The sequence below is a fragment of the Rhinolophus sinicus genome, linkage group LG10 (assembly GCF_036562045.2).
Source record: "Rhinolophus sinicus isolate RSC01 linkage group LG10, ASM3656204v1, whole genome shotgun sequence".
Taxonomy (NCBI): domain Eukaryota; kingdom Metazoa; phylum Chordata; class Mammalia; order Chiroptera; family Rhinolophidae; genus Rhinolophus; species Rhinolophus sinicus.
This window is the reverse complement of record NC_133759.1, coordinates 96,247,199-96,383,199: the sequence shown is the minus strand read 5'-3', so window position 1 is coordinate 96,383,199 and position 136,001 is coordinate 96,247,199. Positions and strand designations below refer to the sequence as shown.

At 42.7% G+C, this 136,001-nt stretch overlaps 2 protein-coding genes and 1 long non-coding RNA gene across 13 annotated transcripts; 2 read left to right on the top strand and 1 right to left on the bottom strand.

The window, feature by feature from the left end:
* The first annotated feature begins 60,174 nt into the window (after positions 1–60,174).
* On the top strand, positions 60,175–98,784 carry PWWP2A (PWWP domain containing 2A). 11 transcript variants are annotated; one of them, XR_012489858.1, is made up of 6 exons: positions 60,175–60,878; positions 77,733–78,697; positions 84,258–84,365; positions 85,097–85,244; positions 86,553–86,802; positions 88,413–88,532. XR_012489858.1 is itself a non-coding variant. In XM_019740623.2 (4 exons), the coding sequence occupies exons 1-4, from the start codon at positions 60,295–60,297 to the stop codon at positions 90,941–90,943; spliced, it is 1,683 nt and encodes a 560-aa protein (XP_019596182.2). In that variant the 5' UTR covers positions 60,175–60,294; the 3' UTR covers positions 90,944–93,158. The 11 variants fall into 11 exon arrangements, 5 of the variants coding, with proteins under 5 accessions (XP_019596182.2, XP_019596200.2, XP_074169961.1 ...); XR_012489860.1 differs by lacking the exon at positions 85,097–85,244; XR_012489859.1 differs by lacking the exon at positions 86,553–86,802.
* Positions 98,785–101,381: 2,597 nt separating this feature from the next.
* Positions 101,382–135,183, bottom strand: TTC1 (tetratricopeptide repeat domain 1). The gene is made up of 8 exons (XM_019740594.2): positions 135,027–135,183; positions 133,618–133,977; positions 118,666–118,726; positions 117,407–117,519; positions 114,248–114,284; positions 111,042–111,190; positions 108,068–108,122; positions 101,382–101,993 (listed from the first exon to the last, which is right to left on the bottom strand). The coding sequence occupies exons 2-8, from the start codon at positions 133,945–133,947 to the stop codon at positions 101,860–101,862; spliced, it is 879 nt and encodes a 292-aa protein (XP_019596153.2). The 5' UTR covers positions 133,948–133,977; positions 135,027–135,183; the 3' UTR covers positions 101,382–101,859.
* Positions 101,993–105,593, top strand: LOC141567300 (uncharacterized). Its single transcript, XR_012489861.1, has 2 exons — positions 101,993–102,529; positions 102,768–105,593. It is a non-coding gene; the product is annotated as an uncharacterized LOC141567300 (long non-coding RNA).
* Positions 135,184–136,001: the final 818 nt, after the last annotated feature.

Here is a 136,001-nt window from a genome sequence, read left to right as displayed (position 1 = left end):
AATAAGGCATTTGTCATTTTCCTGTAAACCTTGGAGGCAAATAATTTAACAGCAGCAATTAGAATATAAGTTAGATATAAGGTGACAATCGGTGGGTAAGCTAGTGGAGGCTTAGGGAGTAGGGTGCAGTCTCCTAAAATCTCCTGAGGTCTCTAGTCTTGGAAGAAGTGTGCATTTTGTTGAATCCCACCATCATGCCTTGGCCTGCCTGGAATGACTGTTCACCTTTCATCTCTCTTTCCAAATTATATTTCCAGCTCCATCTCCTCCAGGGAGCCTTCTCTGATTACTCCAACCTATCCCCTACTGTGTACCGTGTTTCCCCATAAATAAGACCTAGACGAACAATCAGCTCTAATGCATCTTTTGGAGCAAAAATTAATATAGGACCCAGTCTTATTTTACTATAATATAATTAATATAATATAATATAATATAATATAATATAATATAATATAAAATAATACCAGATCTTTTATTAATTTTTGCTCTAAAAGACGCATTAGAGCTGATTGTCTGGCTAGGTCTTATTTTTGGGGAAACACAGTACCATCTGCTTATAATGGCTCAAGGGAAACCTGGGCTCTAGAGTCACATGTATTAGTCTTCACCTATTAGCTCTGACACTTCACAGACACACAACCTACATTCAACAAACATTACCTGAGCACCTGCTGTGCACTAGACTCTGGAACTACCAAGTATCTCCTTAAATCTTGTGGGAGACCCAACCTAGTAAACAGGCGATGACAACATGGTGTGATAAATGAGGCCATTGAGATATTGTGGGACGAGACATCACACTGGCTACCTCCTAAGGATCAGGAAAGGATGATGTGAGAGGAATTGACAAGCCAAAGCATTAATTTAAGCATTATTACGTGAGGATAAAAATTCCAGAGCTTTAATGAGATTATATAAATAACCTCAGTAAATGAGAGTATATAAATAAGGTGTGTAGCACAGGATCTACTATTTCATAGGTGCTCAGTGAGTGATACTGTTATTCCCACTTATTGGCAATTTGTCCAGCCTATCTGCCTATTGTTTTGAATTACTACTTCTTGTAGCATTCATTTAACTCTTCACAAAGTGTGTCTTTTATCTCCCAATTGGATTCTAATCCCTTCAAGGAGAGAGGCTGCATTTCATACTTTCTTAAGGCTGTGTGTCCGGCAAGTACTGGGATACTGTCGACTTCTCTTTATTTGTTCAGATCAGTCTGCAATAGGCAGTGAGGCTGTGTTCTTCAGAATGTGGTCTTCATCATGCACTGCTGAGGGTACAGGAGGGGAGGGCTTGTGAACGATGGAGATCCCTGGGCCCTGACCCCCAGAAGTACTGACTTGGTAGGTCTGGATGGGGCCCTGGGATCTGCATTTGACAAGTTCCCCAGTGGTTGTGATACACAGTTGCCCTGAGGAGCTCCACGCCAGGGGATGTGAGCAAGAGCTGGCCGGATGGAGCAGATGGCCTCTCCAGGCCCCCATTTAGCTCCCTTTACCACTGACTTTCTTTTGCATGACCAGACTATTTTCTCCTTGGTAGCTACTCATCCAAGGTCAGCGTCAATGGCAGATGGGAGTGGTGGGGGTGTGGAAAGGACACCAGAACACCTGAGTCAGCTGTGCTCCTCTCCCCTCCACTGGAGTCTATGTGTACATCTGACCACTCGCCCCTCTCCCACCTATGCCCTGCCTCTCTCCCCTTCAACTGGGGTTTTCCTATTTGTTCCAGCACTCATTGAGAGCCTTTCAAGATGAGTAAGTGAATTCAAACTGCCTGGTATCACAGTGAGGTTTTATAGTGCAATTGAACCAATAGAGCAACCATACCCCAATGGAGATAAGGGAGGAACCCAAGGCTAATCTCCTCTGGGCCACCCCATCCTCCTACCTGGACTCTGGCTCCTGCCTCAAATCAGTCGCCATCCTAAGAGTAACTAGTAAAGGAAGTGGGAAATGAAGGTACTTGAGGCCATGCTTGGAGGAGAAGCGCTGGGCCTCCACCTGACTTCCTATCCTGGGCAGCTTCCAGGGCCTTGCATGAAATAAGTGATTGAGGAGCACTGTAGTTCCCTGCTCAAGGCCCCTTCTGCTTTCCTCAACCAAGAATCTGAAATGCTAATTGGGGCTGATCCTAGAATGTCAAGGTTAAATGAGACCTCTGAGGGCAAGTTATAGAGTGATGATTCTCCTCGCTCTGTCAGAGGCTAAGACATTTAGCATGTTCTTGGAAAGTTCAGTGAGCACTTTGTTTATCCACGATTAGAAATTAGAATTAGAAATTAGAAGAGATAGGGACTCTGAGGCCAGGCCGCCTGGCTGTGAATCCCAGCTCTGACACTTGCTGGCTGAAAGACCTTAGGCAAGTTATTTATCTTCCTGTGTCTCAGCTTTCTCATTTGCAAAACAGGGATAATAGTTGGGCCTGACTTAAAGGGTTGTTATGAGTATTAAATGAGTTGATTTTTGTAAAGCGTTTTTTTCAGGGCCTGGCACAGAGTATATAAGAGTGTGCTAAGTAAATGTGACTGAGACAGAGTAACTGGGCAATGCATCTTTGCTGTGTCTGGTCACCAGCTTTGCGGTGACAATTATCTCCATCATCACTAAGTGTCAGAGGCCCCAGAGTTCAGCCTTCATTCTCATGTTTTCTCTGAGCACACACTCCCCTGGTGATCTCATCCAGTCTATGGCTTTAAATATCAGCTATATGCTGCTGACTCCCCAATATTTTTCCCATCTCAGGCCTCCCCTCTGGATTTATATCCAACTACCTACCTAAGAGCTCCACTTCAGGTCTTATGCCATCTCAAAATTAACATGTCCCAAACTCCTGTGCTTCCACCCTCCACAAAGCCTGTTCCTCCAAAGGATGGCTCCATCACAGCTGATAGGGAATACTGTTTATTCCCTCGATTGTGCGCTGTGCTAAATGCTTTGTGTGAGTTAACACCCAGTTCTCCCAACCAGTCCATTAGGCAGCCTGATGTTATCCCCACTGTGTAAATGAGGAAACAGGCTCAGAAACATCACAGTTCGTTGGTAAGTGGAGGAGGCCGTCTAGCTTCAGATCCTGCACGCATGTCCTCTAACTAACTACAGCCGTTTGATTTGGATGCAGCCGCAGAACCAACAGGCTCTTGGAGACCATTATTGCTCCTATGCTACTTAGCATGCGATCCCAAAATGCAGGGCACTGTGCCAAGTGCTCAACATACAGCATCTAATTCAATCCATGCAACCGGTTTCTCAGAGAGCTGTTATTAGCCCTAGTTACAAAAGAAGAAAGTCTAGGCTCAGAAAGGTTAGGTGACTTGTCCAAGATCACACAGCTTGTTGATGAAGCTCAGATTTCAACTCAGTGCTCCCTGGCCTGGAGTGGTACTGGTCACCCCTGGGACTACTCCTGGCTCTCTGAGGAAAAACAGAATGCCAGTCTCTGGCTCTAATGCCAGCGTTATGCCCTATGCATTCATTCATTCATTCACTCACTGTGCATTTACTGAGCCCCAGGCTGTGTGTTAGGGAATGGAGATACTCAGTAGAAGAGAAAACAGTCGCCATCCCACTGAATGCAACTCCTAGCCTCACAGGTCATCCCCTTCCCCCAGTTCATCTTAGTCTCACTTCCTTTCCTATCAGGCTCATGAATGCATCATTCCTCTGCCAGGACCTTCCATGTTCTTTGACACCTTGACTTCCCAGTTCCCGTGTTTGGGGGGGGAAAAAAAAAAAAAAATTTTGGTCTTTCCACCTCCCATCACTAGGACCATGGACTACAACCAGAAGAAAAGGCACAATGGAGGGTGACACCCCTACAAATTAATGGTCCTTCCTCAGCCATGTGTTATACAGCCCTGTGGTCCTTCCCCTCATCACTGGGTGGTTCCCAGCCCCATTCCCCATAACAACTAGTTTTATCAAATCTCCTATATCACTCCCACCACCCGAATGTCCACCCGAGCCCCAGCCATCACTCTAATGGCCATATAGTAATTCATTGCATAGATACATCACAACTATTTAACCAGTTCTGTATTGTTGGATAGCTAGGTTAGGTAGGAAAAAGTGCACACATGAATAGGAAACACTACAGCGTGGAGAAAATAAAAACAAAAGCATTATTCAAGACTGTTTATTAACATGAATAGTATTATTTGAGATGAGTGGTATGGGGCTGAAGTTCCTCTGGGTGTTCCTGGGTCATAAACGGTGCAGATGGTGACCTCAGAGACGGTGCCCAGAGATGAGATGGCAAATCCTGTAGCCACTGCTCTGCAGGGCACATCATTGCCAACAGGGAAATACCCTTGTTTTCTGCTTCTGCTCTGTCTCTGCCTGTTCCACTCCCCACTTTTGAGCTGATGGAATGTCTGACCATTGTATACAAAGCCCTTTGGGTTGCAAGTAAGGAAAACCACTTGAGCTAGCTAAGGCCAAAAATAGGAACTCTAGGTTACACTGTTTGTAATTGCTATTTGACCTTTTTGATCTATAAAAATGATTTTATGTGATTCAACCTAATATTTGTCAGACAGGCTCAAAAGGAGTCTGGAGGATTTAGCTAGAAATTAATGGTAAAGATTTATTCAAGGGTCTTAGAGTTTGCAAACTTGAAATGCAGTTAGGCAAAAACTCAGAAGTGTTCTGCAGAAGAAATGTTAAGAGTGCTTATAGTGAAAACTGCATTGTTGAGAATAATCAGTCCTGCATTCTTAGCCCTAGGATTGGTCCAGGACGGTTATCAGTCAGATGCCAGGAGGCCTGGTCATATCCGGTAGTCTGGATAATGGATGTCAAGTGGATGTCCGGTGGCCCAGATGCCAGGTGAGTCCTTCCGGGAATGACCAGAGGATTACCTGGAGGTCCCGATGTATAACCAGGCTTCACACACTGGAAAGTTCAAAAAGGTCAAGTTCCCAGGCTAGTTAGAATAAGAATAAAGTATTTCCTCATAATGGTAATAATTTTAGCAGCCTGGTTAAAGTGACTCCATTTCATATATTCCCTGTCTTCACTCTTTACTCATATTTTAAGGATGCAGGGGTAACTCAGGGAACTGAAGGGGGTAGAAACAGAGGGCTTCACAAGGAACCGGAGATCTCTCTCTCTCTCTCTCTCTCTCTCTCTCTCTCTCTCTCTCTCTCTCTTTCTCTCTCTCTCCATGCAGCTTCTCTTTGTCTACTTGATTCTCCAAAGACCTCCTTTCTCTGCTCTCCTTGTGCATGCAGACAACAGGACTTTCAGAAGCTAAGTCAGGAGAGAGATAATCTGATTAGTCTATCATGATTCAGGTGTCCACTTCTGGTCCAATCAGCTGTGGGCAGGGAGATGGAGCTCTTCATTGTAAGCGATGGAAATTGATTTGAGCCGAAAAGGAATTTATTGTAAGGCTGTCAATTAGATCACAGAATTTTCCGGCTTGGAAAATAAGCAGGGACGGGAGTGGACAAGCAGGCAGAACCACAGCCACAGACACATCACAGAAATGGTTTTGTGAGGAGTCCATTGCCAGTACCACCAAAAGCTGCACTGGGCAGTTTGTACCTCTTATCAACAGTGTCACTGCAAACTGGCACTGCAGCCACCATTCCCTTGGTGGCTCCCACAACCACCAGAATTGAGTTCCTTGTCCCTGCAGCTTTGCCTCACAAGCTACAGCAGCAATATCCCAGTGGGAATGTGTGATTGGTTGAGCCCAAGTTATGGCAGGTACCTCACTGCCACAGGGTGATGGGAACATGATTATCTGGTCTTTTCAGCTTTGTATTGGGAGGTGGACCATGCAGGGGGGAGTTCACTAAACTCAGACGGTTGCAAACGCTCTGTCCTGCCAGTGGGGTCATGAGGTACTGCCTCGGCCATCAGGGCTGGCTGCTCTGGGTGGAGGGGGACAGTTTTTGAAAAGGGACCATGGGATGAGCAGATGCCCAAAAGGTGTCCACGACAGTGACTTCTCGCCCAAAATCATGTGCTATGCCCTCCATGAAGCCTTTTCTCCTCCTGATCTAGCCCACCCAGGTCTAACTCTTCCACTTAGAACTTACGTAGGAGGGCACATGATTAAATTGTCACCATTGCTTTTCTCAGATGTAACTAGCTGGAAGGTAGGGAGTCTGCCTTATGCTTCTGTGTGACCTGTACAGCAACTGACCCAGGGCGGGCCTGTAGTACATACTTCACAAATACTGGTTGGTTGGCTCAGGAATTAGTCAAGGCTCTTCTAGATGTAACTAAGAGACACTGATTCTTGATAAGCAAAAAGAGAGAGAGAGAGAGAGAGAGAGAGAGAGAGAAATTTCTTGGGAGGGTAGGGGGTAACTCATAGAAGGGATAGAAAAGCTAAACCACCAGACCTCAAATAGCACGTAGCACTATTTGGAAACAAAAGGATGTCTTACTTCTTCTCCTTAGGGCACTGCCATTCAATGAACCACCTTCAACCATCCTCCGTCCTTATAGCACTCTACTCAAGACTCAAATTCCCAGCCAATGACTGGCTGTGTCACTTGGACAGGTCACCACTTCTGTGCTTGGGATTCCTTGTTGGCAGAACAGGACTAACAATTAAACCTGCCATGTAGGGACATGGGAAGATTGGATAACTCAGTGCATGAAGGTGCTTAGAAAGGGGCCTGGTACCTAACACATACTTAATAAATATTCGCTAATTCAAAAGTACCAGAAGAGAAAGTCCAATTGGCCTAGCTAGGGATGTGTATCCACTCCTGGGGGGGGAGGGGGGCAGAGGGTCTTGATTGGCAGGCCCAGGAAGATCCATGTGCAGTAGGGAAAGGAGTAGCTCTTCAAGGAAGTGCCCTCATAGAGGAAGGAGAAATGCATGCCAGGCAAGCAGGAACTATAAATCCTCTGTATGATTCCGTAGCTCCCCAGGGCTGGAAAAGAAGATGGCCCACATCCATGTCTACCGGTCGAATCCTGGCTGGGGCTATGACAAGGACGGGAGGTTGCTCCCAACATCCAAGCAATCTCATCTCCAAACTTACAACCAAAGCAGCCCATGACCCTGGGAAATTATTGCTTCCAGCCAAAGTCAGATGCCAAAAGGTCTTCATCCAGTTCCCTGTGCAATTATTCATGCCCCCCTCTCCTTCTGCTGGCTGTAACTGGGATGAATTCCTGTGGCAGCCGCAGGAATCACTCCTAATGAATTTCTAATGAACTCATTTGGTGTTAATGTGGTGTGTAATTCCGCAGGACACTCATTATAATTCAGCCTTATTAAGTCTAGTTATTGGGAACTACTATTGCTCTAAGCTCATAAGCAGAAGCAAAGTAATTATCTAGAGCAGGCAGTTAAATTATGGAAAGGAAAGGGTTGGACATTCGGAGAAGGCCAGGGGGTGGCTGCTCCTATTTTTTTCTCCTTGGGGTGTGCAGAGGGGGACTGGCTGTGCAGGTCTTTGAGCTGAGGTATGATGGCCCCTGCCTTTATATTCTATAATGTCAGAGCTGTGCAGTCTGCAGCCCACAGGGTGGGATTTTAAAAGTCCCTCCAAAGGTGGCCCTGCCCCCAAATAGTCTGTTCCGCTTGCCTACTACTTGGTTCTGAATTTCTACCATAGGGAGGGATTCTTCTGCGTTGAAGGCACTGTTGCAGGTTGAAAGGTGACCTATACCACACCTCAGAGGTCACAAAGCAGGCACAGATAAGTTATCTCATCTGATTATCACAGCATTCCAATTGTTGTCATTACATCTCTTTGACAGATAAGGAGATTGAGGTTCACAGAGGTAAAGTGACTTGCCCAACGTCACTGGCTGCCAGAGCTGGTAACAGAACCCATATTTCCTGACCTCTAGGTGAGTTCTCGCCCCAGCTCAGCTCTCATTTATTGCCGGATGTGCTTTTTTCATGCATACGTGACCCATACTTCCACCCAGATCAGACCTTCCTTGAGATTGGAGCTGTTTCTATGAGCTCTTTATCTGTTGACTGGCCTTGGTTGAGAGGATGGGCCACAGAACTCCCGTGGTAAATGTAGATCAGGGTCCCAGAAGATACCTGGAAAAGTCTATTCTATACAAGTTGATTTCATGTCTCCTTTTGAGACTTCTTCCTGAAAGTTTCTCCTTATTCCCACTGTCTCACAACCAACTTTATACTTTTGGTTAAAATGTAGATTAACCTTTTTTTTTTTTAGTTTTTAATCACCTTCTCCTGGTGAGAAAAATAACCCATGCTTTTTTGCATAAAATTCAGAAAAGGGTAGAAAAGTCGAAAGGATATAAAGGTCATTTATAATCTTATCACTTGGATATAATTATTGCTTAACAGTTGGTGTAAGTATCCTTCCAGACCTTCTCATATGCACGTATAAACAAATACACATACATTTTATTTAAAATGGGATCGTACCCTATGTGCTATTTTGAAAATTGCTTTTTATTAAATTTAGAAACATGAAATTGCTGAAAGATGAATTTACATTGTCAAATAATAAATAAAGCTATATTAACAAGAATATCCTTGGTAACTCCTTTGTGTCATGGGAAGATACAAAGTGTCATTTAGCAAATAAAGTCCAAATAACCTCATGCACAAGCCAGGAAGGAAATTTGCTTATTGCTCGCTACTACATCTCCCAAAATGTCTTGTTTATCAATTTGATTTAGGAATTTGGCATGAGAAGACCAGTGGATGGAAGAGGAAGGCCTAAGTGCAAAGTCACATGGCAGCAAGGGTCAGGATGAGTGGACAGGGCCATGGAAGTTAAAGGTAAGCCCAGGGGCTTTTGCCAAACTCCTCAGCCTCATTTTCTATCTGGCCCACACGCTGCTGCAAACTCATCATCAGTGGATCTCCCCACACTCACTATGCTGTTTTGTGCCTCCTTGCCTGTACACATGCGTTTCTCTCTACCTAGAATGCCCAGTGGCATAAATGGTGAATATTCACTTTCATGTGATGTCTAATCCACTTGTTTGTCTATACGGAAAACAAAAAACAGCTCCTTGGAGGGCAAGGTGGGTTTTGTGTCAGTATGGAATGAGGTGCTGGGTGTTGGGGGGGAGGATTTCTTCCCCGCTTTGAGGGTGAAAACAAGTTTATTGCAGCTTTTCTTGGTGCTGTGTTTAGTTCAGCCTCTGTGACAACGGCACTGCCATGCGCGTCCAAGACACCCTGGAATTGACCTCCTGCCTCCTGGGCCTTGGTCTGGTCTGCGAGTTCCTCTTTCCTAACTCTTTCCAGAACTTTCTGTCAGTCTTCATGAGGGGCTGTTGGCCTCTGCCAGTGGCTTCTCGCCCTGCTTGCAGCCAAGCAGCCCCTCTGAGCTGTGGCTATGTGCGTGGTGGCTGTTCAGACATGGACAGGAATGGGTGATTTCATTGTTGGCATTGATATGACCAGGATGTGTGTCTCTGTGCCTCTTGTACAAAAATACACATTGCCCAGGTGCATTGATGTCTGTGGTACTGTCTATAGGAATTGCACGTGTGTGTTGGAAAGTATGTATATGTGTTCCTATACCTGTGTCTGTGGGAAGATGTAATGCTTTCTTTGCATATAGGTGTGTTTCACTGTGTATACAGGTGAAGTATTATTGTGTACTTGTGTATAAATGCAAAGCAGATTGCTCAGCTGTGACTTTTTGTGTGCAGCTCTGGATCTGTTCGTATACAGGTGTGTGGGAGTGTCTGTTTACTAAAGAGAAGGAGGTATTAGTTGGATGACTTAGACTGCAAAAAAACACACAAATAAACAAACCCTCAAACAACAAATAAAGTGATTATCTCACATAATTGGAATTCCAGAGGTGGGGAGGGAGGACTCTCAAGTTGACTGATTGCTTTGATCAATAACGTCCTTAAGAGCCTACCTTCTTTGCACCTCTCTCCTCTGCCTAATTCTGTATCCTCCTGGTCGCAAAATAGCTGCAGCTTTTCCATATCCCAGACTCAGACACTAGCAATCTAATGGCAGGTAAATGCATCTTCAATTCTGGGGTGATTTTCCTAAAAATGAAGAAGTTTTCCCGCAAGTCCCAAGCCTATTTCCCCCCTTGTCTAGGATGTGGTCACATGGCCAAAGCGAAAGCAGTCTTTTCAGGGGATCAAGATAACCAAGGTTAGTTCAGACTAATAGAAGCAGCCTCTTAAAGCACAGGGCTGCCTGGAGGAATGGCAGTCATCTCAGAGTCCTATCGGGAAGGAACGCAAGTGGGAATGGGTGTTGGGTCGAGAGTATCTACTACAAAGGTATGTGTATATATGCGAGCATGTCTGTGAATAAGTGTACAGGAGTTTGTGTATACATGAGCATAAGTGAGTATATAGTATGTATGGGTGCTTCATTTACCTATTGTTGCATAACAAACCATTCCAAAACAGTGGTGTAAAAACACAAAGCTCTATCATTTCCCGTAATTCTGTGGGTCAGAAATTTGGGCAAGGTGTGGCTGAGTGTTCGTCTGCTCCTCATGGCACCATCTGGGGTCTCACTAGACTACACTCCACTAGCAGCGAGGCTGAGCTGGAAGGTCCAAGAAGACTTCCCTCACGTGTCTGACCTGGTAGTGCACCTCTGCATGGCCCCTCTGCCCCTTACACGACTAGCTTGGGCTTTCTCACAGCATGGTGGTCTCTGGATCGTTGGACTTCTTACACGCCAGCTGACTTCCAACGAGGAGGAAACAAAAGCTGACAATCCTCTTACAGCCTGGATTCAGAAATATTAGAAATCTCAGAATGTTACTTCTACCACAAATACTCAAGAGGAGGGGCATAGAATTTCCCTTTTGACAGACGGAGCACATGCAGAGAAGAAAGTAATCTATGGCGGCCATCTGTAGAAATGACCGACCACAGTAGGAGCGGGTAGTGAACATGAGGGTAGGTGTGTCTGAGCATGTGTACTGTTGTTTGTATGTGTGTATTAAGGAGTGTGGGTATGTGTGTGTGGCGGTATGTAAGTCTGTTTATACACGTTATACAAGCATATGCATGCCTGTGTGCATATATCCACATGCGGTGGGTGAGTCTGTGTGGAGGGACGTACATATACACACAAGGAGATGTGTACATGTGTACAGGTGTGAGTGTCCCTCTGAGCTGGAGGCTTGTGTACGTGTGCATGCGTAATAGGGAAACATGAGGGACTTGACCTGCCCTTTCTGTGGCCTTCCTGGGTAGATACACTGAGACGGAAAACCCCAGCCAAGGTAACAATCCAATCATTACTGGGACCTTGTCCTTGACTGGGAAGCCTTGGGTCCCAAGCCAGGAAGAAGACTCAGCCCTTATCATAACCCCACTAAAACCTTACTGCTATCAGTGGAGGAGGAGACCCTCCCCATGTTTTGTGGGGTTTTTGTCCTTGTTTTTTTAATTCCCTGAGAGCCTGGAGCCCCAACAGCCAATGGCAAAGCTTAGCTATTTCATCCCCTCCCTCCACCATCCCCACCCTCGCCCCACCCAAGGGGCAGTAAACCTCAGGACAGAATTTCAGAGACAGCAGGAATCTCAAGGGTGCTAGCAGGGTGAGGCCTCCCACCTCAAGAGGCCCTGAACCCTTGACTTCTGCTTTACTATGCACAGTTTCCCAGACCAGAAAACAGGAAGCGGCAAGAAAAGACATGGATGTGCTGTCACTGCATCCTCTGCAGAATTTCACTGTGAGCTCCACAGTGAGCCCTACAGCAAGGACCCTGAGGCTCTTTCTATAGATGAGGGAAAGGATTCTCAGAGAGGGAGACACACTTCTCCACAGTAACACCCTTTGTAAAAAGCAGAGGTGGGATTTACACTCCAGTCTGCCTGATTCCAGAGCCCACGTTCTGTCTCTGTCACCAAACAGGAACACGGGTGTTGAAACACTGGACGGCGATAAATAACTGCTCGACCTACAATACATGACTCTGTCAAAGGAAGGCACAGCTCAGGGTCAGTGGGAGGCCCAGGTATGATATTCTGCTGGAATGACTTTTTTCACTGCCCGTCAGATACTCTCTACGTTGATTAAAGCCATTCAGGGCTACTCATCACTCTGAGAATCGAGTTCAAGGCCAGGCTCCTTACTTCGGCTCGTTAAGTTCCAAATGGTGTGGTTGCTGCTCAGCACCCTGGTCTTTGCTTCAGTCACGTGGGCCTTCTCTTTACCCATCAGCACACTTATGTATGTGCTCTCTCTACCTCGGGCCTTTCACCTGCTCTGCCCTCTATGCGGCCTGCTCTCAGCGGCTACGTCACTTCCTCTCTTAAGGAAAGGTTAATTTTGTGTAGGCATGATAATGATGTTGGGACTATATTTTTCTTTTTAAAGAGTCCTTATCTTTTAGATACACAGTGTTTACAAATGAAATAATAAGATGCCTGGGATTTGTTTCAAAATAACTGGGTGGGGATGAAGTAGGGAGTGGAGAGGGCAGACATGTCGACCATTGCGGGAGCTGGTGATGAGCACATGGGGGGCTCATGCTAATATTCTGTCTCCTTTTGTATGTGTTTGAATTCTTGCGTAAGAAATTTTAAGAGGTTGTTCAAGAATTGAATGGAGGGAACACAATTTTGGTTGCTGCCTAAATCTGTGTCTACGGGGCTGCAGCTCCTTTTCACTCAAATAAATGCTTTTTATTCTTAAAATACAAAGAAGAATTAAATGGAAGACATAGTCGCTTCCTCAGAAAAGCCTTTCCCATCCTGGAGGTTAGGTCAGGTTCCCTTTTCTATGCTGCCATGTCACTTCTCCTTAAAGGCACTTATACAAATTACAATGACATTGTTGGGTGGTGGAGTGTCTGCAGTATCTGTCCCCCACTCTATAGGCAGCAGACAGTAGAGTCTCTGTCTGCCTGTCCCTGCTTCTGTCCCAGAGCACATTTGATGAGGGAATAGATGAAAACTGAATCAATGCGTGAGTGAATGAATGAGTTCAGAAAAAGCTCACTGAGGGCTGGTACAGGACAGGCAGCTCCTGGAAGGCAGGGAGGAGGGGGAGGAGAAAGATGGAAACAAGAGGGGGATGGAGAGGGGAGTAGGAATGCCAGCTGGTTCTCTCCAACTCAAATATATTGCATTATATTATATTATATTATATTATATTATAATTTTTCTTTGGCCACCATTTTCTTTTCATTAAAGAAAATTATAAAATCAATGTGTAAAGTTGGTAGTATAGTCACGTTTCAGTATACAAGAGTAATAAAAGAGGCTACAAAGAAAATCTCCCCTCACACCCCAGGCCCCCTGCCACTCTGATCCCCAACCCCAGAGAGCAAAATGATCAGTTTCTTCCATATCCTTCAGAGTTATATGATGCATATGTGCACAAATATGTATACATTTATATGTGCACATTTACATTCTGGGCCCAGGTTTGCCACCTCAGCTTGACAAGTGGCCCTGGGCAGGCCACTTTCATAATGGTGAGTGGCCAACTCCAGGCACAGTGCTAAGAAGCACGTGGCATGCGTCATCTTCCATAACGTTAAGAGGCTGGTACTTCTGTAGCCGGAGCTCACAGCGTGTAGGAAGTCTTCCCAAAGTCATCCAGCTCTTAAATGAGTCAGGATTTGAACCCAGACTTAGTGTTTCACTGCCTTGGCTTACCCCTCTGTGAGGGGTAAGTGAGACTGCTTAAATGTTTTCCATTACAGAAAGTCATGTGGCATGTGAATTGCAATGAGGGACTCGGTCACCGCGTGAGGGGGAACAGAGAGAGGGATGGCGGCCGGGAGGGCGGGTGGGGAGGTACAGCCCCTCCACGGAGAAGACCATGTCAGGCTCCACCTCTTGCAGGATGTCCCGAATCCTCAGCCGTCCTTCTTCCAGGCTGTTTTGGGGTTTCGGGCTAGGCTGTGCGCTCCTTAGTGAGCAGAGAACCCGTCCTGGGGACATATCTTTGTCCCTGCCTGGGTCTGACATTGGGGCTTATTTACCACACGATGGGGCCAAAAGAGAGTTTGCTGATGGAGATGAGAGAGGACCTTAGATGAAGGGACCTTAGAGAAGGCTGGTAGGAGACAGGGACACAGAGAGACAGAAACATACCTCTGCAGGGAGGACAGACAGCCACGCCCAGCCCTGCCCACCTCTGGCTGCTACAGAGCTGGGATGTGTGGCCTGAAGCGCCCTCTGGTGGCCCACTCTGCAGCCTGGCCTGGGAAGGCAAGGGAGGCACTGGGCCCAGAGGATGAGGGGCTGCCCCATTTCCTCCACTATCATCTCCGGGGGTAGGCGGGCCTGCCACTACTCCTAGGAGTATCCTTCCTCCGAGGGAAGCCAGCTTAATAATAGTAACAATGGAGGCACTCACTGAGAAACTGTTGGAAGGAAGAAAAGACCTCTTGAAGCCATGATGTGTTTATTATTAGAGTTATAGGAAAGGTTTAACAAATCTAAAAAGTGTCCTCCCCACGAGGACCTGAGACATCCTTGCATTTGCCCCAGGTGACCTCTTTGCACCTTCACAGGGCTGCCCAGCTCAGCCCCGGCCTCCCCACCACCATGGGATGGGTGAGCCTCTGCCTACAAGCCTAGCCCAGACAGAGGCAACAAAACAGGCAATGAGACACAGAGCACAGTGAGGAAAAGGGCTCTGGAGACCATCTAACCATTCCCTCATTTGTCTATTCAATAAATATCGGGCCCCTACTATGTGCCAGACACATGGGCCCTTGGGATGCAGAAATTAACAGTAGGCAAAGTCCCTAAGTTTTAGGAATTGTGATTCCAGGCAAAGAGAGGCCAACAACAAATAGACAAGGATCCGTATGGTCAGGTGCTGTGAAGACCACACAACAGGAAGATGTACCAGTGTTTGAGGAGGTCGTTTTCAGACTGGTAGGCAGAGAAGGCCCGTCTGATGAAGGAGCATTTGTGTAGACACCTTAATGCTGAGAACCCAGGACTGGGGGTAGAGGGCAGAGGAACTTCAAGTAAAAATTGGGAGCCAGGGACCACGTATGCTTGAAAGCTGTACTAAAGGTTTGGCTTTTATTCCAGGGGCCAAGGAAGTCATTAGAGGGCGTTGAGCAAGAAGACTGGCATGATATGATTTGCATTTTTAAAGGGTCATGCCTCTACTTCATGGAGAGTAAAGAATAGGAAGAGGGAGGGTGGAAGCAGGGAGGCCAGCCTGGAGGCAACTGCAGGTGTCCAGATACAAAGAGATGGTGGCTGAACCAGGGTAGGGTTGGAGTCCGGTTCTGGTGCATCTTAGAGACATGGTGGACAGGACCTGCCAGTGGATTGTCTGGGATGGGACGGGAAGAGCTGAGACCAGACTGAGTGCCTTCCCCTTCCACTCCACACCCCTTCCAGCCTGGGTATGGGGCCCACTGAGTCATCTCCCTCAGGTCACTTACAGGAAGGCCAAACCCTAGACTCCACTGCCAGAGACTCCGGGGCTTTATTTTGGGGCCTGGGAGCCAGAGGTGCTTTCGTCCTCGTGTAGTTCTCTCCCCATCCATCTGCAACCTCTCATGCTCTGCCCTCCTACTTCTCTCTCCCTCTCTCTTTTTTTGCTCTCTCCCTTCCTTCTCTGGCTCCTTCCCCGCCCCTCTACCCCCAACACAGTTTTCTGCAGCCTTATCACAAGGAAGCCTCCAGCAAAGACAGGGGTCTCCAGGGACAGAGCTACTAGAGGCGCAGACGGTGGAGTTTCCCAGGGGGTGAGGCAGCCTTTGCTTCCTTCCACACTCTGTCCTCCTGTTCCTGCAGCCTTGACCCTCTTGGCTCCTGCAGAGAGAGGAGCTGTAAGAACCAAGCCCCTGCCCCCGAGGCCTGCGGTTCTCAGCTGGAGGCGCTTTTGTCCTCTTGAGGCATTTGGTAATATCTGGAGATATTTTTGGTTATCACAACTGGGGAGGGAGCATGACGGGCATCTAGTGGGCAGAAGCCAGGGATACTGCTGAACACCCTGGGAGGCACAGCACAGCCCCCACATCAAAGAATGATCTGGCCCCAAATGTCCACAGTCCTGTGGCGGAGAGGCCCCTACCCAGATTTCACATCACAGCTGGAAGAGACTGTCTTCTTCCTTGCAGTCCCATTGTCATCACTCTGCCATTTATCGTGCAGTAGTTATGTGGCCGCACTGTGCCTACGTTATCTCTGTTAGTCTTCTAAGCCACGCTGGGAGGGAGGGAGTATTATTTGCCCAAGGTCACACAGGCAGTGAGAGGCAGAGCTGAGATTCAGACGCTAAAACCTGCAGCTTCACCACTTCCTCTCTACTGAAGGGATTTCACGGGGTGTGTCCTCATTAGCAATGGGACAATTTGTTTCAGATAAAGTCTTACTGGGCAGTCAGTCCACTGTGTAAGAGATAAAGTAGGACTGCCGAAGGCTGAAGCAGGGTGAGAGGATACGCGTCCCTCCCAGCCTCGCTCCCATCCTCCCCTTGGGGCCTCCAGGTCCATCTCTCCACCCTGGCAGGACCACACACTGCCAAACTATAGGGGATACCAATTCCTGTGGGCTACCTCGTGAGGTTAGTAAGGCTAACGCAGAGCTACCTGTAGGGCATGGGTGACAAATAGGTTTCATCTTGAGCAGGAACATGCATGGTTTAGTAGACACGGTACCACGATTAATAAATGAAGTCTGGAGCAGAAAGGGGGTGTGGGAATGGCTGAGAATACCTCCCCTGTCCTAAGATGGGAAATACAGAATTGAATTTGACTGGGAGATATCTTGCTTCTCCCCATTCTTCGTACCTCCTTCATAACTCAAAAATGGAGCTGTCTACCCAGCATTAAAAACAAAAACAAGGCGCCAGTCCCCTAGGAGAGCCTCCTGGAATTAGGGAACCCTGAGCCCTGTCATGGTTCCCTTTTGGGTCTTCCCAACCGTCGCCCTAACTTAATGTTACCTGGGTTCAACTATTTGGGCAGAGAGGGGCTGTAGAGTTTTTTACCATCTTCACACCTTTCTTGGGGAAGGTTTGAAGCTAGAATTGGTAAGACGAGCCAAACTGGGGATGTCCCTTCTCTAAGTCCAAAACTCCCTGACCAAAACAAATATTTCTTTTCTTTTTTCTTTTTTATTGGGGAATATTGGGGAACAGTGTGTTTCTCCAGGGCCCATCAGCTCCAAGTCATTGTCCTTCAGTCTAGTTGTGGAGGGTGCAGCTCAGCTTTAAGTCCTGTCGCCATTTTCAATCTTAGTTGCAGGCGGCACAGCCCACCATCCCATGAGGGAATTGAACCGGCAGCCTTGTTGTTGAGAGCCCACGCTCTAACCAACTGAGCCATCCAACCATCCCAACAAATATTTCTTGAGCTCCTACTTTGTGCTTAGCACTGCACTGGGTGCTGGTCAAGGTCTCTGCTTCCCTGGAACAGATGGCCCTATTGGGTGGGAGACAGGGATGCAAAAGTACAGATGGAAACCGGCTGACAATGTAGAGTAATAAGTGCTAGGACTGGAATCAACTAAAGAGATACCATCAACGTGGGCCATGAGGGCTCAGGGAACGTTCATGGAGGCAGTGATGTGGAAACTGGTGTCTGAAGAATGATTCAAAGCCAGGGAGGGTTGGCCATGCAGGGGAGGAGGGTGTCCCAGACAGAGGGAGTCCTGGATGAGAGGTCCAGCTCTGGGCCAGAGAGACTACAGAGATTTCTTATAAGACTCAGGAGCCGTGTGGCGTTATCTCCAGCTTCCTTTGAACCTTGTTGGCTTTCAGCAGAACCTGGGCACATCTATCTTGTCTGGCCTTCCTGTGTGAGCACGTGTCTCTGCCATGGGGGGTGGGGGGGCGGGGAGGGACCTTAATCCCTCAGCCCAGAACCAGTCATGTCTCTGTGGCTACCCAGCTGGTTGGCATAGGGCCCACACATGATAGGGTTCAATCTGACCTCCAAACGGACGGTTCTGTTGCAAATTCATGATCTCCCACAGAGAGGATAGAGATCCCGGCACAGTGAGTCATTAGCTCATCAGATATTTGTTCAGCACTTACTGTGTGTCAGACATGGGCTGAGCGCTGGGGATCTGGGAGAAAACAAGCAAGCAAGGTTCCTGCTGGAATGGAGTTGACATTCCACTGGGGGAAGACACAGTGTGTGCAGAATATCAGATAGCCTGACTGCTGGAAAGAGGATGAGGCAGGGCTTGTTATTGAGGGCGAGCAGAGGTGGGGGTGGCCAGGGAAGCCTCCTGGGGAGGTGTCACTAGGGCCATGTCCCCCATGAAGATCTGCAGGACGAGCAAGAGGTCAGACGAGGGCAGTGAACATGGCACCCTGGTGAGTCAGAGGAACTGAAAGGAAGCCACAGAGAGCAGAGCAAAGGAAATGAGGGCATGAGCGAGGGGACAGGGGAGAGAGACGGGCAGGAGCTAACTGGCACAGCACCCTGTGGGCAAGGGAGGATTTGGGATTTTATTCCAAGTCAACTAGGAAACCTTCCAAGGTTCTAAGCAGGGGTGTGGCAGGATCTGATTTGCACTTTTGAAAAATCATAGTAGCCCCAAACAAAGAATGCGATGGCTCTCCTCCCTCCGCTAAACGGATGAATTTGGGATATATTTTCAAGGATGAATCAAAACCACTTGCCAGCATATTGAACATGGGTGAAAGGAAGGGGGGGCGTCCTAGAGGGCTCCTAGGTTTGGGGCCTATGCTGCCAGTTACTATTTCCTCATCTGCAAAACACTGACAACAGTGGGCACGGTTGTGGGATGAGTCAGACAGCAGATGAAGCTACTGTATGAATGACGCTATGCTTCCTGTTGGAGCTGGTGTGTGTCCCCAGCAGAAGATGGGGACTTAGAGGTTAGGATGGTCTCATTGGGCCCTGCACTCCCCCCATTTCCTGAGTACTTACTATGGGGCAGGTACTGTGCAAGGTGCTCACATTTAGTCATTTCCGATCTAGGAGAGAGATGACATATTCACACTGGACAGATAAGAAGACAGGCTCAGCTGAGATTTGAACTGTGTGTTAGGTCAGCTTCCAGAAGCCCTACACAGCTTCCTTGTTTTCCTGTTTGCAGAAACTTGGAGTTGTTTAGTCTGCCTACATGATCTTAGAACACTTTGTTTTTCTGGACTCTTTGGTCAAGGGACAAGAATTAACACCTTGTATGTGCAGTTGTCAATTTGTCCGATTGTTTCAGAACTGAAAACTAAGGCTTGAAGAGGTTAAGTAAGGATAGAAATCTGGGCCTGTCTGACCTCCAAACTGAACTGATTCTACTGAAAACTGCTCCTTTGTTTACATATTATCCATGGCTGCTTTTCCTCAAGGGTAGAGTTGAGTGTTTGTGAGAGAGGGTCTGGCCCTTAACAGAAAGAGTGCAGACCCCTATAGAAAGCACAGCTGTATGGTGACACTTCTCTTTCCCCAAGGAGGCAGAACGGATAAAAGTCATCAGAGATAACCTGGGGTCCACCCAAAGGCTATGGGGAGGGAAGAGAAGGCAGGCCATTGCAGGGAGTGCTCCAACCTGGAGGGACCTTGGAGAAACCGAGTCCAGCCCCTCTTTTTAAATGAGAAAAACTGAGGCCCAGAGACTGGAGGCAACCTGCCCAAGGCCACCCAGCACACGCCTGTCAGCCCGGTGGGAAACCTGTGCGAGGGGAGACATGGGGGCCAGCACTGACACCTCAGGCCTAGGAGCCTCTTTAGTTCAGTTTGGCCTGGAGGTTGGTGGGGGGACCACCAATGCTGCAGGCTGCACCGCCTTTCCCCAGAGGGAAAGGGGAGGTGCCTGTGTCCCATCCTCCGCCACTTTCCCACTCATGGCTGGGTACAGCACCCAGTCCAGCGCTCAGCCAGCAGCTACCTAGGTGGGGATTTACCCAGACCTTTTTTCCATTTTGCAAAGCAAGGAAGACACACCCAGCTCCCTGGGGCTCAGAAGGCAGCACTTGATCCCCTTGGAGTTGGGACGCTCTGGGAAAGAGGAACTGGGAGGAGCTGCCAGAGGGCAGCCCTGGGGTGCTTGCTCCTTGGCTCCAGCTGCCCTGCTGGAATCCCAGCCCCACCCTGGAGGAATCCAGAAGGCTCCTTTCTCTGTGGCCTGGAGAAATAAAACAAGTAATAGCAAACATGTATTAAAGGTGTGCCTTAGGTAACTGTTGGTGGAACTGTTAGATCCTTCACCACCAGAAGCCCTAGCTTCCCACTGCCTCCGTCCTCCACCTCCTGGACCCTCGTATTCAGGCACAACTCTTCCTCTGACCCGCGTTTCCCCCTCCCATGACCACCCGTCCCTGGAGCCCTCAGGAGCCCATGATCTTCATCCGAAAACTTCTGGATCCGCAGCATTTTCTCTGCACCTTCCCTTCCCCTCCTGCCCTGAAACCTGCCTTCCCACCCAACCCCTCCAGAGCACCCAATTCGCTTACCATCCCCTCGAGGGAAGCTCTTGGTAATTTTCCCACGTACCCCTGGAGATCTGGATTGGGGGTAAGGTCCCATCTCTCCTCCCCGTTTCCAAACACATCAGTTCCTGTGGATTTATCACTGCCAGTCTAGACAGCTCGCAGCCCGGCACTGTCTCCCACCAGCTTCTAGAGGTGGCCCTCACTTCTAAGACATCTCCTCAATTCCCGTCCCCATCACTTCACCGGTCACCTGCAGGAGCCCACTGACATTTTGGCCACTCCAGTTTCTTAACCCCCCTTGTGACGCCCTCCATTCACTTCGGCCACTTCCTCTCACAGTCTGTGGGAAGGAATTTTCCTCTTCCCTTCAAGGTTCTTTCCACTGGTCTATTAATGAAATCTACATGAGACAGATCAACAAGAAAAAAATAACCGAATTTAATTACAATCGGTTAGAAAACAAAATTGAACCGAATAAATTTGGAGATCTAATTGGTTTTATTAACCGATTCATGAATGGGGCGGTCCCTCAACTAGGAACTAGAATGGCGCTCTGAGGGTTTGTACAAAATGGAAGGTTTTTATAGGAAGAAGGGTGGGGCAAGGGAGCTACTCATAAAAGAAAAAAAGGATCATTTTTAGACCAGGATGTCTTTTTTTCATGGGGGAAGGGGGAATGGCAAGGCTTTTTTGTCACGTAGATGGCCTCTTCTATCTTTGAGGGGAGGGGATGGAGAGGACCCATGTGACAGATTGCCTTACTGGTGCTGGACCAGAAAATCCCAGACTGTTTGATTAAGATTACATTTCTGGGAGAGCTTGAAACTGCAATTAGATCAGGTATTAAATTAGGGTCTCAGCTCAAAATCATCCACATGCCAGTGCAGCACATCTTGGGGAGACCTGCTCTAAACGTATTCAGTCACATCCTTGCCCCCTCTCACCAGCATCACACCTCCTCCGAAATCTGAATTTCCGGGGTCCTTGCTCTTTGACTAGCACCTCCTGTCCTTCCTATTCACTGACTCTTCCTTCCAGCATCTCCTCAAAAGCATCCGGACCTAAAACCCATTGTCCCTATTAGTCACTCTCCTCCTTCCTTCCAGCCCTGTCCCCAGACACCCAGTTCCCTTTCCCGAGCTTACCCATTACTAAGCTTTGTGTATTAATTACTTCCTCTTGCTTGGAATGCTTTCTTGAAGTTTTCGTGGCTCCCCCCAAATTGTCCTGGTTTTCTTCCTCCCTCACTGGCTACTCCTTCTGGTCTCCTAAACAGGTTGCTCTTCTACTTGGCATCAAAACGTAATGCACCTCCCCCAGGTACAGTCTTTGGACCCCCTTTTTCATGTCAGTGCTCTGCTCCTCCGTGATGTCTTCCTATGCTGCAACTTTAGACGGCACACATCAGCCAGTCACACCCACATTTCTTTCTTCAGTTCTGACTTCTCCCCTGTCCAGCCACTAATGACATCCCCCTATGGATGTCTAGTAATTATTGATGGGGAAACTGACCTTAAAATGGTTCCCTGCCACGTGGAACTGACTTAAAATGGTGGCCTGAGCGGAGAGAGAAGTCCGCAGCCTAAGCCCCAGCCCACTTCTGCATAGCCCTCCCCCACAAGCCACACCCCAAGCCAATCACCAGATGACACCTACCCTTTCCCCAACTCAAGGAAGTCCCCAACCCATAAAAGCCTGCTCAAAACCTTCCTAGGGGCTCAGTCTTTTGGGAAGGATCCCGCTGAGCCCACCGGCGTAATAAAGCTGACTCTCCTAACTCTGAGTGCCGCTGGGTTCTTTCCTGTCTTGGATTCTGCAACATTATCAAAAAGCTAAGATGCATTCATTGTAGTGACTGTCTGCTATTTTCGCATTGACGGGATTTGCTCTCCGTCTTCCTGATCCCGTTTCCCTGATGCTTCCCATTGCAATAAGTGGCCTTCCAACTACACGTGCTGAAGCCCAGACAAGGTGCCGTCTTTGATTCCTCTCCTCCCTGCTATGATCACAACCAACTTCTCAGTCACGTAGGAATATTTCTGTGAGTGCCAGGGTCGTGTCTTGTGAGACTGAAGAATGCATTGACGCATGGACCGAGGAGAGGTGAGGCGTTGTAGAAGAGGATAGATTAAAAATGAAGGGTTACAGCTCCTGAGCTGGAGGGGGTTCCCGAATGGGATGCCCCCAGACTGAGGCAAAAGCTCTTACTTTTATACCTTCCCTTGTCTGTTTGGAGAAGGAAGCTGGGGCCTTTTAATGGAATTTGTTTATCAGGTTTGTCCTGTTTGCCCACCCTAAAGGGATTAAGAACCCATTCCTATCTATCAGATGTGTTCCTTTTGTCCAGCCAAAAGGGATTTATGAGATAACTTATTAACCTCAAGGCACATTCTTATATCTTTGTCCTGGAGTGAAGGAGCCATTCCAGAACACGGAGCTTCAGGATATGCTTGGCTGCCTTTTGTTTCCTCCACCAGGGACCTCCCTGTCTACCTAACAACACGCTAGGTCCCAGACAGAGTCACTTGTGCTAAGTCCACACCACCAAACCAGAGACTAATCCCTGACCTAATTGCAGTTTCAGCCTCCCCCCCAAATGTAATTGTAACCAGTCAGTCTGGAGTTTTCTGGTCAGCACCAATGAGGTCATCTGCCACATAGGCTCTTCCTGTCCCCCAAAGGAGGATGAGGCAATCGCTCTTTCCTTACCCTCCCCCCACCCCCGCTGTCTATAAAAGCCTTCCCTTTTGTACAGCTCCTCAGAGCTCCCTTCAATTGCTAGATGGGAAACTGCCTAGTTCATGAATAGTTCCATCAAGCCAATTAGATTTTCAAGTTTACTTGGTTGAATTTTTGTTATTTCACACCGGTCTCCCTGCTTCTTCCTCGAGCCCCTGACGTCTGTTCTCCACACAGCAGCCAGAGAGACCTGTCAGGTCTAGTCGTGACTCTACTCAAAACTCTGCTATGGCGCCCATTCCCCTTGAGACAAGGTCCCTACAGTGGCCTGCAAGGCCCAATGATCTGAGCCCCATGACCTCTTATCTTAGTCTGTTAGGGCTTCTGTAACAAAATACCACAGACTAGGTGGCTTATAAACAACAGACATTTATTTCTCACAGTTCTGCAGACTGGGAGTCTGAGATCACGGTGCCAGCCTGGTCGGGGGAAGGCCTTCCTCAGGGTCACAGACTTCCTGTATCCTCACATAGTGGAAGGAAGCTGGCGCTCTCTCAGGAGCCTCCTTTATTAGGGCACTAATCCCATTCAGGAGGGCACACAGTAGGCCTCTACCTAATCACCTCCAAAAGGCTCCACCTCCTAAAATACTTTCACCTTGAGGGTTAGGATTTCAACATATGAATTTGGGGGACACAAACATTGAGTCCATAACACCTGTCTGACTCATCTCCTGCTAGTTGACTCAGCCACACTGGCCTTCCCGTTCCTGCCCCAGCGCCCTTGCACTGGTGGTCCCCTCTGCCTGGGATGCTCACTCCCTCATCTCCCACATTTATTTCAGTGTCACCTCAGTGACCAGAGAAGACACTTTTCCTGATTATCATAAAGTCTCCTTAGAGGTCAGAGGCCACACTGCCGACAAGGGCAGGAATTTGTGTCCAGATTGCCCTCTGCTGTATACTCTGCACCTGGAAAGAACAGTGCCTGGCACACAGGATGCACTTCGGAAGTATTTTCAGAATAGACGAAACCAAATTTCCCACCGTCCTTAGGGCCTTTGCCCTAGCAGTTCATGCCCCAGCTCTTTGCAGCTGAGGGTCACTTGTGCCCCTTCCTCGTGCTGCAGCCCCCAGCTCCTCTCACATTTCCCTGATAATACTCATCGTCACCTGATATTGTTAGTGTGGAATGTGTCCTTTCCCTGTAGTATCTCCTGATGGGAACACAATAGGTTCTCAGTAAATACTAACTAGATCATGGTTTCTCCACCTTCACACTGTAGTTATGGGGACTATCCTGTACATTGTGGAATGTTTGACAGCATCCCTGGCCTCTACCCACTAAACATCAATAGCAACCCTCAAGCTGTGACACCCAAAAATGTCTCCAGGCATTGACGGATGTTCCCTGGTTGAGAACCACTGTATCAATTGAATAAATGGATGATGGATGAGTGAATGAATGAATGAATGAATGAATGAATGAACGAACTCAATTCTGAGCCCTACCTAGAGCTCTTTACTCCCTAGATTCAAAAGTGCATTCCTGCAGAAAGCTTCCCAGCCTCATGGAGAAAGAACACAGAAAAGCATTGGCCGTTCCTCTCTTTCTAAAACAATGTCCCAAAGCCCCATACGCATAGAGCTACATCTCTAGAATATCCTCCAAAGCCTCCAAAAGCCCCCTCAGTCTGTAAGATGTATAATTATTCAATATCTAGCCAAGGTTTTACCTCTGTGTGTGTGTGTGTGTGTGTGTGTGTGTGTGTGTGTGTGTGTGTGTGTGTGTATCTCCAGGGTGGGGGTGAGACTAGAAAATGGCAACATCCCCTTTCCCACTCAATCCTTTCCAGGTTCTATTTGCATTTCTATCCCTTACCCTCCAACCCAGCCCTGAATACTTGTATAGAAGAGGGAGGAAAAGATCCTTGGTTTTTCAAAGCAACTCTGTCTTCCCAAATAATTTCTACCAGCCACAGCTGTCCATTCATATAGTTATTCAACTAAGTTGAGTGTTTCATGTGTTAATTATGTTTTCTATCCATTTAAACTTTACAACAACTTTATGAGGTGATGTTATCCCTCAGTTTCCAGGAGAGGAAACGGAGGCACAGGGAAGGAAGGTTTACAGGCTGTTCTCTGCAGAACCTTAAGACCAGGAAGGCCTGAAATCCAGGCCAGGAAGTTCAGCCACACGCTGGGCGAACCCCCAGGGTGCTCCTCAGCCATCTCACACTCAGCTGGTCTACAGAACTGACTCTCCTCCTCATGCTTGTCTTCCTTGGTCCTCATCCTCCCGACCCCCACCCTCAACTTTCCTGTCATTCCAGCCAGATGCCAGGCCTCAGCCCTCCCCCTGTCCCCACACCACCACCCCTGCACTCCCAGATCTAATCAATCACCAAGGCCCTCCTTATCTTTGGAAACACCACCAAGCCAGCCCCCAGGCATTTAACCCCCATGCACTTCCTCCCTCCTGCAGACCCCAAGCTTTCTAAATGCAAATCTTCTTTGCCTGCAGTCATTCCCCATTGCCTCATCTCAGAGATAAAGTCCCTACTCCAACCACTTCTGGAACCTCCAGTTCCACTTCTGGACCTTCTTGCAGCTGTTGCTGTGGGGGGTGGGGGGAGCTAGTCACCTAAAGATGTGCTTCTGTGGGATGCAGATTGTTTTGGGCTAAGGTCAATTTTAGCTTCAGGCTGTAGAGAAACTTCTGCCCCTCCTTTAACTACCTAGAAGAACTTGAATTAGGGGCCTTTCCATAATAAGAGATTATCAGGAATAACCTTTTTGACCCACCTATAGGGCAGGGCAAACTTCTATTTACTAAACACCTGCTCTTCTTATCCAGCAATGACCCTTTGAAGCCCCCAAGGCACCTTACCTCATCCCTGGCTCAGAATGTCTTCTGTATTCACGTTCCCTTTCTATCTCTGCACCTCTCCTGCAGGTAAGGTCTCTCAGGTATGCAGGGCTCCCACGCATATGTATGTATTAAATCTGGTTATTTTCTTTTGCTAATCTGTCTCATGTCGATTTGATTATTAGACCAACCAAAAGAACCTTAAGGATAGAGGAAAGTTTGTCCCTCCCCCACTCTGGAGTTGGAACTTTCTCAATACCTCTGGGCCTCTGCAAGGAGGGCTGGTCCCAGCTCCTGTCTTTGCCTGGACAATGCTTAATTGGCCTCTAAGGCTCAGTGTGGCCCTCTGTGTCCCCAAAAAGTAGGTCCTGCCATGACACCCAGTGTTCATCCCTACCCTATTGGGAATTGCTTGTCCTGTCCTCCAAGTAGAATGTAGGCTGCAGGGATACTGCGATCCTATCAGTAAGGGTCTCGCAGACACACAGCAGTCACTCAATTTATGTTCGTTGAATGAGTGAATGACTAGGTGGACAAGTCAAAGGATCACTCTGGATGCCAAGCACGGAGGTAGGCTCGTCACACAATTGTCATAGCATGGGGACCGTCACACGCACGCTGGAGTGGCTGAGAGCCTTGGCTTTGGAGTGAGAGCAACAGGGGTTTGCATCCTGTTTCTGACAATATTTGTGTGACATTAGGTCGGTTACTTGACCTCAGTGGGCCTTGGATTTTCCACCTGTAAAATAGGATGATAATATATTGTCTTCAAGTGGTTAAAATAAAAAGCATGACCTGTGTTATCAAATGGTGGTTCTACTTTAGCTGCTCAGCAGGATGGCAGGACGACAAAGAAGGATTTGGCGAGGGGACTGCCTGGTTCTAAATCTTGGCCACTCTGAGTCTCAGTTTTGCCGTGTAAATTGGGGTAATAGTACCTACCTCCCAGGGTTGCCTTGAGAATAAAATCAGATAATGTATTTAAAGCAGTGAGCAGTGCTCTGATCATGGTTGGCTGTAGTTCCTATAACACACTTGAGTCCTGGAAAGTGGTATGGTGGGCAGGGACCCTGGGTTCTGTGAGTGACTCAGAGAGAAGTTTCTTTTCTCTGCTGTTCAGTTTTCACCTCTGTACAAAGGGTCAGTTCAGTGGGCTCCTCTGAGCTCTGAGATGCCGTGATTCTGAGTCCTGTCCAGGCTTTGTCATTCCTGACCTACCTGACACCTTCTCTAAGGAAGTCCACTTTCCAAGGAAAGAGGAGAGACTTCTTTTCCCTCTCCAACTCTGCTTCCTCGGCCTCATCAAAGCTAACTCTGTGACTCATCCCCCTCCTGGGACCCCGTGTTTCCTGCTTCCAGTGGGTGCTAATGGGTTCATTAGAGACATTAATGGAGCCAACAGGAACTTGGTGCTAGCTCACTAATGGGTCATCCCCTCTGTCCCCCTGTAACTCAATGCCTTCATCCTGGTAAGAGGCATGGGGATTTCCTGCTGGCCCCAATCTGCTGGTTTCTGACGTCCTCAAAGGCAGAAGGCTGGAGGGGGAGGGAGATGGATCAACACAAGTGGGGACTGGGTGGGAGAAGCTCTGAACCAGCAGGCAGGACATCTGGGCTCTCATCCCAGCTCTGCCACTGACTCGCTCTGCGAGCTGCACACATCCATTGCCCTCTGGGCCTGAGTGTTCTCATTGTAACATGAAGCAGGTTGGGCGGTACAGACCTTGCTGGAGCTAACATTCTGGAGTTATCAAATCCTGTCACTTTACAGCTACAAGGTAAATGTCCTTTCAACATCCTTCAACGTCCCCAAACTATTGAGTGCCTCGGGTGTGCCAGTCTGTGCCAGGTGTGTCAATGAGCACGGTCCCTCCCGAGGAGCCACAGTGTTTCTGCTCACGACATGGAGGAGAGCAGGAGGCCTCCATGCTTCCTGAGGACGTCCTGTGTGTCTCCTGGGTACCAGGCAGGCTGAGGGCACAGACAGAACACAGAGGGCTGCCGCTCTGCAGTGCTTATGGTTTTCTGACTGCACCATGAGCTCTCGCTTCCTGGTTTCTGCACAAGCCGTTCCCTAAGCCTGGAATAGTCTTACTTCCTCTGCTCTTTGCCTGTGTAGATCAATGTAAATTTTAGGCCTTGACGTCATTCGTTTGTTCATGGCTTCATTTCTTCATTCAACCCACACTTACAGAGCATTTACCATGTCCAGGCGGTGCCAAGAATTTGGGATCCAGACGTGAGTGAGACACACTCTGTCCCTGTCGCTTGGAGCTTCCAGAATTTTATGGAGGAGTTAGTCAAGTAAATAGTCACACACACACACACACACACACACACACACACACACACATTAATAATTTAAGTTTAGATGAACATAGGCGGACCAGAAAGAAGGGCTGAAACAGAAGGTGGGATGGGGCACTTCTGGAAGAGGCAACAGCATGTATACAGCCCAGAGGCAGGAAAGAAAGGGGGTTGTTAGAAGAGTGGACAGAGCAGGCTGGCTGGTGCCGAGTGGGGCGCGGGGTTTGTTCTGTGCTGGAGACAGGGGCTGGAGCAGATCAGCGTAGAGGTCCTTCCTCAGGAAGCCAGGGCCCGTCCCCCCAAGTTTGGGGAGGTGCTCCTCCTTTTCCTTCCCTATGATAACACTTGTCACACTGGGTTGTCACTGCCTGCTCATTTCTCGGACTCCTCAGCCAGACTGTGAGTTCCTAAGGACAGACACCCCCTCCTGTGAGTGTCGTGCCCTCTATTCTTGACTCACTGCATGAAGCAAAATCCTGTCATTCCTAAGAGCCGCCTCCCACCGGCTCTCCAGGCTTCCCCATCTCAGAAAACAGCACCCCCATTCATCCAGCTGCTCGGACGGAAAACGCAGGCATCATTGTGGCCACCTTGATTTCGATTTCCTTCCTCCCGGGTATCCAGAAAAAGACCTGTCCCCTCTACCTCCAAACCACCTGCCGTCTGCCATGGCCACCGGCCTGGCCCGAGCTGTCATGGGAGCTGCTCTGCTGCTCCTACTGCTCCCCCATCAGACCACTCGCCTGCATGAGATCCTGACAACTAATTCTTTTCTTTTTTTTAACTGTGCAGCCTGAGAAGCAAAACAAAAACACAAGCACAGTGTGCTTGAAATAAAATATTTTTCTGGGCCCGCAAGCCCTTGCTGGTCTGGCCTTGTCTAGGTCTCCAAGCTCGTCTCATACACTTGCCCCTTTGCTCTCCCAGCCACATTGGCAGGTCTCTCTCTCTTTTTTTCCCTCCTTTTCCTGACTTTTACATGTTCCAAGGTTTATTGCTGCCTCGGGATCATTCTATGTGCTGTTCCCTCTGCCTAGAATGCTCTTTTTCCCGAGTTTCACCTGGCTGTGTCCTCCTTGTCCAAACTCAATTCTGGTGCCCCTTCTTGGAGGGACCTTCATGCCCATCCACCCTCCCCATGGCGATGCCATTACTTGCCATCCTATGCCCTGTTAGCGCTAGCTGGTATTTCCCTGTTTGCTCATTCAGCTGTTTATTGTCAGCTTTCCCTCCCTCAAAGGGGAGCTGATGGGGAGCAGGAATTTCGCCTGCCTTGTTCATAGCTGTAGCTCCAGAACCTGACACATCACAGGCCATCAGTTATTGGTTGCTCAGTGAAAAATTTACTGATCGCTTTTATATGCCGGGATCTGTTCTAAGGACTTCTGTGTATTATCTGACTGGATGTCACAGTGGCAACCCTGAGAGAGAAGCTGCAGCATAGAAAGGTGACGTGACCTGCCCAAGGTCTCCCAGCTAGGAAGCTATGGAGCCTGGATTCAAACCAGCCTTACGCACCCCCTACCCCCCACCCCCTCGCCCGAAGATGGCACTAACAGTTATAACGACGTGTTGCCCCCCATAGCATGTTGTATGCATGCAGAAATGCATGGATGCATGAATGAATGAATGAATAGATTATAAACACCTGGACTGAGTGGCCTAACTGATTAAGAGTTTCACCGTCTTCGTCTCCTTGGGTCTCTGTTTCCAAGTGGGGAACGAAGGGAGCATTTTCATTGACTGAGAGACCATTGGTTGCCAGGTGCTGTACCAGTGGCCCTTGTGGTTATCTGCTCTGCCCAGAGCAGCCACCACGTTAGCCTGGGCAGTGGGGAGAGGGGGCAGGGAGCATCCTGTAGCTGTGGGCTCTCCCCCAGGGGGCTCCGCTATCTTGTGAGAGCCTGTTCTCTGGCTTGCTGCCCACCCGCCTGCCAGCCAGAGCTTCTTAGCTCATCAATCACACCGTTGCGCTCTGCCAGGCTGTGTCTCAGAGGAAGATGTCAGCTGAAGATGGAATGGGCCCAGACTCAGGAGGGAATTGAAGACACTGGGGTGGGGGTGGGGGGACGGGGAAGACCCAGAAAGACAGCTGTGGACTGAATCGATCCCCTCTCTGCGAAGGAGGGTTGATTAGGAGTCAGGGGCAGGGTTTCCATTGGAAAAGCAGTGGAGTGAGGAGGAGAGTGGAGAGCATGGCTGGTGTGGGCGTGGGTGGTTTCCCATTGCAACGGAAATTCAGTCTCCCCTGGTGCCCTGGCTGCTCCTGCAGCTCCAGGGAGCAGCCTGACAGCTCTGGGAAGGCAAACGGCTTGTGGCAGCTGATTCATTGCAGGCTCAGCTGCCCTCCCACACTGCTGGGCTGCCTGTGGCCTGGCTTCCCGACACCCCCTGCCTCCCAACACTGCGAGGAGGGCAGCAGAGGGGGCTGCTGGAGAGGCTGTGGCATCTCCATCTTTACACTTCCTCTCCTTTCTCAGATCTGAGCCTCTTGGGAGTGGAATTGGAGCTGTCTCCCCAGAGGTTCCGCTGGAAGTCAAGACATCTGAGCCTAAGCCTCCTTAGAGATCTAGTCCAGAGAGGCACATCGGCCACTTTTGTTTTTGTTTTGTTTTTCAGTCTGAAAAACCAAAAAAAGAATTAGTTTCCAGCGTTAAAACAGGACTAGATTGCACATAAACATCTGATTTCTGGCTTTACAAAAATGCAAAGATCTGGCTTCCCCAGAGCTGAGTTGAGGCTGTTCCAGAGGGAGCCCACCACACCTGCCTCAGCCCTTTCTGACACGGCTCAGGCCCTCGTGGGCTTTGCGTTTTCCATCCTCACCTGTTCCAAACTCCTCACTGGGGAAACTGAGGCCCACCGTGGGCAAGAAATGAGAGTGGGTCCCAGGAGTGACAGTTCGCCTGGGATTGAGAGGCCTCCTGGTTTCATATGCTAGGGCTGCCTCCTAAGAGCTGTGTGCTCTTGGGCAAGTAACTAAAGAACCCCTCAAAGGTTCCGTTTTCACACACACAACTTGGTGGCTTAAAACAACAATGTCTTAGTGTCTCTTGCAGTTCTGGGTGTTGACTTGGTTCATATGGGTGGTTCTCACCTGGGGCCACTGGCATTGTTGTGGTCGCATGGTAGCTGAGGGTGCAGTCATTTGAATGCTTGACTGGGGTTGAACTTCCAAAAATGTCTCACTCCTGTGGAGCTCAGATGGGACTGAAAACTGTGTGTCTACCTAGGACCACTCCGTGTGGCGTGGGCTTCTCCCAGCACAGTGGGTGGGGTATGAGAGAGCATGTCCCAGAGCAAGCAATCCAAGAAACCAGATGTAGCTGCGAGATCTTTTATGATCTAGCCTTAAAATTCACATCGTGTCACTTGTACCAATTCTTTATTGGTCTAAGCAGATGCAGACCCGCTCAGATCAAATGGGGGGTGGGGAGAGGGAACGTAGACCACACCTCTCAAAGAATTTGGGGGCCATGTTTTAAAACCACCACAACATCTATGTAAACTAAAAAATAAGTCTCCCTTCCACCTCATTCCTCCAGGGCTGAATTACCCTTCTGGCAGCTGCCACTACTAACCAATTTCCTGTGTATCTTCCTAGCGGGAGCCCACACAGACCATATCCCTACCATCTACTCTGGTTATCCCAACACTATTCCAACTCAGGAACAAAATGGATTCTGAAAACCTCTTGGATGAATGAACTATTTGCTACTGAACTCTTGCTGTTTGCTCTCTGAAATGAAATGCAGGAGTCAAAGATTCCGATAAATGTAGCACCCCTTGCTTTCTGAACCCTCACTCTATGGACTCAGAAACCAAATAGATTTGGATAGCAAGAGATGCTTGTGTAAATATACATGAAACCCCCTACCCCCCCAAAAAAAAATGTGAGCATACGGTACACACTTTTTTTGTCCCTTGCATGTTTCACTTAACAATTTACATTGAAGAGCTTCCTGTTTCAGCACATACAGATGGGTCTTGTTCCTGTAAGAGCACAGAGCATTCCATTGTTCAAATGCACCATAATTTGCTTAGTCAAATCACCTCCTTTGGGCCACTTGTTTTGTCTTTTCCAGTTTTCTGCTAATTGCAATCCATACTGCAGTGAATAACCTTGTCTGGAAGTCTTTATGCACTTGTATAAGATTATCTGTGTGATAAATTCCTAGGGGCAGAATTCTGGGTCAAAGGGAAGGGTACCTGAGATCATCTCTACTACATCCTGGCAGGACAGGCTCAGAATCCACATCTTCTCTTGTGCTGGATCTGGCCCTTGCTCCTGCTGTCACCTGTAGGACCCTGCCTGCTTCCAGGGCAGCAGGTGGCAGCTGCTTCCAAGTTACTCATCAAGGTCGTATAGGGCCTGGGGGAGGGGAGTGGATTGAGGGAGAGTGAGCAGACTCCGCAGGGACAGAGGTGATGGCTTTTGTAAAAGGAGGATGTGGGGAGCTTATTTGCCTCCTGATTTTTAGCAGCAGTTGCATCTGTTTCTCTCAGACCCCAAAGCAGTTGCTGGGGAGATTCAGGCTGTTTTCATTCCCTTTAAGAGAAAAACAGCTTGCTTCTTGTGGCAGATCTGCTCCAAGCTGGGCAGAGCCGTCTGTGGTAGCTTCCAAATGTGCCAAAGCCAAGAGGAGGAGGCATCGTCAGGAGCCCCAGTCGCCTTCTTCGCTTTGCTTTCGGGTATCACAGGATGCCCATAACGGCTGGGTTCTCCTCCTATGCCGGACACAACATTGAATGAGGAGTCAGGGACCTAAATTCTTGCCCCCACAGTGTGTGTCTTTAATTCCCACGTGCCCTGCATTTTGGTGAGGAGGCAGTATGGCCCGGTGGGTTAAGCAGGTCATTTATTGTTTGCCCTGAGACCCATGCCCTGCCTCTCTCCTGCTGAGCTCAGCATCTAGGGAGCTGAACTACATTTCCCAGGTTCCCCTACCCACTGGCTTCCTATTAATGGGAGGTACTGGCAGATTAGAGAACAGGGGGTGGGGAGCAGTCAAGATGTATCTTCCCCATGCCAACACTTCTGCGTCTCTGGCAGTGACTGCAGAGGATGGCCTCTTCCTCCAATGTCCTAGCTCCCACCATGGCTCTTGGGCTGCAGTGACATCCACCCCTCACTTTGTTTCTCCAGCTCTGGGGAAGTAGTGATTTCCTACAGTTTTTAATCTCTAGGTTGCCCCACCTTTCCTTGGTTTTCATCTCTTCTAGCCCTTCTCTAGCTCGTTGAACTCTCTGGCATAGATTTTGAGTTCCTGCCTGGACCATACCAATATGGATGAGAATGCCTGGATGTAAATCCCAGTACTACCACTTACTAGTTGTAAGACCCTGGGCAAGTCACTAACCACTCTGTATCTCAATTCATTCCTCTGTAAAATGGGAATAATGGCATCTACCTCTTTGGCTTATTGGGAACGGTAATTAGACTAATAGTTTGTAAAGTGCTTAGAACAATGCCTGGAGCCTTCTAAGCACAATATTAATATTAGGTTTAATTTTTTTTCCCCCATTTAATCTTCACAGCTTCTCTGAGAAACCGGGACTGTTATTCTGGTTTTAAAGACAAGGACACAGAAACCCAGAAAGATAAAGTGACTGAGGTCACACAGCTGTAGGAATGGGATTGTGACTCAGTCAGGAGGACTCAGTTTATGCCGTCTCTGCCATGCAGCCGACCCAAATCACGTTTGGTGGGCAGGCTGGGCACGTTGGTGGGGCAGCTGCAGACCCCATGCTGACTGATGGACACTGGTAGCTTTGGCCTGCCTGTCACCATATCCCTCCCCCCACCCCATCCTTGCAAAGGGGAAGCCAACACAACCAGCAGCCTGCTCCTGAGCTGGAAGGAAAGGGGTGAGAGTGGTTTCTGGGAGGGAAGATATGGTGGGGACGGAGCAGAAGACTAAGCTTTCCCTGAGGGCAAGGAGCTCACCAGTACTTGTGCTCAAGTGCTCCGTTGTACCCCCTTGACTGAGAACCCTGGCTGTGGCTTCTCCAGCTGGTTTTCTCCTCTGTGGGCATGAGTCAGGCTCTGCCCTGGCCTCAGGTTTGGGACTGAGCTGGGTTGCTTGCTGTCTGTGTTTTTGGACATTCAGGAAGTGATCCTCACCAAAGCCAGCTTGTCAAACAGTGGCCCAGCCCCCTGGTAGGAATCCCTGCACTTCTCCCCACTCCCACAGTTCCTCTGACAGGCCGTAGCCTCTCTCATGCCCTGGAGTTTGTATCTCATGCTGCTCCTTTTGCCTGCCTGGAAAGCGTTTTCTCTACCCACTATTGGCCTGATATCCCCTGACATCCAGCTCAGAGTCACTTCCTTCAGGAAGCTCCTAGGCCATGCCTGCCACTCTCCCCTTCTCTGTGCTTGTTTCTAGCATAGCACTAATCACATTCTGGTGAAATCCTTTTCACTGGTCTCTTTTCCTCACCCAAATCTTAAGATTTCTGAGGACAACACCATTGGTGCCCCATAAATGTGTGTGGAATTAAAAAATGAATGAATAAAGGGCACCACTGGGACCTGAAACATTCTCTTTTGCAGGTCAAGGCACTGACCAGTGCTGTCCAGGGCATGTGTATTATACAGTAAATCATAGACTTGTGTGGAATATTGGAGTCATGGAAGCCAATCTCAGAGGGGGATTTTTTTTTTTTTTTTTTTGCTTATATACCTAATGATGTTGGGGGGGGGAAGTTTCCTCTACCTCTCTTAGGTTCTGTAATTGGGGGCCTGCAAATTAAACTAATAACACAGATTAGCAAGAAAAAAAGACAGATTTAATCACATATACACAGGAGTTTACAGGAAAATGGAACTCAATGAGGTGGTTAGAATTGGGGGTTTATATACCATCTTCACAGGGGAGGGGAAGAGGGAGAAGGGCAGTTACAGGAAAACAAATGACTTTTATGAAAGACAAATGGGCCCTTAGGAGAATAGATGGGAGATATGATATTTCTAGGACAATGTGTGCTTTGGCCTGGGGATTCTAGTCTCTAGTCAATCTTCCCTGGGTACTCCCCCGGGAGGGCATTTATGACAATTGAGTTCTTCTGGGAGTTTATGCTTTTAGGCAGATAAGAGATACCAGGAACTCAAATGCCTTGTGCTCAAATAATTTTTGTGCCACAGTGGCATATTCTGGATCCCTTCAGTGAGAAGTCCACCAGGGATTCAAAACTTCATCAGTGAATGCTGGATCCAGGGGGTCAAACCATTTCGTCAAGTCTCAGGTCTCTATCTCTCTCTTATACACATCAATTAATGGATCAATCTGTTCCCCTCTCCCTCCCTCTGTTTTTACTTCTCCCCCTCCTTTTCCGTGCTGTCTTCTGTGATGGCTTCATTCTCAAACAAGCTCCTCCCATGGCATGGCCAGATGGTCTCCAGCCTCTCCAGATGTGCACCAAGCCAATTGCTGGCAATTTCTCTTTTCCCAAGAGTTGCAGCAAAATTCCTTGGTTTGGGTCTCACTGGACCCAGCAGGGGAAGAAATCGGCTGATCAGCCAGGCCCGGCCTGGCACGCCAGGAAGGTAGAAAAGCCAGGTCAGCCTCACCCGTGTGGACTGAGAGTGGAGGAGGGGCGGTTTCCTGAGGATAACTAGGGTACTGCTAACAGAAGCAGCAGAGTGGATTCCAGGCAAGGGAAAACCGCAGATGTCCTTTGTACAGAGAGACGCCTACAATGTGAGAAAAGCTGAATCAGAGAGTCGTGGAATTATAGTCTCAGAAAGCTGGAGCTGAAAGACTCTGTGAAAGTGGGCTCATGTAGCCCTTTATGTGACCGCTGCTTGCCCGGTGCCTCAGGACGCCCCATCCTGTCTCTGACTGATGCCTGAGTCCTGAGCAGCCTAGGGGATCAGGGAAGGTTCTCCCCCCCCACACACCCCGTATTCCCCCTTTCTCCTCACTGCTCTTCCCCTAGAAGATTCTGGGTCACAGCTGCCCACCAGGGGCCTCATTTATGCCCCTTCCCAGTGAGTTCTGGGCTCTGGCCATCTGCCAGGCTGGCAGTCAGCCATGACAACCATGGGCTATATACACTCCTTCGTTGACACAGAGGCCCAGTTGGAAACACATACGGGCTTGCTCGGGAGCTAGACGCAAGCCTGGGAACAGGGAGCAGTTCAGCCTGAGGCAGGGGCCCAGAGCCCTGCTCTGGCCTAGGCTGCTGAGTGATGTCTCCTCCCCTCCCCTCAGTCCACCAGCCCTGGAGCAAGGGCCCCTCCTCTCTAACCACAAACCAAAGCCTGCTGTTCAGACCCACTCAGACACTCCTGAGGCCTGGGGCCATTGCATTTCTCCCAAGTGTGAGCTGGAAGCAAGAGGAAAGGACAGTTAACCTAAACAAAGCCTTACAGCTCGGCAAGGCCAGGCATCGCTCTCCACCTTCCCTCCCTCCCCCCACACACACTTCTGCTGAACCAGCAGAGGTTCAGAGGCTGAGCAGAGGCTGAACCAGGACTCAGAGACATTTCCCTTTGGTTCCTGCCATTCTTCATTCCTTCCTGTCCTCTTTCCCTCTTCACTTCTCTCTCCACAGAATGTTCTAGCAGAAAGGGAGCTTTATAGACACATACTCCAGAGATTTCAGATTGGCGGCTCACAGTTCAGAATATGTTGTAGTTGGCCTTCCCATTGTTTAAGAAAAATCTGAGCCAACATATTAAAAATTGGGAGATTTCGCATACAAATGCATGTGTCTAACTTCTTTAGAAAGCTCATAAGATCTGTGCATACTGGGCCTGCTTGTCCACCGAAGGACGATGAGGAGTGTCAGCTGCCCAGGTAGACAAAGAATAGGCATCCGATAGCTGCCCCTGTGGACAGGGAGTGGGTCACAGTCTCCTTTTGTCCCCTCCACTGAGACCAAGTGCCAATTACCATTTTCCTTCACCCTTGGCATTTTTGTTTTTATTACTTTAGATTGCCTCTATGATGCCATTAGAAATAGGAAATGAGAGACTGAGAGGGCGACATGTTTTAAGGAAATCAGAAAAGAACCTACCTCTTTGTAGAGGAAGTGAATAGTCCTAGATAATTCTATCATTCGCTTGGCTCCAGTGAGCATTTGGGTTTCCAACCCCAATCTAATCAACCCCCCTAATTTTGCAGAAGGACTGATCTGGCTCCAGAAAGGTACAGTCCTGTCTCCTGACCAAAGATGCATAGGGAGCCAGTGGAAAGGTAACTGCACCTGCCCTTCTTAGATGTGGAAGAGGCCTTAGGCTCCGTCTAGCCACACCTGCCCTCAGCAGGGATGAGGACATCCTTTCTGAAGCAGCACAGCCCTCCTCTCAGCATCTCTTGCTTTAAGAAACAGGCTTTGCAGAGGAGACAGCAGCAAGATGAGAGATTTGCCGTGCTTACCCCACTCCTCCCATCAAAAGCCTCCCAGCAAGGTGGGTTGGCATCGGGTGGACCAAGGAATGTCATCTGAAGCGCTGTCTGAGAGCTGGGAGCTGACAAGTTCTGTGAGGTGCAGGCTCTGTGCCGGACCTCTGGGGGAGACATCATCTCACTAGAGGGAAGAAGTTTCTATTGAATCTTTCTGCTCAAAGAGTGAGCTGCCTGGGAATGGAGGAATCTCCAACTCTTAGAGACGTTCCAGCAAGGCTGAAGGCCACTGACGGGTCGTTATAGGAAGATAAGAGGTAGAGAGTCTGGGGTGAGTGGAGATGACCTTTTGGAAGTTCTCGTAAACATCAGAGGCTTTTGGAACCCCTAAAATCACAAAGAGTTTTGTGTCTGAGAGAGTACTGATGGCTTCTTTTCAGATTCACTAAGGGTCAGCTGAGCCTATTAAAAGGTATTAAGCAACTGGGTGGGTAATCAACCACGAGGCAGGACATTGCAAAGTGAGGGACACAAGATTGCCTGTGGCCCGGGTTCCATGCCCTGTTCCATTTACCAGCCATCAGCCATGCCATTCCAGGGACCACTGACTTAACCTCTCTCTGCTTCTGTTTCTGCATCTGTAAGACAAGAATAATAATGGTACCTACTTCGTAGTCTTGTTTTTAAAGGTAAACTGAACTTACAACAATAGTATCAGCTATAATCATTGCTAATGTTTCTTTCAACTCTGAGAGTCTACTGTGAACAGGTTCACACATTTTGAATGTGTGTGTAACCGGCGAGTCTTAGTACTAGGTTGGTGCAAAAGTAATTGCGGTTTTTGCAATTATTTTTTAACGTTTTAAACCGCAATTACTTTTGCATCAACCTAACAGATACTTTTGCATTTTTACAGGGTGTGATGCTGTGATCCATAGGCAGGACTTTTTAATAGTGGAACTTCAATTTGTGGTGGGGAAAGGAAGGGAAGCTGCATAGCTCTGCTTAGAACTTTCTTAACATGACTTTGAAACTAGTATAACTTCTTATGGCCTTAGTTTCCACATTTATAAAGTGGGAATCAAAACAGCTCCTACTTCCAAGGGTTGATTTGAAGATTGAATAACATAATTCGTTTAAAGCATCCAACCAGGGCACTCAATACACTATATTCACCACCATCATTCTGGGTGAGGGGCTTCTTTCTGAAGATCCTAAAATCTCAAGGTCCAGGCCTACTGTGCTGCACATACTAAGCCTCAGCGGTCACCCTTGTGTGTTCCTGATATTTCTTTTTTACACACTTGGGCTCCCTCTTAGATTCTAATGCCTTTGGGGACCAAAAATGAAAGCCACACAGATGGAAAGAGCATGAAACGGGAACAATGAGTTGTACCCTAGGCTCTGATACCAACCGGCAGTCATGTCCCTAACTCTGGATCTGAACATTTCCTTTGGGTGAAAACGTAGCTAAGAAGTACTCAGCCACTCCCCTGTGCCGAGCACTGTTACAAATCATTAAAGAAGACAATGTAGGTGATATGAACTTTATTTAATACTTCACGAAGCGGGCAGTCTCCGTTCCCAAGGATCCAGAGAACAGTAAAATGGGGCAGAAGACAGGAAGTTGGTATAGAATAAAGAATAAGGAACAAGGAAGAGAAAACTAGAAAATGAATAAGGAACAAGGAAATAAGTACAGAGCCCAGAGGTAGCTTGGTGTTTGGGGATTAGCTGACTTCATATACTGAATTTCTGGTCAGGCAGAGCATTTACAGAGATAAAAAAGTTATCTAAGTTTTGGTTTGCTGGCTTGGCACCCCGTACAGGAGTGGCTCCATCTTGGGCCTAGAAATTTACTTCAACAGTGCACTATGCCGACCTTTACATGACTATTCTCATTTAAGAATGGGATAACTTTATAAAGCACCTTGTATTATCATCATCCCATTTTACAGATGAGGAAACTGAGGCCCAGAGAGAAAACAAACCTAACTCCAGATCACCCAGGTGGTAGGGATGAATCTGGTTTGGGACCCAGAGCCTACATATTTCATCACTAAGCTGCCCTGATTCGACACAATGACTTCTAAGGACTCAATGTCCTATACAGCTGAGAGTCAAAATCCTAGAAAAGCCTATCTAGCTCTGCATGGTTTTATTCCCCCCATGCTGTCTCTCTGTCTTACCTACCTCACATCCATCTTCTTCCTACCTCTACCCTCAGAACTCCAGTACTTTTCCTGTGTTATCTGGGTTCCAGCAAAGGAAGTACTAGTACAAAAAGCCTTCAATTCATTTACTCTTCTTTTCTAGGCCCTGGAGAGATGAACCACCTCTGGTCCACACAGCTAAATATGTCTGTAGGCGGATGGCTTCTCAACAGGTACGGAGATAATTTATCTAAAATGACCCTTTGTTGTGTGGCATTCGAATAGACAAGTCTTGATCTAATCCCAGTGACTCTAGAGTGACACTTATTCCACAAACGTTTATTAAATGCCAGTGATGTGCTAGACATAGCCCTCGCTGCTGGGCCAGAGTGGGTCAGAGTTACTCTCTAGTGGTAGAAGCGGGGAGAATGAAACTAACAGGTACACACATAAATAATTTCAGGTAAGGATAACTGTCAGGAGACAGTGACACCAGGCAATTGATGGAGCAGGGCAAGATGTGGTTGGTGTAGAAAGTGCTCTCAGAGGAGGTGCCACTGGGCATCCCTCAGGCCAGTTGTCAGAGAGTTTCAATTCCACCATGGCCTTTATTCCTCACATCTCCAAGAGGACGGTATTATTATCCTTATTTTACTGAGGAAGAATGTGGCTTCCAGAAGCTAAATAATGCGCCCCAGTTGCAAAGCGTGGGAGTGGCCGGCTGGGATTAGGTCCATGGCCGTTGCATTCCAAGTCTGTTCACTTCCCTGGCATTGTGTTGGCTTCACTGTAAAATGAGTGGGTTAGGCTAAGGAGACTCCTAAAGGTCTTTCCTCTAAAATCATATATACAGCCAACGAACACACAAAGGAGATCTGGTGGCAACTGATGTCCCTGAGAGCAGGTACTCTGGCTCTTTTCTCTCTAGACAATAGCTGGGAGGACCGGCTGACTTATTTTCTGCCTGCCCCCTGGGGTTTCAGAGAAAGCCTGTCAGTGGTTTAGCAGCTGCTGGAACAGGTCAGCAGTCAAGATACCAAACTGAAATGCCTCAGGCCCAGAAATTGTGAGAACAAAGGACAGGACCTCAGGCAGTCACAGGGCGGGGTTCACCCACTGGGACCACACCAAGCTCAAGCTCACCTAAGGGTGTGGAGCTGCTTTCTAGAGATTTACAGCCTGGTGGTTTCAGGCTCACTAGAGCGGCCGTTTTGGCCTCCCCAAACATCCAACGCTGCAGCAAAGTCTCAACCACTGTCACCTCAGCTGTGAAATAAACCGTCCCTGACCCAGGCCACACACAGAGTTAGCCAACTTGCATGCTTCTGCTCCCCTGCTTCTTGATTCCTCCCTTTCTTAGAACACTTCCAGGAAAAAAGTGATAATAATGAATATTTGGCCCTGTGCTAAGAGGCCTTCTACAATAATCTTTAATTTTTTTGGTGGTTGTTGTGGTATAGAATTTACCATTTTAATCATTTTTAAATGTTCAAATTAGTGACATTAGGTACGGTCAGATTGTTGGGCAAATAGCTGCTGGTAACCACCCTTCCTCTTACTGTCTCTATGAATTTGCCTATTCTCAGGATCTTGTATGAGTAGAATCACAGAATATTTGTCATTTTTTGACAATAGTGAAATATTTGTATTTCACTTCGCATGATGTTTTCAAGGTTCATCCATGTTGCAGGATGCAGGAAAATTTCCTTCCCCTTTAAGGTTGAATAACATTCTATTTGTGAATATACCACATGTTGTTTATCCATTCATCCACTGATGGACATTTGGGTTGTTTCCACTTTTTTGCTATTGTGAATAATGCTGCTGTGAACAAGGGTGTACAAATATCTGTTCAGTTCCCTACTTTCAATTACTTTGGGTATTTATTGTTAAAAATAAGACAAGAGGCCTAAAATGGAGTGAGTCACTTATATTAAGCTCCATGTCACCAAACTAAGACTTAACTGCATTTCAGTTTCAGCCCTCCCAGAAGTGGAAACTTAAACCAGTCAATTAGGAATCACCTGAGCAGCACTTGTTGAGTAATCTGCCTTATAGGCCCCTGCCACCCCCTAAAGGAATGTGACCCTGTCACAACCAATCTACTTTTTGCCTCCTTGTTCCCACTCCCTTCTGCCTATAAAAATTTTTCATTTTGTACAACTCCTTGGAGTTCCTTTCTATCTGCTAGATTGGATATAACCTGATTCATGAATCATTGAATAAAGCCAATAAGATCTTTAAATTTGCTCAGATGAAGTTTGTTTTTCAAACGATACCCCAAGTGGAATTGCTGGATCATTCATTTAATCTTATGTTTAGTAAAGGTTCTCAGTATCATCTGCATGTTACAGATGGGGAATCCAAAGCTCAAAAGAATTAATTTACCCAAGGCCAGGAAGTGGATCAAAAGATATGCCGTCCCTAGCTTCTTGGATTTTACAGTCTAGTGGGAGAGAAGAAAGACATTAGGCAGTAATTACACAAAGTTACTCCATCACAGTGGTGACAAGGGCTCGGTCTTCTCCCACCGCAGCTGATCCCCGAGCCCCAGAGCTGCTCTGTACCTCTCAGGGCCACCTTCTTTGCTGCATGTCCATCCTCCTCCTCCCAGTGGTCTCCTAGCTTCTGCACCCTCCCGTCCATTTCTCACCCAGTAACCACTTCCTAAAGTGCAGATTTCATCCTATCACCGAATCCAATAAGATTCTTCAGTGTATTCCCGAGATCCTCTAAATCGGCCTAAAAATTCCTGTGTGTTTCTGCTCATCTTGTCCTGTCCATGACTGTGGGACTGTAGATTGAGGCCTGCAGATTTTCAGTGCAGCCCCTGCCCAGGGTCTCCTCACCTGGACACTATCGACATTTGGGGCGGGGTCACTCTTTGCTGTGGGAGCTGTCCTGTGTCTTATAGGATGTTGAATAGTATCCCTGGTCTCTACGCACTCGATGCCAGTGGCATTCCCTTCCCTTAGTTTTGATAACCAAAAGTGTCTCCAGACATTGTCAAAGGTCCCTTGGGGGCCAAAGTCACCCTACACCTGCTCACTCCTTTGTCCTTTGTCGTTGCAGGAACGTTTAGTCACCTGGTGAAATCATACACATTTTTCAGGTCCCTCCTGGATACGCCCATCAAGCTGTACCGTGTGTTTCCCCCGCTGGACTGTGAACGTCCCGAGGACAAGGCCCATGTCTCATTCATCTTGATATCCCAGCATCCAGCTCAGTGCCTGGCTCTAGACGGAACCCAATAAAGATTTGTTGGATGAATGAATGAGCAAATGAGGTATGAACTGTATCTCTCTCCTCACAAATACTCTCTTCCTTTTGAGGAAAACAATCCATCTCTGGGGCCCTGTTAGCCCAGAAGGGCTTGCAGTTGGTAAATATTTCTGTTAGCATCCACTTTTGCATATCCCTTATCTTAGCTCACCATCACCACCCATTGACAGATGGGTTGCTAAGGGAAACACAGGTGTTTGGGGGATGCCCTAACTTTTGAAGTTGAGGATAAAGGGGGCAGCATGGGGTAATGGGCCCAGGGCAGTGCTGTCCAGTAGAACTTACTCCAGTGATGGAACTGTTCTAAAAATCTGTCTTCAACACTTCAAACGTGGCAAGTACAAATGAGGAACTAAGCCTTTTGTTTTATTTAACTTTTATTAATTTAAATCTAAATCTGGACGGGTCTAGAGCACCAGTTTTTGAGCCAAAAAGCTTGGAGTCTAGTCTTGCCTCTGACTTTAACTGTTCTGTGTGGCCTTGGGCAAGTGACTTTCCTTCTCTGAGCCTCAGTTTCTGGCTCTGTAAAATGAGGCAGTAAGATTAGAATAGGGATGAAAAATATATTTCCTCTGGCATGCCAGCCCTCGTGGATTGCTGATGGCTGCCTGCAGCACAGTCTGGGGAGAATTCTGAAGCCCCGTCTTGGTTGGGAGGAAGATTGCCACGTCTACATGAATAGTGTGGTGGATCCTGCCAGGTACTGCAGGCTTATGGCTCCAGGACTGCGTCGTTCATTCGCCCAAGCTGCTAGGGGCCAACTCAGCTGGGCCCCTTTCTGAGCCTTGCCCTGGGCTGACAAATGCCACCCCACTGGGCAATGGAGGGGCCCACAATAGGAAGCAACTCTGCACAGGTCATTCCAGCTCCTGAGCTCCCAATAGGATGCACCTACATCATAATTTAATTTTTCCCCTGCCCCATCCTACTTCGCCTCCCTTCCCACAGCTTTTGGTTCTGAAAGCATCCCCTGTAAATTTCCTGCATGCAAATCTCATTGTTTATGTCCCAAAGAACGAGGCTTAGACAGCGTGGTGATTGGGGGGGCAGGGTGTAGATCAGTGATACTTGGGCCATGAATCTGCCATCTAGGGCCCAGTGAAATTATAAACCAACATTCCCCCCAGTGGCCCCTGGTATCTATATAAACAACAGCACAGCTATAGCCTTTCTTCTAGGAAACTACATTCCCACCTGCACCCAGCATCTGCTGCTGCTGTCATTAAGCAGAGGCCAAGCGTGAAAGCCAGGGGGAAAGCCTACAGTTCATGAATCTCTGATGGTTCTCTGGCGCTTGTGCCTTGCTCAGAAGATTGCAAGGCTGTTCTGAGATCCCTGGCATGCCGGCAGGCCCCAGGGAGCTTTGGAAGGGCAGAGAACAATCTGACATTGACAGAAGAGACAGTCTGTGCAGAAGGGGACTCGAGGCAGCATGAGTCAGAAACTACTTGTCAGGGCCTCTCTGCTGTGTGGGACGGAGAGAGGTGCACTAGCAGGGTAGAAGACAAGTCTCTTGGTGTACACATTTGCTGGATGTGTCTGTTTATGTCCCATGTGCAAGCAAAAGGTGACTTCTATGCATTATCTAATTTAAGTTGTACAATCCCTTCTGTGTCAGAAACTCTGATCCTGTTTTAAAGACTCAAGGAGAACTAACTCAAGATTGCATAACCAGTAAGTGGCACTTCTGGGATTCAAACCCTGGACTTTCTGATTCTAATGCCTACATTCCTCTCCTACGACTTCCATCTCCCATACCTACTTCCTGTTGTGATTGCAAACCTAGGGGCTCAAATTCATCAGAATATCAGAGCTGACAGGGCCCTTAGAAAGGGCCCAGTTCGGGCACATTGTTCGTAGGTTCTAAGCTGTGTGCCAACTCTGATTCACTGGTGGTAGCTGATTAGGACACTGTATTGAGAAGGATTCTGTCTCTAGATTTGCCTATTCCAGACATTTCATCTAAAAGGATTCTGAGGCTGATTCCCAAGAGTGTCCTGGTCAGTTAGGGACATCTGCCGTGCAGGAGTATGTATGTGTGGCGGGATGGAGGTCTGGTCTTAGTCATCTGAGAACTGGTCTGACTCCTTTGCTTCACAAATGGAGAAACTAAGGTCCCCAAAAGCAACGAAACTTAAATAAGATACAGATTTAGTCGGTGGCAGAACCAGGACGAGAATTGGGGCGACTGATTCTTCCCATTGTCTCCTGAGGTCATTCTGCTTCTTGTGCCTTCTGCCTCAGATCCTGGCGAAGGGGCTGCCTGCTGCTCTCAAGCTCAGAAATACGTGCTTTGGGGGGTGAGCCCTCAGGAGTCAGGTGTCTCTCAGTCACCTAGTGCTGCTACCTGGTCATTGGACTGGGATTAGAGACCTGACAGGGAAAGCCATGAGCTCGCAAACAAACTCAAAGACCGGTTCTATGCCTGAGTCTGGAGCCCAGGGCCCGCTGGGATTGTTCAGCTCAGGCCATGCCCTGACCAACTAGCAGTCTCACCCTCTGGGGCTCCATTTCTCATTTGTCAACTAGGTTTATGTAAGATATGGGGAAATTCCCAGGGGCTTGAACAAAACAAATGTGTTTAGTCCGCGACGCTGACATTGAGAAAATGTTTGTTTTATATTGTGGTTTTCTCTGTAACTGCTGAATGATTTTTATTTCACTGTCTCAAGGGGAAGCAATTTTTGCTAGCTCCTCCCTCCCACAGACGGAGAAAGAGAACGATGCCATAAAGGTATTAAACAAATCAGATAGGTACCGACTTGAGCAAGCAAGCAGGTTAGTCAATCAGAAAAAGCATGGGTTAAAGCTGAATTGGCAATGGAATGAGTTCCTATCACAGTGTCTGTAGGAGGTCAGAGGATGTGTGCTGAATGGATGAATGACTCAAAGGCCACCTCCTCAAAGCTTTGCTTGGCAACCCTATTTAAAGTAGCTCACTTCCCCCTTCAACCCTGTCACTTTCTATCTTAAAACCCCCATTTCATTTCTCTACTGCATGTACCACCATCTGAAATGATGCCTCTAAACTTTATTTGTTTATATTCTGGCTCCCTTGGTTAGTTGTAAGCCTCGTGAGGGCAAGGCCCTTGTCTGGTCTGCAAACTACTGTGTCCTCAGTGACCAGAATGGTGCCTGGCACATGGTAGGTATTTAATAAATATTTGTTAAATGACTGACTGAATGAGGAACTGCATCCCTGAGAAGCCGTGTGGTAACACAAGCTTATTATTGTTTTTTATAACCGCTTTGAGGTAATCATTCAAATAGCAGTCATTCATGTATATGGTTCAATGCTTTTTAGTCTATTCAGAGAGCTGAGGAACCATCACCAAAATCAATTTTAGAATATTTTCATTATCCAAAAAAGAAATGGATATGGTGGCAGTAGGAATGACTATCAAGGATTTGGTAATCATGAGAGCAATTTTGGAGATGGTGGATACTACAATGATTTTGGCAATTACAATCAATCTTCAAATTTTGGACTCATGAGAAGTGGAAACTTTGGAAGCAGAGGCTCTGCCCCCACTCTCAGGACAATTTTTTTCCTATTGGTTCTGTTCTCTTCAGCTTCCCCAGGTATCTACCTGGTCAGGGCCCTGCTTTGGCCACCTCAGGAAATTGAGAGCAGGCCTACCAACTCTGTATCCTAGCTGCCTTGGAGAAAGGGACAGGACCTTGATGAGAGACGAGCTAGAAATAGCAGGGGAAGTGTTCCACGAGGGTGTAGGCAGACATGAGTGGAGGCCACAGCTGCCTTTGTCGCTCAGCTGGAGGATGTTTGTTGGAAAAAGCTAGAGCCTTATTAGAATTGTCTTCAGACTGAGGTGACAGCAAGAGATTGGTGAAAGAAAGGGAATAAATGTGTTGAATACCTGCTGTCACGTATGCTGCATCAGGGCAGGCTGTTTCATGTACATTAGGTCATCCAGTCTTCATAATATTCTTGAGGGTGGGACTTATTAACCGTAGCAGATAGAAGATCTGGGGACCAGAGGGGTAAGTGAAGGAACCAGAAAGTAATCTCAAGGCTGCTTCCAAGGCTCGTTTTTGCTCAGGGTGCCCTACATCTCTCTGAGGGCTGGTGCTCTGGCCATGTTGCCTGGATACACTGATCTATCCTACTGGGTCAGGGCAGGTCAGGCATTAGCTCTAGTCTCCAGCAGGTGAATTGTGGGGGTGGCTGCTCCACAGCCGTTAATTAAACCATCATTGAAGACTTTCGACTTTGGAGTCCCACTGCCTGGATTTGAATTTGGGCTTTGCCATTGACTAGCCCTTTGAGCTTAACGACCACTTAACCTTTACTATGCCTCATTTTGTTCATCTGTGAAATGGGGATTAAGGGGATTGTAAGGATGGCGTGAGTCAGTGTATATTACATGCTCATCACCGTCCCTGGCCCATAGGTGAGGTGTATAAAGGTTAGGTATTACCTACTAAATATACACTACGTGCTAGGACTGGGGCTAGGATTTGGAAATGAGCAAAACAAGGCCTGCTCTCTTGGTCTAGTGCAAGGGGAAACAACAAGTAAATAATCACACAAATAAATGGTTTCAATGAGTAGGTAGGAAACTGTGATCTGAAGGATGGATGGGTAGATGCTAAAGAGGCAAGGAGGAGGGTGCTGGGCTCCAGACTGAGTGAAAGGCATGTTCCCTGGGCTTGGAAGATACTAGCTCATCAGGGCTTTGAGACCTTTTCTGTTAGAATCCTCTGAGCCTATGTGCTGGTTTCCATTACTCCAAGGACAAAGTCAAATTTTAAAAGTTGGTCATTGGACCAAAGTCTTCACAAAGACCATTAGTGGTTCTACCCAACAAGGATTCTTCTGGGGCAGTAACTAATATGATTAGTACTGGGTCCAAGGTGAATGAGTGGTTAAAAAAGTGAGTTTGGGCTTAAGACCAAACTGGGCCTAAGTCTTCAGCTTTTGATGGGTTTCAGGTCACTTGTGGAGACTTTTCAATACATCCCAGAGCGACACTCTAGGAAGTCTTGACTGAGTGACTTTAGGTGCGATCTGGTAATCCCCATTTTCTCATACGTAGCCAGGAATGAAAAACCGTAGAGTTTTCACTTCGAATCCTGGCTCCACCACCTACCATCTGGGTCACCTTGGGCAAGTTTTTTCACCTCTCTGAGACTCAGTGTTGTCAATGAGAATAACATCTACCCAAAGGGGTATCATAAAGATGAAATGATATTAATACACGAGTCCTTGGCACGTAGTAAACATTCCAAATATGGTAGTTATTTTTATAAGCATTTTTGGCTAACAATGAAATATGCTTTTGGTAAGGTTGGAAATGGGAATGATTTATTATGGGAATCCTGACCCGTTGCAGGCTGCCAATGGTTCTTATATCAGCTGCCAGGTAGATCAGAGATATTTTCAAATTAAGTTCCTGTCCTTCTCTTCTCAGTTTCTCTTCTTTGAACTACTGATTTTCAGGGAACATAGCAGCACTTTGGCCTTCAGGGAATGTCAGGGGAAGAATGAATTCATTCCTTTTAGAAATCTTTATCGAGGCCTACTGACTGCCAGAGACTGTTCTAGGCACAGGGGTGAGAGCAGTGGGGGAGGGGTATCAAAGGAAAACAATTAAGTACTTAAGTACAGAAGTAAATAAGATCTATCATTTCATATAGTGATCGGTGATGAAAAGAAAATGAAAGAGGTAAAGGGATAGAAAGTAGAGGGGAAGGTGCCGTGTCTGGATAGGTTATCATGTTCCCTTCAAATTAGTCACTTTGAGCTGCTTTACTCTTATTCCAAAGACAAGAGTTCATTATGATTTTCCTTTTCTTGGAATAGCTTTTCAGAGGCCAGAGCACATATTTTTGAATACTCTTTAGAGTGGCCAATATTCATCCATTAAGGTAAAAAATATCCTTATGGAAAATTGTAATCATGTAGAAAAATAGAAAGAAGAAAAATTACAATGGCTTCTATTTCTAATACTCAAACATGACCATTATTGATATTTTAGACTATTTATTCTAGGATTTTTTTATGCATTTAAACATGGTTGTAATACTTTGTATCCTTTTCGACTTATGTCATAAACATTTTTCACGTTAATGAAAATCTTTAACACGATCTTTAGCAAAAGTTTAGTACAACTTTTAAAGTTGCAGACTATACCTTTGAGTGGCCATACTATAATTTATTTACCAATCTTTGTTGGTGAAATTTAGGTTGTTCCTCCCCCCTTTTAATTATGTAGTGATAAACTTCTTTCTACATAAAATTTTAAAAAATTACTTCCTAGAAATGGAATTCAAATATTAGGGTCCTTGTATATATTACAAATTGCGTTTCAAAAGGGAAATATCAAGTTGCCGAGGCTTGAGTTCCTGAAACAGTGTTCATCTCGTTTCACCTTGACTCATATTTGGTATTATCACTTTTTTAATCTCTCTAGGTTTGCTGGGGAAGGCATGGCCTCTTATTTTTGTTTTAATTGATTGGAGTTTTGGCTCCATTACTAAGTAGCTATGATGTGACCTTGAACAAACTAGCTCACAGGGCTCAGTTTTGGAGTCTGACAGACCAGGTATGGGGTTTTGGCTCATCCATTACCAGCCGGGTGACCTTGGGCAAGTCACTTCACTTCTCTTAGCCTCAGTTTGCTCATGTATGATGAACAAGACTGAACTCCTAGGTTGCTGTGAGGACTAAATGATACCAGGTTTGCAAAGCACCTAGCAAGTAATAGTCATTATAGTCACAAAGCCCAATATGACTAAAATACGTGATTATGATGGCTTCCTCTTATACTTGTGGCTTTAAAATTCCAGCTTCCCTAATGCCTACAAACTTGTAATTTCGGGATTGGAATTTAGAGTTGGAGAAGATGAATGCTGCGCAGGTTTCCCCTCAGCTTTAGAAATCAGGCGTGATCTCCCTGAGGGCTGAGCTCTGAAAGCCCAAAGCCAGGAGGTGGACAAGTCAGAAATCAATTGTAACTCAGGTATGGGGAGCTCCGTTCCAAATCCTGTCATGTGGAAAGGGGGCTGAAGTAGAGCGGTATCCCCCTGGCAGCCCCGGCCCCCAGGGCCTCAGGCACTGCCTGGAAGGATGCAGATGAAGCCTTGGCAGGGGAGGGGAGGCAGGCAGCCCAACTACAGCCTGGCCTTCCCTGGATGGGGGGCACAGGGGCCTTCTCGGTGGGCTCCACTTGGTCGCCAGAGCTTCCTGACATTTTCCATCAGAAGGGAAAAGCAGAAGGGCTGGTTAAATACAAACCCCTCTTCCATGTTTATGCAGGATGAAGGCAAATGTATTGATTTCCTTTTAAGCACTCCTGTCATTTCAACTATGGTTTACCTTTTCCCAAATTCAAGTACAGACTGGGATGGGAAAGGATATGAATCTATAATGAGCTAATAAAAAAAAGAAAAGAAAACAACTCATCAAATTTATAGCCAAATGCAAACTGTAATAACTTTCTGGGACAATAATGGAGAGGCAGATGTGATGGAGAACAGGCTTTTGAACTTAAGAGATATGGGGCAAATCCTACAGCACCCACTTATTAGCCAAGTGGCCCTCAGAGCCTCAGTCTCATCTGTTAAGTGGGGTAATAGTACCAACCTTATGGGTTTTACAGAACTGAATGAGATAAAGCATATATTAGCCCAGTGCCTGCAAAGTAATAAGCTTTTAAGAAATACCAGCTGCTTTTATTGGGAACCAGCTGGGGGTGGGGTTGGGGAGGGGAGACAACATACTATTTTACTTAGTTGAATTTTGTTGGTATTAAAAACAATCTTTTACAAAATGATGATAGTACATAATAATAGTGGTTTCTGGTGAATTTACGTGGCAAAATGAAGGGTTGGCATTTATTAACTTGTCTTCCAGGAGTAAAATGTAGATATCAATAATACTTTCTAGACAATATAGTCCAGACAATATACCTTCCAGGCAATATAGAATTAAAGAAGAGAAACATGAGGAGATGCCCTATACAGGTGAGCTGAGCTGGAATTAGATTTTTCTGTACCAGTTCAGTCTCGAGTATATAATGTGAGCCACATATATAACTGAAAAATTTCTGGTAGACATATTAAAAACATCAAAACAAATGGATAAAATTAATTGAATATGTATTTTATTTAAAATATTCCAACACGTAATCAGCATAAAAATTATCAATGAGATAGTTTATATTTTTCTCCCACTAAGTCTTTAAGATCTAGCATGTGCTTTATACTTACAATATGTCTCAATTTGGACCAGGTACATTTCATTTGTTCAGTAACTACCATGTGGGGCAGCATAGGTCTGGAGGGTATGACAGCAAAGCTATAGAAAGACATCGATTACAACACTTCCCTTCCTTCCTTTGTTTGAATCTTTTAAAAATGCAAAATCAAGCTACGAAAAGCATCTTTCAAATTCATATTCCTTTCTTTGGAATGTCTTTCTTCCCCAAGTACTCAATTTCTAGGCTTACACAAAGGAAGGCCTTGGGCTCTGGGTGTGCCTGGAAGTGGGATGTAAATACTCTCTTTTTGTCTATGATTCTGTAGTTCTAGCAGGAGAATATTTTCTAATTTTTTTAATAATAGAAACCACTTATTAAGTGTCAGGCACAGTGCCAAGTGCTTTACATGCATTACTTTCCTTAATCTTCACAATGACCCTATGAAATAGGTTCTATTATTATGCTGTTTTTACAAATGGAGGCTCAGAGAAGTTAAGTAACTTGCCCAAAGTCACACAGCAGGGAAACCGGCAGGAGTAGATCTCACTGAATCTGAAGTCAGAGGCGATATGAATGAGCGAATGCGCCATTCTTTACCAGTAGTAAATGGCGGAGTTAGGTCTCAAATTCACCTGACTCCCAGTTGATGTAGTCAACCACTCTGTGAAGCTGCAGGTTTCTCAATTTAAAAGAGAATAATAATAGTCACTTTGCAGAGTAATTTTGAGAATTAATTGAGCTAATTTACTTGCAAATCTGTACAGGAAATGGAAGTGTTTTGTCTCACTACAGGAGCTCTAGTTCTGGCCTTTCACTTGGAGCTCACAGTCTGATTACCATAAATTTTGGTAACCTTTAGTGACTATCCCAGGAAGTGTGACCCCCGTGCTTGGCACAAAAGGCCAATAAATTAGAAAATCTGGGAAGAGACCAGTGGCCCCTGCATGGCTGTGTGACGGAGTGCAGTGAGCATCGAGCCAGGAGTCAGAGCACCGGTGTTCCAGTCGGGGCTATCCCTTGGAAGCGCTGGCAAACCTTGGTCAAGTCCCCTTTTCTATGTCAACTGAGGGGACAGAACCAGAGGGGATCTGAATTCCTTCCCATATCTGACTCTTCCCTCTGCACAACAGAGGACAACCCCACCCTCCCGCGCCACACACACACACACACACACACACACACACACACACACTTTAAAGACCCAGTGTATTAGCCATGTGACCGCGAATACCCGCTGTGCTCTGTTCCCCAGTGGGCGGAAAACGCAGAGGTGGCCTTATTATGAATGAATATCGAGCAAAAACCACAGGGGTGAGGCTTCAGTGAGAAGTCACTATGGTGACCAAAGCTGGGAGGACGAGTGCGGGCTCCAAGAGCCCTCCAAGGTCTCTTGCCTTTTTATTCCACAACTCTCTGCCGGGCTCCCCGCACTGCGAGCTCTGCTGAGTTAAGTGGCTCAAGGTCAAGAGAACAAAGAGAGGACGGCAACTAAATTGGCTTGTCTATACCCTTCTTCGTCAGCCTCCACGGACCTGGGTGGAGTGGGCTGAGTCTGGATGGAATTCGGATTTGGATACAGGAGCCAACTCAGAGAAGGGGGTTGCTTCTAGTGGCTCAGGTTGGGCTGGGGCGGGAGCGGCGCCACCCTCAATGCGGCGCCAAGGAGACAGCCAAGACCCCGGCCTCTGCGGCAGGAGAGCTCTCCCCTATGAATCATGTAGAGTCCTTGAAAAACTCTTCTGGGACTTGCTGCTCGCTTTCATCCAGCAAACACACCAGAGCAAAAAATGATGTGTTGTGACTGAAAGGATAATGGAAATTGCAGGCTGGTGGAGCCTCTGGGTTCTAGGATGCGGACCCTCCTGTTCCCCTTTCCCCATCAGATCTCCCAGCAACCCAGTCCCGCCAGGGGCTCAGCACTCCCACCCATGTTTGCAAATCCTCCTATTGCAAGACTATCCAGGCCCTGTTTTATTCACTTGTTTATGTATTTATTTGCTGAAGTAAGAATTTTAACATTTCCCATTAGAAATACATACATGTTCATTGTAGAAAAATGAGAAAATTTGAACAAGTGGAACATGTGGATGGGCTAAAAGAAAAGTCACAGTGATCCAAATCCTTAGAAATAGCTACTCACTTATTAAGTCCTTTATGAATTCTACATTTTTTGAAGGCCTACTGTATGCCAGGCACAGAGAGGTGTAACAATGAAAAAGACAAAACAAGGGACTTTTTTCTACGTATAGCTATACACACATTCTTTCCTTTAAAAAAATTCTCTGCTGTTTTTAAAACAAACTCAAATAAAACAGAGAACAGGAATTTGGTTAAAAAGCAAAGCAGCTTAGAACTGAATATTCAGGTAATATTTTCTATTTGCATACGTAGTAACTATGCAGTCAGGGGACTGACTAACTGGGGGTAAACACTGAAATAGCTGCTTAGAAGTGAATCGTCATGAAGTAAATGCTATGACCAGTGCCTGGCCCCCACCTTCTGGCTCAGAATTGACATGGGGTGAACCAAATGACTTCCACGCTCCTGCCCAGGCCTCCAGAACTTTGGGAGGGATAAGACCATCACTGCCTTGCAGACACGGTCCAATTTAAGGTAACCTTCACAGCAACTATTTGAGGTAGAGATGATTCTTATCGTTTCCATATTACAGATGAGGACACTGAGACAGAGGGAAAATGTGATGACACAGAAAACAGTTCTGTCAAAATGATCTTGGGTTTGTGGCTCTCGTATCGCACATACTTCTTTAGCTGAAGTTTCCACCCATTTTCCAGAAAGCTTCAGTATGGCTGTCAGAGCAAATGATAGTCTTTGTAATCAATGAGCAAATAGGTCTTACTTTCTGGTACCTATACTTGCTGTGTGACCATGGGCAGCTCACTCAACATCTCTGTGCCTCCGTTTCCCAATCTGTAATGGTGATAATTATGGGATGTAACTCACAGGGATATAATAAAGCTTAATTGATTTAATGCCTGATATGAAGTAAGCACTTGATCAATATTAGGTATTATTAGGTTGATGCAAAAGTAATTGCGGTTTTTGCAATTCTTTTTAACATTTTAAACTGCAATTACTTTTGCACCAACCTAATATTACTCAGCCCAGCACTATGCTAAGGAAACTATGAAATAATATCCTTACTTTGGGTCTAATAATCTAATAGCTACCACATTTGAAATGATGGGAGAACCCAACTGAGAGGAATGTCAAGTAAATAAACATTCTTAGAATTTTTTTGTGGGGGTGAGTTCTTTCAGGGGTGTTTAGAATCTAAGATCAGGTTTAACCTGTGGGATTGGAACTAGAAGTCTGGACAAAAATGCACACTGATATGCCATTTACCCAAGGATCCTGTCCCAAGGGATGGCTAAGGAAATATAAGAAACAGCCAAAAAAATCAAAGTTGCCAAGAGTACATTCTTTGGAGACTGACAGGCCCAGTTCCCATCCTAATCCGGATCTCCAGCTTTGGAAGCTTTCTCTGACCTCTCTGAGGCTCCCTTTCCTTGCTGGGTGGTAGCAAGAATCAGTGTTCATTTCTGCAACACACACAGCATGAAGCCTGGCGAACTAACATGGTTTCCCCAGGACTGCCCCACTTTTAACACCAAACATCCTGCATCCCAGGAAACCCCTCGGTCTTGGGCAACCCAAGATGGTCAACCTAAAACCACTCCCTGCAAAGTTGTGCTCATGGGGTCCATTTTCAAGGATCTATATTGACATGGCATGTGTTGAGAATATACAAAGAAGGGAGAGGAGCATGTGACAGAATACCTGAGACTATAAAGGAAGGTGTCTCAGGACAGTGCCCACCTCTGATGTGCTTGATCTCTCCAAGCTCATCTGGCTGCTGTCTCTGCCTGGCACATCGTAGGGGCTCACTAAATGGTTGGATCAATGATAGCTCTCCTTATAGGGATTGTCTTCAATATTGGGATTTACCTTTGAAATATGATGGCCTTTTCTACTTGCTGGTCTGAGGTGAGGATCTGTTACCAGTGGGCAGGTGGGATGGGGTATAAAGGCATCCACACAGAACAAGAGTCTGTGGATGAGGATGTGAAGGTGAGGGGAAGTGTGGGGAAACATCTGAACTATGTTTTTTAATCTTTCGATTGTGTGTTGATCAGCTCCTAATGATCCCCACCTCTTGGTACTCGTGCCATTACATAATCTTCTCTCCTTGTGTTTGGGCTGGATCTAGTGACTCTTCTGAACAGAATATAGCACAAGGGATGCCTCTTCTGAAATTAGGCTATAAAAGACTGTGGCTTCTCTCTTGCTTGAAGCATTTCTCTCTGGCTCTTCTCCTCTTGCTCTGATGAAGCAAGCTATAAGTAATGAACTGCTCTAGGTAGACGTCCATGTAGCAAGGAGCTTAGGGCAGCCTCTGGCCAACAGCCGGTGAGGGACTAAATCCTGCGAAGAATCATGTGAGTGAGTTTAGAAGTAGGTCCTTCTGTAGTCAAGCTTTCAGATGAGAATGCAGCCCCTGTTGACATCTTGGTTATAGCCTTGGGAGAGACCCTAAACAGAGGACTCCTTTAAACCAGTGTCTGCCCACAGACACTGTGATAAAACACTACCAGTAACAGACAACTAACACAAATATATATACAGAAAAGCACATGTAAGTGCACAATTTGATGCATTTTTATAAGCTGAACATACGTGAGCAATCAGTATGTAGATGAAGAAATAGAAAATTATGAGAATCCCAGTAAATCCATTTATATTCCCTTTTAGTCACTAGCTATACTGTCTCCTCTCTGCTGCTAAGAATAACCGCTAGCCTGACTTCTAACAGCATAAGTTTGTTTTGCCTGTTTTTGTACTGTATATAAATGGAGTCACACACTATGTAAAAAATAGCTTTTCAGCAGATTCTCAGAAAGATCCCTTGATACATTGAGAACCGCTGAGACACATGTGATTGACATGTTTATCAGTGGCTATCCATCACAGTCTGGGTCTGGGAATAGACAATCTGATTTTAGAAGAGAAATATTGGTTACCTGGACAGAAATAGGCCTAGACTAGGACAAGCAATTCGTTCAGATACCATGTCTTCGCAGCCATGTGCTGTGAGTCAGTTCTTTCTGTCTTGAGTCTCTGTTCCCTATGCTATCATCTGTCTATAATTTGATTTCCTGAAAGAACATGCCCAGGAAAAAAACTACCACTAAGCCATAATTAGGCATATTTATCCCTCGCTATGAAACAACACCCCAGTGTTGAGGTTTTTACTTAGTCTTTCACAAGTTTGATTATTGAGAGTCAGAGTTCTGCAGTATGATCAACCCCGGATGCAATGATAAGACTGAATTTCTTCATCTAGTTGCTAATAATTATTGAGCTATGCTTACTATGGCTTAGGGTCTATGTTAAGCACTTTAGATATGTTTGATGATTTAAAAACGAATAAATCAACCCTATAGAACATTAGTTATTATTAAGATAATTTATAAGTGAGGAAACAGAGGTTAAGTAATTTGCCTAAGTTGTGCCATACTGTACAGTGAATCAGAGTTCAATTGGGAGTCATATACAGGTTCATTCATTTCTACTCTCTGAGTTTTTAGCCACCAAACTATGGTACCATCCACAGAGCTTTTGATCAAAGTCTGCTTGTGACAGTGAAGATACACTTGAGTAGTCAGCTGGATTCCTTATCCCTGCAATTCATCTATCCACCCATCCACCCACCTACCCATCCACCCATCCATCCCTTCAGTGATCTGTCCAATCAACCAATTATCCATCTATTATGGTCGGAATGTTTGTGCCCCTCCAAAATTTATATGTTGAAATCCTAACTCCCACGGTGATGGTATTAGGACATGGGACCTTTGGGAGGTGATTAGTTCATGAGGGAGGGGTCCTCATGAATGCCCTTATAAAAGAGACCCCAGAAAGTTCCCTTGCCCCTTTCCACCATGTGAGTATACAACGAGAAGTCTGCAACCTGGAAGAGGGGCCTCATCTGACCATACTGGCACCTTGATCTTGTACTTCCAGCACCCAGAACTATAAGAGATGCATTTCTGTTGTTTATTTGCCACCAAGTCTGTGGTATTTAGTTCTAGCAGCCTGAATGGACTAAGGCACCACCCAACCTTCCAACCATCGATGCCACCCTCCATCCATTTAGCCAATCATCCATCCAGACACAAATACCATGTGGCTATCCACTCCACAAGTACCTTCTCTATGCTGATTCTATGCCAGGAGGAGGCTGAATACAGAAGTGACCAGGACACGGCTGAGAGTAATAGCTGGCTTCCCACTGGAGTAAGAACTCCCTGAGGGCAGAATCTTTTGTTTTTGTATCTGTAGTGCATAAAATACGAGTATGATTTGGCTCCCGTCTTCCTTTCCAATTTTACCTCACCCACTTATCTTGCTGTTCCTTTTGAATTACACTGGTCTTTCTGTTTCTGGAACAAGCCGAGAGTTCTTTTACCTTAGGATGTTAGCAATTGCTGTTCCTTTTGAGCCAAATGTCCATCCAACAATGTCAATAGCTGGCTCCTTATCTTTTCATCTTAGCTAAAATGTCTTGTCCTTAGGCCTTTTCTGATCACCTTATCTAACAGAGACACTCTCTGCCCCTCCCCTAGCTACTCCCTATCACCTCACCTTGCTTATTTCTTTTAAGGCATTGCTCATAATCTATAATCATCTTGTGTATTCATTACTTATTTTCTAGCTTCCTAACCAGAAAAATAAACCCCAGGAGACCAGGTACTAAGTCTTTCATGTGTTTTCTGCACGACTTCTGCCTCCCTAGCCCAGTAACTGACACATAGTAGGCCTTCAACATTTATTTGTTGAATAAATGGATGAAAACGTCATGACCAGATCTTTCCAGTATAGGAAGTTTGAAGAGTAGTAGAAAACAACCTTGAGAGATAGAATAGGAACAGAGAGGGCACACAAGAAAGACAAGCAGAAGAGTGTACACTTGATGTAAACATAGGAGCTAGTAGAAGCTCTTGAGTTGCAGGATGAAAAATGATTTAGAAGGGTGACTTGGGATGCCACAATCTGCTATAAATCCTTAGTTTAAGTAATTCACTGCAGTGTCTTGCAATGAATTACTGCAAGAAGTAATCAGGTCCCAGAACCTGAACTGTATTTTTTTCCCTGTGGGAGATTATACAATGTGGGAGCTCAGTGTAGGTCTAGGGGTTTCATAGAACTCTATGTTAGTTTAATTAATTGATTATGGTGAACTATACAGACAAAGTGATCATGGTGAAAACTCTGTAAGGTGGGATCCATGTCTGTTTATTGTAGGCATGCAGGAGATAAATTATTTGTTCTGCAGGAGATAAATTATTTGTTCGATAAATGAGTGAGTGAAATGGGCATGCACTTGGAAAGACCTTGGAAGGATCTGCTGCTAGCCATCTGTGTGACCTTGAAGATTTTGAATATGGCTAAGGTCAGTTTCCTCATCTGTAAAAGAAGGAGACTTAACTCACAGGATTTTAAATGATTGCTTAAGGGAAAATCTCTGGCACAGAGTGGACAGTCAGTAAATTCATTTCCTTCTGTTACTTTGGAGATGCTGAACCTGCCTGACAGGGATTTTCTATTGGCCTTTTCTCAAGAGCCCTGTGGCTTGAGCAAATAGCGATATTTACTTTTTGCCATTTTCAGGTCTTCCAATGTAAAGTTGGAATTCTGACTCTGCAACTTACTAGCTGAGTGACCCTGGGCACCCTTTTTGTGCTTCAGTTTCTTTATCTATAAAATGGGTATAATAATAGTAATAATAGTATCTGCCTCATATGGATATTGTAAGAATTAAATGAAATGGTATCTAAAGTGTTTGTATGAGTGCCTGTACACAGTGGGTATTCAGTAAATCTTCACTGTAATTATTCTTCAGAATTTTAGTTTTTTACTCCCTTTAATGCTGGCAACTTCTCTCCCCTCCCTCCTGTAGGTATTCTCAGAGCCTATAATCTCTTCTGGAGAGAAGGCTGACTCTGAGGTACAATTTGAGAGAAATGGATTTAGTAGAGTCTTCCAGACATACAAACCAAGAGACTTACAGTAGGATAGAGAAGTAGGGGCATTAGGACACCAAAAAGAGGAAGTTTTTGAACCTGTGGCATAGGAGAGGCCAGGAAAAGAAAAGCTTAAGCAAGGACACAGGTGTGCCCATTTTCCAGTGAATGTGGAGGGAACAAGCAGTGTTTACATAGGAGCCCAGCGATGCCTCACGACTGCTCCTTGGAACTTTCATCAGCTGAATCCAGTGTGCATAGTGTCCCTTCTCTTTTCACTAGCATTGTCCTACTTTGAAATAAATAGGTGCGTTGTTCCTAGCAAATGGAGAGAAGTCAAGGAACACACACATTGTGTGGAGGCTAGAGAGGCTGCCATGAGGTTATGGAGAACGTCTCGCATAGCATTTTATCCCCTGTACCTAGCACAGTGCCTAGCATAGTAGGAACTCCAAGAACTTGTAGAATTATTTTCAAACTTTAGTTGACCTTCCGAAAGAAACTTGTGCCCACAAGCGGCCGCACGCCTAGAAATAACATTTATTCTAAGGACCTCCGCGCAGGGATTCTTGGGAAGCAGTTCCCCTCTCACATTCTCCTGTTACTCCTCCCCTCGGTCTCCTTTGAAAGAACTGGCACGCCACGTGATTCCCTCCTTTCTGCCGCCTCTGAAAGACTGCCTGATAATGGGCAGGAACATAGGCCAACCATAAAATTTTGTTTCCTCTTCCAGCCAATAGCAAGAGTCGGTAAGTCTATGGCTCCGCTTTTGACTTCCCCCGCCTACTTTGAGCCCGCCCCCTCCTCAAGATTCGACATTTGACAACTCATCCGGCCAATGAGAAGTTCCTACTCTGCATGGGAGGGTGGAATGACTGGATGATAGACGTCCACATATTGCCAATGCTACATCAGAAGTGCGGGAGGGGTGTAGGACGGAACCAATGGCGCGGTGCCAATAATAAGCTTCAGGGAAAGGGCGGGACAAAACTGTTCGCGGGAGGGAGGGCAAGGCCCAGGGAACCAAGCAGCGCTGCCGCTAGCGCCGCTGCAGCGGGAGTTGGAGGAGGGTGAAGCCAGGAAGAAAATGGCGGCCGTAGCTGCAGAGGCGGCAGCGACTGCAGCGTCCCCCGGGGAGGGGGGCGCCGGCGAGGCCGAGCCGGAGATGGAGCCCATCCCCGGCAGCGAGGCCGGCACTGACCCGCTCCCGGTCACCGCCACCGAAGCATCTGTGCCGGACGGCGAGGCCGACGGGCAGCAGTCCTCTCCTCAGGCCGACGAGCCGCCGCTCCCGCCTCCACCGCCGCCGCCGGGGGAGCTCGCTCGCAGCCCAGAGGCGGCGGGGCTGGAGCTAGAGGCTGAGGAGAAGCTGCCCGCCCGGGTGGTGGAGCCGGCGGCAGCCGCGCTTCGGGAAGGGCCCGACCTCCCACCTTCCCCTGCACCGCCGCCGGAGCAGCCCCCGACTCCCGAGGAGCGCCAGGAGCCGCAGCTGCCCCAGCCCGCAGCCCCGGCGCTCGTGCCGCCGGCGGGCGGGGACTCTGCGGTGTCGCAACTCATCCCCGGCTCGGAGGTGCGGGTCACGCTGGACCACATCATTGAGGACGCGCTCGTCGTGTCGTTCCGCCTTGGGGAGAAGCTCTTCTCCGGGGTGCTCATGGATCTGTCCAAAAGGTACCGCGCCCACCCCCAGTGCGCCCCTGGCCGCCCCGCTCCGCTCGGTCCCCGGGGAGGGAGGGAACCAGGGCCGCCCTTTCACCCCCGGCTCCCGCCTCCCCGGCGCCCGCGCCGCCCTCGGGTCCCGCGTGGCGCTTCTCCGAGTAGGGCAGGCGCGCGAGGCCGAGAGAGGGCGGTCCCTGCTCCAGGTGAGCGTCTGCAAGGGCAGGTGTGCCACCGGGTAGAGGGCGCGGGTGCGCGACGGGCTCGCGGATGTCACCCCCACCCCCCGGCCTCTGAGAGACCCGGCCCTGGCGCGCTCACACTGGGGCGGGAGGGTTAATGCAACATGCGAAGGATTTTCTCTGAGGACAGGGTCTTGGTCTGGGGAGGCTGCTTGTGAGGCAGTTCTATTCTCCAATTAACCTTTAATTTTAATGAGGTTGGAGAAGGGGGTGTGCGCACGGGGGTTCCCAAAAGGTTAACTGTCACTCCTTATAGGGGGAAGAGCATGTATTTAAAACGAGCCTTTGGACGGGTATTCTGACTGTTAGAACCAATTCTCCTTAGACAATTGTTCAACAGGAAACACATTTATCTAATTACTAAGACAGTTTTAAGCAAAGTCTGAAGAAGAGATCGGATTTTCTTTTTAACTTTGAGTATCAAGATGGTGTGGTATTTAAAAGTGTTCAAATACTGACTTCTACTACTGTAGATCTAGTTTAAATTTATGTATTGAGAACAAGAAGGTTGAGTTCACCTACAAACCTGTCTCAGCCAGCACATTTTCATCTTTCGATTTAAAATGTTTTTGGGCATCGCTTTAAACAGGTAAAGAAGAGAATCTAAGCCTACAGTTAAGTTAACCTTTTTACTCTTCTTTTGCAGATATGAAGTGCAGACTCCCATTCACGGCTCTCCATTCTGTTTCCTGCAACAGCACACACTCTGATGGTATTTCACCTGTTTGGAAATGGCTTATTTTAGTATGTTTTACCTCCTTGCCCTCCCAGCAAGGTACAAGAATCCTTTCCCATTTGGGGGAAAAAAAAGCCATTTAAAATTAATGTTTCAAAGTATGATGTTTGTGGGGGGAGGGAGAAGATGGGAGCCTTTACAATCATTTCTGCATGTTATTTAATCTCATTTTTTGAAAGTCTTTTTAAAAAGAATTTTGAGTTAGGACTTTGGCACTTTTGTTTTCATAGTTAGAAAGCAGAATAAGACCAGTGTGCTTTCTACTGATGTATTTGTAGCAAAAGAGAACCAGTAGTGTGTATGCTATTGAATCAAACAGAAGTGAAGGCTGGTGATTGTGTGAGTATCTGGATTTCAAATCTGCAAAAGGAAGGTGCAAAAAGGTAAGTTGTGTCTGGAAATGGAATGGATAGTTCTTTCCTGTTTTGAGGTGCTCATTTTGTTTTTGGTTTTTTTTTTCTTTTTCTTTTTTTAATTGTTAGAGGATTGCAGTTAATTTTTAGAGTTTTGGTCTATTTTTCTAACAGTGCTTATCAACAGCAATTTCTTTTGTTGGGGAAGCTATTATTAACCTTCTACATTTTAATGTTTTGAAGTGAAAGGATCCTGTCATTAAAGTGTTTTTTAAAAAGTCATTAAGGGAACTATCAACTTTCATTCAACTAATATTTATTGAGCATATCTGAGTGTAAGGGCCCCTCCTAGGGATTCCAAAATGAGGCATACCTCGTTTATTGATTGCACTTGGCTTTATTGTGCTTCACAGGTGTTACTTTTTTTTTTTTTTTTTTTTAAATAAACTGGAGGCAAGACCCTCCACCAGTAAAAAGTACAACTCATTTTATTGTGACACTTGCTTTATTATGATGGTCTGGAACCGAACCCGCAGTATCTGAGGCATGCACGTATATGTATGAGACACAGTTCCTGCCTTCTATTATTAACTTACGTGGGAGGCATCCATTGTAGAAGTGGTAAAGAAATAAAACACGTGGTTTTTAAAATTTAGCACTTCAAGGAATTATTGGACCAATGCTTGACCAGTTGGGTATTCCTTTTTCATAATATAATTTCGAAAAATGGATCTGCCAGTATATTACAAAATCTGTGTATATCTTGATTACATACTATTACATCTTGATTACGTACTATTTGGGGTTAACTGATGCTCCAGGAGATAACCTTTATAGACTAATCAGGACCATGAGTGTAGTCCTCAGTTGCTTTAAGAATAGTTTGTATCCTATTTGACTTAAACCTTTCAGTAAAAATAGCTTCCTATTGAGTGCCTGTTATGCACCAGGCATTATACCACATGCTTTAGTCTTTATAACTGGTGGTATTTTCATTTATATAGGAGGAAATTGAGGTTCATTTAATTTGGCCAGTCATTTAGCTTATAAATGGCAAGGTGAGAATTCAGATATAGGTTGATCTGAATCTAAAAAGCCTGTGCTTCTTGGACTTTCATATTAAAAAGTTAATTGGGCTGGCAAGTTTTCTTTTAAGCACTAACTAAAGAATTGGCAGATTTTTGAAATTTAGTGTTTATCTTGATTTCAGTAGCAGTATGGGCTGATACAAATGCTATGGGTGCTAGAGCCAAGCAGATTCCTTAGTCAGCTCATAACCACGGCACCTGCTCTGGAGATTACCCATTTCCTGAGCTGTATATTGGGGAACACGCAGTAGACTCTGAAGTCTTGGTTCTTGCCTGTTTGGTGAGATAGTCAGGAAAGAATTAACATTTGGGAAACTACTGAGTGCTTTTCTTCAAAAGGGCCAGTAATTGCTTTTATTAATTATTTTATTCTGACATTATGCATGGTTCAAAAATGTCTTTTAAAGTGGAAGAGTTTTTCACTGTGTAGAAACAGTGTTTGACCCTAGAGTACAGGATTTCATATATATGTGGATTGACCAAGAGTCTGCTGCTTTTTTTATAAGCACTTGACATTCTCCCCCCCTTCCTATCATTGTATTTTTTTTTTTTTTGCCTTATTTTTAGAGTTATTTGATTGAAGAACTCATTGCTGAGGAGAATCTTTTTGTGGAAAAAAGGAGCAGGACACCTGTAATTAAAAAAAAACCTGAATGTGGTACTAAATAGATTGACCTGGACAGTGTCAGGGTACTTGGATTCTGACTTGTAGTACTGGCCTCTCCAGTTAGCACTGACTCTGTGCCTCTCTGGGCTGCAGTCTCTCTGGGAGGTTCTTATGAGGCTAATTCATTTTGACTTTAGATAGTTCACTTAAGCACAAACAAGTAAACAACTCCAAGCCTCAGTTTATATGTGTAAAGTGAACAGGGTGACCAGGTGGTCTGGTTTTCCTGTGTCATCCTGGTTTGACTGTTACTTCCTCCTTTCTTCAAAGTAGGTTGCTTTAGCCTATCAATGACATAGGCATCCTAAAAATGAAGATATTTGAATATCTGGTTAAAAACATTTTATGTAGCATACTTGCACATAGTATTTGAAACTAAATACCTTTAAAGTGAGTCATACATTGTCTGGTTTATTCTCAGCAACTCCACTATTTTATACCCAACCTTCTTAGGTAGTTTAAATTACCTCCCTATTCCTGAATTCATCATCAATGTCTAATGATAATAGTGTAATACTAGCAGATAAAAATAATCAACTAACCCACAAATTCAGTTTTGTTTTCTTATTCCCTTTTTTCCATTAATGCTTTTGTAATTTTGACATAGGTACATTTGTTTCTTCATATTTCATTATATAATAAGTATTCCTTCAAGTTGCTAAACTGCCTTAATGATTACTTTAGACAGAATAATAAATCAGTGATTGTACCATAATTTATTTTTTATTATGGGAAGTGAACTTCTATGTATTTATTGCCCTTGCTTCAACATTTATCAACCATTAGCCAAACTTGTTTCATGGTTTGCCCATCTCCACTGGATTATTTTGAAGCACATCCTAAACATAATCACCTTACCATAAATATTTCAGTATAGATCTCTGAAAAAGATAAGGACTTTAAAAACCGTAACCGTACTGCTATTACCGCACCTAAAATAATGGCAACTCCTTTATGTTATTATCATATATCCAGTCAGTGTTAAAATTTCACAGATCGGCTCTAAATTAACATTGCAATTAAAATCTATTTTGTTCAAATTAAAATCTAAGTAAAGTTTACATTGTAAATGGTTGGTAAGTTTCATAAGTTTTTCATCTGTCGTTCTGCCATTACTTTTATTCCCTTGCAGTTTATTTGTTAAACCCACAGTCTTTGTTTGGTAGAATTTTCCACATTCTGGATTTTTTTCCCATTGCATCCACTTGGATGCATTTCCTTAACTTTTTAAAAATAGTTCTTTTCCCTCAGGAACAAACCGAAGGGACAGCAACTGCAGTCCTGTGAGGGCCTCTTTTGAAAGCCTTGTTTCGGGTTAGTAGAAATGATAGGGATATCGCCTGCCTGCCTGCAAACTTTTAGACCTATCTCTTAAATACACCTCCAACTTGAATAATTTCAAACAGAAAAATTTAACCAGTCAAGAACATCTGTAAAGGCAAACAGTTTCTCAGCCTTTTCAATCCGTACCTGAAGGGAAAGTACTGGGACCTATGGTTTCTTTTCTACACAGAAAGGGTTTAAACTGTTTAGTACTATTCTCCATATCTTAAAAAAATAGTTATAGAGCTACTTTGAAATGTTGAAAAGTCTTTCTGAATTCTGTTTTTTTGGACTTGATATGAATTAAGGAATCATGAAGTACATGCTTATGCTTAAACCCTTGTGCATTTTAATTTTGTGGTACATGCTTATTAAAGGTTGTAGTTAGTTGTATTTCAGAATTGATCTTTTATAACTGTTGACTTTTTGTGTATGTATGTGGGATACTGTTGCATTAAAAAGAATTGAGGTGATTTCTTTAGAAAACCTCAGATTTCACTAAGTTCTTAAAGAAATTTGTAGAAAATTTACTTGTTTCTTTTAAGGAAATATAAACCAAGACAATGATTTTTTTTCTTTACAGAGACCATGAAACGTATGGTGCAATAGCCCTACTTTTGGTGGGAAAAATATACAGCCATTCTGGTGAAGCAGTGAGTAGTGGTATCAGTAGCTTATACTAAGCATCCAGGTGGAGAATTTAGGTCCTCAAGTTGTATGTTTGAATGATTGCATTGAGTTGTACATATTTAAAACACTTAAATATTTTTTGGTGGTGATTCTTAGAGCCTACGGTGTTGTTAAAGGGTTCCCACAGTAAAATGACAGGGAAGTGCCAATCACTTTCTGATCCAGACAGCTGTAGGACACTCACTACCGGACCAGTATATGTACAGTATGGAGAGTGAGTTCTTCCAGTGCATGTTGGACTTCAATGATTTTTCTTTGGAAGTGATTAGTTGGACATTAAAAACCTAGTTTGAATCTGAGTAAAGAACCTGTAACATCATGGTATTAAAAGTAAATTTTATAACTAAATTTTATAAACTAGATAACTAGATATACACAAGGCATGTTTTATTGGACTTAGATTTCTAATGAGGTTAATTTTCAGCCTTTTGTGTAAATAAGACCATACGTCATCACTATGTACTGTTTTAAAGCAAAGGTCTTGATGCAACTATAGGTTTAATCTTCCTGAGATCATTTTTTTTTTTGGTGGGGGGGCTATTAAAGAGGTTGTATATTATTTGCTTATCTCTGTTATGGCTATTAATTTGACACTGATTAAAAAATGAAAGATGTTCTTAGTGGTTATTTGTGCCTATGAAGTGCATCCTTATTTCTTGATATTTATTGGTGCTGTTCTTCCTAAATTCCCGAATTAATTTAGACACACATTAACAGAAGAATACAGCTTGCTAGTCTAGTGGCAAATCTTGTATGAAAGTAAGTGGAGGTTAAGTGGATTTAATACAGAATGTTTTTGTGAAACACTTTGGACAATGGTCCTCAAAACAAATTTGCTTAAGATTTCTGAGCTCCTTTCCACCACTTTGTGTTTTTAACAAGGTGATTCTGAAGGAAATTATTCTCTGATCATATTTAGAGATAATTGATTTTTAGGGGATGAGGGGTAGTTTTGCCAAAATAGAATGATAAATTTGTTAAGCCTGTTTTAAAAGTTACTGGTTAATTTCAAATGGATGTAATTACAAAGTAAGCAATACATAAGGGGATGGGCGACTTGGATGGCAGATATAAATCCTCATTATAGAACCAGAAATTAAACTTGCAAATAGTTTCTTAAATCTGGTTGCCCACTAGACGTTTAGACCATAATTTTTATCTCCTTTTGGGCCAATTTTATATTAGTCACTTTACTACAGAATAGTGGTTTTTAGCCTTTTAAAACTCACACCTCCAATAACACTTAATTTCATTGAACTTTTCTGCATATTCCCAACATCTAAGAATGTTGCCAAACTTTACTTTCTTGATTAATAATAGCTACTATGTATTTCCCACGCTTATGCAGACTGTGGTAAGCACTTTGTATACAGTGTTTCATTTTACTCTGGAAAGTCCAATGAAGTAAATTCTACTAATCCCTGTTTCACAGATAAAAGACACTGAGGCTCAGAAAGATTAAGTAAATTGCCTAAAATTATAAGTGGCAGTTGTTAATAGGTATATTGAAAATGCCTTTCTGAATGATAGACAATTCTCTAAGATTTGGAAACAACTCTGTTTTAATACACTTAACTATATTTCATCATTACCATTTAGTTTGTGATTTTGGTGGGGAGTTACTCTGGTAGGTAGAGAAGCTCTCAGTTCCTCACTCAACCAGTCAATAGCTGCTGCTTTTAAAATATGAATTGCTCTCCAGTTCAATGTAGTGAACTCTGGGCATTTTGGAAATAGGATTTCTTTTTTTCATGTATGGTCCTGGGTCTTAAATTAGGTATCATTTGTTTTGCCTTGGCTGGCCTGGCTCTCGCAATAGTGGAGTCTACTTGTTCATGAGAGGAGCTCCTTGAGCACGAACTTAGCATTTATTAAGTGCTGGATGATTGGACTGGAAAAGGATTTATTTATTTATTTATTTATTAAAATTTTTCCTCTTTTTAAATTTTTTTTAGAAAAGGGTTTAAAGACTAAAATGCAGTAAATTGGACAAACTGTTTATGGTAAAACAAAAATAGTGAAATAAATTGAATATATTGCTTTTTTAATTAGTTAATTAATTTTTGTCTCCCCATTGCCTTTCTTTTTTTTTTTAAACTTTTATTTGTTTAAGTGTGTTTTTCCAGGACCCATCAGCTCCAAGTCAGGTAGTTGTGGAGGGCGCAGCTCACAGTGGCCCATTTAGGGAGCGAATCGGCAACCTTGGTGTTATGAGCACCGCGCTCTTAACAGGGGGTGCTATCCAGCCGCCCCCACATTGCCTTTTTAAAAAAGTCCATCTGTTAAGACATACTTAGACTTCTGATGAACTCTATTAGACATAATACAAAAGAAATATTAAAAGTACATAGAAATCAATGAAAACATAGTATACTTAAAACTGCTTACTGGTATCTTAGAGCCAGGACTAAGGGAACTCTGTTCAAGTGTTTGAAAACTGTGATGAGTATTTACATTAATAATTAAAAAGATCCTTTTATAGCAGTGTTCATTTTCTTGGGGAGATGTCACGTATGTTGCCCTAAGTAACAAAGTGAAGTCAAGATGTGTCTGTTCTTAAAAGTAGTTTGCCACTTTGTGGCCATTACCATTTTTTTTTGGATAGTTATTTTATAAGAACAATTTACTATTAGGGAGTTAAATAATTTGAATACAGATGTTATTACTAAGGATAAGTGTTTTCTCTATAGTTGTTTTTACCGTATATTCAAACCTAGTTATCCAGGTAAGTTTTTTAGAGGATTGTTTGACGGTACATGTTTGGGAGCTTGAAATCTAAAGTATTAGTGTTTAACCTCTTTTTTTCCTACTTGTAAAAGCTATCTGATTTTCTAAGAGGATTGAATAGACTTTAGAAGATTGAGTAAATTCTTATGATTAGAGAGACATTCTTTTAAGACTTATGTAGCCCCCTTCACCATCCGTTAATTTAAAAGGATATTTCCTAGTTATTTCGTAGTAGTGTTGTTCATAATTGGTGTTCTATTTTTATGGTGCTAAGATCATCCTCCCATGTCACCTATTTGGGTACCTATGGTCCCTGCAGATTGCCCTTGTAATACTTGGAGCTTTTAATTAGAAACATCATTCATTCACTTACAATTAATAAAACCTAATACATTTTAATTTTAATGTAATAGTTACTATGTATTATGCCTACTTAGTATTGTGTACTAGGCCCAATGGTAAGCAATTAAGTATATTCTTATTTAATCTTGACAATTCTATCAAGTTACTTAACTGCAATTTCAAAATCTAGAAACTGAAAACAACTTTGTTACTTTTTTGATGGCAAAACCAATGACCTTAAATTGTGTGAGGCTATTAGATCTATTTATCCTACTTAGTGTGAATGTTTTTTCATTTCACTTCTGAAATATTAATATGCTTGATAATAGGGTGCTTATTATCTTTTGCAAACCAGAAAAATTACGAATTCTGAAGCCTGTCCATGTCCATGGGATTCAGAAACGAGCATGTGGACCTGTTAAGGGCTCCGCTCCTGTAGTGGGAAGTCGGGGAGGAGAGGGGTTCAGGAACGTGGGGTGAGGGAGGCAGTAGGTAAGAGCCTGACTTTGGGCTGACTGCTTGGATCCGAATCCTGGCTCTCCTGCTTCTACGTAGCTGTGGAATCATGGGAAGACCATTTACCCTCTGCTCTTTAGTTTCCTCAGCTACAAAACAGCGATAGTATAGCACTTTAATAGGGTTGTTGTGGTGATTATATCAATTAATGTAAATGCATGCCACACAGTAAGTGCTATGGAAGTAGTAACTTATTTTATGAAGTAGCTTCTAAGTGGCAGAACTAGGATGAATGTGACAACAACTAGTATAGTCACTTAATATGGGTTTACTTGAATAGCCAGTCAACCTAAATCCTGTTGTATTGTGGCCTACAGTATACTCTACATCTTTAAAATACCTTGAAAGAATTTGTAGAAGCTTCAGGTAATGCTGGTGGAGTATAACTTTGCCCTTTTAATTAATAAGGAAGGATGACATTTATATTTTACTAGGGAATGAGATAACTAGGAGTTGTTCACAAATGGAGGGTAGATCTCATCTACCCTGCGGCAGATGGCTTTGTAAGGAAATGATTGGCTTTGTCATGAAGAGAAAGTTATGTCTCATTAGTGAATTTAGTCCTTATGGTCCTTTCTGCTTCCTATATGCTTTTAAAACCTAATAGAAAAGGGCTCACATTTGAGTGGCCCATTTCAAAGTTAGGGAAAGGGCGATTTTTTTGTGTGCTCACCTCTTATTAAATGGTGGGACCGGACTATAGCTGAGCTTAAGTTTTTAACAAAATGATTTAGCCACTTTCAATTTCATCACTGTAATCAAGCCTTCATTGGCTGTCTTGTTAAGAAACTAGTGTTCTCTGTCCACCACACTTGCCTAACCCTCATAACAACAGCGTCCTCTTTCTGCCAGATGGATTACTTTTATTGCTTGTTTAAGCCTCTGAATCCTGACCTGTCTCCTGTGAAGGAGGGACTCATGTTGCTGACTGGTGACTCCTATGCTGCATCTGGTTATCTGTTGACTTCTATCACACCTGCTCAGCGTTTTACTTGTTTAAAAGCAACCTCTTGGTTACCACCTTTCAAAAATGGGTAATCACTCTTACTTCACCACTCCTCATTTCAGTCTTCATTTAATCAGCTCGGGCCCTTCTAAGTGTTGTCCCATTTTATGCGAAGCCCATTGCCTGATCACTAATCCATAGTGATTTCTTTCTCTCCAGTCTGTAGTCTCTTGCCAATGACTCTTGCATTCTAGTCTCACATACTGAAGTTGGGTCCTAGGCCTAGGACCTAATTTTATACTATTTGACTATAATGAGCATACTTGTATTTGAATATAGATTTTTGTGCTTACTGGTACTTGCGGTGAGTTTGCTGGCATTTATGCTTAAATAGGACATTTTCTTTTTTTATATACCTTAAAATTTTTGGTGGAACTGAGGTAAACTAAATTTAAGACCATACTTTTAAAAACTAGTTTAGTTTTTTATTTTGAAATAATTTCAGACATAGCAGAGAACTCATGCACTCTATCTGGATTCACTAATTTTTAACATTTTGCTACATTTGCTTTGTCGTTCTTTTTTTTTTTATTAGTTTCAGGTGCACAAAACAATGTAATAGACATTTATCATTTATATCCCTCACACAGTGACAATCCCTCTCCCCCAGTCTACTACCCCTCTGACATTGCACAGCCATTACATTTCCACTGTCTCTATTCCTAATGCTGTACTCCACTTCTTGTAACTATATAGATATACAGATATATATAGTTATATATATATAACTATATGTATATAGTTATATATAGTTATATGTATAACTATATATATGTGTATATATATATATAAACTTGTAGTTGACATTCATTATTGTTCAGCTTCAGCTTCAGGTGTACAGTGCAGTGATCAGGCATCCACATCATCCCTGAGGTGGTCTCCCTAACGAGATAAGTGTCCATCGGATATCCTACAAAATCTTTACAACATTATTGATTGTCATTCTTTATGTAAACATTTTTTTCCTTGAATTATTTGAGAGTAGGTTCCTTTACTCCTTAATACTTGAGCATTTCCTAAGATCAAAAATATTCTTGTACATAACCACAATATAGTTTTCAAATTCAGGAAACGTTGACAGAGTACTTTTATCTAATTTGCAGCCCATATTTCATTATTTTGTCAATTTTTCCAATAGTGTCCTTTAAAACTTTCTCCCTCCTCCAGTAAATGATCATATATTGCATTTCGTTGCAATATAAAATACAACATATGTAATAGAGACTATTCCTCAATTTGGGGTTGTCTGACATTTGCTCATGAGAGGTTCAGGTTATACGGGCAGCGTGTTCTCGGTGCTCATCTGTAGGCTCATGATCGTCATTTGCCCTCATCATTGGTGATGTTCACTTGGATTCTCCCTCAGGTCAGGGTGTTTTCCTGTTATTCCCCTGTGTAGTTAATGTTATTTCTCTTGCATTAATAATTCCTTTAGCACCATGAAAATATACTACTTCTCATCAAACTTTCCACTCTACATAGGTAGCACGTAAAATGGGCCAACTTATCTTAATTATTTTTAAGTGTATAGTTCAGTACATTCACATTGTGAAATAGATCTCCAGAACTTTTTCATCTTGCATTACTAAAGCTATACCCATTAAACAATTCCCCCTTTTTCCCTCCCTTCAGTCTATGAATTTGACTATGTTAGATATTTTATATAAGTGGAATCATAGTATCTTTTTTTTGTGTGTGACAGACTTATTTCACTTAGCATAATGTTCTCAAGGTTCATCCATGTTGTAACACGTGACAGGATTTCCTTTTTAAGGTTGAATGATATTGCATTGTATGTATATAACACACTTGATTTACCCATTTGTCCCTTGATGGGCACTTGGGTTGTTTCTACCTTTTTGGCTATTGTAAGGAATGCTGCTGTGAAAATGGGGTTGCAAATATCCCTCTGAGATGGTGTTTTCAATTACTTTGGATATATACCCAGAAGTGGCTTGTATTTTTAGTTTTTTGAAGCATAGTGTACGTTTTTGTTTTGTAAATTTTCTATTTCATATAGCTGAGTGTTGAACTAATTTCATTTGTGCTTAAACTTTGACATAACCTATCTCACAGATGAAATGTAAACCAAAATAAGCTTGCTTCACAGTTTTCCCTCCTTTATGATTTAATCTCTTGCTAATTTAAGGAGAGGTATTTTCTGAAAACCTTTCCTTGAAATAAAATTAATCTGAGTATTATTTTTAAGTGGCTAATTGAACATAAATTTTTCCTATTGTAGATTCTTTATGGGAAAAGAATTCTGGGAGGGAATGTGTTCTTTTTGTCTCTGTTGATCCATTTATTGGAGGAGGTTTGGTCCAGCCAGGGGCCTGTCTCAGTTAACCTTCCTGAACTTTTTTTCCTGAGTGTTGAATTCCTCAGGACCTCTGTTGGCATGCCTAAGGTTTGTAATGCCTTAGCTGTTAGTTTCTTTATTTTTAGTGTATAATATTTTAAAAAGAATCTCCTGCAGTTGCAGCTTGGCAACAACCAGAATTGAGAATCAGTTGTGCACTATTAAATGGTTGTAAAAAGGAAGGAAAAGAATATACTCCTAGGTCAGAGATGAGTTGATTGAGGTTGCTGTGAAATTAATGCTGATGAACACTATATCAGCATTTAGGAAACACTATAAGAATAAGAGGTAAGAATTACCAATATATCTGACATTTTAAAAAGTTGAATAGTTGTTGGTAAACATTTTTAGTTTTGTTTGAGGTATTCCTTTGGAAAAGGAATTTGGGTGATGGTTATGAGCTTCATTCCAAGAAGTGGTGCATATTTAGGTATAGGATTGATAATGCTAGAAATCTTGAGCGAATACCTTAGTTTTGTAAAGCTTATTAGTGGGCAAATAAAGGCTTCATTTAATCAGCTAGAATCATCAATAAAATTCAGATAGCTAAAGTGGAACCCAAATAATAGAAAATGTTCTCCTACTTCCTATAATAGTCACATTTTGAATTTGGCTTTAAATACTCTACATTTGTTTTATCTTTATATTAGCTGAGGATTCTTTTTATAATGATTTTCTCTTGCCTTTACACAAAATAACTATTAAGCCCAAGTATTCTCCCTCAAAATTTTTGCACTCAGTACTCCTAAATTGTTAAGAAGATTGCTCTCCTTAAAAACTTTACAGGTTCCCAGGAAGTTGCATAGATTGTACAGAAAGGTCTTGTGTACAATTCGTATGGTTTTCCCCAGAAGCTGTTTTTATTTAAACCATAATTCCTGAATATTTTTCCTTTAGAATTTTGGGGTAGTGGTTAAAGAAGACTGAAATGGGTAAGGGTTAGAATGAGTCACTAATATGTTAGTAAATATCTTCATGCTGTACAAAGAAGGGGTGGGGAAAAGAGGAGACATACTTTGTGTCTTATTACTCAATTCCTGGAGTATTTGTAAAAAGTTCTTTTAGAAAAAGCTCTCAACGGTTCTAATTAGCCTTCTACTTCCCCACCAATCATTAAAATCTTCCTCTGCTGAGGTCATCCTTTAGTGAGCATTCACATGGAACATAAAAATACCTTCATCTTAGAAAAAGCTAAAGCAAAAGTGCTTGCCAAAAATTCAGATCCTGGGTTCTATCATAGGGGAGAAGGGGGGGGAGGGGGTTGTCTTGTCAGTCAGCCTTGGGGCAGGGCTTAGGAATCTCCATTTTCAAACACCAGTATTGTGCTGAAGATTTCCACAGACCACTTGAGAAATCAGATTTGAGGATTTTTAAGACGCTATAGTTTTGTGGCTACTTTATATTCTTTTGTTTTTTGATTTTTATTGGGTAATATTGGGAAACTGTGTTTCTCCAGGGCCCATCAGCTCCAAGTTGTTGTCCTTCAATCTACAGTAGTACCTCGGTTTTCGAATGTCTCCGTTGACGAACATTTCAGTTTACGAATGCTGTAAATTTTACGGATCTATGGTACCATTAGATAGTAAAATTCATGTTAAGTTTGCAGTTTTAGGGGTTGATTTTAAAGGTCTGGAACGGATGAATCCATTTTGCATTACTTTCTATGGGGAAACCGTGCCTCGGTTTTCGAATGTTTCAGAACTCGAACGGTCTTCCAGAATGGATTACATTAGAAAACCGAGGTACCACTGTAGTTGTGGAGTGTGCAGCTCAGCTCCAAGTGAACCGGCAACCTTTTTGAGAGCCCTCACTCTAACCAACTGAGCCATCCGGCCATGACAGCTCATTGTCTTCAGTCTACTTGTGGAGGGCACAGCTCACCGGCCCATCTGGGAATCAAACTGGCAACCCTGTTGTTCAGAGCTTGCGGTCTAACCAACTGAGCCATCTGGCTGCCCTACTTTATATTCTTAAGGTTACAGCTTCATAGGTTAAGTAGCTTTCACAAATTTGAGCATGGTTACAAATATATTTTGCATGTGAATCCATATATATATATATATATATATATATATGAAACATTCATTTTAGTTACCTGTATTTACACTGATTTCTTTTAAAATTTTAATCAGAGTTGCAACCCTCGAAACTGATTTTACAACCAACATCTCCACCCTCAGTGTGAAACACTCCCATGGTATTAAGTGTTGTCCATGAGAGTGACAGCATGATTACTGAGATGGAGTAGGACATTGATTCCCTTTTCTTCTTAAAGTGATGTATCTTTTGGTCCTTTGAGGAAGCTTTATTATTTAAAACTTTTTCTGCTTTTGTCAATCATCCCCCACCCAGAATTACCAGTTTGTACGTTTTTCCCCTATTTCTTTTGATGCCTGCATTTTCCATTGATCATTACACAATTAAGCGCCTCCCTGTTTTACTAAAAACATTTAATACTTGTATTTTATCTGCTTAAGAGGGAAAGGCAAGGAATAAAAAACCAAATGTGAAATTAATGTTAGCGAAATTCCATGAGGATAAACATTAGATTCCGCAGCTTATTTGATATAAACAACTTTAATAATTGGCTGGGTCATCCTCACATTGAGATTATATGTTAAAGATAGAGAAAAGATCCCCAACTCTAGTTAATTATTAGTTGAAAATAAGATCAAATTACTTGAATGAAGTATATTAAATGAAATAAAATGGCTAGCATGTATTGACCTGGATCCTTTAAGATAGTGTTAATCCATTTTATGTGTGTGAAAGGGAATTCAGAGAGTATTAGTAATGCCCAAGGATACAAGGTTGATAAGAAACAGCTGTGAAACTTTATCTCAAATGTTAAGATGATTATGTTTTAGTTATTTCTAAAAAAGGGAAGGAAATTTGTTGTTTGTTCAGATATGGAAATGTGAAAGTGTAATGGGGACAAAATGATGGCTTCTTATGAATCAGGAAATTTTATTGTTAATACAAATAGTCTTACCTCAAATAAGTTGTATTGTTTTATATAGCTCTAGATTAAAACACAGAATACACCTCTTCTTTGTCCTGTCATCTTGAAAAAGTATTTATTGAGCACCTATATATAAGAAAAGGCTAAATGTCAAAGTGCCTTGCAATTGAGTAGTTAATGCTATGCTAGAATAAAAAGCCACGTTTTGTAAAGTCTAATGGGAGGGTGTCTTTCCCAGACCCAAACTTATGCCACCCTAGGTTAAAAAAAAAAAAAAAAGACTTTCCTCTTCCTTTGTGATTTCTAAGTATTTGTTATAAGTTGTTGGTTTGTAGTAGCCAAGCTAACAAGGCTTTAGGGAGAAAACTATTTAGGTGTTAGATCCAGATATCCTGGTGGTGTTGGCTCTTCCTCTATCCTTGCCTGATTTTAGATGCACCTACCGCCATAAATTACCTAATCTCAAGATTTCTTCTCAAGAAAAGTATCCTGAACCTTTTGGGGGCATAAGGACATTTTAGAGAATCTGAGAACCAAGTTCTCCAGGGAAACAGACATGCAAAACATTTGCACCTGATGTCAGGGGTTCTGCCTGACTACCTGATGCTGATCCTGGGTTCTAAGCACCTCTGCCTTAAAGGACTGGCATTATAATTATATTGTGTTTGATGCTGTTTGACTCAGTATTTAAAATTAACATGTATATGATGAAATTATGTGCTAGTGTGATTTTATTTTTATGTGTAGGAATCTGAGTTTAGTGAGTTTGGTGTAAGGATTCTTAATGTTTAACGCAGGCAGATTAAGCCACAGTTACTTCTGAGTCTACGTAAGAAACAAAGCTATTGACCCCTGTTTTAGAGACTGAGAATTGGTCCTTTGAGGAAGTTTTGTGTTCTATAAAGATTTGTGTTCTATATCAGTACTTTGCAAACTGGGTATAGACCTAGTGTTTTTGAAATCCATTTTATGTGTATAGGATTAAAACAAATCGACCAGAATAGAAAAAAATTATCATTATGTACACATACTATAAGGTTTAAGTATTTAGTGAAACTTGGTTAAGTGTGTGTATTTAATATATGTGTAGATGCATGCATGTATATAAGCATTTTTACTGCATTGCAATGTGAAAGTATTTCTTAACGTGTGATGTGATTTTAAAAAGTTAGAAAGCCACAAGTCTATCTGTCTGCTTTTGAGGTAATTTGAATATCTGAATTTCTAGTTATATATATATAAATATATACATATATGTGTGTGGGGGAGGTGGTGTGGATGAATGGGTTAAGAGTTAGGATGCAAGAGTGAAGGAGCAAAAATCTTTGAAACTTTAGCAATTAATTAATATTACCCAATATTAACTACCCAATATTTTTGGGTAGTTAAGGCTGAATTTATTTTGTGAAGCTTTTGAAAAACTTACAACCAGAGGAAGATTACATATGTTACAAATTTATAATTACATTTATTGGACGTGTTGTGTATAGTTCAGCAAACATAATATCAAATGTTGTTTAATATTAAGGTATCTGGTATCCTTTCTGATTCAAGACTGGAAAGGTCTACTTTAAATAAGTTCAGCTATTCTAACATTGCTTAGAGCAGCCATTTGAGTATTACTGTTTTAAACTAAAATGTGGGACCAATAAGATATGGAGGGCTTTGGGATTTTGGGGGGGAGGTGGTCAGCAGGTGTTGCTCTTTAATATGAAATAATTTTTTGTTTTTGCTCTTTAATATGAAGTAGTGTTCAGGAAAAGTCATGCAAATAAATAAACATTAGGTATTGTTTAAGGAAGTGAATTATAGACATTAACTTAATGACTTCTATTTTTTTTTTTCATTTCTTTCTAAGGTTTGGGCCCCATGGGATCCCTGTGACAGTATTTCCCAAAAGGGAATATAAGGATAAACCTGAAGCCATGCAGCTCCAAAGTACTACATTCCAAGAAGGGACAGAAGTCAAGTGTGAAGTGAATGGTGCTGTTCCCAATGACCCTTCTCCAGTCCCGCCTCCTGAGCTGAGCTTGGCTGAAAGCCTGTGGACTTCCAAACCACCACCTCTCTTCCATGAAGGAGCACCTTATCCTCCCCCTTTGTTTATCAGGGACACATATAACCAATCAATACCTCAGCCACCTCCTCGGAAAATTAAGCGACCCAAACGAAAAATGTACAGGGAAGAACCTACTTCAATAATGAATGCTATTAAACTACGACCCAGGCAAGTCCTGTGTGACAAATGTAAAAACAGTGTTGTTGCTGAAAAAAAGGAAATTAGGAAAGGTAGTAGTGCAAGTGACTCTTCTAAATATGAAGATAAAAAACGGAGAAATGAAAGTGTAACTACTGTGAACAAAAAACTGAAAACTGACCATAAAGTAGATGGGAAAAACCAAAATGAAAGCCAGAAAAGAAATGCTGTGGTTAAGGTTTCAAATATTGCTCACAGCAGAGGCAGAGTAGTCAAAGTTTCTGCTCAGGCAAATACATCAAAAGCTCAGTTAAGTACTAAAAAAGTGCTCCAGAGTAAGAACATGGATCATGCAAAAGCTCGGGAAGTGTTGAAAATTGCCAAAGAAAAGGCACAAAAGAAGCAAAGTGAAACCTCTACGTCCAAAAATGCACATTCAAAAGTCCATTTTACACGTCGATATCAAAATCCTAGCTCAGGTTCCCTTCCACCCCGGGTTCGTTTAAAACCACAAAGGTACAGAAATGAAGAAAATGACTCTTCTCTGAAGACAGGACTTGAGAAAATTCGGAGTGGCAAGATGGCTCCCAAGCCCCAGTCTCGTTGCACCTCTACCCGCGCAGCAGGTGAGGCCCCTTCAGAAAATCAGGGTCCCTCAGAAGGCCCTGAAGAGGCCAGCAGTGAGGTTCAGGACACAAATGAAGTGCTTGTGACTGGTGAGCAGGATGAACCACAGACATTGGGCAAAAAGGGCAGCAAAAACAATATCTCTGTTTACATGACCCTAAATCAAAAGAAATCTGACTCATCCAGTGCTTCAGTGTGTAGCCTTGATAGCATGGATGATCTGAAGTCCTCTATCTCCGAGTGTAGTTCTGAAAGCTTTGATTTTCCTCCAGGCAGTATGCACGCACCTTCCACCTCCTCCACACCCTCTTCAAAGGAAGAGAAAAAGCTCACTAATTCCTTGAAAATGAAAGTCTTTTCCAAAAACGTCTCTAAATGCGTCACACCAGATGGCAGGACCATATGTGTAGGGGACATTGTTTGGGCCAAGATATATGGCTTCCCTTGGTGGCCAGCCCGTATTCTTACTATAACTGTGAGCCGGAAAGATAACGGCCTTCTAGTTCGACAGGAGGCCCGTATTTCATGGTTCGGGTCTCCAACAACATCTTTCCTTGCTCTTTCACAACTGTCCCCCTTTTTAGAAAACTTCCAGTCACGCTTTAATAAGAAGAGAAAGGGCCTGTATCGAAAGGCTATCACAGAGGCAGCTAAGGCTGCCAAGCAGCTGACCCCAGAAGTACGGGCTCTGTTGACACAGTTTGAAACGTGAACATGGACAGCAAGGTAGGCAAGAGCCATTGGAAGGCGCCAGATTGTCTAGTCTAGTTAGGAGTAACTTCTACCGAATAGCTTGGCCAAATTAGAGAGAAAAATTGTACTCTGTTGGCTGCTTTTTAATACTTATAACCATTTTTAGACTGAAGCTAAACTGAACAAGCAATCAAGTTTTGTTTTAAAAAGTGAGATTTTAGCAGTATTTTTCAGTTTTGAAGTCTAAAACCATCCCAAGGCATAGGTACCATAGCCTCCACTGAAAATGAATTTTTGCAGGGACTGTTAATTGCCATTTGTACCTAGTACTGTGTGTGTGTATATACACACATGTACATATGTGTGTGTATATACGTACATACTATATATCTAACACAGCCTGTCACTATGTGACAAAGGTTGCATATTGGATTGCAGTAAGGGCTGGTGAGCTGGGGGGAATAGTATGGATATTTAATGATTACTTGTATTTTAATTAATGAACACATAGCCTTTCCATGTGCAGAATGGCGCACGAGCTTGATATGATACTTAAGTGTTTGACAAAGTGAGATGCTTGCTATTCAGTTGCAGACTGGGGAAATAGCCCAGTATTTGGGATTAAGACTGTCAAGGCTGGCTAGGTCATCTGTCTCTCTCCTTCATCCAATGGGGATTTAACAAAAACTTTCAAACTTCTGGTTTGGGAGTTTAGATAGGTTTGTCTTTGGATATGTAAATAGTTGATTACTAAATTTGGTCAGATTTCTCCTGACTGGTGGTTCCTAAATTCTTAGGATACGTCCTGGTAAATTACACTTTGTGAATTAATTGTCATATGTGTAATTGTTGCATTTTGGATGTACCTAATTTGATAATTAAAAAAAAAAATTTCCGTTTAAGGTATCTGTTTGCAGGTCAGAAAATGAGAAAATGTAATTGTGTAATGCTCTGAAATGTAAAAAAACAAGCTGTAAATAAAATCGACTAAATCCAAATTATTTGTGTGTGTTTCTCAAAAAGCTTTGAAAAATTTCAAGGTGGTAGAAAGTTATTCTTTTATCAGTGTATAGAGGAGGTGAAAAACTTATTTGCCCTATCAATATATCTGAATATAGATAAAATTCAAATAGTGATTGATCAGTATATTAATGAGGTTTTGTAGTATAGAGGTCTGATGCTGCTTCTAGATTTGAGACCCTTCTCCCGCCAGTTTCTCATAAATGTGTGGGTTTTAATTTTTTTACTTTTAGCTTTAATATTTCATCACATGCTTCATTTTTTATATTTGGGTAATTACAACCAGTCTCTTTTCTCTTTGGTCTTCTGCCTCAGGTATCACTGCTTTTGGGACTAGTAACTTAGCTCATTTTTCTACATGGTCCATGTGTCCCTAAGAATTGATTTCTTTTCATTTTTAGCTTTGTATTAGTGAAAAATATATCAGATTTCCCATGGAGGCAAGTTTATCCCAAGATTTTTTAAGTTGCTTTCATGCTTTTTGTATCTAACTTAAATTTGATAATAATGTCATTTGACACTTTTGGAAACTTGAAACTTTTAAAGAGCAACTTTTTGTGGATTTCTAAGTAATCCAATTTGAAATATCTTAGTTGCTATGAGATTAATAATGATGAAAAGATTAATGGAGATTGAAAATCAATAGACTTCTGTCAGCTTCCATAAGGTTATGAACTTCTATGATTTATGTACCGATTTCTGCAAAAGAAAATAGAATATCTTCTGGTGAACTCAGTCAATGCTTTTTGATTATAATAAACACACAATTGAAAAAAAAACCAAGATATTTCACTTGAATGGAACATATTCTTTCCTGCAAACAGAAACAACTATACTATTTTTAAAATTCTCTGATTATAACAGGTTGGAAGAAGTTCACATCGTGATTGAGGGGTTTTAAGGAAGTAGCTTAAAAGATTTTCCAAGTATTTGTTTCAGATTAATGAACTTGTTCAGATATTTTTGAAAGTTTGATATATAAGGTTCAGAAAGATTTAAACAAGGCAGAGCAACAGGTCTAAAATACGTAATTTCAAGGCTCCGTGTAATGATCAGGTGAGTTTTAACAGTGGTTTTGCTAATATAGTTAAGTGCTTTGGCAAATGTGCTCTTGTGGCATAAACCAAATCTGTTTCAGAAGCCATTGGAAAGAAAAAGAAAATAGTCATGATTTTATGTAGTCCATTCCTTTGAGGAAAGGGTTTGAAACAATCACAAATGTGCGTGATCTCCACTTAAGCCAAAAATTCCCTCCATTTTAAGCTGGCAGTCTGGCATATTCCATCTGCAGTTTCAATAGGGAAACAAGTTTTAAAGAACTAAACACAAATCCAATAGCTGCGTATTAGTGTTCTATTCAAAAAGAAATTTCTTAAGCAGCTAGATACATTTGTGGATGGAGATAGAGAACTGGGTAATTGTATCCTTTTCTTTACATTTCTCTTTAAAAAGGTGAAATGAGGCATTTTCTTGTTTTATGGAGATAATCAAATGGGTCATGTTTTTCCCCATGCAGAGAGAAAACTAGGCTTGGGCCAAATCTCCAGTGGTCTAAGAAAAGTGGCTAAAGCAAAGGATTAGCAAGGGGAGAAACCAAGTGGAGTTGTAAAAGCCAAAGATGTCCTTATTCCTAGAATTCTCAGGAGTTAGAAGTGGTAGAGTACTTCGCCCTTTTAGTTTCCTAGAATATATAGGACAGAAAGCTGACTGTTCATTTGGAAGGAATATCTGTGCAACTCACAGTTAGGGAACCGGAGACCTAACAGATGAGGTAAAAGAATCGTACTCTGAAGTCCAGTTGCCTGACTTGATGGTGTGTTTGTATGGGTTTGTAAAGTTTTTAAAATACAGCTAACATATACGTGATTTGATGGGAAAATCTATAAATAGTAATTTTAGATTAGTTCTAAGTAGAATAGACAGGAATATAGATATGAAGGACTGCAGGCAAAGAATTTGGAACTATTGCTAAAATCAACCTGCATTAGTGGGTCTGAGTTTCTAATTTTACAACATACTGAGTTGACCCCTTTTTGAGCAAGTTGTACTTAATATTGTTTATATTGAAGAAAGATACACGTCAAATAGAATAACAATTGGGATTTGGAAATACCTTAGGAAATCTATAATTTGAATTTAAAATTAGCTTTCCCCTTTTAAATTGTAAATTTTTCTATGGTTTGTGCGGCTTTGTTCACTTTTGTTAAGTACTTATAGCAGAGAAGAGAGTGGCAAATGTCTAGAAAAGTTGGTAATGTTTTGATTCAGGATATTGTTTTGATTTGGGCCCAGTGATGCCCTCCATAGGGAATTTGCAGGGAGAATGAAGACCTTATTTCTAAGTTGCGGCAAATTTAGGGTTTGCTTTAGGATTGTATTAAGATGGTTGTTGTTGAAACAATCTCATTGAAATGCCTGGTATGAGCAATTCAGAAATAGAACAAGAGGCTAGTGCCATGCCTATTGCCAGGAGAAAATAAAACAAGCTGCATTAATTACTTTTACCTGGTTCTGACCTAGTTAATAGGCTCTTCATATTCTGTATTTACAGTTTGTATACACTTACTGTATTCATTCAACAGAGAGTGAATAGAATTAAAACATGAAAGCTTTAGCAATGTTATGCTATTACCGTGCTTCCCCGAAAATAAGACCTAGCTGGACCATCAGCTCTAATGCGCCTTTTGGAGCAAAAATTAATATAAGACCCGGTATAATATAATATATATAATACCGGGTATTATATTTTTGCTCCAAAAGGCGCATTAGAGCTGATGGTCCAGCTAGGTCTTATTTTCGGGGAAACACGGTATATTTTGAATAAAGGGATAGGAAGTTTAAAGTCATAGTGATATAGTCTATATATTTTTAGTTTTCCAGGATGTTTCGGTGTCTTTACCACAGATAGTTGACACTGATCAGAAGAGAAACAATTCAACTTTTTTTTTTTAAATCTTTACTCGAGACAACATTTATAGATTCAAGGAATTTTTCCCCCCTTGTGATTTTAGGTGGAAATAATTTTCTCCTTGTCATATTAATAGAACGCTGTAATTTGTTGGGTCTTTTTTTTTTTTTTTTTGTATTTTAAAAATAATTGTCATTAAATATGCCTAATATCAAATTTACCATTTTAACCATTTTTTAGAGTGCACAGTTCTACATTCACATTGTGTATTCATTACCACCATCCATCTGTAATTTGGCTTTTGATAGAAATCTTTTAAGTTGGGGATACCATTATTGTTCTACAAGGTGTTTAGAAATTAAGTCACAGGAGTATTTTTCTTGGTCAGGCATTGGCTTCCAGAATTCCTTCCTAATCTACCTACAGTCCTGCACAATGCTAATGGTGCCCTCATTTTTAAGAACTATAACTGCCTGCCTCTTGGTAAAATTTTTAGGTGAATTAGTGTAACTGCATTTACCCATTAAATACTCTTAAGAGTAGGTTTTAGGTTAAAACTCCCCTCTCATTGACAAAAACAATTGTTTTGGACAATTTTATGAATATGGAAACCATTAAAATTATGTTAGTCATAGAATTAGTTTTCAAAACTTAAATTATTTATATACTGTCACACACTTTTGCTATATTTTCAAATTTGTGTACTGTTTTTACACTTTTTATGTCACTACAATTAATGTAAACAAATGTGCCTTCACACACCTAGGTAACTATTAAAATATAATTCTGAGATCGTCTTGTGTACCACCCTTTGGTAGGAAATACTGAGTCTTTATATTATGTCTTTAAATCCATCTTGTGATGAACTGAATAAAATTTTAATGCATCTAATTAATCTCTGAAAAAACTAATTGCCAAACTTGAATTTTTTCTTATAGATTCCTGTTATTCTGGCACAAATTAAAGATTGGTGGCGGGGAGGTGTAAAAGGAAAAGAAGAAACTGTAGACTCAAAAATTATCAAGATTTATCAAAATAGTGAATTTGTGAGTCAAATTCTCATTTTCCAACTGAATAAATTAGATGTTTGTAGTAGACGTTGTCTAGCTTACGGGCTTTCTTCTGTTGGACACTTTAGTTTGTAAAATAATTTTTTAAAACTTTGATGTTGAAAACAGGCCAATTTAAAATACCATGTCTTTAACACTTAGTTTAAAAACGAATTATTTTTTCAGCCTTCCTTGTGTCATAGAATGTGACAGTACACCTTTTATTGCCTTAGAAATCTGAAAGTTAACCAGAAATTATGATTTAAAACTTCTATTTTTTTTCTTAGTGTCAGTATCTAGAAGGAAAATCAGGTACTCTATAACTAAAGAATTAAGCTTTCTCACACTAAAAAACTTGTAATTATAATGCAGATCAAGTTTTATCAAGAACTTTTTAAAAAAGGTAAAAATTAAGGTAATTTTGTAATTCTCAGTGTCTTCAGTTCTGTCCAACACAAAGATTCACTTCGAAGCTGTAGAAAAAGCTTAGAAGGAATATAATCCCCCCATCCCCATAAAATGTAACAATTTGTTTTTGGCTTGGGGAGAGTGTTTTGTAGAGATGTGAGGATCGTCCTGTTCAGTGTAAAAGATATGAATTGGATAGTTGTGGGTCTATAACCTGCCAGTGAGGCCGGTGAGTAGGGGCATTCATTAACCTTTTGGCACCAGTAGCGCTCCATCTCAAGCTTCTATTGAGCAAAGAATCATTCTCTTCCACTTTTCAGGTGCATGGTTGAAAGTACAGGCTCTTGAGCCAGATTTCCTAGATTCAGAGGCTGACTTGGATCTGTCCTGACAAGCTGTGTGATCTTAGGCAGGTTACTCAATGTCATCATCTGTGAAGTGAGGAAAATAATAGCACTTACTCATAAGGTAATTTCTCATTTAAATATTTAAAGCAATAAAGTGCCTGGCACAAGACTTATAAATATCATTATCATAGCCACCACTTTCCATGTATGGCATAGAAATTTCATTCTGGTAGCTTTTGATATCTTTGCAATATACATTCAGTATAAATGAAAAAAATGTTATAGCAATGTTATTCTTGCCTGAAAATTACAATAATCACAAGATGATGGTCCATAAATACCTAGAAGTAGGTATGAGCGAGGCATTTGTGGAGGGCAGCTGGTTTGGAGGTGAAGGTTGAACTGCATTAACATTTCAACTCGTGCCCCATTCATTTAGGTATCACTTAAATTCTAGGAGTCTATTACTCACTGATTTCTGCTCTTATGCCAAGTACAGGGCCTGACATGGCAGAAATGATAGTTTACTTGTGAATGAATGAGGAAGAGTGATTCTGGTCCAGACATGATGTACTAATGACCAGTCAGTCACCAGTTCACAATTCCGACATCCCAGACCCTTTCAGACAGGCATGAGAAGTGTCTGAGCTGGTGGGGCGCAGTGGAGTCGAGGTCCTCTTAGGAGAGTTTTCCAAGTATTAGAACCACACAGCTACACGTGTTAGCTTTTAAGTAGTGGAAAGGAGCTGACTTGCACAGATGCTGTGTTTGCCTGGGACCCTGGCATTTTATTTCAATACTTTGCCAAATGGTGAGAAAGTGGACTTTAATTTGAACATTTTTTTTATTGCTGTTGGTATGATTAAGTAGGAGACTGTTTCTCCTTTCTAGGAAGGAAATACCTCATATTCCAAGGTCTTGATGTGTGTGCGTTGTGGCCGTATTTCCCAGAGGGGCGTCATTTTTACCCATGGCTCACTTTTGAGATGCTGATTATAAAGCTGTGATTTCCCTCCAGTTTGGCTCTTAGCAGGGCGTTGGCTGGGAGTGTCACAGCTTGGTGTGTCGGCCTAAAACCCTAGAAAAATAACTGGTTAGAAAAATAGTACTGAGGCTAGAAACCAGAATGTCTGTTGTAAAACAAGGTACTGTCTATGCTTTTTCCTGCTTGTTCAGGTTGCATCATACTACATTGTATAAAGAAAAAAGTTATATTGAGTATTCAGCAAGATAATAGGTACATGTATATAATCTTCATTTTTTTTAAACTGGTACGAACATTTTTTTTTCGAACATTTTTTTTTAAATTGGGGAATATTGGGGAACAGTGTGCTTCTCTAGGGCCCATCAGATCTAAGTAGTTGTCCTTCAATCTAGTTACGGAGGGCGCAGCTCAGCTCCAAGTCCAGTTACCGTTTTCAATCTTTAGTTGCAGGGGGCACAGCCCACCATCCCACGCGGGAATTGAACCGGCAACCTTGTTGAGAGCTCGTGCTGTAACCAACTGAGCCATCCGGCCACCCCTCTGGAAGCTCAGGCCGCCCCTCTGGAAGCTCAGCGGCAGCTCGTCTTCAATCTAGTTGTGGAGGGCGCAGCTCACTGGCCCATGTGGGAATCGAACTGGCAACCTTGGTGTTATGAGCGCTGCGCTCTAACAAACTGAACCATCTGGCCGCCCAGTATAATCTTAATTCTTTAGTTTTTAATTCTGGGCTTTGCTTTAAGAGTGTGACCTCCTCTGCTTTTTCATGTACTCCGAAAGGGAGATTGAGTGTTAACTTACCTTGTTCTGATTTGCCCTCATGTGTCTGCTGCCTCTCAGGAATAGTTGCCATTGTTGCACATAAGCTTTCTCTTAATGGGCAAAATAAGTAATTTCCAATGAAATCACTGCCTTTCACGAGCATGTCCCTACATTTATGGCATCACCATCGCCTTCCAGCTTTTCTCAATGGATCCTGTATGTGTGGTCAATTTCAAAGAAAGATCTTGAGGCCCTAAAAGCATTGAGGGAGGGGAAGCTCATCTTAAACATTAACACAAAAGACTCATGAGCCAAGCTCTGTGGCCCAGGGACTGGTATGTTAGTTAATATTTTACATGGTATTTCAGGGGCTGGAGGGGAACGCACAGGGAAAGATCATTCTTCAATGCAGCTTCTTGATTCTTGCCTAGAATGGGGAAGGAGATTCTTTAGAATGATTGTTGAAACCTAACAGGTTTTACTTAACAGAGGGAGAGGTTCAAAAGAAATTTTCTCCTGCAAATTCCTTTTCTTCTTGGTGATTGCTGTTGGGGTATAATAGTATATTTAAGTTTTCCCATGAACAAAAGGGTATATAACCTCATTTAAGAAAATTATTCTTTGAGTTAAAATTAAAAGGCGGGGAGCGGGTGGAAAAAACAAACAAAACAAAAAGTATGTTTATAGATCAGGTGTATAAACTTGCTCCTTTTCAATGTCAGGAAAGCCTTTTTTTTGTTGTTTTGATTATATGCTATTGCTTTTAGCATTTTAAAAAGAACTATTGTAAGGACTGAATATCATCTAAATCAGTGACCCCAGAGTTAACTACACTGATGGGATAAATTGTTTATTTGTACTTAAAGCAGGGAATTAAGCACACAAGCAAACACGTTTAAAATTAAGGCTTAAAATAGCAGGCTTTTTTTGAATTATGCTTAGTATTTGTAGTCTGTTCTGAAAGCCTCACTGAGAAAGCTTATCTTGTCAGACTTATTTCAAGCAGGTACTAACTCATGCATTAACTGAATAGGTCCTGAATAGTATGCACAGGTGCTCACTGGCCTTAGAGGAGAAAGGGATTCAGGCATGTTTGGTCATTCTGCAAAACAGGGTATCGTTAATGTAATACAGATAGGGATGATGACTTCAGCCCTTGTTGAATACTGAGATCAGGATTACTTCAACGATAGGCGAGTGTTAGTCTAGCCATCTTTTGTCAGGAACATTACTTGTGAGTGAGTTAAGCATTGGAGGGGCAGCACCTTGGCATGTGCCTGAAGGCATTTTGCTGCTGAATTGACTTGGGCCAGAGAGTGCCCTCTCCTGGCCATGGCTGGTGTGTACACACCTCAAGTCTTTTCCTTCAGTTTAGTACTAAAGCTTCATATTCTGTGAAGCCAGCAAATTATCCAGACTAAATAAATTCATTAGGAAAATTCAATTGAATTTTGGTCTTATTTTTAAATTTTTTTTTTGGTAAAATGGATTAAAAAAACTCAAATGACTGCTCTATTTTTGTTAACTTGGTTTTTTCTACCATAGGTCTCAACAAATGGCAGCTATTACATCAGACAGTGACGAATCCTGCTGCTCCCTTACAGTGTCTGACAGACCACTGTGGATTCAGACTGGGAGCATTGAAGTTAACAGTGAAACGGGCAGGTCTGTCTGTGTTAAGCCCTGCCACAAAGTGAAGAGGGCATCATGTCATCACTTGATCATTCCCAAAATAGATTAGGCTAGATGTACAATAATCCACCAGTTCTTTTTCCTTAGTTTTCATTGACCTTGGTAGCTGCATATATACCTTGTGTGAGTGATAGTTTTAATGAGTGAAACGGACTTTTCATTTGATGTTACCTGCTGTGCTAAAAAGGTAGAGCCAGCGTCCTTTGAGCTTCCATGAGTTGAGAGGAATTTCTCCTATGGTGGTAGAAGTTGGGATTGCAGAATTATGTCAAATAGTACCTGAGCCTCCCTGGACAGTCAAATAGTGGATTTCTTTATCTTTTTACTATCTCAGTCTTTGACACTTTTATATCCATACTTTAACTTCTTAGTTATTAATGTATACATAAGAATATATATTCATAATGAACATATATTCTTAGTGAATTAACCTCAGAACCATTTGTCATTTACATAAGGCAAGTCAAAACCGAGGGTAGCATAAGAGAATGCTGAAATGTAGTTGTAATTATTTAAGTACACTTATTAAAACCTCCTTGGATAATGCCTGAAAGGCTTATATTGGGCTCCTATACAGTAGGAAACGTTTAGGGATTTCTATTGTGCTGCTTTTGAATATGTGATCTCTGCTCCCTTGAATTAAGGCGGTTGAACCCTCTGGTGTTTGCAGCTAGTGAAGAGCTGTAATTGGGTTGTATCATTGTATATGAGCTGTAATCTGCAAGCTGGGTCAGAATGGCATTTTGGATCAGAGGTTGAGGCTGGGATATTTTAGACTCTTAACCTGTATGGGAGTGGTAGCTATCCGTATCATGAATTCTTCCGGGAACGGCGTTTTTAGTTTTCGGCACCTCATAGGAAAAGTAAGATCTGCTTCAATTGTTAACTTTCCTGCCAACTTGAATAGGCCTCACTAAGGCTCAGGCTACATTTGAGAGTCATAAATAAAAGGAATGGAAATGTACATGGGATTGGCTATTTACTTTTTTTCTCCAACAGTTTATAAAATGAAGAGTTCTGAGTCTAAATTTATTCGTATTAATGCTATATCTCGGTTTTAGAAAAGAAAAACTTTTCTTAGCTGAATGTCGAATTTTAAAATGGTGTTAATCATTCTGGTTCTTCTGAAGCAAAGGCTACATTCACCTTCCACTCTGATGTGTGCAGTATTTATGGCTATAAGTAATCTCATTGCTTGAGAAGAAACATGATAGAATGCCCTGTGAAATTTATTTTATAGGCCTTGATCCAGTAAGTGAAGCATGGCGACAGCTGGAAGTTACCATAAGATAGAGTTGTATCAAAGAATGGGAAAGATGCCTTACTTTGAAATGTTTGGAAGCTAAACATTGGGAAGAATGGGGGTTTTCTTTATTGTTTTGTATTCTATATTTGTTTTGTCTGTTATTCCACTGAAAATACCGTATCTTTGGTTGAAAAATACACTAGACCTAAAAAATCATTGTTTTTCTCCACTGATCACCTCTTTTGGAATTCAGACTCCTACTGATACTTAGGTTCCCAGGTTTGAGAGGCAAAACCTAGGATTGTAGAGGGTTTCAATGGGGTTCTTACCACTTCTTGGTATGAAAGGGAGGTCAGTATTGTTAGGCATTTTGGTCATGCTACTTGACAGTAATTTGAAAAGCCTTGTCCCATATAAATATTCTGCTCAGAGTCCTGCTTTTGCTGGCGCAGAGTGCCTGGTTTGCTGACGTAACAAGGGAGACACTGGCCAGTCTAACCAGTGTTCAGAAACTGTCTTCAAGCAGCAAAATGGTGCTCCTGACGCCTTCTCGTGTGCTATGTCTGCCTCTGGGGAGCCACCCGCCACCCTCTTTTTTTTTTCTTTCTCTTTGCGTATATGTAGACAGTAGGATCTGCAGCTGATTTTTCGTAGCCAGGTTTCGTATATAAGTTTGCTTAAGCTTGTAGATAGCCTGTGCTAGAGGAAGGCTGCTGGTACTTCATAGAAGTCCACTGCAGCTAAGCTGACTCGCAACGTTTAGTATTGTTACCTGTGGAATGGCAGGACAAAGGACAAAACTGAAACTCCCTTCATTAGGCAAATATTCATAAATAAGCATTTTTAAAAATATACTCAAGTGCAGATTATGTAAAGATGACAACCATTTTATTTGTGTTCGAATTTGTCCAGATATACTTCAGAAATGACGTGAGTGCTTCTGCTGGTTTACAGTGGCAGTAAGTTGTGTTCTCCAAAAATATTGGTCAAGTTTAATTTTAAAAGAAAAAAATCAGTTGTGATCCCACAGTCTATATAGGGCTTAATTTAAACAACATGGACATCACTTTTCTCATATAATAACTTGTGTTTAACTGCATTTTCTTTTCTTTACTATATTTCAGCACAAAGACATTAGCAGGCTGCTGGTTCCATGGACCTGTAACCACAGTGACAGAGAACAGCAGAGCATCAGGACTGAATGAAATTGGAGACTCAGATTTTTAAAGCTGCGCTAAGAAGTGAATGTTAAGGGCAGTGGTTAAAACCAAGTTTATACAGGGGCACTTGCAAACTGTGCTGTAGTAAACCGAAGAAAAGGTAAAACATAAACTATTGCAATAAATTATGCATGAGATGAGGAGAAAAGTGATGTCAAATACTATTCGCATACAAAGAACTCTTGAATTTTATGTATGAAGAATCACTGTAACTTCTTTCGACCGTGAAGTTCTTAGCAGTACAGTTTGGACAGGCCTAGAAGGCATGGGATGATGATGGCAGAAATGTTGACTTATTTTTCATATGAAAACTTTGTGCTTTCTCCGAGGTTTATGTTACTCAGTTCAGATATGAGCAAAGGTATTTCTAAAATGGCTCTCCTATGAAACTGCAGTCATCACAAATTTTGAGGCCAGCATTTCATCTTCAGGGTGCCAGTGGAAACGGCAGAAAAGATTTAACATTGTACTAAAAGGATGGCAAGGTACCCCACCCCACCCTGAAAATTTGATTTTAAAAAAAAATAAAGCAGGGCTGTATTATCTTGACTATACATTTGCTTGTTAGAACATACTAAGATGTATTTATTTGCCACCAGTATTTAATATTTTGTGCACATTTTCATAACATTCTTATCTTTCAAATTCTAACTCCGTGGATAGGTTAGTGTTGGTCTTGGAGTGAAAATGTATACTCTAAGAGCTAGTTCTTCATTCTACTGAGCTGGAAAGGCTTATTATTCCTATCCTTACTGATTTTATCTAGTTCAGAAAAGGTGACAGTATCTGAATTTTGATGTGGACTTCTCTCCACGGAGAGCCCCTCCCTCCTGTTTAAGTGCAAGAAAGTCTCACAGGTGTCAGGTGTACTTGACCCTAGGGAATGAGCAGCAGGAACAGACCCATAAATATGGTGTCGAACTTTTCATACATGGAGCATGAATTCTTATTAATGGAGACCGTAATGTTTTTTTTGTCTTTGGAATATACATATTAAAAAACAACTTTTTTTTTTTTTTTTAAATGAGTAGAGAAAACATTAATGAGAAAACCAGATTGACTTGTTAGTACATTTTTAAGGCATTTTATATTTGATGGTGCCGTACTTTTAATAATAAAACTGAAGTTTTTTAGTGGCAATACTGATTTTTTTAAACAAGATAATCCACATTGATTATTTAATACAAAAAAAGGAAAAAAAATGCCAGAAAAATTTCATTTGAAGCAACATAACAGATAACTGAGCATTTGGCTCAAGTGTTCAAACTCATAATCTTAATTGTATAGGTATGGAATTACTTAATTGACCCCATACTCAGGATTAACAAAAGGTTCTGGTTGAGAGTTTTAGAACATTTAATATACCTGACTAGAATTTGTTTTACAACTCTAGAAGAAAAGGTCTTGCTTCTGTGAGTTTAATGCAAATCCTAATTATACTGTAATTAAAATTTTGACTGCATTCTAAAATTGTCGTTTTGGAAAAGTATTTACCATGAAGTCATACATGTGATCAAATCTGAAAAAGTCCACTCAGAACAGTTCCAGCAGGGAGTTCTAAAGATTTCAGGTCCTCCTGCGGCACCCTGATTTTTGGAGCTCTAGGGCTTAGGCTTGGGTCCAGCCTGTTCTTTCGATGTATCACACCAGCATTACCTTTCAGGCTCACTTCAAGAACCAGGTAACTCCCAAACCATGGTGGAATGTATAAGCAAGGTTTCTAATGAAGCTTTAGAATTCCTGTTGGTACAGAATGATGGAAATGATCAAGAAGTAATACAGAGGCAAGAGAATTGAGAGAGATCAGGTTTTAAGTGTCTATTTTTTTCTCATGACAAATTCTCAAAAGTGTTTTGTTGTAAACCTGATTTTCTTTAAAAAAAAAAAAAAAAAAGGAACTCGGTAGTAAGTTAAAATCTAGACACATACCATGTTATTTCACTTTCATTGCTTTAGTTGCTTAATATTTAAGCTTTGCTTCATGCTACCTTTGTATTTCAGATTTTCAGAAGCCTATTTCATTTTGTAGACTTGAATGACAAAAATTGTTTCTCATTTAAAGTATGCTGAGACAAATGTTAAAGAATGTTGTGTAACATTATCCAATAAAGTCTCGATATTTTTAAAAATTTAGTTATTTAAAAACTGTTTACTTTTTAGGAGTTAAGTTTTAAAGGTTATTTTTTTTAACTATTAAAATTCAACCACGAGTTGTCAAAGCTGTTTAAAGTAGCATTGCTTCCTTAGGAGAACAACCTGTAGGTTTTAATCACTGGGAGATTTTAAGGGATTTTTTAATGACCAAGGATGGATGAATCATTAGGACTCTGTGCACAAACATTACTGTTTTCTGATGGAAAACAAACCCATCCTTCAGAGTTGGATGTAATTAAATGTCTACAGGTGGGTTTTATATTTGTTTTAGTTTTAAAGAGTCCTGCCCTTAGGATAAATGGCTGCTTCCTTAAAAGCCCAGCCTATCCAATGTGAAGGTGAGGTCAAGTGTTTGACCAGAAACACTCAGTTGTCAGGAAAAAATTAACCTCTTAAAACCTGCCACAGTTGAGATTTTTTAGGACTGACCCAGAAACTTAGGTCACTGTATTTTTTTTTCTTTCCATTTTTTTGTAAACCAGTCCTTTATGAGGCTGCCTCTTATTCCAGAATATATGTGAAGTCTTTAATCACAAACATTCTGCCATATCAGTTTATCTAAATGAGTGTAAAATGCAGGCCACTGGAATCTGGCTCTGTTAATATCTTTTTTCCCTCGTTTCCTACTAATGATAAGGGAACTAGAGAGAACCAGGGAAAGTATACAAGTCCCATGCTCATTCTCGGGAAGGCTTACACGAGATCCCCTCCCCCCAGTACCATTTCAGATCGTGTTGTGTACACCTATCAGTATGTTTATAAACAATTCCTCCTACAAGATACAGGGAATGAGAGATGAAACCCACGGATGTGAGGAAACATAACAAGTTCAGATTCATGCCCTGGAATTATGCACGGACTATGTACTAGTACTGGCTGTGTCACCACATTCACACTGTAGATCAAAGTAAGCTGTCTGCCTGCTTGTATACCGGTAGCTCACTTGTCCTCTTTTCAAGTAATGATGCTGCCATCAGTGCTTTGAATAGAGCATATTGTGTTTCTTAAGCATACTTCTCCCTAGTGATGAGTGTCCTGCCAAATTTTTGCTTACAATGAAATTTCATGGCCTAACAACTCCTTTGCTTTGATATCAGGAGGTAATGAACCTGGGATGAAAGAGAATACAACTGAAGAATACTGTGTCAGAGGAAGAAGAGCTGGCCACACAGCGGCTGTGTCACTGTCCTTAAGAATTACGGATACTTTACTTAGCCCCTTTCATCATTCCCTCATGAGGCCCACTGAGTAAAGGAACATGAGTTGCTGATATTAGAGGAAGATGCTTCTCTGCAAATAACTGCACTAGCCTAAGAGACATGGATTCTGATCTTAGTTGTCAGTGACCTTCCTGATAGAAAACCGTGCAGTGGCTGCACTGGCCAAAATGGTGTGGAAAAGGAGTCTCACCCAACCAGCTCTTAAAGTCCTACTCAGCCAAGGCCCAGAACATGGGAGACATCAGAGAATCTTCCTTAAGTGAAATATTCTGTACTCTTCTGCTTCTGAATTCTGCTAAGCTCAGGGCCTACCTCCTGCGGATCCTGAGTAGAAAGCTCAAGCCTGTGATTACAGAAGGTAAACTATGTCAGCGATGTGAAGCGGTACAGAGCGGGAGCCTGTTGTGTCCTGGCCCCAGAAAAGCACAGCTGGGGTGTCAGAAAGACAAAGCAACCGTACAGAAGACAGTGATGGGGGCGATCCGTCACAGGCTTAAATGCAGCTGCCTGAACTTCTGCAGAAAAAATGAGGCAGACTGGAAAAGCTTTTGCAGCACAAGAGGAAGCTACAACCCCTGGCCTCTGATGCGAACTCCACCAATGGCAGAATCCAACCAAAGTGTGGCACAGCCCTAGGAAATTATCAGACCTTTCCTCCCAGTTAACTAACTTCATGAGACAAAGTTGCAAACAGTATATGCTATTCTGGGGCTGTCAAACCATCCCAACAAAACAGTCTTGTGTACTTGAGACCGAGTACCACCGAGAGCCCACCACAGCCTACATCCTTTCAGATGCACACCGTTCTCCCCGCCCCACTCCATTCCATCCCCCTGCTCCCTGCCCTGGCCTCGCTGAGGACATCTGTCTTCAGTTTGCTCAAAGACTTGCTCAGGCAGCATGTGGCGGCTGCCTGGGGAGCCCAAGTGGGGCGTCTGATGTAGAATCAGGATGGCATAGAACCCCACAGAGAGACAATGAGGTTACAGTATCCCCATATCTAGTGCCTCACATCTGGAGAGCCTTTGGGTTGGTTCCTTCATAGCTGTCATGATGCCTGATGGCTTAGGAGCCCCAGTGCCTGGTAGTTCCCATCTAGGACATATTTTTCAGCAAGCCAGAAACTAACAGCTGGGGCTGAGTCATGGCCATGAGTTGCTAGCTGTGGGCCTCCTTGGTAGTGGGGCAGCAAGCCCTGTTTTAGCTAAGGTGGGAATGTGAGCTTCCAAAGTTTCCCCTTGAGTGAAAGGAAAAAGAAGGCATGGAGTCCTATTTCTGGTTCCAGCTGATGGAACAACTCCTGTATGACGGAGTTAGCTGAGTTACTTATTCCTACCTGGCGACCTCAGAGGGCTGTTGGAAAGTTAGGAGAAAATTGAGTATTTGTAGAACATTTCAAACATTTGTAAAGGCAGACTAGTATTACAAACCCTAAGTACCCATCCCTAGCTTCAATAATTACCAACTTACAGCCAGGAAGACTGACATTTTTGATGCTTTGAAATTTGAGGGCATCCTCACTAGTTTTCGTAAACGAATTTTATCATTACTTTCTTTGATTGCCCTTGAAGGGTTTTAAGCAGTCACCCTCTGGTTATTTTAGCCCTACCTCTTGTGGCTGGTAGCAAAGAATGCATTTGTCATTCCCAAGAGCATGAAAGGACTTGGTTTCGTGTGGGCTCAGTAGCTTTCCACACAAGAGTAGGAGGTGACTGGAAATGATCACCTTTCTCCGTAGAGCTTTTGATCGTGCAGTTCCCTGAAGGAATTGATTCTCCAGCCACCTCTGGTAGAATATGCCCACATTGCCTTTTTAAAGGAACTCTAGGTGATGGGAGGACTAAGCTGGTTACTATTGCAGTGCAGGGGGCAGGCTGAAAAGGACATAAAGACCTCACTGAAATGGCTGCCAGGAGATTTTACTAGGGTGTGTGAGGGTGTTACCGTACACAATACACACCAATAGGAAGATTAGGGAAAGAGTTCAATGTCTTACGAGATAATGGAGGGATGAGCTAGGGCGGTGAAAGGTAGGATCAAAGGGGGAAGTGATCACAGAAAGCAACGCGCACCACAGCCAGGCTGCAGGCTCACAGGCTTCACCAGCGGCCCGAGCTCCAGCAGCTCTACGCCTTCCCTTAATGCCAAGGCCAAGCTTAAGGGAAAGCACAGATAAGAGGAAAAGTCACGTGTTTCCAGTCCTGTGTATCTTAAATTTGCACTCTTGTCTTGGAGGGTTTTTGGACCCTTCCCTGTAAAGATCTTTCTCAAGATTAAAGCAGCCATTAACTTACACAGCCATTCCCACCCTCCTTGGTCTCCTATCATAGGCTTCCCTTGGACTCCAAGTTTTGCTAAAGCAGTTGTAAAAGACAGGCTTGCAAGGCTGCTTAGCTCTGGGGAACAGACAATCCTTGCAAATACACCTTCCAATCAGGAACACATCTAATACCTGCTGCCAGCTCGCCAGCTCATGCGTCTATTCAGACAGTAAAATGCCTCCAGAAAGTCGTCTGCTCTTCCTTAATCAGTCTGGATTCCAGCTTGAAAGCTGTGTGAACTGTAACTCAGCAATGGTCCCAGAGGCCAGCTCAGACCTGGGACAGCAGAAAGCAGTTCCTTCAACTACACAAAATACTGTCGGAAATAGGACTTGTCACTTATAGACTAAACAAACATTTGTGCTTTGACTGTACCTGAGCAACTCTGAAGGTCCAGTGTGTGAGGTCTTGTCATTTTACTGAAGCTCAAGTGTAGGCCCAGTAGGCTCAGCACTCCCCAGCCTCCACATCTTGGCAGAGTGTAATATTCTCTATTCCTATAGGCACAATAACTTGTCAAGTGATAAGAGGTGGCATTTTGGGGGGTGGGACACAGAGCAAGAGGATAGGAGAAAACCCAGCTGCAGTGCTTGTGATGGATGGGGAACATGTGGAAAGTCAGAGTTCTTAGCAAAAGAGGTTGGATTTTAAGAACATTTAACCATAGCTTGGATCCATGATGTGAGCAAAATGAACAAATCCACAGTACACTGCAGAGAAGAACCACCAGCCGGGTATGCATTTGTAGTAAGAGTCCCAATTTCTGGTTAAGCCTGCAGAGGCGCCAGTGAATGGAAAAGCTGCTCATGTGAAAGTTGGAAAGGTGGTTAAGACAGTGTGGAAATAAATACAGAGAACACAAGACTCAATGGAAATGTGATCTGGGAGAAGGTGAAACTAGAAGACAAGTTAGGGATTTTTGAGAGTCTCAAGACAAATCCTTACAAATATCCAAGATGCAAAAATGAAAATTTGAAAACCAGAAGATATGCTTGACATTCAGGCCAGGTTGAATGTCAATATCTGAGGACATTCTACATGGCCACACAAGATGGGCTCGCTTGGCTTTAAGTGACTCTTTACAAAATGTCTTTGTGTTTCACGGGTGCTATTTATAGGATCCATGGTTCAGAAATCCTAGCTGAGCCCTCCCAAGTGGCCAGAGCGCACACCTACTGGAATAGAAACACTACTGCAGAACGTTAACTGCAGGTGTCGAGGCTGCTCGGGCAGTGCCCAGAGAAGTCCCGGATCAGTCTACCTGCCCTGACTAGGTGACACCAAGCTGTGGGAAGGTGAAAGAACATTCTTGGGAAGGTGAAAGAACAGCACATAAACCTTCCAAACTATTTGATATTTGAATCACTTGTTACATCTTACAATTTGAGGAAGGTGACTAGTTTGTACTTATCCTGAGAAAGCAGGATACATTTTAAAACAGGACTAAATAAAGAGCACCGAATCTGAAGACTTGGGTAGTGATGGTTGTTCACATTGAGACCACCCCTGAGGAGTGTCCCTGAATGCCAATTTGCTGTTTCTAGTACTGCAGCAGGGCTGGTGATACTACAGATATGAATGTGGCCCTTACTTTGTCGAAGATCATGGTCTCTCATGGAGGCAGATGGGGAACAGATCATAGCATTAAAAAAAAAATACATGTCTGTGAGTCTTCAAAAATATTCTAGAAGGAGATTCAAAATTATTTTGACCCATTGCAGTATCATTGGACTAGGAATATATACAATGTCACAGTGTGATTACCTTAACAGTAAATTCTGGCATACGTTGTTTTGGGAGGAGGAAGGCATCACAGAACTTTAAATCATACATCTTAGCAACAGTAGGCAAATACAGGCCACCTTCGTCCCTTGCACTTAACACACCTCCTACTTTTCAACCCTTTCAAGATTTGTCTATTGTCAAACGTTTTCAAAAGGTTTGAGTCTTTCTTTTCTCGAAGATTTTGGAAGCAGAGAAAACAGCAGTAGACAAAAACTCCTTGGCTTAAGCAACAAACTCACACCTACTTAGATTCCCTTCCTTTCCTTTCCAGATGCATTACTTGGCCCACTCACTAGACACATTTAATGTGGGCCTTACTTGGCATCCTGTAAGATTTCAGGGTGGTGTTGGTGGAGGAGGGGTGGGGGAAAGGAAAGCAGGAAAGGAAGGGGGAGGCCTAAGAAGCAAAACCTTTACACCTGCAGCAATGGTGGTGTCTTCAGGAAGGCTGTTTCTAGGCAAACAGGTCTGTTTCCTCCTTGGAGCTCAGCTAGTCCTTCAGGAATCGCAGCCCCGGTCCTTTGCTTAGTCTCAGCAACTGAGGTCAAGTCATAATCTGCCAAAGTGGTTTCCAGGTGCTCCTAACACCCCACCATTTCATAGTAATACTATTTTCACAGTAACGCTAAGGGGTTATTTGTTTTTTTCACTGTCATTCTGTCATGAGTATGCAGAATTTTCCAGACTACACGTGATATTGTGACAAACAGTACAGAAGCAGATATGAGAATCTTGCTATCTTCTATCAAGGCACACATTAAATAAAGAGACTTGCAAAAATCTAAAATGATGTCACTCTTATTAAAACGTGCTTGTTTTGGAAGATATTTTTCTAAAAATATTTTTATATTAACATGAAATACATTTATTCTTAAAGGAACTAACTAAATATTTAAGAAATTTCTGTTTTAATTTATAATATGGTAAATAGTAATAGATATAATCCACATAAACTAAAATGCTCTTTTTTTTGAGTGAAGGGGTCCTGAGATCACAAGGTTTGAGGACTCCAGCACAACACTGGCTGCACAGACGCGTGGACCTCACAGCTGCCAGCCAAGGCTTCTGTATAACTTGTAGGATTTCTCATCCACACCTTTCTGGGAAAATTAAGAGGCCAGATTTACCATAAAGATAGTAAAGCAAAACTAACCCCACTCTTTCTCCCTCGCCCTCTAGTAAATTCCACAAACACTTTCACTTCAATCTGGGAGACAAGCTCGGCCGATAAGAGTTAATACTGCGCGTCATTCCACTATCTACCAAACCAACACACTGAGCGGCTCCGAGCAGATCACAGACCCAGAACAATCCTTCACACGAGCAGGACTGCACATCACTCAGTTGTTATGTGTGCGCTTCATTTCTGCGATGAAACTTGCATGTCACTGCCTTTGACACTCACCCGAACTATTGAAAGCTTTCACCAACATCAATTAATGACTAGAGAAAACAAAAAAAACCCAACTACCTTTGAAATCTCGGTTCAAAGTCGAAAGGAACATGGTTTTGTTCTGCGGTTCACATACCACCACGCCTGAATGAAGCTATTTTAACACATTTTTTGCGGGAAACGAGTAAACTCGTCATATCGCTTTTTATACCAAAGCACGGGAGAGGAGTTAACTCGTTTTGTTCCGATAAGCGGTGGGGCGCAGGAAACCTGTAAACAAGGGCGCCAAACGGGTGACGGACTACGCATTATCTATTGTCAGCGGTGCCCTATGCGTCTACCTGCCGATACAATAAATTTGGGACCGAACAAAAACAATAGCCATAAAAATAAATAGCGGTAATATTTACAAAAAAAAGACACAATGATTCCAACAAAGGATTTAGTTTTTGCATTTTTGTTCGTGTCTCCAGTGTCTCCATTATACTGCTTTCGTTCGGACGTCTTCCTTTCGTGTTTCTTTGTCATTCTGCTTTTATAAAACATTTTTTGTTTTAAATTACTGAAATTTCGTACAAAATACCTAACTACTGTTGTGATTGGTGCAAAATCATAGTTTTTTTTGAACTGCCTCTAGTTTCTTTTCTGATAAATATTATTTTTGAAAGTGATAATTTTATTATCCCTGGACATGAATCAAGATACATACGAGAGTGACGATGAATTGTTTGCTGACAATTTATCTAATTATTCCTGCCAAAGTGAAAGGGTACCGCAGTGAAACGCGGTACATGTGCAAGTTTTGTAATGTACCCCTGCACAAAGGAAAGTGTTTCGAACGCTACCACACAGTGAAGCACTATTAGGTTATAGTTTTTTTTTATAAGATCCGTTGAAAATTTCGAAAAAATATTGTAATTTTGTATACATAAAATTATTTTGATTGTGAAAGAGTGTTTTTTTCTAAGTTTACCTAGAATGTAGTAATTTTGTGTACATAAAAAATAGAATAACACATATTTTGCAAAGTAAATAGAGACCTCTTTTTAAACTAAAACACTGAAAGTTTCATAGAAAAATATCAAATAGATCGAAAGATATGAATATTTTACAGAAAGTCTAATTTTGGCGAGAAAATGTCAAAAAAGCCCCGCGTTATGACGCGATTTGGCGGGAAAATGCCCGCTTACAAAGTGTTAAGTTGAAATTATTAAGATAGATGCTTGGTCAGAAACATTGATTTCATAGTGATCTGCGCAAACATGGAGCGGCCCACAGCTTGTGAGCTGGTTCCTGAATTCTAGTAGATGGGAGAGTGGGCATCGCTTGAAGATCATCTTCAAGGTGCAACTAAGACTTTGGACATAGTTGTAGAATCCACTAACACTCAGTAACACTGCTTGAAACCAACACTGCTCCCAGAGCCAGAGAGGCCTGCTTTAGCTGTCGTAATGGGGACAAAATTCACAACCCAGCTCAGACATGTCACAGAAAGCATTTATTACCACAGAGGAAATCGAGACGCTGGAGCCCACGCACAGCAGTGTGATCAGGGAGAGGGGACAACAGGCGGGAACCCCATCAATCGTGTCTGGGCAGTCTCCGACTGGCAGGTTGGCTGGGTCCAGGAGAGACTCTGGGCTTGTGTGTTTGTGAGGCTCAGGGAGGTCCGCCTTAGCAAGCAGGCTTCCTCCTGGACAAAATAAAGGACAGCCAGAGCCAGAGGCAGCAACTGCACAGACACCACCTTAAAATGGAAATTAAATTAGGCTCATTACATCCGGAAGCGCATTTCACCCTGATCGTAAAACACGAGGGAAAAGGGAATGCTGGGCTCTGCTGAACAGCCTGGCTTGGAGATAAGATGCTGTTAAAGTTAAACGTTGGCAGGGCCTTGCCCCTTGCTAACAGCAAGCAGCACACAATTTACTAGCCAGCTTTAAAGGCTACTGTTATCTTTGTTATCTGTTATTATTCGGGTTTTGAACAAAATTGATGGAGTAGGAGCCAGTAGAGGAATCCTGTTTGATCTGGAAATTTTCTGTGGAGAGTCCAAAAGGTCGGAGAACCAAGTTCCCAAGATCTTTTAGTTTACCTGCAATGTAAAAGCAAAAACTCAAATAAATGCGAGGAATGAACAGAAGCAGGAAGACCCCAAACTGAGCTTGCCTTACTATCTGATTACAAAATATCGTGTCTCTTGGCAGTTGAAGAAACTCTGCTTTTACAATGATGAAGCCTCAGTTCCCATGTCTTCCTCAGGAGTGCAGTCACTTCAGTGCCATCCGCCTGAGCCCGAGCTTGTGGAAATGACATGACAGAGCCCGGCTGGCTCCTGAGAGAACAAAGCTTCCTGTCCAAGCTGGCCAGAGCCACCAGAGGACACAGGCTCCGGGAAGAGTGGTGGCCAAATCACCTGCTGCTCCCAGGGGAATGAAGACATCCCGCCACGCCGCTGAATCTAATTCCACTTGTTTCTATTGAACCTGGATTCAAACTCAACAGCCTCCTTTTCTAAGTAAAGCCTCAGCTTCCACACCAAGCCCATCATTTCTTGCTCATCAACACCATCAACCTTAAAAGTTAAATCTTCTATTCCCCACTTTTCAGACTTCCCTCATCAATCACCAGGTGAGATCATGTCCTAAAACCAGAACTGAGACACATGGTATATAACCAAGGCCCTACATACGAGAGGGTTAGGGAATTTGTATGTCAAAAGTTGGAGTTTCTAGGCTATTGGAGAGATTTATACCGATTTATGGGACAATAGGATGGAATACTTGAAACTAGGCATTCTGGAAAATACTGGCAAGGATGGGTGAATACAGTTTCGACTTTTTCTAAACTGTTCTAATTTTCCTTGCAGCTCTGCTTCCAATGGAGGAAAATGGGGGTAAAGGGCAAGAACCCCCCAATCATCAGAGGTACAGGCCCTCCCACCTTACCCTTGTGAGCAGCTTTCTTCCTCTGAGGCCTCCCACCTGGAAGTAAAGCCCACGTAAAGAACTTGAAGACGCACAGCCTTTAAACGCCCAGGCCTGTTCTAATAACTCAAGCAGAACGTTTGGTCTCACTCTGAGATTTAGGCCCCCGAGCTCACCATATTCTGAGAAAAGCTCCTGCAACTCGGGGTGACCATGCTCCAGGCAGGCTTCCCAAAATACACCTGGAACACATGCTCAGTGATGCTGTTTACGGAGAATCACTGACACAGACCTGACAGCACAGACCTGGCAGCACAGGGGCCCAGAGCACGGCCTCAGGGAGAGGGATGCGTGGGGAGGGGACCGCAACAGGCGGAGAAATGAGAGGGCAACCCCAGGAAGGGTGTTACCCACCACTGTGGCAGTATGTCTCGGGGTTGAGGAAGAAGGACAGGGAGGAAACGAACATTAAGAAGCCTGAGCAAATGTCACTGCTGGCATAGTCCTTGGCCCTTCTGACACAGACTGAGTGAGCAGGACTCTCGAGTGGCTCCCGTCACACTCCCAGAAGCCTCTGCTCCAGGGCGAGTACCTGGGTGGAGGGATCTCTCCCAGCCCCTCTCCGTTGCCAGAACAACTGAAAGGGCCACTGTACATCGTATTCAGCATCTATGATGTGAGGAACTGGGATCTAAAGAATAAAAGTTCTCAGCGTCTGAGATGCTCACAGTCTAGTGGGGAGACAGACTGACTGAGGTGTGCAGAGGTGCAGCTCTCAGGACGCGCAGGGGTGTGAAGAAGGTGGCGTTTCAGGAGACAGTGCTCTGAAGGACGGTGAGCAGTCACAGGCTGATGGCATGCCACTGTGTCCTAGAGATGGTGGCAAAGTGAGGGTACGAGTGTTCCATCTGCAGATGGAGAGGGAGAACTGGGGCCTTTGCCTAAGTGCCTGAAGGACCTGCCCGTCACAGGGAGCTCGGAACAAGACAAGGATGTCCACTCTGGCCACTGTTATTTAACATAGAACTGGAGGTCCTCGCCAGAGCAATGGGGTAAGAAAGAGAAAGAAAGAAAAGGCATCCAAATGGTAATGAAAAAGTAAAACTGTCACTATTTGCAGATGACATGATTCTATATATATAGAAAACCCTAGAGACCCCACCAAAAGACTATTAGAAACAATAAATAAATACAGTAAATTTGCAGGATACAAATCAACATACAAAAATCCACTGTGTTCCTATATACTAACATGAAATATTGGGGAAAAAAAGAAGAAAACAAACCCGTTTACAATTGCAGCAAAAAGGATAAAATACTTAGGAGTAAACTTAACAAAGAAAGTGAAGGACCTGTACAATGAAAATTATAAGATATTGTTGAAAGAAACTGAAGAAGACACAGCAATGGAAAGATACTCCATGTTCATGGATGGGAAGAATTAACGTTGTTAAATGGTCTTATCACCTAAAGCAATATACAGATTTAATGCAATCCTCATCAAAATTCCAATGGCATTTTTCACAGAAGTAGAACAACAACAAAAAATCCTCAAAACCACAAAAGACCCCAAACAGCCAAAGCAATTTTGAGAAAAAAAGAACAAAGCTAGAGGCATCACACTCCTTGACTTCAAACTATATTACAAAGCAACAATAATCAAAACAGTATGGTAGTGGCAGAAAAACACATAGACTAAGGAACCAGAATTAAGAAGCCAGAAATAAACCCACACATATATGGTCAACTAATTTTTGATGAAGGAGCCAAAAACATACAACGGAGAAAGGAAAGCTCTTCAATAAATGGTTCTGGGAAAGCAAGAAAGCCATGTGCAAGAGGAGGAAACTAGACGCTGTCTATCACCATATACCAAAATTAACTCAGAATGAATCAAAGACCTAAAAATAATACCTGTAACAATAAATTGCGTAGAAGAAAGCATAGACACTAAACTTAAGAACCTTGGTTTCATTGAAGTTTTTGTGAACTTGATTCCAAAGGCAAGGGAAATAAAAATAAATGAATGGGACTACATCAAACTAAAAACCTTCTGCACAGCAAAAGAAACCATCAAGAAAACAAAAAGGCAACCAACCAAATGGGAAAGATTTTTGCAAATGATACTTCCAATAAGGGAATAACACCCAAAATACATAAAGAACTCATACAACTCAACAACAAAAAACAACCTGATTAAAAACTGGGCAACTTGAATATTTTACGTGACTAGACACCTTTTCAAGGAAGACATTACAAATTTTCTATTTGTAATCAAAGCTTGTTCAGAGACCTATGTTAGCATCATCACCTGGCCGCCAAGTGCATCCCTCGTGCCCTCCCAGCGGAGCTGCCCAGATGGATGGCTCATTTCACCACCTCTATCACGGAGCCTCACCCCAGGAGGGCACTCCTTTCCCCCACACCAGGTTCAACAGCCGCACCTCTTGAGACACTCCTGAATGCAGACCAATACACGAAGGACTTGTGCTCAGCATCTCATAGCTGAGCAGGAGCTTCAGGGATTCTGAAAATATCTCATTGGTTTTTCTTTGAACATTTTTTTAACTATTTACCTATCTATGTGAGCAAAAATATTTAATATTATGCAATCAAAACAAAGAAATAAATGAGATATATAGGTACTCATAAGGCTGTGCCTGCCATCTAAACCCGATTTCAACTTTTTGTTCCTCAAACTTGCCTGATTATTCAAATTATAATTGATATACATTTCAATTTATACAAATAAAACACTTTTTTTCTAATTGTCGTTTCACATAAATTGTGTTTTAAAAAAAGAGGTTCTACTATTTTAAAAAACAGGTTCTACTATTTTAAAAACCATGAAAATTACTAGATTAGGGCAAAGCCAGTAACAGGGCTCAAAAAAGGCTCTGAGTGTTTTGGGGTGCTCTGTGCAGGGCATGTGTTCCCACCTCATCACACCATCGACCATATCCCTTAGGTCCTTTCAAACCTTACATGCCCTGGCTTTCGTGGCCATGAGGCTAATGTTCCTAGAGAAAAGGACAAAAGGAAACAAACACGCTGGTTGCTGACCCCTTTCCTCAAACCTGAAGCCACTCTGAGTGTCCTGTGATCAGCAAGGACTATGGCACTAGGACTGATGTCCCCTGGTCTCCACTCCTGTTCTGATGACATTTATAAATGACAGGCTAGGAAGAGAGAAGCAAGTATGTTTTACCCACTCCTAATTCCAATCAGGATTTTTTCTCCCATGGAGGGGGTACATAGCTCTTCTGTCTTAACAAAAAGGAAGTTAGAGAGAGAAAGGAAAAAGCAAGTCAAAGATTAATGAACAAATCTAAATCAAAGCTAATTTTGTTGAGTAATCACATAATTTCGTAAATGCCAATAACAAAGAGTATTGAGCAGCAGCATTTCAAATCTGTAACTGCCAGTTCTCCAGCAGAAACCATCATCCCCAGGGAAACTAGCACTAAAAATCGTGCAGTCCGCTACAAAAAGCTTGCTCACCGTCTAAAGAGGAGACATTATTTTACACTCAGAGTGACTACCCTGCTTAGATCTCATACAGTACGTGAACCACAGTCACATCATCTGCACCAAGGAGGGAAGAACACCAGAAAGCTCCCGTGGGGCTGAGGTTCCACATAGAGATTGCTCTCCTCTAGGCTCTCCTTTGGTCGGTAACACCCAGAAGCGATATTTTATTCATGATCCTTAGATTCATTAAGAAAACATTTAAACTATCAACGTGTAACAACAAACGGACATGTTATTGACCAGCAACTTAAGTTAAGTCTGATGGGAAGAGATTTCATACAGAAGCAACTGAAGGAATGAGTTCAACTTGAATATTTCACGTGAGGGAACAACGTAAATAAATCCGAACGCCATGGAGACAGGAAACTGCCTCAGGAGAATTTAGAGACAAGGACACATGACAGTTTTGATTCCGTCTGAAACTGACAACACAGTAAGATTCGGTTTGCACCCAGCGCTCTATGGTTTTGTATGGGCTCACAAATATGGACTGGAGACCAGTGCCGAAGCGTCCTTCCATGTCCACTATGGCCCCTCAAAGGCATCTCTTTAAGCAGGAAACCCAGCTCAGCTAAATGCAAATATCATTATTTTTTTTTGGCTAAAAGCAAGCACCATTATTAGAATAGGTGAGAAAATGCTCTTTTCCCTCTTTGAAGAAAGAGTACCTTTAAAATAATTTTTCTGCTCAAACATGGCATCAAGTTTAATTAAATCAGGGAAAGAGCCTTTTTGGGAAAAAGTGGGGGAAGGCTCCGGAAGTCTGAAGCAGCTCTCCTTGGAGTTGGAGCCCACCCTGCAGGGCTTATGGATGTCCAGGGTAATGGCCTCTCCTTAATCAACTCTGCCACCAAGGTGAGACTCTGGGAAATTGGTTCTCATTCTCTGCATACCGATGCCTAAAGGTCATAAATGGCCAGGCTTAATTTACTGTAAATGATTTTTACCTTAGGCCCATGTGATTGCAATATATTAAATGCAATTCACATGACAGAAAATAATCATAAGGAAGAACATATAGCAGATCTAGAGCAGGCAATTAGCAAACAAGTTCTCAGCAGAATACGCTGGACAGGTCTCTGTCCAGGAATCTTTCCGCCCCTTCGTCGAGCAGACTGTTCGCGAGAGGGGTTCTCTGATTCCAATTATAAATGCTTTGGCAAATAAGTAACTAAAACACGGATCAAATTGATCCATTTGCCTTCCCCTCCACCTATAGTCTTTCCCCCCCTTGTTATTTACTCCTAATTCCTGCCCTCTCACGTCTTCTCAAACACTAAAGCCTTTATTAAACAACAATTTCCTTGCTTCTGGCACGGTGTCGGCTTGTAGTGACTGCATCCTAATGAACTGAAAACCTTAAGCTGTTTATTCAATGAAGAAACAACTGTTTTTATGAAATTCATGACCTAAGAGGTTGGTGGTATCCCCGGCTGGGAGGTGAACTGTGTTTGCATTCTCGAAGGCAGGGAAGTGTCCAAGAAAAATAAAATGCAAGTTTGGTTTTTGAAAAGCTGATACCCTCTGTAAATAACACTGCTCCTTCTGGAGTAAAAACAGCTGAGGACTCAAGAGCCCCATGGTATTGCTGCCACAACAAATGAAGGGACCAGAAGCTGTTGCCAACTGTTGTGTTTTCTTCTAGTGAATAAAAATACTGATGCGCCCACGCCAGCCGGGGGTCAATAGAAAGTAAGGGAAGCAAACTTACCTAACATCTCTTCCTTTAGTCTCTCATTACGTTCTTCAATTTGCTTCGGCAATCTCTGAGGGAGAAAGAGGAAAACCAATGGTTTGTAAAAACCCCTCCGCTTTATTTTGAATTTGAGAAACATTAAAAACCTAATGTGAAAGTGGGATCGGTTAAGTACAGATATGTGATATAAAAGGAAAAAAACGTTTGTTTGTGGGTAAGCTACATGGAGGTAAAAATTTTGTCTGGTTCATTGCTTATTCCCAGTTCTTGGCAACAGAGGCCCAAGGAGGACCTCAATAAAGATTTGGCAAATAAATATATACACAAAAAAGTCTGAAACGATATCGATCAGATGTTTACAGTGATATATTTAGGTGGTAGGATTATGGGTGGTATTCATATTTTTTATCTTTTTGCTCACTTGTATTTCTGAGCTTCTTTATGTAACTTAATGTATTGAGAAAGGGTCAGATCAATACTGGATGTTCCTAATCTAGCTCAGTGTTTTGCAGCCTTGGCACTGCTGATATTTTGGACCACGGAATTCTGTTGGGGGCTGCCTTGTACAATGTAAGATGTTTAGAGCATCCCCGGCCTCTACCCGCTAGATGTCAATAGTACCCTCCTGGTCATGATAGTGTCACCAGACACTGCCAAATGTCCTAGGGAACCTAACCATCCCCAGCTGAGAACCACTGATCTAGATTAGAGTCTCCTGTGGCCACTTTTAGCTCTGTAACTGCCCCCAAGTACTCCAGAATTCCAGTAATAACTGCATCATAATAATTCAAAATAAATAAATTATGCATATAGCAACTAGCATAAAAGGCTTCCTTTCATAGAAGCCTTAAAACTAACTTGACAGAGATGGATGCTACCAAAAATTTAGCTAAGATTTTTAAGTATTCCCTTTCCTCCTGTCAAATTTAGTCAATCTCACCACCACTCCGAGATGTGTTAAAAGTCAGCTAAATGGTTAAAACTGGTTTCAAATTGCTTATGTATTTTAATTATCCTAACCAGCCTGCCTCCCATTACTCCATTTCTAGATAAATAAAAGCTCTGTTATTATGGAAGGAATTCACCTCAAGTACGTGTGAAAACAAAGCAAAACAAAATCCAAAACACCTAGGATATTAATGCAGAAAGATTAGCAACATTTCTGGGGTCTGCTCGGTGGAATGACGGTCCCATTAAACAAGTGGGAAATCCTGTAGAGTAGAGGCCAGACAGGAAGTAGCAACAATGAAAGAAACGGGCGGGAGGTGACGGTGCGTGGTGTGGCCAGGAGGGGAACCGCAGAGCTGCAGCCGAACGCCGCCGTGCAGGAGTTCAGAAGAACCTGTTATGTCCACATCTTCCAATTTTCATGAGGAGTCTGACTTAGATTTTTATCTAGTAGAATCTTCACATTTTTAAATGTTGGTAAGTGGCCTCAACTTAAAAACAAAAAGTTGGCTCCTGTCTGCCAGCCTGTAATCTCTCTGCTGCATAAAGGGGTTCAAAAACAGGCCTCTCCCGGATAACGGCTCTCTGAGAAGTCTGGCAGTGAAGACACCTGTGTAGTTAAAGCCAGTGTTTCTTTTCCTTTTGTTTTTTTTTTTTTTTAAAGGGAACAGGACTTTATTGGGGAACAGTGTGCACTTTCAGGACTTTTTCTCCAAGTCAAGTTGTTGTCCTTTCAATCTTAGTTGTGGAGGGTGCCGTTCAGCTTCAAGTTGTTGTCCTGTCAGTCTTAGTTATGGAGGGCGCAGCTCAGCTCCAGGTCCAGTTGCCGTTGCTAGTTGCAGGGGGCACAGCCCACCATCCCTTGCGGGGTCGAACCGGCAACCTTGTGGTTGAGAGGACATTCTCCAACCAACAACTGAGTCATCCGGGAGGCAGCTCAGCTCAAGGTGCCGTGTTCAATCTTAGTTGCAGGGGGCAGAGCCCACCATCCCTTGCGGGACTCGAGGAATTGAACTGGCAACCTTGTGGTTGAGAGCCCACTGGTCCATGTGAGAATCGAACTGGCAGCCTTCGGAGTTAGGAGCGCGGAGCTCTAACCGCCTGAGCCACCGGGCCGGCCCCAAAGCCACTGTGTCTTACACTTATCTGAACATCCATCATTTAGGGGCAGTAACGCATGAACATCCAATTTGGTAGTAGAGCCTTTAGAGCAGGGCTGTCAAAACTGCGGCCTGTGGGCCAACTGCAGCCCACAATCCATTTTTAATTGGCTCGCAGCAAATTTCAAAAATATATTTAGTTTACTTAAATAAATCAGGTGAGGCAATACGTACTTCACCTCGAGTGAGTGGCCCGGCTGTTTGTGTATTTTACCGCATATGGCCCTTGGTGAAAAACGTTGAAAAAAGTTTGGACACCCCTGCTTTAGAGCGTATGTTGTTCTGTGCATGAGGGACAATCAAGAGATGTGCTAAAGGTCAACGTACACAGCTGGAGTGATTTCTAAATGGGGGAAAGAAAACCAATAACATTTGGCCAATTTACAATGGACATAAACACATTATGACGTTTAGAAGCAAAAGGATTTGTAGTCAGGGACAAGAATAAACGTCATTTTCAGAAAGAAAAGATTAGTTTAGGATATAGTCAATGGGAAATGTGTTGGGCATATGACACAAACAGAAATTTGGTGACTGAGTAAGAAAAAGGATGGAGAGAAAGCCAGAAGTTTATTACCTGTAACAGTAAGACTCTGGTCTGAACTGTACAACTACATGGACAAGATTTTCCTGTCCAACAATGAAGTAAAGTTCTTATCGACCCTAGAGATTAAAGGTTTGCACAGACAACACTGAGAATGGAGATAAAATAGTACATGGTCGCAGTGGGTGTGGCCACTATGCAAAGTTCTCCCGCCTGTATACTCGCATTTTGGTAAGCTCCTCAAAAGCATAGAAACGGAATGTCGTTGTGTACCAAAGGATTATTTAAGATGCACTGAGTAGCAACACAAGGAAAAGACGGAAAACAATTAGTTTACCATACAAGCTTCTCTTGCTTGGTGTACTGATGGATCTTTTTCTAATATGGATTTATAGTCTTCCAGGGCTTCATCGAGCTTGTCAGTTTTCTCGTACAACTCTGCTCTCCTCAATATGGCCCTGATATAGGTGGGGTTTAACTGAATGGCTGTAAAAAGAGAAGAAATAATTGTTGCCATGAAGAAAAAGGGCCTATACATCCTCAACTGTATCAAGTTTCTTTATTAACTATCATCCTCCAGGGTCTAAAAGGAAGAGTTATTTGTCAAAAAGCCTATACCTGAGGTTGACAAACGTTTTCGGTAAAGGGCAAGACTGTAAAGATTTTAGCCTTTGCAGGACAGACCATCTGTCACAACTACTCAACTCTGCTATTGTAGCACGAAAGCACCCACAGACAATGCCTAAACAAACCTGAATGTGCTCCAATAAACCTTTATTTATGGATGCTGAAATCGGAATTTCACATAATTTTCATGTGTCACAAAACATTATTTCTCTTTTGATTTTATTTCCAACCATTGAAAAATGAAACTGTTCTTAAGCTCACAGGCTGTCCAAAAGCAGGGGGTAGGCTGGATTCGGTTTGTGGCTATAGTTTCTCAAACCCTGGTCTACACCCCGAGCCCTGGTTTTTACCCACTTGCCCTTTGCCCAGTTCAGAACAGCCCAGAACACAGAGCTCAAATGCACAGTGTAAAAGTGAGAAAACCAGAAGGCACAAAGAGTTGAGGTTAAACAGTTTAGTGGCAGGCTCTGTTATTATTCACTTTTTCTATGCGTGTGCGTGTATGTGCGTGTGCGTACATGGAGGGGCAACAGAGCCTGTTCTGGACACCTGAAATCCACAATGCCTACCAGATGTCTAAGAAGAGATGTCAGCTTTGCAATGGGCTCCAGACCACAGGGGAGAGCTGAGAATATGAAGTGTAGCATATAGATGGTATTTAAAATTTCTGGACTGGATGACATCACAAAGAGAGAAAATAAAGAAGAGGGCAGGCCCTACGCAGGGCTGAGATCTAGGGACTTCCAAAATGCTGAGGTTGACAGAGAAGCCAGCAGAAGAGAATAAGGACCAGCCAATGAAGCAGGGAAGAAAGGAGGGATGAGCCACTGTATTAAACACCTTTGAGGTCAAGTAGGGTGATGACAGAGAAGCAGCTATTGAATTGAGCAAGACGAAGTTGGTGATCTTCACAAGATGGGTTTCAGTGGCACGGATGACACAGAAGCCCAATGGGTGTGGGGTGAGAAGAGAAGAGGAGAAGGCAAAGTAGAGAGCAAGTACAGAGAATGCTTTCAATGAAGAGGGTCAGAGAAATGGCACAGTGGTTGGAGGGGCACTGGTTCAGGAGAAGTTTTCTGAGAAACCCATCTTCTGTAACATTTCAACTTGATATGCTGTCAACCTCCCCTGAGCCCAGGACATCATATGCTTTTAAAATACTCCCAATTACAATTTCATAGTATCATTCACAGGAAAACACTCCAATGACCTCTACTATAGCTTTTAAAAAAAACAGAACCCCCTCATTTACATTTTAACCCAGATACTGCCCCCTTCTCAACTGGTGAATAGTTTCTAATGCAAGTATGTATTGAAGAGAAGGAACTTTCCCCACAATTACTTTAGAAAAATCTCTAAAAATCAACATATTACTCTAACGTGATTTTCTTTCCTAAATCCATATAAAGAAAACTAACTTAACCTTTATTTATGCCCAGGCTGAAAATCCTAAGGTCAGAAGAATCAGATATTATTCCACATGGCTAGCAATAATGAGCTCCAATATGACCCCAGAAATAAGCTGTTAAATCCTTTGTCAAGGTTTATGAACTGAGCGGGAGTGTGTGTGTGGTGTCCTTACCACAAATACACCATTCTAGTGTCAATGTATTCTCCCTATGGGTACAGTGCACGTGGCCCATAACAGCTATGGATAAGCATACAAATATTGGTTTCACAAAAGCTAAACACAATCTGGAAAACACTTTCCTCCCTTCCTCTCATTCTCTGACAAGGCTCCTCTACTTAGGGCTATACCTGGATATGAAAACTCTGTTTCCTAGTGTAAACCCTGCTAAACAAGCTTGCAAGGCACTTTTTCATCATTTAGTTATCGAGAAAGGAGCTCTGAAAATCAGCAGCTTATTCCTAACTTAAACTCTTCAAACCCACACATCCCACACAGATTAAGGTTTAACATCTTCTTCGAAACGAAACAGTACATTCAGAATTAATTCCAGCCTAAGACAGTAATAGATCAGAAATAGTTTTATTTCTAATGTAGTAAGTTTTTCATTCAGATACTGTAAAAAAAATACCAAGTATAAAGAAAAGAATGCCCCAGTAGAGAGGGTGACAAATTAATGTAAAGAAAAAAATAGAAAAGGGAATTCATGCTTAGTATGAGAGTTGAACTAGATAACATATGAGGTTCTTTGTAACCGTATGCTTTTCTCAGAGAAATTACAAAAAAGTTAACAGAAAAACTCATGAGAGTAGTAAGATGCAAATAAAAGTGATTATACATGTTCTCCACACCAAGATGGTTAAAAAGGCAAGACGACTATCAAGGAATTTTTGGAAAAAAACCCAACACACAAAAGAAACAAAACAATAGTGATCTTAAGTTTGGGCAGTATCTCTATAAGTTGGTGGGATGAAAAGACCCTGATGGATCTCAGATAATAGCAAAGGCTCGATTCAGTATGTGGAACCTGAAAAAGTAATTAAAACGATGGCAAGACGGTTTGGAAGAATTATTACATCTGAAGGGGGTACCAATTCCCTAACAGAAACTGCCCCTCACCACCCCCTCACCCAAACAGATAGGTCCAGATACACTAATAGCAGCTAAGATCTTCAATTTGAAATCCAAAGGAACGTGATTTGGACACTACTGGAAGTAAATTCTACTCCACAAGATTCTGCCGCCACGGTAGCTTTGAATTTTTCTTCACAGGAAGATAAATACTAACACAGGACAGATAAGCTGACTGAACCACCCATTCAAAAGCATGCTTACACTAAGATGAGCACGATACAATACCTCTAAGGAGGGGGAAGCAGAAGGCTTCTTCTCTGAAGGCCTCAGGAAGGGCACACATGTACAAGTACACACTTGGCTGAGAGCCTGGCTCTGTCTAGCTGAGGTAATGCTCTTGTATGTTAACATGTAACAAGACCAAAAAGTTGTACCTTTGCTGCAGTCACTGATGGCCATCTCTTTCTTGTCCTAAAAGGAAATATAACATTAATATGTGTCACCCTAGTTCTAGCTTAATGGCCCAAAGGCTCAATGACATAAGCTGATCATGAATAACTGCTTATGGAGATATGTAATGTTCTTCAAAGAAATCACACAGTCATGCAAGTTACTTCCAAGCTAAAATTCAAAATGTAGTTGACAGCTCTGACTTGAAAGTATTCTGCCAACAAATTAGTCAAGTAGCTCTTTCCTAAAGTATCTTTAAAGACTGTTGTCATTGACCTATTATATTTGCAAGGCACATTACGTTAGAATGCTGACACTGAGAAAACTTTGTGATCAATAAACAGGGTAAATGACTGATATTTAAGTAACTGAATTAACAGCCTTCTTCTTTGACTGGGTGTTACACTATCATATCCAATGTGGTACCTTCCAGAAAGTATACAGATGGTCCATCTATAGATACACCATGTTGCTTGTCATACAGTCTCAGTTATAAGCCTTAACTTATCCACTGATGAAACCAAAATACAAAACAATTCATCAAATAAGAGATCTAACTAATTTGCTGAATCTAGAAGCATGGCACAGTGGAAAGAACACTAGGTGACAAAAGAACTAGATTCTAGTTCCAGCTCCAACACTAACCTGCTATTTAACTCTTCAAGGTCTAAAATGTGTATTTTCCCCAAATTACAAGTTTTCTACAACATTACAGAAGTGTTAGTTCAAATAAATATTCCACACTTCCATTAATGGCTACTGTAGCAAATACTAAATATTTTGCAGAATACTTTAGAGCAATGTCTACCAAAATGATGGGGAGTGAATGCTGAATGGAGACAGGGTGTCCTTCTGGGGTCGTGAAAAAGTTCCAGAACCAGGTGGTGAGGGCCGCACATCACTGATGAATGTATTTAGTGGCACTGAACTGTAGGCTTTAAAATGGTTAAAACGGTCAATTTCATGTCATGTGTATTTTGCCCACAATAAACACAAGAAGTCCTGCAGAGAGGAAACCTGTGTGACTTCAGATTAAGTATTTCCCCAACTCATCAGATGTCTATAAGACAATGTCATGTTCTAAAGTTTCTGAAATAGGAGTGAAACTTTACAACTTATGTGTATATGTGCTGTGGTGGTATTCTTTGTGCCCCTAAGAAACTACTATTAAGTTGCAGTGCATCTCAGCAATAACTGGCCCTTACAGATCAAGGAATTACGGCATTTTACTGCAGAATCGTTTGTCCGAGGCTCATCATCCACTAACACCCCAGGGGACTCCGGTGTTGCTTGCAGCTTAGAGTGGTAGTCTCCAAAAGGGTGGGGTGTGTGGGGGGAGTATCAGAACTTATTTACCATCTTTTCATAACTTATTGAAGTCTGACCCTAGTTTGCCTTTTCTCTTTCTACGTATGAAATGTGAAGCTGGGCCAGGGACTCGCAGTCAGGGACGCGGAGCCTGCAAACGTGGCTTTCAGAAATTCTTCTGAAAGCGGTTAACCCATCACCTCCTTGAAAAATTCAGAATACTGTCCTTAAATTGTTTCAGTGCATTAATCCTGGAAGTTTTCGAGTCTATTCTTTTAGAATCTTCTTAAAATATTAAGAGTACAACTTAAAAGAACAAAACAAATGACCCATCCCACTAGCAAACCTATCCTTTGGAAAGGAAACAGTCACAGAGCAACTCTCCTTTGCATTCTCCTCAGGCGTGACAGACAGACAAGACCCTACATCACCCTAACTCAAGAACCAGTCGATGACGCTAGCCCAACCCTAGCAGCATCAATAACTATGGAAACGAAGAATCCCAAATCCCAGGAGCCAGACGAGTATGCTGCATCGTCTCTGACACTGAAGGTGCCCTTGACTCTATTTCACAATGACAGTTTCCAGTATGAGAATGTGGCGAGATGTCTCCGAGAAGCAAAAGTGAAAGATCAGAATTTTCCAAGCTAAGTGCAAAAACTGTTAGGTGTGAATTCTGATTGCTGGTAGAATATGCATATATCAATGAACATTGATTTAGATAAACTTAATTGCTTTCTTTCCCCTAATACAAAATGTGTTTGTGTACGCTAGAATTATTTCTTCTTCCATATCACATGAATTACTAAAAAAAATACTTCACTTTGGACCCTGAATCCAATAAAACATACAAGATCAGGGTTTTTAAAAAACAAAACAAGAAAACCCGAAACCTTTCTGCATGTCCAACCACTGAAGCACCAACCTCACCCCCACTCCCCCAAACCTGGTCATCTAAAGTGACTTTGATAGAGGCACTAGGGAATTTCAGGCCACATCAGAGAGAAAGTGATGTCAATACCTGATCTAAACTTAACAACAAGAACCCGACTCACCCATCCCGGAGCCTGCTGCGCGGCTGCATAAAGGTATGTTAAACAACCAACCCTTTGCGCCTTGGATATAAGTAGCCACAGTTAAACGGTTGTATTGTTTTTTCAAAACTCATCATTTTAATCCAGCAAAATTTACTAAGTTACTATATAGGAATCAGACAAATCAACAAATCTAACTTTTAACACCAACACAGTACAAAACAAATACAACTGACTCTTCTCTACTCTACACTCACCTTGCTGTGCCAGGTTCTCAATCCTTCGGAGACACAACATGTTTCTGAACTTTCCCCAACACCTATTTTGCACTTGAGGGCTCCTCTCATCCCAGCTTTTGGACATTTCTCCCCACGCCCATACTTTCAACAGAAAAATCAGAATCTTAGGGATAAGCTTCTTGAAGTCCAGAGTTTTACTCAGTGTTTCCCTTTGAGCCTTTGGGATTCCAGGCCTAAAATAAGCCACCACAGCTACTCCAGGACACACACTCCTTGGGTCTTTGCTTCATTAACTGGCCCTAGTTTGGTGGAAACTTTGCCAGCCCTCCTTCCATGAAAGTGGTCACTCAGCCACTTTAATGAGGGAGGCTAACGGTGACCTGACTCAAGTTTTCCAAAATATTTTTATCTCTTCCCTGTGCCCTTTATATCAGGGAAATACATGGGCAGGAAAAGGGAGGCGGCAACTTGAAGCCCCTCTGCTAGTTTGTGCCAAGAAGCTGCCCTATGAGAACACTGCAAGTCCGTGCGCTTCTTTAAAAAAAAGCTAACAGATACATACCTGTTTCATCCTTGCAGCAGCTCTATTTGAAAACAGAATAGATCTGTCTTTCTGGAAGCAGGATGGGCACATCTGAAGGGCTTGACTATAAGAACTTTCGGCTTCTATATAATCTGAAGATGAGGTAAAAGGGCAAAGGTTATCACGATTTTATTCCTGACATTAGGGTATTTCTCAGGCTCTCAGAATGCATGGCTTTCCAATTTAGAAAGGAGTTTGAAAGGGGATTTGGAAAGTGGACAGATGAAAGACTGAAGTCCAGGGTTAATGGCCTGGGATGAAGAAAAAAATTCTGTGTACATATTTCCTGGCTAAAACTGCTTCCATGAAATGTTTGGAGAGACATTTTATGGAGCTAAACTCAACAATGTAAAGATCAGTAGCTGACTAAAGACCTTAAAAGAGAAAACAGTGATAAATGTACACATGCATTGCCACACACAAAATTATAGTCAGGGTATAAAGAAAAATTGCCTATTTATACCTTTTTCAGGATTGAAATGTTTACTACTAAAATACAAAGAGATATGTTGTCAAAATTAGAACCACTGGTTTTCTTAGGGAAAAAGGAAGTGATGATTGCTTAACTAGGATATAAGAAAAAAAATTTTAAACCTAAAAGTAACTAGGGGAAAATGTTACTACTCCTAGATTTCTAAAGCATATACACTGATATGTGACGAAGGCTATTATAGGATCAAATAGTTCCCCCAAATTATCAGAATGAACCTGACTTATTCCTAAGCATATGTAGGAAATCCAGAAAGACACGAAGAACATCTCTCTATTTAAGGCATCCAAAGAAGAAGGCCCACGAAAACCCCCAAAGTATAAGCAAAATTCTTCTGCAGGCTCTGCTGGGACCATCGGGTCAATTTTTATAGCCTTACTGCAAAGAGAGGAATGGGGCCCTGTTTTTACAGCAATGCAGCAAAGAGCCTTTTAACATTCCAGGCTAGAGTTTTCCAAAGCAACAGCTGAGGAGTTTTTCCTTCTAATTTCTGGATTTACCGATAGTGGGTTACAGAAAAGAAAAATTATGCCTGTGCCAAGAGACACATGGTAACTGGTCACTGTCAGCTGAGAATGATTTGGACATGGTTAAGAAACAAAATCCCAAGGTGCCAGGTGACAAGGCTGCACTGTTAGCAGTTCAGGCTTGCTAGTTGTTTCCAAATGTTCTCTGGGGTTTCTCCACAGGCTCTACAAAGGAATGAGGAGTCACGACGACCAGACATCAGCACTGAAATAGTTCTTACCTCCCTTCTTAAACTGTTCATTTCCCTCCTCCTTCAGTCTAGTGCTCTCCTCTCTTCTTTTCTAAAAGAGACCAGATAATTACATATGTTGTCATAGTATTACTATCAGTGAACAAGATGGTCGGCTTTCTTGACACATTAGGCTATTCAATAGGCAGAGACTTGACTTTTGAGAAATGGATCACTTTTACCCAAATCTCCAACAGATTTAGAGAAAAATACATAACAATCTGGCTAATCATCAATCACATTCTTGATGTTTAAAACACAAAACCTAAGTTTTCTATGTTTCTATGTTTTACATGGAATGATTAATTCAGGCATTATTTAATTTCTGTTCACTCAAACCGAAACATTCCCACTGGTATGCATAACACTGTAAAATCAAATTCTGGGTCTGCTACTTATTAATTGTATGATCTGGGACAAGTTCTAGATCTTTCTGAACCTTAATTTCTTCAGCTAAAAAATGAGGCTCTAATAGTCTTATGGATTACTGTGATAATGTATGTAAAGCTCCCAACACAGTGACTAGCATATAAAGACTCAATACATATGAGCTAGGGTTTTTCTGTAAAATAAGTAATACTTATTTGGCTACGACGTGGTTTGTGTCATGAAGGAGACACTGGTATGTGGGCAGAGCGCTTCATGGGGGACGAGCCTCTGCCGTCAGCATACTGAAGAAACCCGGATAAATAAATCTCTTTTCTTAGCTTCTTCTAACAACTCAGAAATGCACACAGATGGCAAAGCACCCGTCAAAATTGAAGGCAAAGGGAATGTTCTTCTGCGGAGCACAGATGACACGGGCCACATGTTGTCAGCCCTGGACGTCTCAGCAATGTGGTCGGGCAGCGCGAGCAGAACTGAGGAAGTGGCTGCCTGCCTGCCGCCCTGGGACAGTGTTCTGCTGTGTTTTGTTTTAACAGAACCTCCAAAAATCTCTTCCTTTATTTTGAAGCTTTTGACTAAATAGAAATGTCAAAGGGAGGAAATACAGTTAGCAGAGTACTTCATGCACAGGAGAAGCCTGGAGACTAAACAACTGTACTCCTAAGATTAGGACCCAAAGTAAAAACATTATGTCCCCAGAGATTTGTAAATATGTTGTTGAGACCAGGATGCTTCCCAAATGCCTTATTATTATTGAGACTTGATGGGTCTCAATAAAGAAACTAAAAGGTAAGTATAAACTGAATCCAATTTTTATGGTATTTACTATGTACCAGATGTACAGCTGAGACCGTAATTCATTTTAAGATGTAACGTATCTGAAGAAGGGCTATTCTAAGAGAGAACAGAAAAAATAAAATGGGTGGTGGTGATGGGACTCAAATGCAAGAATGTGGTAACATTTCCCTAGTGCGACCCAGGAGGGAGGTGCCTGGATTGTAATGTTCTCTACTACACTGGCTAGGATTTTGGGATGCAAGCAAGAAGACTATCTCAGGCAAAATAATTTAAAGAGGTAGATTTACTGGAAAGATACTGGGGGCTAACAGAATCAATAGGGGGCCTAAAATATAGGCTTAGGAAACAGGCAGGACTCAAGGCAGCTCTGTTAAGCCAAGAAGCAAGAAAGCATTAAGTGTCTTTCAGTGGAAGAGTCAGTCCAAGACAGGGCTGTAACAGTAGCAAATGAATCCTAACCATTCCCTTTGCCCCATCAAGACTGAAAGTTTTGATCAAAAGCATCCAATGAGCCAAGTGAGGGTCACGTACCTTGGCTGTCAGAGAATGGAGTGAGGGATGTGGGGTACTGCCAACTCAACAAGATTACAACACAGGAAAATTCCTCCAAATAGGAAAGGGGGAGGGTTGAATACAGACAACAGAATGATGGTTACCAGAGGGGAAGGGGGTTATGAGGAGAGAGCAAAGTGGGTAAAGGGGGTCAAATATGGTAACGGAAGGAAACCAGACTTCGAGTGGTAAGCACGTAATAGGGTATACAGTTGCTGAATTATAATGTTGTACACCTGAAATTTATATAATGTTATTAACCATTGTTACCCCAATAAATTTAGTTTAAAAATTATAAAACAATTTCAATTGAGGTAAAAATAAAACCCTATAAATATCAGTGAATGAATTCAATTTTAAATTCACACAAACACACACTGCATCATTGTCTGATGTTCTAACACATACACAGTGAAAGGAAAAGTTGGTTTCACATTAGAAAATATTAATGCAAAGTAACATGTTAATAAGTTAAAAGATTATATGATCTAATGAATAAATGCATCACAGGTCTTAAAGGTCTTTAATGTATTAAAAAGACAAAAATTCTTTAGAGAAGGGCGACTCACCAAGTTACCAGAGTTTATTTACTGTTCATTCCTTAAGAAATTTCAGTCTCCTCTGCTTTAACTCTAATTTCAAGCCACTTTTTATTCTACGTCTCCTCCAGTGTCATCAGGAATGCTCTATGAACACAGATGAATCCCTCAGACGGCCAGATCAGGCTCTTGAGAAGTAAGAGTGCGTGCGTGTGGGTGTGCGCACATGCGCAAGTGCTCTAATCATTCTTTAGTAAATTTAGAACATTAAGATCCCCATAGGCAAAGCCTAGATCCAAGGTCCGCCCAAGAAGGAATTAATGATTAAGGGCCAACCTGAGCAGCCAGCCTGTGGCAAAGAGAAGGGCTCCAGAACATATTTCTAAGGCCAATTATTCTAAGGAAGGCATTTTAGTTTTTCAGCCGGTCAGTCATTACTTTGTGATCCATGGGGCTGTAAACACTGAAAGGAGCTGCTGCTTCCAGATTGTGTAAATTGAGGATTAATGCAATTATCAATACCATGCTGAACATCTCCTTGGAAACAGCAAAAATAGCACTTTGGGGGGGGGGGGAAAGCTGCATTATCCCCCCCCCCCCCCACTGTGCCAAGAGATAACTTGATCCTAGCACAAAGACGAGGGTTTCGTCCGCGGCTGGAACATCTCCTCTCTCCAGTGTGTGGCAGGCACTGCGGTAGCGTTGCTGGAATCCCAGGACGGACTTGCCGCGGTGTAATCTCACTCAGCGCGCTCAGTGCCCGGAGCCTCACACATAAATGAGCGCTGAGATTCTGCAGTATTATCAGGTGCAAGTCTGTCCCGATTCTGGTCTAAGGCGGTTAGGAACCCTTTCCTAGGCCTCTACAGTGCTTTTAACACGTTCCGGAGAGGCCTCACAGGGAAACGTCTGTTCCAGAATTCTGGTTCCATAACAATGGGAACCAAAGACACTTCACAAGACTGTTTACTTTGTACTCCTCCTCATCACAGAAAACTCCAAGGAAATACTGACTTGACTCTGCGTGGTCAGGGGGCCTGTGCACATGCGGCGGAGGCACAGGAGGGCCCAGCTGAGGCAGACCTGAAAACTCCCCGACCTTGGAATGGACTTCCAAATGTACACACAGATCTCCTGACGGTAGGTGGGGGCCTTACTGGTTTGAGGTGTTTGATCATAATCTCTGACCAGTTACGGCTGACCACTAAGCTGTGCAGAAACAGGAGCGACCTCACACTTGACAAAACCCAACTGAGCAGAGCCATCAGTGGCCACATACCTCAGGGGATATGGGATTGTCCACCTTAAATCCGGGTAAATTACTAAACAAACAAGTAGACAAAAGAGCAACAACAAAATTAACTGGCTGGGGGGTGGGGGTGGGTGGGAGTGGGGTGGTGGTGGTGGTGGTCCTCGTAATCCAGAGTTGCTACAATATTACTTAAAATATCCAGTTTCAACAAAAAATTGTAACATATGCCAAAAGACATGGAAGTTTGACCCATAATCCGGGGGAAAAAGCAGTCAATAGAAACATTTGAGCAGCCACAGACATTAGATCTAGCAAAGACTTGAAAGCACCTACAAATATGTTCAAAGAACTAAAGGAACTTGTGTTCAAAGATTTACTTGAGAGCATGATGACAATGATTAAAAAAAAAAAGACCCATGATAAAGGGTTAAGGATTGTTTAAAAAGAACAGCAACAAAAAACAAAGCTAAAAAGTTCAATAACTAGAATGAAAAACTCACAGACGGGTTCAACTGCAGATTTGAACTGGCATGAGAAATAAGTCAAGTTAGGGCAATAGACATCCAATCTAAAGAACTGAGAGCAGAAAAAAGATGGGAAAACGAACAAAGCCCTTACAATATATGTGATGGGAGTTCCAGAGGAAGAGGAGAGAGAAAGGGACAGAATATTTGAAGAAATAATGACTGAAAACTTAAAATTTGATTAAAAATGTTACTCTAAAGGTCCAAGAAGCTCAGTGAACCTAAGTCTCTATATATAGAGACACCAGAGTCAAACTCTTGAAAGACAAAGAGAAAATCTGAAGGCATTAAGAAAAAAAAACTTACCAGGTATAGGAAACAACAAAACTATTATTTTCTGATTTCTCACCAGAAACAATGGAAGCCAGAGGCAGTGTGATGACATATTGAAAATGGTGAAAGAAAAAACAAAACTGTCAACCAAGAATTAGATATTTAGCAAAACCATGCCACAAAATGAAAGCACAAATAAAGGCGTTCATAGATAAAGACAGAATTTGTTGCTACCAAACCTGCCTAAAAAGACGTGCTAAGGAAGTCCTTTGGACTGAAAGGAAATGATACCAGATGGTAACACAAATCTACATGAAGAAATGAAGAGCATGAGAAACGCTAAATACGTAAAAGGCTCTATAAATGTATTATTTTTTCTTTTAATGTCACTAAATGATAAAAAGATTATATGAGATAGTAATTATGACACTATATAGTTGGGTTTACAACATATATTGATATAATGTATATGATAATGGTAGCACAAAGGAAGGGGTAGGAAATGCAGTTATACTGAAGCAAAGTTTCTATATTTTACTGGAATTACATAGTATTAAACTAGACTATAGTAAAATTCATAATGTAATCCATATAGCACCCAGTAAGAAAATTTAGCTAAGAAACAGTTAATTATCTAACACAAAAGAAGGCAGTGAAAGTTAGAAACAGGAATAAAAAAGACATGAGACATGCAGAAGACAAAAATGGCTGATGTAAATTCAACCATATTAATAAATGTATTAAATATCAATGGACTAAACACCCAAATGGCAGAGACTGCCTGGTTGCATTTAAGAAGATCCAGTCATATGCTGTCTAAATGACACACTTTAGATTCAAAGACACAAATAGACTGAAAGTGAAAGGATGGGAAAAACATAACATGCAAATAGTAACCACAAGAGGGGCAAGCTGTGTCTTAGTCAGTTCCGGCTGCTATCTCATAATTACCACACACTAGGTGGCTTATAACCAACAGACATTTATTTCTCACAGTTCTGGAGCCTGGGAAGTCCCAGATCAAGATGCTGGAAGATTTGGTGTCTGGTGAGGGCCTGCTTCCTGGTCCACAAGGGTGTTCTCGCTATAACCTCACAGGGCAGAATAGTCAAGAGAGCGCTTTTCAGTCTGTTATTAGGGCACTAACCCCAATCATGTGGGCTCCACCCTCCTGACCCACTCACTTCCCAAAGGCTCCATCTCCTGATACCATCACATCGGGAGTCAGTTTTCAACATATACATTTTTTTTAGGGGGTGGCGGGAATAAAAGCATTCAGTCTATAGCAGTGCCTATGGTAATATCAGACAAAACAGGCTTTATAACAATAAATATTACTAGAGGCAAAAAGGAATATTTCATGATGATGAAGGGGTCAATAAAAAAGGAAAATCTAATAGTTATAAATGTATATGTATCTTACAGCAGTTATAAAGTACGTAAAGAGAAAAAATGACTGAATTTAAGAGAAAAAGATAATTCAACATTGTAAGAGATTTCAATACCCCACTAGCAGAAATTGATAGAATTAGAAATACACATGGAGAAATAGACACAAAAGCAACGCCCAGCTTAACATACAGTTGTAATATTATACACCCACATAATTATTCAGAAAAGAACAAGTTGCCAGAAGCTTCCCACATGCCCATCCAAATTCATAAGCCCCCTCTCTCACCCACAACCCCACAGCCCCAGCCGAACACTCAATTCGTTCTTCATAAATGAACTTGGAGGATAATTTATGGATAATTGACTGGGGTTAGCATACTACTGAAAAACTGCAAAATCCACTTATGCTTGCCTCTTTGGGGAAAATGACTGTTAAGAAAACTTAGAGGTACCAAACCCCGAAGTATTTTGCAGTCTACACTCATGTTGAATTTTGACTTAATAGCTATAACTAACCCCTTCTGGTTGCTTTTATGTGCTAGTCACTTAATCCTTATAAGAGCTTTCGAGATAGGTACTATTATTATCCCACTTCACACAAGTTAAATGATGGAGTGAGGACAGATCGGTGCAATCTTTCATGTTCTTAACTACAAGACTATATTGTCTTCCCCAGGTATAGAAATAAAATTGTTTGCAGGAAGAAATAACTGCATAAGGCATAAAAATTGCTGTAAAAAGGTAAGCACAGAGTTACATGCTTCCACAGTCCTAAAGAAAAGGTCATTTATTTTCCAGGGAATGATTTTCTTGGATCACAAGGTAAAAGAATTTCATATAACATGGAGAACTGCTTTTTCTTAAAGACGAAAGAACTTTGAAATATACTGCAGAAAACCATTCAATAGCACGTTTCTCTATTTTTTAAACTAACCAATTCTCCAGTTAAATTTTGTCACCACTCGAATCTCTGAATGGTGAGCCAATCTGAGTCTAAATGGGGTTCCTTGTTTTGATAAATGATGCCACTATAAACTAAGCTAGGTTTTCAGTGATATTCTGATGACTAGGTAGAGGTGAGCATTTGGAAAAGGATACACACTTGGTCTTAGTTGATACTAAAATTTAGCTAGAGCACTGAGGCAAAGATGACTTTTAAAAATGGTGCTGTGACAACTTGGTTATTTGGAAAAAGATAAAATTAGATCTATATGTCACATCATACACAAGAATAAATTCCAGGTGGATTGGAGCTCAGAGTATAAAAAGAGAAACCATACAAATACTAGAAAAAATAAATAGGTGAATTCCTCTTAAATCTCAGTGTCGGGAATGGCTTTCTAACTGTGACTCAAAAATCTTAGCGAACTTCAACTAAAAACTTTAAATCTTGGCATAACCTAATCAATCATAAAACCACCACTCTTTTTTTTTTTAAAGGAGGGCGCAGCTCACAGTGGCCCATGAGGGAATCGAACCGGCAACCTTGGTGCTACCAGCACCACGCTCCAACCAACTGAGCTAACCGGCCACGCCAAACCACCACTTTTTACTAGAGACCCTCTCAATGCAGTCGCTGGCTAGGAACAGTCCCTATATTATAGATGAGTGATACAATAAAGACACACTTGAACTTACAAATGTATATTCCTTCAACCATTATTAGATGATAAAAACTTGCATTAAATACATTTAAAAATATTCTATTAAATCATCCTGCAGTGAGCCTGTGTGTAATAGACAGGGAGAAAGCCAGAGGTTCACATCAGCAAGTTAATTTCCATACTGTAAATCTATCTGCAGCTCTCTGCCTCCCCCTGCAGCTTTATAAAGTAATTGCTACAAAATAAAACAGCATAAACTTAAGTCAAGCATAGTACCCAGAGATCAATCACATTTGGGTAAAAAAAAAAGGTACATACTTGCTGGAAAATGGAGGCATTCTACAAAACTTTCTGCTTAAGTGCTATGTAGGTGGGATGTGAAAACTACACACTGAACGGGTGAGGGACACCAGTCGGAAGGGAATCCCTTACCATTACAAAATAAACAAAGCTTCAGTTTTGCTTTCTTTGAAATCAGATGTAATTTGCTTTACACATACAGACACGTCTGTTCTTTCCACAAGTCACTTTTAGAAGCCTCCTAGGGAGTCCAGAGGGAGGATCCCTGGATTTAAGCTGTAGTTGGAATCTGATTCTCATTAAGTCTTATCCTTCTGAGGAAAGATAACGGGATCTATGAGGAATTATTCTTGGAAGTATTTCCTCATTTCTTCACTCAGAAAATTCTTTTTCTTAAAATTCAATTTAATAGAAACAAATATCCTTATTAGTCTTTTTTAGACCGTAAGCGCAGAGGAAACCATCCTATTAGTAAACTCTTCTTCGGATACTGGTTGTAGTCAATACACGGGTAGGTCGATACATCATCTGGACGCTTAGTTATCTGTGTCAATCTGGCTTTCGTCTTCCAAGTGTGGCCACAGTTCTACCAATATCAAATCGACCTGGGGGTGCTTGTTAAAGCAGATCATCTAACGGTAGCCTACTAACTTCCAAATGTTTTGGAGTAAATAACCCTTAATTTCCCTTGTTTAAACTCAGGATCAGAAATACAAGGTCCCTTCCAATTCTTAAATTCTAGGATTTCATTTAATTACTTGTCAATAGCATTCATTGAACCCAATACTGGTGAACTCTAAGAAATTAATAAATATGACAACCTTAGTTCAAAACGATGCCCATTAGAAATGAAATACAAGGGAAACAACAAATCAGAAAGGATCTCCTTACGAGGCTAACAAAACATGTGGACCACTATAGAAAAGTGAATGAAAACTTTCTAGAAGCAATCAAGAGAATGTTTCCTAGAAACATGCCCACTCTTACAACATTGATAAGATTATAAAAATAATGCAATGAGGTAGCAGAAACATGGAAATTGAAAGGATTAAGTAACGTGGGATTTAGGAAAAATAAGAGTAAAAGGACTGATAGAAACTTCTGTTCTAAACCAGCACTTCAGTAATGCTTCCTGGTTATGGTTAAAGATAAAACAGCCTTCAAGAACAATCCTTCACTTTTTCAGAGCGTAAGGAAGATGTTTTAACATCCCAGAAACCATGGCTGAGTCCATGTTCACCAAGCAGACTTGTATCCCTTACTCAAATGGTTCTATGTGTGTATCGACCATGTGTAAATAAATACCGTGTGTAAATAACGGGCATCAGGGAGCAAACCCATTAAAACACGAAATACGCATTTTGGTTCATAGATTAAACAAAAAACCCATCTTTTTCATTCGCAGGCAAGAATTCAGTCCCAGAGCCCTGAGGAGCTCCAAGCCCCTCTCTCTCCTCTGTTATCTGAAAGGGCGTCACCAGCCACTCAGGAGCTGAAGCCAAGGAGTCACGCTAACTTCGCACTCCAGCCCCCCCAAATGAATCCACCAGTCTTGTCAACTCTGCCTCAAAATGTGCCCTAAATCTTTCACTTCCTTCACTTGATCCACAGTTCACGCTACTGTCATCTTGCCCAGGCTCCTGCATCAGGCCCTAAACGGTCTCCATGTTCTACTTGTGCCCTTTCCCCTCCCCACATCCTTTATTCTCTGCACAACCACCAGAAGACTCTTAATAAAACATAAGTAACGTCCGTCTCTGCTCTGGCTTAAAAGTACCCACCTAGTTCCTACTGCACTTGGAATAAACGTCTAATTCCTTAGCATGGCTCCCCACGTGTCCCACAGTCAGGCTCTCTCTCCATCACCCACACTTTTCCTGAATCACTGCGCTCCACTCTGGCCCTCCCATCCCCTGCACGCCAGGAATCCACCAAGCCTGTAGCTACCTTCGAGGCTTTACAAGAACTGCCCATTTCCCTCTCAGAGCATCACACATTTGACTCCTTTTCCCTTCCAACCATTTGCTGAAAATGCCACCTCTCCAGAGAGGCCTTTCCTAACCGGCCAATCTAGAGTATTCCTCCCCATCTTTCCAACCGCCACCCCTTCATCATTTCATCTTATTATTTTTATACCTCCCAACTAGAATATACCTACGAGAGAAAAGAAACCCTCTGTTTTGTTCACCATGGTATCCCTAAGGGCCCCAAACAATGCCTGACATGTAGAAGAATTGCAAATATTCCTTGAATAAATGAATGAGATAAAATCTCTGTATCTGTAAACTATTTAATGAAGACCATGTACAAGGACGCATGACAGGGGTCTTCAAACTTCAGTGTGCGCAAAAGAATTCCCCGGGGTACTTATACATGAGGCCTAGGAACTCCCTTGTGACAAGTACCCCATGCTTGTAAGGTGATTCTTATTATACAAGATCGAAACCACTACAATGCAGTACATTCCATAGTCCCAATACTAAGCATCTTTGCATCATATCATCAGAGCAGGCATTCTCGTCTCCTACCAGCTCTGTCCTTCACCTCAGCCACGCCTTTGAGAACAACACGTTTGCTCTGCAGATCTAGTCACCTCCAATGTCAGCTAAACTCCCATTCATCTGGTGAGTCACGTCCACGTAAGTTTTCACAAATAGTTAAGATTTGCTGCAGAAATAGACCCAGCCCCACACACACTGCTTTCCTTAAGAAGTTTTGCCTGTTTTTTACCAAATCTTAACTACCCTCTTCCCCCATTATTCTTGATTTCTGAATTCTGCTGAGAACTGGCACTCCACTTGAGCCTGGATTACCTTCTCAGCCTCAGCGCAAGTCAAGTCAGCCCTAATAACAGCCTTCAGCTGTTGATACTCGATTCTGCCAGAAGAGAAACATTGCGTAATACAGAGGTCCTATGATAGCACTTCTTTCCCAAATCCTCCTGCTTTTTTTTTTTTTTGGTGAAAAGTCCACCCTAGTTGTAAAGAACGAAGTTTTTATTTATTTATATTCTCAAAATGGAATAGCTTTTTTGTTGATTATAAATGTAACACATGCTTGCTACAAAAATAGCAACTATTACAAAATTGTACTAAATATAAATGAAAATTCCCCACTAATCACACTCCTCAAAGCTGCTCACTTTCATAATTTGGTGTATCACCTTCAAAACTTCTATGCATAAACATATTTTCACGTTTTAAGTTTTCAATGTAAAATGAATCATCACTGACTTGTTCTATAATCTAACACCTCATGTGTGTCTCCTCTACTCTCAACACTCACCCTGATCACTTCTGTGCCCGGATGTCGGAGTTTCTCCATACCAAGTACCTCCAGCCCCACAGAAGACACCGGCTGGTGTCCTACAATGTACCTCAGTTCTGCCACTATCAGCCTGGAGATGGCATCAGATCCCATAGGGTCAGGGGTCAGTCCCACATGACCGGCCGCACCCTACCTCTACTTCAGATGCCAACTCTAAGTCCAGCTCTGGCTGTCACCTCTGCTTTTGACTCACTGGCTATAAATTGGAAGTCCCCATGACCTCCTTGTCAGGTTCACTTAATTTGCTGGAGCGGCTCACAGAACTCAGGAAAACAGTTTACTTACTAGATTACCAGTTTATTATAAAGGATATAACTCAGGAACAGCCAGATGGAAGAGAAGCATAGGGCAAGGTATTTGGGAAGGGACACAGCGCTTCCATGCCTCTGGATGTGTCACCTTCCTAACACCTTCACTTGTTCACCAACTCGGAAGCTCTCTGAACCACATCCTTTTGGGTTTTTATGGAGGCTTCATCATGTAAGCATGATTGATTAAATCACTGGCCTTTAGTGATTAACTCAACCTCCAGCCTTTTCCCCTTCCTAGAGGTGGGACGGTGGGGTGAGACCGAAAGCTCCAAACACTGACAACCAGACCTCATCTTAGGAGCTTTCCAAAAGTCACCTCATTAACTCAGGTGTCATTGAAAGGGACTTGTTAAGAGTAACAAAATACAGCTTTACCTCTTACTATGTAGGAAATTCTAAGATTTCAGGAACTCTTTGCCAGGAACTGGACGAACAACAAATATATATTTCTTATTACAAATCATATTATCAAATTTGCTTAACTGTTACATTACAGGCATTTTTCCATATCAAGGCTAAGATTTATCTGTTTTTAATGACTGCATTGTACATTATTGCAAAAATATGCCAGAAATGTTCAATATCATTTCCAAAATTATGAATGATGCTGCAAGACATCTTCATGTATGTACATGTATATATGTGTACATATACATACACATATATTTTTATATATATTTATATATATTTTTTATTTTATATATATAAAATATTTCATATATTTTATATATTTTTATAAATATACAAAAATATTTATATATTTATATACACACATATATATTTATCTATATATATATCTATGCACATCTCATAACTTTCTTAATATAAATGACTACTGTGTTTCCCCGAAAATAAGACCTAGCTGGACAATCAGCTCTAATGTCTTTTGGAGCAAAAATTAATATAAGACCTGGTATTATGTTATATTATCCCTGGTATTATATTATGTTATGTTATATTATATAAGACCGGGTCTTATAGTAAAATAAGAACGGGTCTTCTTATGTTAATTTTTGCTTCAAAAGATGCATTAGAGCTGATTGTCCGGCTAGGTCTTATTTTTGGGGAAACATTGTAGAAGAGAGTCAGAGGTTTAAAGCCATACCTTTCAATATGGTACTCACTAGCCTCATGTGACTATTTAAATTAACTAAAACTTGAAATTTAAAAATTCTGTTCCTCAGCTATACTAGCCACATTCCAAGTGCTCAACAGCCAGATGACTGTTACGTGTGGAGCCAATGGCCAGTGGCTACCGTATCGAACAGTGTAGACATAGAACATTCCTATCATTGCAGGTTCTATTGATAGCCCTGGTCTAAAGAAAAATTCATGTAAAAACTTGATACCTGTATCCTATAGAAATGATGCAGCAATGCAAACTCCCAACATGAGTTCCGATATGTGTTCTTGTCAACATTAGATCAATTTTCTGATCAGATAAATGAGACAATGTTTTAATTTGCATTTAAATTATTAGGGAGGCTGGAAGTCTTTTCATATTTTTTTTTGGCTATTTGTGGGGCTTTTTTTTGTTGTTGAATTATCTGAACTTTGTCTATTTTAAAAGAATCAAGTTTAAAGATATTCTGTTCCCAAAGACCTTATAACACCAAACCCTATGTGCAACAAAGAGACATTTCTTCATCTGTTTTGCTGGTTTCCTAATAATTTGACACAGATATTTACCAAAACAGCAAACAAATGGCTAACAGAATAGTACCACAGTTAGCTAAAGGCAGTCTACACACTCATAGGCTGTTTCCTCACAGTGGAGTTAATGGTTTACATTTCTAATCTAACAAAGGCTACCACTGTAGCATGCTATTTCTGAGATATTGTTATAAATTTTCTTTTTAAACTTTATTTAAGTGTGTTTTTCCAGGACCCATCAGCTCCAAGTCAAGCAGTTGTTTCAATATAACTGTGGAAGGCGCAGCTCACAGTGGCTCATGTGGGGATTGACCCTGCAACCTTGTAAAGAGCACCGCGCTCTAACCAACTGAGCTAACCAGCTGCCCCCCTAAGTTTTCAAATTAAGCTATGAAAACATATGGTTTGATATAGAAAATACTTGTATTTTAAAAGTGATTATATTTATATGGAAGTCTGGAACAGGAAAAACCAACCTGTGGGATAGGAATCAGAAGACTGGTTCCCTGGGAAGAAGGAATGAATGGTGACGCGCATGAAAGGAGGTTCTGGCATGATGGAAATGTTTTCTTGATACAGGTGTGAGTTACACAGGCACATACAGCTGTCAAATCTCACTGACTTGTACACAATAGAACTTAAAGAGTTTCACTATATGTAAATTATATCTCAATTTTTAAAAGGCAGGAAAAAGTTTAAAAAGTATAATGCTGCTTAGAATATTACATTTATAGGCAATAAAAATAATTTTAAATACGTATAAACTCACTTTCTGGAAAATCATTTCCCTAACATTATCGAACAGCACCTGATTTAATTTTCTGAGCCATTTCTGCTGAAGTAGTTTATGAACTGGGCTCATTTCTGCCCTTCATCCTCCTCTCCAGGCAGCACGCACTAGCACAAAAGCTAACCCAGGCATGTTAAAAGCAACAGATTGAATAATGAAAAGTGCCGCAGGGGAGAGACAAAGGTGTTCCTCGCCATCTCATGCCACCTCCCCACTCCTCTGTCACTGCACATTTATTATTTCAGGCCATTACCAATCTATCACAACCTGTTCGGCGAGTGAGCTCTTCAGAGGCTAAGCAAAAATCTCATTCAAGTTCTTTGCAGACAAGCTCAGTTATTATGGTAACTTCAGTCGACCTTGCTTATGAGATCGGAAGGAAGGATATGTGGAGGACACCAAGACTTGTGTCCAAAAATGAAGACTGGCCCAGGTAAGGTGGTGGCCCAGAGGCCAAGAAGCAGGAGGGTATACATTGTGTTATGTGCTTTGTAGGAAGACAGCTGTTTTTGTTCTTAAATTCTACATTATACTTTCTTTGGTTTTGGAATCAAACAGATCTGGGTTTGAGAATCGGTTCTGCTATTTTTCAGATGTGTGATACTGGGCAAGTTACTTTACTAGAGATCTGTTCTCTTATGGTGAATGCTAACAGTGCATGTCTTATAAGGCATGTTGTAAAGATTCAATGAAAACACAAGTAACATTTTAAGCTCAGTGGCTGGCATATTATAGATACTCAATAAGTTACAGCTACTATCACATCCAATTCTGTTCCTTGAGAATGCTGTGTAAATGATACAGGCGCTAGTTATTGACTTCTGTAACCAAACCACCACCAGGATAGTCAGGCATTCTTTGCTAACAAAGGATTAACATAAACAGGCAGCATTCCATGACTCTAAAGTCTGACTAAAAAATGTCCATTACGAGAATTTCATCAGCCAACCATAGGTAAAGTCATAAAAGAAGCTATAATGTATACACACATTAGAAAATAATTACAAGATGCACATACGAACTCAGAAAAAAACAAATTTCTTTGCTAAGCAGAGACACTCAATGCTTCCCTGTCATGCTACCGATTTATCTCAGATCCATCACTACTAAAGCAACACGGACACAGAAAGGCAAGTTACTCTTTACCACAAATGAAGCGGTCTATAACAGTGTCAGCCACATGCATTCACTTTAAAAAGCAGTTCCTGTGGCAGATCGTGCACAATAAATAAAACGTTTACCTGTTTCTCTTCATCTGGCATGTCTTTTTCCAGTTCTATTAGGTAGTCTTCATCTAGTTCAGAGGAATTCACATCATCAGCAGGCTTGTTCTCCACCCTGTCCACTCCTGATTCCTCCTCAAACGAGGCGCTGCAGTCGTGAAAGCGCTCGTCTTCTCCCTGGTCCTCCTGGCCATGCGCCGCAGCATCCCTGAGCAGCTCGCTCTGGGACTGGTGATCTTTGGAACTAGAAACTGGAGGGCGAGCACACTCTGCTTCCCGCGCATCCGTCACTTGGGAACCACTGAACAGATCCTCTGGAACCCTCCCGTTTTCTGACTTCTCCCCCATGCTAACTCAGTGAGGGAGGCGAAGCTGGCTCTGGGAAAAGAGACATGTCAGGTAGTGGTGCTTATACTAAAAAACAATCCTACCCATCACGTGTAAACGGATTTCTGCACCAAAGCCCAAAACACACCCTCACTTCCTTTCATTAATAACATATATGCCATCATAAGCCCATAAACAATGCCAAACATCATTTTAACTCGATACCCCTTACAGACTTCTTATAAGCAACAAAAGAGATCGATTGTAATATGACTCTTCCACTTTCCATTTCTCGAATTTTATTGGGATAGCAAAAAAAACAGGCAGAAGCTAAAAGGATGGCAAGATAAATGAAGCGGCCCTAATCTTTATTCAGCATGAACAGCCAAGTCGTAAACAAGCAACTATGGCCTGTCTTTCCAGAAGCACCACACGAAAAGTCAAGAATAAGTTTCTGGTGGAGCTCAAAATGCAATCCCTGCCCAAACAGCGACCATCAACTTCACCCAAATCCACCCAAATCCTATGCCAGATCGCACGCAGGTTGAAGGCGAGCCCGGTGCGGACGCCCCTAACCAGGCTCCCTGTGGGCGTCAGGATCAGGCACGAAAAGAGTGGTTCTCAACCCTGGCTGCACAACAGAACACTTGGGACGCGTTAGCAAGTATTGCTGTTCAGATCTTATCCCTCACAGATTCTCACTGCTCGGTCTGGCGTAGGGCTAAGGTATCTATATTTTTAAAGAGACCCCCAGGTGACTCTAATGTGTAGCTAACTGAGAGCCACTGCGGTAGAGGCTGAGTCAGACCGTCAGCAGCCCCACTCTTCTGGTCGCAGCAAAATCAAGCCAAGGACCCTTGTGTCAAGACAAGAGCCCGAATTCACCCAGCTCTTCCCAAGAAAACTTAACACAGCAAGATCTTAATACGGAGACTTCACCTCCACAGCAATGTTTTCTTTCGCCCCGCTCCCAAGTCTACTGGGAAACGGCAAGAATTGAAGGCCCCAGGATTAAGAAGGGGCTACGCCTCGCTTCCCAACAGTTCGTCCCTTGGCCTCGACGCTCACCGCCAACTAGACAAACGCAGAGAGTTACTCACGGTTTCGCCGCTCCTCGCTTCTTCACCTTCCTAGCCTCTGAGATCCTCTACTTCCGCTCCGTCAAATGCACTTCCGTCGGCGCCGACCAATGGCATCACGGTTGGCAAGGCATCTTGGGAAATGTAGTTGAAGCCTCGGAGAGAGGGCGGAGCTGGCGCTGTGTGACGTCATCGTACGGCCTGAAATAAGATTGACGGTTGCCATCTTGGGTTACGGCAAGACTCCACGTTAACATATAGGAGAAAAAGGGAAAACAGAAACGCTGTCTCTGTGGTATTCCTTTTACTCCTTCTCTCTGCCCTCTCTCATGCTGGTATAGACGAATCTTGAAGCATAAACCTTGTCCAAAAATCAAGTTTTCCCTCTAATGGTTCTCAAAGTGTGACTTTCAAGGATCCACCACTAGATCAAAACAGTTTTTTTTTTTTTTTTTTTCAAAACAGTTTTTATAATACTCAGTTATTTGCCTTTTCCATACTCCTTTTCTCATGAATGTACAGTGGAGTTTTCCAGAGGCTATGTATCAATGTGATAATGTAATAGATTGAATGCAGAAGGTGCTATGAGAATCCAGCTGTCTTCTATTAAGCGAGAGATATGCAAAAATATAAAACAATGTCTTCTCATATGTATATATGTTTGTTTTGGAAAATAGTTATGTTATAAAAAGATTATTTATGTTAGCGTATAATAGGTGTATTGTTATCTTAAATGAGTTAATACTAAAACTGTTGAAGTTCTAATTTCTAATACAGTAAATATTGATAGGTATAACCCATATAAAGGAGCTTTTTGTGGTCCTCAATAATGTTTAAGAGTATTAAGAGATCCTGGAACCAGAAGTGAACTGTTGCCCTATGCATTTGTTCAAGAAATGTTTATTAAGTACTTATTAGACCCCAGGCATTGTGCTGGGAATACAGAATTGAAATATCCCTTAAGGTAGCCAGACAGGTACTCATCAATGACATCGG

Coding starts and splice junctions, on each gene's coding strand:
- PWWP2A (XM_074313860.1), top strand. CDS start 60,295: ATGGCGGCCGTAGCTGCAGAGGCGGCAGCGACTGCAGCGTCCCCCGGG. Junction 60,879..77,732: donor CTCATGGATCTGTCCAAAAG/GTACCGCGCCCA, acceptor TTTCTTTCTAAG/GTTTGGGCCCCATGGGATCC.
- TTC1 (XM_019740594.2), bottom strand. CDS start 133,947: ATGGGGGAGAAGTCAGAAAACGGGAGGGTTCCAGAGGATCTGTTCAGT. Junction 114,285..117,406: donor CTGCTGCAAGGATGAAACAG/GTATGTATCTGT, acceptor ATTTCCTTTTAG/GACAAGAAAGAGATGGCCAT. Junction 111,191..114,247: donor CATCAGTGACTGCAGCAAAG/GTACAACTTTTT, acceptor CTCTTTTTACAG/CCATTCAGTTAAACCCCACC.